Below are 144,179 nucleotides of genomic sequence, written 5' to 3'. Positions count from 1 at the left end.
CTTTTCCCATTTAGTAGGCTGCCTTTTTGTCTTATTGACTGTGTTCTTTGCTTTACAGAAGCTTCTCAGTTTTAAGAGGTCCCATTTCTTTATTGTTGCTCTTAGTGTCTGTGCTACTGAGATTATATTTAGGAAGGAGTCTCCTGTTACCATGCATTGAAGACTACTTCCCACTTTGTCTTCTGTCAGGTTCAATGTGGTTGGATTTACATTGAGGTCTTTAATCCATTTGGACTTGAGTTTCATGCATGGCGATAGATATAAATCTATTTTCATTCTTCTACATTTTGGCATGCAGTTATGCCAGCACAATTTGTTGAAGATGCTTTCTTTTTCCTATTATATAATTTTAGCTTCTTTGTCAAAAATTAGGTGTTCATAGGTGTGTGGATTAATATACCAGTCTTTAATTCGATTCCGTTGGTCTACATCTCTGTTTTTATTCCAATACCAAGCTGTTTTCATTAATGTAGCTCTGTAATAGAGAATTGTTATTTCTTTAATATATATGAACCTTTAAACTATAAAACACTTATCAGAACACCAAACTATAAAACACTTATCAGGTTACCACACTACACAGAAGTTTGATAGAAATATTTATACTTATTAATTGTTTCCTGTCAGAAAAAAACGACAAACAATATCCTAGACTAATATACTCAGTATTGTCTATGTGCACAGATCACTTCTAAGCATCAGTTTTAATTTCTAAATCTTAGGGATTCTAGTTTCACACAGGGTGGTGGTTTTCTAGTTATAGTCAAGGTTATCATGTGGCTTTCTATAGTATTACTGCTATGTGAAACCATTTAGAATAAAAATGTAAGTCTCTCTTAGGGTCCTCATTGTTGTCTAGGTTCTCTAGGATTGTGATTCATGGGCTAGTTGTCTTTGGTTTATGTTTAGGAAAAATCTTTCCACAGGGTATGAATATTTCAGAGAAGTTAGACATGAGAAAACACAAGAGATTTAAATCTTGTACAGACTCATTACTATTTAAAACAACACTTTAATGATGCCTCACAAATGACTGTCTTTTGGACAGAGTTTGTCAATAATATCTGACTAGAAGAGGCTCCGAGAACAGGAAGAAAACTAATCATGAGCCTGCCAACTGGGGACTGCTATTTTGCTGGGTATGAGGATATTTAAATTTGTTTCTTATTAAGCAAAATTGTTTCAAATATTACGAGCTCAACTTTAATCACTCACTTTCTAGAGAATCAGTCGTGATTTGTGAGGTCTGCTTTGCTACCGAGGCTGGACCTTGATGTCCCTGGAAATGCAGCTGTGCACTTCAGACTACCAGAGCTCCTATCATTCCATTCTGGGCTGGGAATTCTCGCCATGATCCTACCTTGCCAGGGCTGGCCTGCAGTCCACTAAGTAACCCTGGACCAAAACACCTAAGTAGTCAGTTCCTCCACTCATTTCTGTAACCCATCTGTCTCCTAAGGAGAACTGGGGCTTACCTTCCATTGCTAATCATTTTCAGAGCTCAACTGGTTAACTCTGTACAGATTCATCCCCAAGTCCCCCAAGCTGTATCAGAACTACGACTCTAGTCCATGGGCTCATAGTGTAGGTTACTAGTTTAGCCTTTTCTGAAACAGAAAGATTGTGATATTTTATTAAAAGTAAGTATACAATCTGATGAGACAGTTCATTAGTTGTGCTGTACAACACAACTATGCACAATAAGTATGCACTGCACAAACATGGCAACCAGAGTTTGGACCCAGCACTTATGTCAATGCCAGCTAGACATGGCAGTCCTACAATTCTGTTCAAAACAAGGGATTCATAGAACATGCTGGTCTGCTAGACTAGCTCATCTAGCAAACTCTGGGTTCAAGTGAGTGACCCTAATTCAATATATAAGGTGATATAAGAGAGTGATAGAAGGTATTAACCCCAATCCTGGGCTTCTTCATTCTTGTGTACATGTAGAACCATATCAATCACACATATATGCATTCCCCACGCTCCCCTCTCCTCTCTCTCTCGTCGCTCTCTCTCTCCTTCTCTCTCTCTCTCTCTCTCTCTCTCTTTCTCTCTCTCTCTCTCTCTTTCTCTCTCTCCTTCTCTCTCTCTCTCTCTCTGTCTCTCTCTCTCTCTCTGTCTCTCTCTCTCTCTCTCTCACACACACACACACACATACACACACACACATACACACATACCCATGTATTTTTTCCTATAAAATTCAGTGCAAGAGAGTGTTGTGTATGTGAACCAGTGTGTAGACAAAAGACTGAGTGCAGTAAGAATGGAAATTCCATAATGGCCTGAAGAGTGTCCTGTCCTCTTTTGTTCATTCATCAAGGCATTCAAGCACAAATCCTGTGAGTTTCCATGCTGGACCACTTCACAACCATGGTGATCAAGCCATGGTAACTTAAAAGAGTTTGCATGTTAGTGTCTAGGGTGTAGTAGGGACCAACAATCTTTGAATTAGACCCAAGAAATCAAAAGTCAAGCACCTTCTGAGACATTTTAATGCTTGACTCTTTTGTATGTTTTCCTTCTTCCTGTGAACATGAAGTGACCAATTTGCCATATAGGCTCTACGTAAAAATTATTGTACTAGCTAATAGTTTTCTTACTAAAGATTAAAGATCAAAGCAGAGTGTTTAGCCTCAGATGGACATGGAATTTGGAATCAACATACCACAATTAAAAGTGAGGAGGAATTCTGGGGGTGTTGGACATCTCTTAAGAGCACTGACTACCCTTCCAGAGGACCCGGGTTCAATTTCCAGCACCCACATGATAGGTCACCACTGTCTGTAAGTTCTGATCCAGAGGGTACAACGCTCATACACAGATTTTTAAAAAGGGGAGGATGGAAATAAAGCACAGGAAGAAAGACAACAAGGAGTTTATGGCTAAAATTGATGAGAGGAAAGAGGTCTGGGAAGCTTTGGGTGAGTAAGTAAGTCACTAGCAGCTTCTCTGTATGGATTCCCTGAATATCCCCCCCCCTCCCATAACTACAGAGTAGTGTAAGATAAACCTGAGAGGAAAAGAGACAAGAGCAGGGCAGAATGCCAGAAGAGCAAGAACAATGGACAGCTCCAGGCTTCTCCAAGAAATACACCTTGAATTCTTCCCAAGTAAGATCACTAAGAAAATCACTGGTTTTATTCACTCAGAAAGATAAATCTTGTAACCTGGAGCTTTTGATTTCACCCCCCCCTTCTTTTGTCTTACACAGAAATGTGAAGAAAGAAAGAAATGAAGCAAAAAAGAAAAAGAATACAAATGGGTGCAGTTAAGTTTCACCTGAAGCAGTGACTGTCGAAACAGAGGCTATTTTCATTTTGGGAGCTTTCCAACGCGCTGACAGGCACCGAAACAGGGTTGAGGACGAATGAATGCTTTTTAGGGAGGTATCAGCAACTTCACAACCATGGCAGCTTCAGCAATCACACCCTGAGAGCCTCAGAACACAGAACTGAGTTTTTGAGTATTTTCATGTGTCTGCTGGTACATTTTACAGAGATGATCCAGTTTTATGCGTTATCTTTACAGTCTGGAAAATACAAGAGTAAGGTAGCAGCCAGATCTTAAGATTTAATGTACTCTTTTGCTTTAAAAACCAAGTAGCTGGGTTTGGCTAATCCTAGCACTCAGGAGGCTGAAGCAGGATTGCCAGTCTGAAGTCAGCATTGGTTAGGCACTGAAAACCTGTCTCAAAAAAAAAAAAAAAATAAAACCCCAAACTTATAGAAAAAAACTCATGCTAAGTAAAAGAAAAGATGAGAAACCGAGGCTTTATTTCTATTTCATTCTATTATTTAAAGCAAAAACAAAGTGAAACTGTTCGCAGCTTTGTGTTTACTGAGAGTTGGATCAGATTAGTTTCTACAATATTACTTTTACTAATAGTGTTTTAGGTACTTTTCTATCACTGTGACAAAGCACAATAACCAAGGTGATATATAAAAAAGTGTTTGATTTGTCTTCCAGATCCCTGGTGGTAGAACAGAGAAACAAGGGAGAGTTCACATCTTGACACACAATCACAGGTTCATGGAATTGGGTGGGGAATCTCAGGGATCTTTGAAATTCCCAAAAGCTGTCCCAGTGACACACCTCCTCCAACAAGGCCACACCCCTAAATCCTTCTCAAAGCAGACCTACAAACTGGGTACCAAGCAATCAACTCTATGAGACAAAGAGGGCCATTCTCATTCCAACAACCACAAGTAGACAGCTTTCTATGGCAACAATAGAGGATGCAGTGTAATAGAATGTGATTGGCTTACTGTTACCCTGCTGCAGGTTGATCAGAAAGACAAGTAATCCTGGGATGTGCGCCTTTTACGCTGTAGCACATGCCACTCTGGATGTACTGGGAGGATAATTCCATAAGACACTAATGATTTTCTTGTCTTGATCTAGTTGTTGCTGTGGTACAACCCTTTCTACACCATGCATATGAATTACTCTCATTGGTTAATAAAGAGTTGGAAGGCCGATAACTCAGGCTTGTAACTAACTCTTACTTTTAAATTAACACATTTCTATTAACAGGTGTATTGATTGCCATGTGGCTCATGGCCTTACCTGTCCTCTAGCATGTCTTGCTTCTTGGGTAGCTGGTTGGCATCCCTCCCGACTCTGCCCTTTTTATTACCATCATTCACAGTATGTCTTTCCTGCCTAATTTCCAGCACAGGTACCAGCCTGTGTGCTTTTTATTAACTAATGAGAGTAACATACATTCATAACATAGAAAAGGATTGAGCCACAGCACTTGCCCTTTTTGTCTAAATAAAAAGGAAAGTTTTAATCTTAACATAGTAAAACTATATACAACAAAAACAGTCATTAAGTAGGAATTGCTGTAATGATATTTAATCCATTTGCATTTGGCAAAATTACAGAAAAAACTATTCTTGGTAAACTTAAAATTTTATATCTAATTTACTTTTTATAATAACTGAGGAAAGTTAAATAATAACTTTCTAGTCTTCAACTCCATCAAAGACCTGAGAAGGATATAATATTACCTGAGTAAACAGGAAGTGAAAAGCAAACACCTTCTATAACTAAGAAGTGACAGAAACAGATAGTCACCAGAAGTTCCTCTGTAAGGTTTGAACATCCAACTCTGGCCTAGAATATCTGACAGACTTTCCTGTGGAGCAGGGAATTCTGAAGAACTGTCCTACCTTGTCTTAGAAAAATTCGGCAGTCGTTTTTCTTGCTGGTCCAGTTTGGACCTTATGATGTCAGCAATTGAGGCTAGGGTAATTCTTGCCCTTATGGCTAGTTTATGCTATAAAGAAAGAAAATTCCATACAAGGTGTTCTTTTTTTTGTGCCCATAATTATCTCTGAAGTAGATTTGTACAGCCAGGAACAGATGTGTCTCACTGTCATGAAAAACCTTGGGTTAAATGCCATATTTTGTAGGTCTTTGAAGTGTTTGAAGGCCATCTATCTACCTAAATATGTCTATGTATGACCGTGAAAACATACCTAACATTACTATAAGTTTGACTATTACAGATGATTATTAGTCTGTATTTCTTAATTATGTATTACATTTTTAAAAGAGGTGCGTAAGCACAATACCCCAAATAAGAGTAAAACTATGCATACAGTATAACAAAATTAAATTTAAATTTGTATTAATAAGCTAAAATCCATACCAAAGCAAAATATTTAAGATTATTTGTTTTTCAGATTAAAGTAGATTCAATAATCAACCTTTTATCCTGTCATTTCTATATCATATCCTCACCCCCTTTTTTCCATTAGAAAGGGTTCTTTGAATTTAACTTTTTTGTTTAGTTTTTTTTCTTGACCATGATCAATAACAACTTGTAAACAACACCCCCCTTAAATGATAATAAAAACTTGTAAGCGATCATTTGGGAATGTGGACATGGTTCTCTAGACCACTCCTGTTGACTGGGGGTATTGACTTCTTTGGGAAAAACTTGATAAATTCAGGATAATTGTTAAGTCTTGCAAAATGTATTATTCCAACCAGGAACCTTAAAATTGTTTCAGATCCTGGATCATCTGGGAGCCATCCATTTTTATTAGTGTCTGGTCCCTTGTTCTGAAAATACATGAACTTTTAAAGGTAACATGCATATCTACATTAATGCAAGTATAGACTTACATTGTATACAAATCTGTGAAAGATGAATTTTTGTTTGATGTTTGAGCAGGTAACATATACATTGTCATTTTGGATACTATGAACAGGTATTTATTACTCTCATTGGTTAATAAAAAGCTCACAGACTGGTAGCTGGGCTGGAAGTTAAGCAGGAAAGTCATACTGTGAGTGATGGGAAGAAGGAGGGCAGAGTCAGAAGAAACATCAGCCAAATACCCAGGAAACAAAGCACAGTAGAGGACAGGTGGAGTCACAAGCCACATGGCAATACATAAACTAATAGAAGTGGGTTAATTTAAAAATAAGAGTTAGCTAGTAACAAGCCTGAGCTATTCACCAAACATTTATAATTTATATTCAGCCTCTGAGCTGGTTATTTGAGACCAGTCAGTCAGTTAGGACAGGAAATGTCTATTTGTACAATTTCCTCCTTTTCTTTTCAGAAGAGTTGTACAAATTTGTTTATTTCACATTTTGTGAGACCAACCAACATCTAATATCATTGTTATTTATACTCTTCAGGATATACATAAAAACAAAATAGTATATAATGTTAACTTTCCTAGTTTAAACCTGGCATTCAATTATTACTCTCTTTCATTCATTAGTACTTACTTGTAACCACTTTTGAAATTTTATTTATGTTGCTTATTCACTTTTTACAGTGATTTTTTTTATAAAATGTTTTGTCAGGAATATTTTAATATTTATATTGGATTTCTGTTGTGTGCATTTTTCCAAGCTTATTAAATTTCTCTATAGTAATTTTCCATTTCCAAAGATGGTGTTTGAATTTTTACCATGGTTTAATGTAATAAGAGCACCCATTGAATAATTTCTGTGTGTCACACTCTGTGCTAAGGATTTTAAGAACAAACAAAAAAGACAAAATTTTCACTGTAATCCCATTTAAGAACTCTTATTATGTCCATTCAGAAGTGAAAAACAAAGAAAAGAGGGAAGAGTACATGTGATTAAAATTCAGAAGCCAGTGTCAGTTGGTGGTAAACAGAAGTAAAGTAAGGGCTTCACCCAGAAGACTGCAGGTCAGAACCACTGCCCCATAAGTATAGAGTGGACAGGAGTGAAGCTGGGGAATGTGGCACGTGGCTTTCTTCTCCTTGTCCATTCTTTTTATTAGTATCTCTCTAGGTTTGAACCCAGCTAGAAATAGCAGACAAGACAGCTTGGAAAAGCACTGCAGAGCAGAAAGGTAAGAAGAGAACGTTCAAGCAAATGTGTGCATGTGTGTCGGGGGAGGAAGGACATTCAGTCCTGCCATATTTCATCCTGCTGTTGGAGGTAGCGCACTTGAACAGTATTAGTCATTCTTATGTCATCTTTAAATATTTTAATATTAAAGTTCTTGCTTGCTTTGTTGCTTATTTGTTAAAAATATGGTCTTCCCTATGTTGCTTCCCTTTATTTTAATTGTGTGTGTGTGTGTGTGTGTGTGAGAGAGAGAGAGAGAGAGAGAGAGAGAGAGAGAGAGAGAGAGCTAGAAAAGGACAACCTTGCATGTCATCCTCCTGAACCTCATCTCCCTTCCTTGAGGCAGTCTCTTGTTGTTTTGGAAGTCAACTCCTGTAGTCAGGCTAGCATGGAGGCCAGCAAGCCTTGGACATCCTTCCATCTCCCTCCCAGTGCTGGTCTGACAAATGCACATTCAGTATTTTATGCAGGTTCTGGAGAACAGACTTGGGTGGTCATTTATGTGAGTCAGTTGGCTCCCCAGCTTTCTATTTATTCTTTTGATGACACTTTTTGTCTCTATTTCCAGTGTACTAAATTATAAATACATTAATATGACACTGTGAAGATAAGACCCGATTTAAGAAAACAAGTATAGATATTCTATTTAACCCTATTAATAAAACTTAAGTTCATTTTCCTGCATAAATGTTATAGAGATGTAATTTTAAAACTCATCATGTAACATTTCTACAAAATAATTCTAATTTTACTCAGAAATAAATGGAAAGATAACTAAAACCACTGCTTAACTGTCATGTATTTGTGGTGATTTGAATTAGAATGGCCCCATAGATTGGAACATTTGAGTGACTAGTCACAAGGGAGTGGAACTACGTTGAAGGATTACAAGGATTAGAAACTGTTGCCTTCTTCTACATGTTGACAGCCAGTTATGCCAGCACCACTTGTTAAATATGCTATATTTTTTTCCATTTGATATTTTTTGCTTCTTTGTCAAAAATCAGGTGTTCAAAAGTGTGTGGATTAATATTTGGGTCTTTGATCGGTTCCACTGGTCTTCCTGTCTGTATTTATGGCAATACCAGGCTGTTTTCAGTACTGTAGCTCTTTATTAGAGTTTGAAATCAGGGATTGTGATGCCTCCAGAAGTTCTTTATTGTACAGGATTGTTTTGGCTATCCTGGATTTTTACTTTTCTATATGAAGTTGAGTACCATTATTTTTTTGAGGCCTGTGAAGAATTTTGCTGGGATTTTGATGGACATTGCATTGAATCTGTAGGTTGTTTTGGTAAGATTGCCATTTTTCCTATGTTAATTCTACTCACCCAAGAGCATGGGAGATCTTTTCCCTTTCTGGTGTCTTCTTCAACGAAAATAGATCCATATCTATCACCATGCACAAAACTCAAGTCCAAACAGATCAAAGAACTGAATATAAAGCCAGCCACACTGAACCTTATAGAAGAGAAAGTGGGAAATACACTTGAACACATTGTCACAGGAGATCACTTCCTAAATATAACCCCAGTAGTATAGACACTGAGAGAAACAATTAATAAATGGGACCTCCTGAAACTGAAAAGCTTCTATAAAGCAAAGGACATGGTCAACAAGACAAAATGACAGCCTACAGAATGGGAAAAGATCTTCACTAATCCCACAGCAGACAAAGGTCTGATATCCAAAATAGACAAAAAAACTCAAGAAATTGGTCATCAAAAGAACAAATAATCCAATAAAAAAAATGGAGTACAGACCTAAACAGAGAACTCTCAACAGAGGAATCCAAAATGGCTGAAAGACACTTAAGGAAATGTTCAATAGTCATTAGAGAAATGAAATTAAAACAACTCTGAGATTCTATCTTACACCTGTAAGAATGGTCAAGATCAAAAACACTCATGACAATGTATGCTGGAGAGGTTGTGGGGTAAAAGGAACAATCTTGCATTGCTGGCAGGAATGCAAGATGGTACAACCCCTTTGAATGTCAGTGTGGCTATTTCTCAGAAAATTAGAAAAAAACCTACCTCAAGTCCCAGCAATATCACTTTGGGGTGTACACCCAATGGATGCTCATTCATACCACACGGACATGTGCTCAACTATGTTCATAGCATCATTATTTGTAATAGCCAGAGCCTGGACACAACCTAAATGCCCCCTCGATCAAAGAATGGATAAGGAAAATGTGGTACATTTACACAATGAAGTACTACACAGCAGAAAAAAAATAATGACATCTTGAAGTTTTCAGGCAAATGGATGGAGAGAGGTAACCCAAAAAGACAATTATCACATGTACTCACTCATAAGTGGTTTTCAAACATAAAGCAAAGAAATCCAGCCCACAAATCACAATCCCAGAGAATTTAGATAACAACGAGGACCCTAAGAGAGACATACATAGATCTAATCTACATGGGAAGTAGAAAAAGACAAGATCTCCTGAGTAAATTGGGAGCATGGGAACCTTGGGAGAGGGTTGGAGGGGGAAGGGGGGAGGCAGGGAGGGGAGCAAAGAAAAATGTAGAGGCCAATAAAAATCAATTTTAAAAAAAGGAAGTATAGCCTTGATGGAGTAGGTGTGGTTTTATTGGAGAAAGTTTGTCACTGGAAGCATGCCAAGTCCAGTCTGTCTCTTGGTCTATGGATCAGGAAGTAACTCTCAGCTCCTGCTCCAGAGTTCTGTTTGTCACCATGCTCCTCTCCATTATGATAATGAACTAATCCTCTGAAACTGTAAGCAAGCCCCCAGTTAAATTCTTTCTATTACAAGAATTGCCTTTGTCATTGTGTCTCCTTACAACAATAGAATGGTGAGTAATACAGTATTCAAACCATGTTCTAAGGTTACAATAAGAAAATTATGTCAAAAGATTTAATTTTTGTTGTTTTTCCTAGAATTTCTTATTACCATGGTAATTGGGTTGATTAATTTTAATTGCCATGACAAATGTCTGATGAAATCAATCTACTAAAGGAAAAATTTATTTTAGTTCATGGTTTTAGTCCATGAATGGTTCTGAATATTGGGGACAACATTTGCCGTAGGAAAATCAGACTCATTCATATCACCTGCCTCTCTATGTCTTAGCAGCTAATATCTTTCATGACCATGTATTTCTAGCCAAAGGTTTTGCTCCTGCAGATATTCAGAGTCCTTCTCTTAGAGTTGCCTGGACAGGTGCCTGTAGACTACCCAAGTCTTGTCAAGGTTGACAGGCTTAGCTCTAAGTTCCACATTCTTTTTTCTAGGATGGGGTACTGATCTTAAACTGCTGAGAGTGTGAGTAGAAGTCATCACTTGAAAGTCGGAGATCCTGGCTGCAGACACTGATGTAGGTGTTGATTTCTATCTGTTGCTTTCATTGGTTAATTAATAAAGAAATTGTCTTGGCCCTGATAGGATAGAAAATTAGGCAGGCGGAGTAGACAGAACAGAATGCTGGGAGAAAGAAGCCGAGTCAGTCAGTTGCCATGATTCTCCCACCAGACACAGACGCAGGTTAAGATCTTTCCTGGTAAGCCACACCTCGGGGTGCTACACAGATTATTAAATATGGGTTAAAGCAAGATGTGAGAATTAGCTAATAAGAGGCTAGAACTAATGGGCGAGGCAGTGTATAAAAGGATACAGTTTCTGTGTAATTATTTTGGGTAAAAGCTAACCAGGAGCCAGGAGCTGGGAGGCGGGAAGCAGCCCACTGCAGCTCCTACAACACACAACTGCTGTAACAATGTCTCTGCGTATGTGCTTTCCTTAATTTTGAAAAGATTGACATACTTTTCAATGTTATTGGAGGATTTTTCCTTAAGAATAATTGATTTCCTATACTTTAAAAATAATCTTTAAAACATAAATTTCAACTTTTTAAAAAAATGAACTTTCATGTTAATGTGAGGAAAACATCAAAAGTCTTCATGGCTGTGTGTATTTGTGAATAAACTAAAAGTCAGGGAATTATAATTTAAAAGATACATATTATGATTTTAAAATGATTGTTATGAAAATGAAATTATATCACTTTTCCCTCTTGCTTCCCTCCCCACAGCCTTTCTCAGGCACCCTTCTTTCAGGTACCTTACCATCTCCTACATTCTCAAATTGATAGCTTTCTTTTTCCTTTATTATTATTTTTACATACACATCAACATTTTAAATAATACTTTCAACCTGTCTTTCATTTTAACTTATTTGCATCTGTCTAGTTTTGTATCTTGAATGTTGTAGGTTACTTATCTGTTTGTATCTTTTTTTTAATCATGGTAAAACAAAATGGGCAATCAGGTGATGATCTGAGAACAGCTTTGCAATGGACCCTTCTCTAGGTAAATCAAGCTGCTTAGTTATTACAGCTCTGTTACTGAGCAGTTTCCATGTGCCATATGACACAGCTATACCAATGAAGAACAATTTCATCAAACTCAAACAGAAGAACGGCAGTTTTCTGCACAAGATAGGAAAGTAATATCCTTATAAAAGGACATTTTAAAATTCTCTGAACCCGATCCCTTTTATAACCATTAATTTAAGTTTTTGACTCAAATAAAATGGGTAATCAGTATATACAGTTTCTTCATTAAATAAAGGACACAGGAATAAAATGCAGATTATTTATGGCAACACAGATTGAGTTATTTAATGTTCAATTTATAAACCAGTGCTCTGTTGTTGTATTTGTCTTGTGCTTAAAATACATCTTTAACTTAGAGGTGCTAAGCACTCTGGAGCTGCTCCACAGAAAATAACAAATCCCTTAATATTAAGAATAGCTACAGCCGGGCGGTGGTGGCGCACGCCTTTAATCCCAGCACTCGGGAGGCAGAGGCAGGCGGATCTCTGTGAGTTCAAGACCAGCCTGGTCTACAAGAGCTAATTCCAGGACAGGCTCCAAAACCACAGAGAAACCCTGTCTCAAAAAAACCAAAAAAAAAAAAAAAAAGAATAGCTACAAAGCTGGGCAATGGTAGTGCACACCTTTTAATTCTATTAATTCTAGCACTCATGAGACAGAGGCAAGTGAGTATATGTGAGTTTGAAGCCAGACTGGTCTACAAAACAAGTTCCAGGACAGTCAGGGCTACACCTCCCCACACACACAAACACCTGCCTCCAAAAGAGTAGCCACCATTGGCTAAGGATAGCTATAATTCAGTGACATTGTTTGCAAGTACTTTAGGCAGTCACTGATGTGACTATCAACAATGTTGCCATCTATGTCTATCCAGAACACTTTGGGTTGTCATGAGAACAGCAATAGGCAAGCCTTAATGCATTTCTGATGCTTTCTGAGTAATTCTCGGGCGGTTCACAGTGAGGAGCTTTTTGATCATCTTTTAAATTATATTGCCAAATGTCATCACGTCATCAAAGTTAGACTTTTGTCTCCAGAAACTTCTAATAGCACATTATAATCTTCTGAAAAAGTAAATGTAAGTAATCTAACTGTGTTTGTTCCAAAGTAGACAGGGAAAGAGGGGCGGGTGAGCCTGTTGGCCACAGTTGGCATTGACAATGAGTAAATGAGGAAGACCAAAGATGATAAACCTTTCACTTCCCTACACAGTCTGACTAGAGCATAAAAGAGTTTAATTTGCCAGACAGCATGCCATTGACCCTGAGGATGCTTCAGTACATTAATCTTGTGGCCAAGTGGCAGACTGGGAAAACCTTGCCTCATGCAAAAACAAACATGGAGGGAAATTCTGAAATTGCACCACATTCTATGTGGCTTTTAAGAACAGATCTGATGGAATCAGACATTCTGGGTTTAAGTCCTGGCCCTCATGTAAAGTGAATCTGTGATCTTAGGTGGTTTCTTCAACTTTCTGTGTATCACTTACTGCTTTTGTAGCACTGGATATTACTTCTTGGTCTCAGGAACTTTGAAGTAGGAAGGTTGAATGAGTTAGGTACACAGTACTCTTCCAAACATGGCTATCATAGATATACAACTGTGTTTATAAATTTGTTTTCCTTATTCATATTTCTATCCTTTTCTTCTTAAATAGAGTCTCCAAGTTAACTCAAGATGACCTGGAAATTGTAATTCTCCTGCCTCAGCTTCTGGAATGCCAGGATTTCTCTGTGCACTGCCATGCCAAGCAAGCATTTCAGTTATAGCAGGACTGCTCACATTTGTCTTCTACCTTAGATGGCTGTGTAGGTGTTTTCTTGTCCTGCAACCTCTCTCAAATAATCACTCAGAGGCTTGGTGCTAATTTTAAATGCTTGGCCAATAGCTCAGGCTTCTTACTAGCTAAATCTTACACTTAACCCATATGTCTTATCTATGCTTTGCCATGTAGCTTGATACCTTTTCTCAAAATGGCATACCCATCTTGCTCTCTTTGTGTCTGCTAGTGACTCTCTCCCTCTGCCCCTCTTTATAGCAGTATCTTCAGTTTCATTGTCCCATCTAAATTTATCCTGCCTTGTTATAGACAAACCAGATTTTATTAACCAATGAAAGTAATATACATTCACACCATATAGAGGAATTATTCCAGTGTTACTGTTTTGGACCCTTAAGCTACAACCCATGTTTGTGGATATTTCGAACAGTGATCCCTAGACCTTGAAGGGCAAAAACAGACCTTGTTGAACGAAAACAGCAAATAGATACCAGGGCTGCCAGTAATGTAGCTATCCCTTTATCTTCAGAGCCATTTGTCAGAAATAAGAGGGACAGAGACTTACTTTCTGATTCTCTAGCAGTTCAGATCTTCTTAGTCTCACATACCTAGGCTGGTGAATCCAAATTCCCATTTAACCAATCAGATTGTGTGAGTAAGCATAATTTCCCAATCCAAACCAGAATGGTATACAATTCTATGGGACTCTAATAACACCTATCCTGGGTCTTGGCTTCTGGTTGCTTATTTCCTGAGTCCAATCACTTTGCTGTTTCTTTCCTTGCTACCCAACATTGACTCTGCACTCTGGCTTCAAAGTTGGAGAGCCAATCTGGAAAACTTAGCTGTTTTTGTTTTGTTTTTGCAGTGTATTTAACAATTGTATTGGGATTAAAATCTTGATGTGGATGCAATCATGGTCTGTAGGAGGAGTTTTTCATTGTGACCTCTGGCTCTCAAATAATCACACAAAGACTTATTCTTAATTACAAACGCTTGGCCAATAGCTTAGCCTGATCTCCAACCAGCTCTTACAACTTAAATTAACCCTCTTCTGTTAGTCTATATACTGCATTGAGGCTCATTTACCTCATCTGTGAACTTCCAATGTTATTTCTTCTGAGTCCAACTCTCCATTCCTCTGACTCTACCCTCCTTCTTCCCAGAATTCTCTCTGTCCCGAGAATCCTGCCTAGCTATTGGCTATCACCTTTTTATTAGTAATGAGAGCAACACATCTTTGCAGTGTACAGAAGGGTTATTCCACAACAATGGTCAGACACTTCTGCAGGTAAGTCTCTGACACTAACATCCATGACTTTTCCAAGAAAATATGCATGAAGAAAGCCATGAAGTTTTTGTCAACTACCCACTGTAGACACTTTTCTGTCCCCAAAGCAAGGAACTATAATAGACCTTAAAATGCAGTTCAAAATTAGCTCTCAGAATAACATCAAGCACTGAAGCCCAAGGGTTAAAAGGGTTGTCACATTGCCAGCAAGGCATTGTGTTCTATAGATGACATTAGCTGCTTTGTCATCATCATGATTAAAGAGCTCTAGAAGGACAAAGAAATTCTCTGTAGAGTTTTCCAGCATTCTTATAGGAATCCAATCTTAAGTTTAATGTGATATGTTTATAATCTTGATATGCACTGTAGGCTTTTGCAGTGAATGAAAGAACTTCAGCAAAGTTGGCCTGCATGTTTGAAAAGTAAAAATGTCACCAGCTGTTCTTTCCTGAGTATCTCAGATTCCTTCCTACTTTTTCCTTGATTGACTGCTTCGGCTTTGGCGGAAAGAATTTCTTGTTGGCAGTCTTTCGTATTTCCAGACTGACTTGGCACAGAACCTTGGCCCATACTTCTCAGTCTATTCCATTTGGATATTTACAGGTATTCAAAGTGTCCATCACACACTACCTTAACCCTGTGAATTGTCTCTAGCATTGCCTCTCATAGTTCGAAATGGTCCTTAGAAGTCTACTGTTAACCGGAAAAGACAGCTGTAGGGAAGTACAGTAAGATCTCTGTGCTGATGTTGTGAACCCTGAAACAAGGATCATCAACATCTGAACAATTATAAAGTTGGAGAAATCTATACTGACTCAGACACAATACTCTGAGAACAATAGAGCCTACTGTTACCAATCCTCTGAACAGCAGGTTTAGATACTTAAGTTAGAATCCCAGGGCCCGGTAGAACAAGGGTTTGCTTGAGTTTAATCAGTCTGTTGTTTTCAAAGAGTGCTGAAAGTGTATTATTTATAACAACTTCATCGGAATTTTGGTACATAAAATGGGAAACGCATATACAGGCGTGTATGCGCACACACACTGAAATAACAGAATATTTATAATTGTCTCACAACCTGTGAGATAATGCATACTAATACATCATTAACAGACCCCTCAAATTATATATGCTATTCTCTAAAGACATGCCCTACATTTTCCATTGTTATAAACTGAGACCAGAATCAACTAATGTCAAAGAATAACATCTACATTAAGATGGCAGCCTTATTAGTAGGGGATACAAGAGCAAACCATTACTTGGTGTTTGCAACCATTTGTACATAAATAAGATGCGTTTCCTTATACTTGTAACTCTATGGTAAAGTGGGTTTTGTGTGTGTGTGTATATTTTATTAACCAAAGGAATGGAAATTTGTTATGAAATTGTGTCTTTTTTTTTTTTTTTTTGATTTTTCGAGACAGGGTTTCTCTGTAGCTTTTGGTTCCTGTCCTGGAACTAGCTCTTGTAGACCAGGCTGGCCTCGAACTCACAGAGATCCGCCTGCCTCTGCCACCCGAGAGCTGGGATTAAAGGTGTGTGCCACCACCGCCCGGCATGAAATTGTGTCTTATAGAAATGTCAGAAGCTACATCTATGAAAACTCACTAATGTCGCTGCCTAAACATAACCTGAACAAAAGCAACACCATTGAGAATGGAGATATGAAAGGGGGAAAGCTCATGAGGCCTCAACCCTAGACAAAGAACTAAAAGTAACTAAAGAATGCTCAGAGTGGGAGAAATAGTCTTCCCTGGGGAAGAGAACATCAATTGGTAACCCAATACCAAATGATCAGCCCTGAACACATATATACAAGTAAAGTTTAAAATATTAGAAACATTAAGAGACTAATGACCATAGTTAATAGTAAAATATAATGATTATAACGAGGTGTTATCATAAATGTTACATTAATATGCTCTCCATCCCATAATATCTTACTATAATGCATTCACACTTCTGTATTTGAGATATAATACAATACAAGGCAGTAATTGTGGATAACTGAAAAAACAGAAGCGAAACCAAAAAGAAAGGGGAGTTACTATGCTTTCTTCTACCCCTTTTTTTCATGTTATATCAATTTTTGTCCACAGATTTATTTTTTCATGTGTAATCTTTTTGTTAACTTATTTATTATCTCCTGACTTTTTAATGTTATTAAATTAAAGCTCATAACTTAAACTTTCAGCTTCAAACACAGGATTTAAGTTTACCTTAAGTGCTCTTGATATCAGTTTAAAAATTAACCTAACCCATTTTCCTCATATTGCTTTTAAAAGATGAGGAAATGCTGTTTAGTTGTGTTATTTGATGTACTGGAGACAATGCTTTTGTTTAATGGCAAAAAACAGAAGTGAGTACTTAGCCTCCTCACTCTTAGGAGTTGTTACTTCCCTTGTCTGACAGTTTGCTTCTTTTAGTGCGTTAAAAATGCAGTTCTCAGCCTTAAGTGCACATCACTACCCGAGAAAGTTTATGAAGCCCCAATACCCAGGTTACATGCTTCATCAATTATTCAGAACCAGTATACTTAGAATTATCTAGCATATTCTAAAGTACACAAAATTGAGAACTGCTGCGTATGTCTTTTCATACATATGTGAAATACAGATGTGCAAAAGAAGGTCCAGAATTTGAGCTTAATTTAGGAGCAAATGAAGAATCAAGCCACATTTTAGATGGCTTTCTAAAAGCCATTGCAACAGGATGGTTTTATACATAGAATGAATGATAATGAAGGGACTGGTTGCTCAAAGAGTTCTTGAAATAAGAGACAATAAAGACCTGGATTCAGGTGTCAGCAGTGACCCTATTTGAGGAACATGGAGAATAAGTGAGTTGCTTATGGAAATGCTTCTACAAGACTTGGAAACACATATGAAGGCTACCAGGGAGAAAAATTCCAGAGCCTTGACAATTGTGCCTAGCCCAAATCTGGAAGTAATTTGTTGCCCACATGTGGTAAATTAACACTTTGAATGACAGTGTACCAATTTGCAAATTACTTCTTTCAGGGAATTAATGACTGCCGAGTATAATCACCATGGCATTATTTTATTGGCATTAGCATTAATAAATATTTCATGAACCACCAAAAAATTATAGTCCCAACATTTTGAAGAATAGACATTGTTCCAAAATGTGAAATACCAACTTTAGACTCTCACCAGTGACAATATTTTTTCTAAATATTCATAAATAAAATAACAATTCATTTGAGTAGCAGATTAATTGAGATGAGTTTCAATTATACTTAACGTTAAGTAGTTTTGTTTATGTAATTATGGTCTGAAGGGCTTGAGAAATCAAGCAGCATGATTTTTAGAGCAATTTAATTGTAACATTGGAGTTTTCAGAGACTCTCTAGGTCTTGGTTGCCTTATCTATAAATCAAATAAAATCCTTTATACGTATGACAACAATTTTCTGCTGAGGATATCCCATTTATCTGAATATGACAAAGTCTTACCTTTGCAGATTGTTTAGTTGTGTGTCTCTATGTTAATTACTACAATAAAAAGTTTCTCTGATAACTTTTGGGTGATGTACAGGTATAATAGTATGTCATTACGAATCATTTTTTTTTACTGTGATCCTTTAGCAGAAAAATAACATTAGGCTTTCCCCTATGCCTATTACCTGTCTAGTTTCAGATTCTTAGTCACTTTAGCAATATCATATATGGGTTCTATCTTACAAAATGGGTCTTAAATCTAATGAAAAAGTGGCTACTTACTCCCATAACATTTGTGCCACTATTGCACCAATATTTCTTGCAGCAAGTCCCTGTTGTTGGTCACAGGGTCTACAGCTCTATAAAATTGGTGATTATATTTCCCCCTATAGTGTGCTAAGTACCTTCCTGTAGAAGGAGCTGTGGGCTGTGTTCCTGCTGCCCAGCTCTTAGCCGCCTGGCTAGCTTATATAGCTAGAAGACTTTCCTATGAAGCACTGACAAACTTCCAATATAGGAGAAACTCTCTTTGAAATTTCGTGTTTTTATGGAAAAGTCTTCCAGATATTATGGGTCTGTAGGTTGAAGGTGGATGCCTCAATGTCACAGAAAAACTTTGGATGACTGTCCAGGCAGCAAAATATTTCTGTCAATTTTAAAGTTTTGGAAGTTCTTTACAATGCATATCCTGTTTATTTACATAATATTGTATTCTTCTGAAGTCTTTGATGGAGTTGAAGATAGTTATAATAATAAAAGATATATTAGATATAAAACTTTAGACTCACAAAAATAGGATAGATGATAGAGTATTTTGCTTAATTTGTCATATGTAAATGGACTAAATATTGTAATTATAATTCTTGCTTGATAACTGCTTTGTTAAATGTATTTTTACATGTTAAAATTAAAATCTTCCTTTTTATTTAAGCAGAAAAGAGGAAGTAATGTAAGAGGTGACATATATATGCTGTGAGTGTATTTTATTGCCACTGGTTAATAAGGAAGTTGCATTCAGCTGATGGCTTAACAGAATATATCCAGGATGGAAAAGATATATAGAGAAAGCAGACAGAGTCAAAGAGATGCCATGTAGCCACCAAAGATGAAAGACCATTTTAGAGCTTGCAAGAACCTTGCCAAGTTTGGATACTCACCTTACTAGACCTGGATGGAGGTGGGTGGTCCTTGGACTTCCCACTGGGTAGGGAATCCTGGTAGCTCTATGGACTGACAAGGGAGGGGAACTTGATTGGGGGAGGGAAATGGGAGGAGGTGGCAGGGAAGAGACAGAAATCTTTAATAAATAAATAAACGGGGAAAAAAAAGAACCTTGCCAATAGGCCATGATCTCATGGTGATGCTCAAATTGATAGAGATGGGTTAATTTAAGATATAAGACCAAGCTAACAATATGCTTAAGTAATTGGTCAAGCAGTTTTGTAATTAATACAGTGTCTGTGTGATTATTTCTAGTCTAGTAGAACAGTCTCTGCCTACAAAACCCCTTTTCCAAAGCAACATAATCTTAGAGCTAAATTTTGAAGTCGAGATACCTTTAAAATAGTATTGGTTTAGCTTAGCAGCCCCCAGAATCAAATATATCTCTGTAGTCAAAAAATTCAAAGAAAATACAATAGTATTCATAATCCAGACTCTTGTGTATTTTTTATCTTTATCTGGCTTATTTTTTATTCTTTTTAATCCTTTAATCTATGACTGCCAGTACTCTATTACTTTTAATGTCTCTTTAAAGACTTTATTTTTTTCTATATTCCTTTGTTTCCCTCTCCCAAGCCAATGTACATTTTTTAAATACACTATGACCCATTCAGAGGTTTATTTCTGTCTGATTCTATCTTTAATACATATCTGTAATTATTTTAAAAAGAAGCACTTTTAAAGTGGTAAACAGCTTGGTTGCAGTGTCTCTGGATGCTGACTCCACATCTCTCAGCCTTTTAATATGGTGAAGGAACCTTTACAGCCAGCTAGGGGACTGCTGGGTGAAAGCCACACCCTAAAAAGCAGTTGGCCCATGCTGCCATCAAGTAACTTGCAGCATGCTTCTCACAAGTCCCATTCAAGTGCTCAGCATCTTGAAAGGGTCAGAGCTGTTCCTGCAACTAATATAAACCAGGAAGCCTTCTTAAAGGAGCCATGCAGCTTTCCCTGCTACTGCTAAGTCAGAAAGCCTTCTCTTAAAGGAATTATGCCTCTGCTTGTGTCTAGCAAACAGATCCTCCCCAAGAAAATGCTATTACCATGAAACTGTGCTTAACTCAGTCTGTTTGTGTGTGTGTCTAAAATTTCTTTCCAAGCTCACTCAGGTTTTATGTGAATGTATTTGCCCACATTGGCAAGCCATTTTGTAGGCAGAGGATGCTTGTTCATTCCTGGCCACCCAAACCCAAAATACAAACTATAAAATACAGAAACTATATTAATTACAACATTACTTGCCTATTATCTTAGGCTTCTTTTAAACTAATTCTTACATCTTAAATTAACCAATTTCTATTATTCTGTGCCTTACCAGGTAAATTTCTGGTGTCTGTTTCCTTTGGCAGCTACCTGCCATCTTCCTGACTTCAACTACTTTCTCTCTATATCTCTGTTCAGATTTCCCATGTAGGTTTATTCTGTCCTGCCATATGCCCAAAGCAGCTTCTTTATTAACCAATGGTAATCAAACATATTCATAGCATACAGAGGGTAATCCAATACCACATTTTGCTTTTTGTGTTCATTTGTAACAATATGATTTTTCTTTTCTTAATTAAAAATACTTATACTTATATCCTGATTATAGTTTCTATTCCCTCTACTTCTCCCTCCAATCCCCCATATCCACTCCCATTGTGACTCTCATTAAAAAGCATGAGCTTCTAACATAGAACTACCAAACATGCGAGGGAAAATATAAGATGACTCAAAACCTTTATATCAAAGTTTGACCTGACAATATAATAGTTCAAAAAAGAAGCTAAAGAGTCAGAGACCCTCTTATTCTTATAGTGACTAGTTCCATAAAAATTCTAAGCTAATAGCTATAATATATATGCAGAGGACCTAGTCCAGACCCATGTAGGCCCTGTGATGACTGTGTCAATTTCTGTGAGCTCATACATGGCTAATTTAGTTGATTCAGAGGACTTTGTTCTCCTGGTGTCCTCCATATCATCTGAATCTTTTTTTTTTAAGATTTTATTTATTTATTATGTATACAGCATTCCTCCCATGTATGCCTGCATGCCAGAAGAGGGCACCAGATCTCATTAGAGATGGTTGTGAGCCACCACGTGGTCGCTGGGAATTGAACTCAGGACCTTTGGAAGAGCAGCCAGTGCTCTTAACCACTGAGCCATCTCTCCAGCCCTTTTTTACTTATTTATTTATTATGTATACAATATCATCTGAATCTTACAATCATTCTGGATCCTCCTCTACAGGATTCCCTGAGCTCTGAAGAGAGGAATTTGATCAAGACTTTCAGTTGAGCCTCTACATCTGTTTTCATCTGTTTCCAGATGAAGCCTTTCTGATGATCACTAGATAAAGCACTGACCTATGAGTCAAGCAGAATATCATTAGAAGTCATTTTATTGATGTTTTTTTAAAGACCAGTTGTGTTTGGTTTCGCTCAAGGTCTCTGGGCTACCTAGTCTCTAGGTCTTGTCTCTATTCTCAAGAATGGTCAGGTATGAGTTCCTTCTTGTGGAGGGGCCTTAAGTCAAATCAGACATCGGTTGACAACTCCCACAGTCTTGTGTCACCATTGCCCTAGCATAATTTGTAGGCAGGACAGATTGTGGGCCCAATGTTTTGTGGCTAGGCTGTTATCCATTTTTCTCTTCCAGTAGCCTACAAAGTACCTTTATGTGCTACAGAGATTAGACCATACAGGTGACGGTGCCATATAGGCACTAACTTGACTTCTCCAAGTTCAATGAATTGTGTGGGAATTGCTGTCATTTTTGGAAGAGGAAATTTTTGACTTAGCATCAGCCTGGGGTGTTTGGGAATTTCCAAGTGACATCCTCAGCCAACAACACAATTGAATGCAATACAGTTCCACCACTAGAAGCTTTGCCTGGCTACAAGAAATGGCTAGTTGAGACTCCATATCTCCCACAGCAGAATTCCTCATGGTATATAAAACTTTCAGAATGGAATGTATTACAAGGTATTAGAGAAAACCAGCATATTGAATTTCCAGCAAGTTGAAAAGATTGTTGCCTGGGTTTAAGAAGAAAAGACTCGAAAAAATATTATTGAGCCTTTCTTCATCCACACTTATATAAAAGTCCCCGAGCCTTGTGGTGGCAGGTTAAACCCTTTCTATGATAATTTTAGATTATACTTTGATATATGTGATTTTGTCCCCATTTTCTTTTTTCTTTCTTTAATTGAGAATAGATTGTTCTTTCGTATGGTACATCACAACCACAGTTATCCCTTGGTCATCACCTTCAAGCTCCTTCCTACATCGCCTCTCCCCTAGATCTGTTCCCTTCTGTTGTCTTTCAAAAAGGAGAAGGCCACCAAAAGAGACAACAACTAAATATGACAAAATGAGACACAGTATGACAAGAAGAAAGCCCTCATATAAGACTGGATAAGGCAACCCAATAGGAGGAAAAGAGTCCTAAGAGGAGGCAAGAGTCAGAGAGACTCAACTGCTCCCACTGTTAGAAGGCCCACAAAAACACCATGTTAACAGTCATAACATATACACAGAGGACTTATTATAGATACACACAGGCCCTGTGATTCCCATTTTGGGCTCCATGAGCCCATGAGAGCCCCACTTTTCCATTTTGATATTTAGAAAAACAGCCATAGACTATTTGAGAGAATAAAAGAAGTTGTATACTTCATACCAATGTGAGGCATGCAATACAAATAGTGGTACTTTCTTTTTGGGATTTTTTTCCAGATATCTTTTCGGTAGTGGCTGTGTAGGCATGGGAGCAAAATGAATGAATGATTCAGTAGGATTGGCTCGATGAAGTGCAACAACAAAGGCCAGCAAGTATGAGAGCGATTCAGTCATTTACCATAAACTCCGCTGATGCTATAATTATGTCACAGAAATAGTCACAGTATCAACAAGTCCACAGCCAGTGTCTCCTACCACTGGAAAAAATCTGCCAGGTTCCTAAGGGAATTGTTTTGTAAACCTGACAAAATAAGCCAACTATCAAACGTCAACAAGACAGGTCTGAGTGGCCAGTGAGCACCATTTCACAAACACCTGTCATTTAGACAAGCAAGTTGGGAGATTCTGTAAGATTTAAGTGCAAACAATAAAACCTCTGTATCATGAACCATTGGGGAGCTTGAAAGCCCTCTTTAGGCTTCAAATAGATGAAAACATAAATTCCTAAAGATCTGGTTTAAGAAATGGCAAAATTTTTGTCAGAAACAGTAAGAATAACTACAGTCATTGCATTTGTGAGAAATAATTTGAGCTCCAATTTGCCTTTCTAAAACTTACATCCTAAAAAGAAAAAAAAAGAAAAACACAATGAACAAAATTAATGGGTTAGTGTGCTGAAAGGGAGTATGTGATGGGAAAAGGAGAAATAGAGCAGGAGTCTAGTGGTTAAGGTTTATTGAGAGGATGAAATAGAATAGTTAGGAAAAGCCTCATCTAAAAACTGATGTGTGAGCCAAGACTGGGAAAATCAGAGGTCAGCAGCCCAGGGAAACTGGAGAGGCCGAGAGGACAAGAGAGCCAAAGCTGTGCAAAGTCAGAATGAGTGTTCCTCCGGGAATGGCAAGGAATGTGGTGTGGACAAAGGACTGGGAAGCACTGAGCCGAAGAATGTAAGTCAACCATGAAGGTCAGAATATGGAGTAGGTGTAAACAAGTCACGTAATCAAATCAGGCCTAGAAGCCATCTTGAAGACTTCTGCTTTGCCTCTCCTGGTGAAGAAATTACATCATCACCAAAAAGCAGGCCAGATGTCTGTGTTGAAAACAGTCTAGAGTGACCAGAGACATGCTCAGGGGTTAAGAGCTTTTGCTGCTCTTGCAGAGGGGTGGAGTTGGGTTCCCAGTACCCGTGTCAGGTAGCTCACAGCTGCTTTATCACTGTAGTTCCAGAAACCTGATACCCTTTTCTGAGCTCCTCAGGTATCTCTGCACTCCCACCTGCCCATATCTCCCTCCTGTATATACACATAATTGAAATAAAAAATAAGTTAAAAAGTAGACTGAAAATTTAAAAGGCTATCCTTTTAGGAGGCTACATAAACTGCAGCAAGAGAAAGTAACACAACTGTAATGTAATCCCAGCCATCACGGAGCGTGCTCTGAGCTCCGGTTCTGTGAAGTGAGGAAGGGGTTCTGTAGCATGTTTCCTATACTCCCGCCACCCCCGCACGGATTGACTTGTGGTCAAGAGCATATAAAATAGCATACATCGTTTGGAGGGGAAAAAAAAGAATTATCCAAACTTAGAGATTCCTTTCCACTCTCTTGAAATATCTCTCTCTAAGTATTACACTACTTTTATTTTATTTTTTCTTTAAATTCGGGCTTTTGTCTTCCCCTCTCAATTTAAAGCCATATCAACATTACTTTATTCTAACCTGGACTATAATTCCTAGCCTCCAAATACCTGCCAGTTTCCACTTGGTCATATGTTATTTCCTCAAATCACTATTTCCTATATTTAACCTGTCAACACCCAATTTAATTGTCTCAGGCGCAGAGTCCACAGGACTGTCAGCTCCTCTGGCCCGAAATCAGAAGCCTCTTTGATTCACAGCCCTTTATCTCATCTGCCTTGGCAATCTCTGAAAGGTTTTAATGATTACTCCAAAGCATTTCTTGTATGAATTATATCTACTTTTTCCTGCATCCATCACCAAAGCCAAACCCCTCCCAGTCCTGTGCTACTGAGTTGGTTTCCTAACAGTTACCTCACCCGTATTGCTCCATCCTACCTAAAACTAATAAACAACATTTTTATCTACATATAAAATATTTCAAAGTATGCACTATAAACTATCATTTAAAGTGAAGAAATCAAAAGTTTGTAAATATTATTTTAAAAAGTCAAAGAAAAATATAAACACTTTTGATTTGATCAAACTGAAATTATGATTTTAGAAAATATAGTTGTACAAAAATATTGACAAGCCAGGAAAGCAAAAATTTCCCATTTTTTTTACAGGTCAAAAGTTTGAAGTGATTTTCTCGGGGCTAAAATTGAAATGATAATAAGACCACATCCTGTTTTGAACCCACTGAAGGAAGGTTATGGTCCTTTTCCAACTCCCTGGGACACCTACACATTTTGCTCATGTACTCCTTTCGGTTTCAAAGGCAACAATGGCCTATGTAGTCTTAGTAACAGTTTCTATCCATCTACTCACTCTTTGACCCCTTTTTCGCGTTTAATTGGTCTTTTGATTCCACTGAGAATATAAAGTATTTCAGGGTTCCTTATTTCCAGGTTAGCTAATTAGCAATGGTGCCTATATCCCATTTCCTCTTGACAAGTAATATGCAACTTAGTACTATATTTCACAAAATAGTCACAGGTTTTAAGATTACAGTATGGATATATTTGGGGGCCCATTATTTTGTCTACCATAATATATTTCAAATTCCTTGAACACCCACACATACACATATACTTTTATATATACTAAATTATTCAAAGAATAGATGTCAGTGTCTAATCCATAGGTTTGAATAAAACATACTATTTTCATGTACTATTTCACTTCTTCTGAATTTAAGCACTAGCCATAAAGATCAAGACAATAAGCAGAGCTATTTTAATGACAAATTTTGCTATTATATCGGTCTGAACATCTTTCTATGACTTTTAATGTTAATGTCTTCCAAGTCGATAAATCAGATTTTCATTTGTGTGTTTTTACTTCTGGACTTCTCTTGCTGTTTTCCTTTTACATGACTGTCCTTTCACAGATGCCAGCCATCCTTCAAAATGAAAAGTTTTAACTTCAAAGTTTCCTTAGATCGTCACAGCATCCCCTCATCTGAAGTTCTATAACACAGCTTATACCATGAAATTCAACCAAGTGCTAAGCATTGAGGTCTGGAATTTAGTATCTAACCCTACCAATACGATGGGAAATGTAGAGGCTTGGTAATAACAAAATACCCCAAAATGTTCCCTTAGGTATCACTTGAGATCTGCTAATGATGTCGTGCACACCTAAAAATATTTGTCAAGTTTGCTTCCGAGATTTTTTTTTGCGGAATGTTTTTAGACTAAAGTCATTTTGATTCATTCTTGGTTTCTGTTTCATTTTCGCATTTGGCACACGGAAACAAATCTTATTGTCTTTATGTCTTTGCCACTCAATCCTGAAAGTCATCAGACTGTCTACCTTTCAAATCTCTCTTCCCTATTTCCAGATCCCCTTTCCTGGTCACCTAAAATTAAATAACACTTTCTGTAGCTCTATATTCCCTTTCATTTAAATTTTTCTCTTGACCCATTAGCAGCCAAGTCCTTTAAAACCCATGTTCCCTGTTTTAATTCTCCAAGTTGATTCTCAAATTTTCTTTGGCTCCCTATCATAACAAAAGCACTCATCCGACAAATGATGTTTGATAGACAACCAAGTGGACTATTTATTTGCTTTTTCCTTTGTTCACTGTTTTGTTGTTGTTGTTGTTTTGCTTTGCTTTGCTTTGCTGTCGATTTGATTTTTCCAGGAACTTATAGCCCAAGCCCGAGTGGAACTCTCTATGTAACCCATAGGCTTCAACTTGTAACCTTCCTGCCTCACTCTCCTGAGATCTAGAGTTAAAGATGTGTGATATCATATTTTGCAAGGGAACTATTTTTACTTATTTATTAAAATCTTAATCTAAAATTAGAATGATTTATCTTATTACCATACTACTTTATGTATTTTGACTGTATGCATGTCGATATGTATGTCTTTGTACCATGTGTGTGCCTGGTGCCCGTGAAGTTCAGAAGCTCACCTAAGACTGGAGTTACAGAGAGATGTGAGACACCTTGTAGGCACTGGAAATCAAGCCAGGATCCCTTACCCACTGAGCTCTTAACCACTGAGTCCACTTTCAAGACCTGTGAACTGGTTTTAGTTTCTGACTCACTCCGCTACTTTACAGAGTTTGCCACTGGTGGCTGTTGTCTGCCTCTTTACACTCTTCCTTGACTTGTAACGTTTCCAAAGTGGTCTCTGGCCTTGTCCTATGTGGCCATCTGATGCAATCTCCATGTTTGAAACTTCAATGATCTAAAAAATCATTCTCAATGGTACTCTTTTTAATAATGGGAAGGTATCATATTCTGGAAACTAGATTTGTAACATTTAGGAATGTATACTGGGTACTACTAGAGTGGAGAAATTGAACTGTGACTACAATTAATTTTAATAAATTTCAACTTAAGCAGCATTATGCGGCAACAGCTCAGTGTTAGCATACACAGTTTTAAAGTGCCTGATTCTTATTGGCAAGAATTTCTCAAACAAATCAGAGTCTTTGAGTGATAAAATAATCAACTCCAGGGTTTTATTTTGTTCATTTTTGCAAGAACCTACTCAATTGGTGGACTATTTATTTATTATAGGCACTGAAAGAATTTGTAGAGATGATCATTTTTCTTCTTTATTTTTCCAGAGAGACTGAAAAAAAGAGAACAGCAGGAATCTTGAAGCAGGTAAAGAGGACTCCTCAATACTTTACATGTCTAACACCCATCACTCAGGAATTTATTGTCTTTCTATTTTAAACAAAGTATTGTAAGTACTCTTTTATCCTTGAGGCTTCAGATATTAATATTCAGATCTAGGAATGAAAGCCTTCTGAGTAGTCATTTCAAAGATATAACTCAACATAACATAATAGAGTAATTAACTCTACTGTTTCAAAATAATACACGTAAGCTACTAAGGTAGGTCAAATGTTTGGGGGCATGGTCAAAGAAGAAGAAATTGAATTTCATGTGATTCTCATGGTACCTGTGCCTTGGGAATTACTTGATCTTGTTCTAAAAGTTTTTCATGTCATGGTCCTTCTATTTCTTCAGTATCATCTTAGATATCACTACTCCACTCTTTTCATTATACTTTGTCCTATACTTTGGGAAGTTATAATAAGCCACTTATATAGAGGAATTCCTAATCATTAATAATTTATGTGCCAGATATCTGTCATGTTCTTTTCATTTTATATAATTTTATAAGATGAAAACCTCACTCACTTTTTACTGATTAAGAATGTGAGCCTTAGTTGAAATAATTTCATTATTTTTGTTTTACCGATAATTAGTATTTCAGTAGGAAATGCTAACCATACAGGTGCTACACGAATCAATCTTCAAATTTTCATCAGATTAGAAAAACACATAGGTAATATAGTAGGCAATGCCATATATGCAGAACTTCATTAGGACTCATTTAGCAGAATTCGTGTGAAGATGATTGATTGAAAAAGGAGAATGGAAGGTATGAATAAAAAATGGATGAACGAAATTTAAAACAGTTGTAATAGTGACAGGAAGAAAGAGGAAGAGAAACTGAAGCTAAGAGAGGAGAGAGAGAATTCCAATAGCACTAGACTATGTTAATAAGAGCAAGCGTGACCCTCCCTCTGTTGTTTTCATACAAAGCTAAGGCCCTTTCTGTGAAGTACATTATTCAACAGGAACACTAGCTGTCAGAAGTGGGCACTTCAGCGGCATCCTTAATGTTGTCCACAATGTGTGCAGGTTACGGGAGGGAGCAGGGGCAGCGAGGGACCTCTGTCAATTGTGTTTTGCTCAGTATTGATGTCTGTCTCCTCCCAGTTTATTTTTAATCATAGTTTCCTTATAAAACCAAAATATATAAAAACATAAAATAGTTTGCAGTGAGTTTTCTTGGTATAATTCTTAATTTAAGCATGTGGCAAAATCATATCTGTCATGCGTATAATCGTGCGTATATCTTTTAAATACGTGTTTCAGAAATTGTTTTCAGTTTTTTAATAGGCATCAACTCTGATGGATATGAAATATATGACCTTCTTAATGTCTGGTTGTTTATCACCAAAGCTTATCATTGGTACTGTTGAATTTAGTCCTGATGTCAAGAACAATCAAATATACGTTAGCACATACAAATCATTTCAGTGATGCTAAGTTAAACCAAGAATGTTTAAACCGTAGCTCTGCAAGTGAGAGAGCACAAGAAGAATAATGCTCAATGCAAGATAATTGATCCACATCTGATTATTTTTCAATATCTTATTAATATTTTCCTTTTCTTGATGTTTATCTGAATTTACATTTCTCACCAAGCTGAGTAGCCTAAGGACAAAAGTGCTATCATGTACAAAAAATTCAACACCACATTTCTTTGTTGTTGTTGACTAAATCTGGTTTTAATTCTGAGAAGAATTTCCAAATATGACCCTGGAGCAAGGCAGAAAGCAAAAGTCAACATGATTCCCAACGTATTAACGCTATCAGAAGAAGGTCTAGCGTTTCCTCATATACACACAATGTGCAATGAATCAAGATATGATGTCATGCGTTATTGCCGTATTTATTTTCATTACAATTTACACAGTTCGTCAAGGTCAAAAAGACACTAGTCTTACAAAAAAAAATGTGGGATTTGAGTTACATCAATCCTTTCTCACTCTTGGAAAACAAACCATGAATTTTCACAAATTTAGGGCATAATTCTAGGGAACAGACGGTCTCAAAATTCAAACGTAAGTGGCAATATTTCTCTTTTTGAAAGCTTCATTGGAGAAAGTTAACTTTTGTAGTTATGTTGAAAAAAAGAAATGCAAAGACCTGGGCAGACAGCCCTTTCTTCTTTAGAAGTTGCAGAGGCCTTTCTTTCAGCGGCATGATTCCCTGCCATCCCCCCACTCTGCCGGTCTACTAAATTCCCTCTCACATCTTCTCCACGGCCCCCTCCCACATACACAGGACAGAAGCCGAGCAAGTGGAGAAGAAAATGATGAGAGTAACGCGAGGGAAGACAGCCGCGTGGTTAACATCACAAGATCAGAGGGAGCCCAGGAGCAGAACCTAGAAAAATCCTTTCACAGCATGCAATATAGAACAAAAATCCCCGGAAAACTCAAATACTACTATTATCATGTTTCAAAACAAGAAAGCTAGGAAAGGTGACAAAAGGACCCAAGAAAGGATTGGACACACTTTCAGCCACCTGTGCGCCAGGTGGAAGGTTCTCATCAGTCCCTTTAATTCTTCCCTTTGATGTACGTGCCCAATCAAGACAATAACAAGTCCTTGAACCAAAATGAATCTCCTGTGATAGACTATCACTCTGGGTGATAAACAAAGCCGCTTAAAGACACAAACTAGCTCCGTAGGTGGCCTTCACTCACTCCAAGAAAGCTTTTGATTAAAATAAAAATGTAAGTAGAAGTCAAGTTGAAGGAAGTCACTCACAAAGTCTTGTTTCATTTGGAGGACATAAACACGAGAATGAGACCTCTTTAACATCTCCACAAAGGTAGGCGCATTGATCAAACCAGTCGGGGAGTTAAAAGGAAACAACTTCCCTTCAACTACCTCCGTGTTTGTGCAGTTTAGGGAGAATAACCAACCAAGTGTGGAAGAGCCTCTGAATAACTCCTTTCTGCAGTCTTCTCAAACTTGCTCGACGGCCGATGGGAGCATCTGTTCAATGGGCTCGATAAGAAAGCAGAAAGGCAAACTTGACTTATAGGAAGACTGTGACTGCTGACCTAAATGCAGTGTATTTTGAGGCAGCCTTCTCAGATCAAGAGATAAATACTTGGAAAAGCCAAGTGAAAGCAACCAAAGTGCAGGCAAGAGATGGAAGGACAACGGGAAGAAAAGCAAAGAAGCTCGGGCCAGATTTCAACATGAGGAAGAGAAGAGCTGATGGCCAGGACGAATGGCAATATGGAGACACGACTTACTGTCCAGTGTTGGAACAAAACAAACATAACTGTAGTAGACTAACCATCTTAGAATTCTGTTAGGCCTCAGATCTCTTAAAGCCGTGGATCTCTTAAAGATCTCTGAGACTCTGATCTCTAAAAGATCTCTTGGAGCGCTGCGTCCTAAACAGCTACAAGTGAGAAGGAGCACAGAGTCACTGAAATTTGGGTGGGTGTGGTTATTATATATCAAGAAAGGCTTATTTAAAAATGTAAATCATGAATGAACCAGCATTTTCCTTTTTTCCCTCTTTTTAAAACTTTTTATTGAGCTTTATGTTTTTCAAGCTGCCACTTTGCTTTGCAAGTGGGTTTGATAGTTTCTAGGGACAAGATGCTGCTCTAGAGCACTCTCAATACAAATGTTTATAAAATGCTTTTATTTTTCCCTGGAAACTTAGATTAAAAATTTGAACATCAGAAATTAAAGACACATTGAAATTCCTGGGTCTGAATTCTTCCTTTTGATAGAATTTAAAAATTAAATATTACCTTCTCACTTAATGTCTTATACTTAAATAAAAATGAACATAATTAGAAAATCAAACTCAAATTCTTCTGTGATTCTAATTATCAGGCCAATTCTGCAAATTGTGTGCAATCAGAAATTAATAATTCTTGATTTGTCTTAATAATAGAGGACTCGGGTGACAAGAATAACTTAAATCAATATGAATTACACAAATCTATCTAAACCAATGCTTTTCCTTTTTCACTTATCAAATAATTCTTATTTAAAAAATTAAGTGTTGCTATGCACAGATGCTTATAAATATGCTAACAATTATTACTGTGTATTTCTAAATGTTATATAAAATATGCTTGAAGTATGAAAAAAAGTGTTAGGTGCTTGGAGGAAGCATCAAAAACATCTAGACATATTTGGACTGTTATCAGTTTAAAACTTTAAAAATATCTGGCTTATAAAGGTTTTGACAAGTTTTTCCTTACACAAAATATAGAAACAAGAAATATAGAACAAAGCATTGACAGTGTCCTAAACTTACCAATTAGGTAAAAACACACTTTAGTATTAATATGCTTTGGGGATAAAGAGACAAGAAAGAGAGAACGTGAGAGGAGAGAAAGAAAGAGAGAGAGAGAGAGAGAGAGAGAGAGAGAGAGAGAGAGAGAGAGAGAGAGAGAGAGGATGACTTTGGCTCTTAATAGTTATTGTAACATTTTTCCACTTAGCCATTTTTTCAGTAATTTAGTGGGTTTTGTGTGTTTTGTATTCGGTCATTAAAACTCTTGTAAATATAAATTACTTTTTCTTAATGATTCCTTCCACTGTGTTTAAACCTAAAATATCAGTAATGATCCATATAGAAGACACAGTTCTGTGTAGATGTGATCTTTGGAATAATAATTCTTAAGTATTTAATTTCACATTTTCTTTTTCTCGGTGAAATTATTAAAAACACCAAAATGGTAGATTTTTGACACAGCATAGTTTTTATTAACCTGAAAGTTTATGAGCATAATGTTTCTGTGTGCTTCTTATATAAATGCCTTCAGTTAATTCCTTACATGATGAGTTCATCAAAATCAAATAATCAACATCCGTATACTCCCCTTTTTCCCATTCTAAACTGTCTAGATTTTGCCAACTTCTTAACTAAAAGCTTATTACATTCACAATGAAGTTCATGGTGTGAATGCTGGCAACTGAGCTTGAAGAATAGCAACTGCTCTTAACCACTGAGCCATCTATCCTGACCTCATCATTTCAAAAGGCATTTTCTATAAATAAACACATGAAACTGCATTTTTTTCTTCCACATTCCATCTAAGATACCATATTGCAACAACTTAAAACCATAAGCAGACATTAGACTGGCTCCTTTGTTGATCTGGGCAGTTCCCAGAGAGTGTAAAACAGCATCTTTCTTAAGTGTTTTGTTTAGAGTTTGTTGCTTGTGATCAAATCAGAAGACTTCTTTGCAGTTTGTTCTTGTTGTTTTGACATGAATAAATTGACTAGATTTTCAAACTTTGTTTTTAATGTCTAATAGGCAAACTATGGAAAATTATAGCCATCATGAAAGATTTCTGCCTCTATTTACTTTGCTGCAGCCATTTAAGGCTCTCGATTGGATTCGAACTATCTTAACCATTTGTCTGCCTCAAGGTCTTTGTTCTTACCTTCTCTCTGGAAGGAACATTGACCTTAATAGAATACACCTTTCCCTTACTTCTTTCAGGTTCACCCCTTGACCAATTAAAAAAAAAAAAAAGCAATCACAATCCATTCCATTCCACTACCGCAGTCCTTATTTCATCTGTTCTGCTTGATTAAAAGTATTAATTCTGTGCATTTACGTGGGCCTGTATAGGAGTATGTAATGTATATGTTATTGCAGGTGCCCCCAGAAGCCAGAACAGGGTATTGGATCCTGTGGAGCTTGGGTTCTAGGTGGCTGTGAGCTGTCTTGGATGCTGGGAAGCAGACCCCAGTTCTCTACAAGAGCTGTACATAGTCTTAAGCGCTGAGCCATCCCTCCAGCCTAGTCCTTCCTTTTGTTGATGAAGCCTTTTCAATTTCCATGATGGACTAACTTTTGTGATTGTTTTTTTTTAATTACCATCACATGCCAATATGTCTACATGTGTATTATCTTTTTATCCTAGAATGCAAGCCTATAACAATAGACTTTGCTTGAAAATATTTTCCTAACACTATATCTTCAGTAAAACTTCTATGCACATTAAAGATTGTAATGAAGATATTAGTTGTTGTAGAGTATAGCTATTGTACCACCATGGGTACATAAAGAACACAAGCAATTCTTCAATCAATATTTTTTTGATATTTGATATTTATTAAAATCAGCAGGATTTTGAAAGCTGTGTTTTTATAAAGAAGAATAATAAACTTAAAATGTATAATATTCGTTGAGATCATACAATCTTAGAAAGAAAAATATTGCATGTTCTCTCTTATAGGATGAATCTAGCCAATAATATATTAATATATGTAAACAAAGGCACATGTGGATACAATATAATACATAGAAAGCGCAATAAAACGGATAGATTTCAGGGGATGTGGAAGGACTGCTTGCAGGTAATGAACGTAAGCTGTGAGAGAGGACAGAAAACCAATTGCTTTCCTAGTTTGAACTCTCAAGGAGATTTCATTTTTGGTGGGGGATAAACACATACAGAAATATGTAATAGTGTAAGTAGAACAACCAATGTGGAGTCCCACAGCTTCAGAATGACTATTCTCCTATACATAAGGTCAATGAGATATATAGGTTGTGGATCCAGTTAATTTTTGTATGTGGTGTCCATTTTATTTGCAAGGTTTTTGAATAATAAATTTTTATAATATAGTTTCAAAATGGCATTTATCCTCAAAATTGTTTTGTGGAGGAGGGCAAAAATAGTGAAAGTATACAATATACTTGTTGGAATTGACCATTTTACACAAAATCCAATTAATTCATACCAATAAAAAGTAAATAATTTGAAAATCAATTTGGAAAATGTTTCTAGGACTGCTGGCTTAACATCTGTACAATACATGGTTCTAAAAAAGTGGTTGTCAGCATGGCAATGTATTTCAAAGTTTACAACCACTAATGCGAGTTTTGTTGGAATAAAAGAGCATCTTGAATGGTAGTCTTATAAAACCTTATATTTCTGTTAACTTTTGCTAAGAATCTCATGTTAGGAAGAACCTGTCCACTGGCCTCATCTTCATTAGGGTGCTGTTTTTTATTCATATGCTGTACATTACCAGAAAGGAATGGAAAGGGATTCTTGGCTTTTTCCTCAAAGAAAAGTTTGTCAAAGGATGCAGTTTTGATATATTTCTAATTTATCCCCAACTTGCTATGTAGGTCTAATATACATAGCATATTTTAATTCACATTGCAAACAAGTGACAATCTGGGAGAAAAGCACACAGTATTAGAAAAGAAAGTCCTTCAAGGTCTGATTGCATTGTCCTTCATTAATTGTGCTTAACGATTCATTCAAACTTTGAGATCTTTTTTTAAAAATACGCTTTACATCATTTATAAATAACAATAGAAAATTAAAGGCTATATATTATATTTTGAGCTACTGCACTCACTTCTTAAGAGAAATTTTCTTATATGCTTACAATGTTATCCATGATAAAAATAATGTTTATTGGATTCTAACTGTATTATTTCTTACTTTTTAAAATACTGGATTTTAAATGGCTATGGTTGTTTCAAATAGAAACAATATTTTACCTTTAGTATTGAGAGAGCTGGTGCACTTTAACATTAAGCTTGCCAACTGCCTATCACTCTTCTCTCTAATATATCCATATTATATGAGACAAGAGGAGAAGAGAGGAGGGGAGAGGACAGGAGGGGAGGGGAGGGAGGGGAGGAGAGGACAGGACAGGACAGGAGGGGAGAGGAGGGGAGGAGAGAGGAGAGGAGAGGAGAGGAGAGGAGAGGAGAGGAGAGGAGAGGAGAGGAGAGGAGAGGAGAGGAGAGGAGAGGAGAGGAGAGGAGAGGAGAGGAGAGGAGAGGAGAGGAGAGGAGAAAAGTCATTTACAAAGCTGAATTAGAATGCAGTTTGAATTTGAGGTCAGCCTGGGTTACGTAGTGAGTTCCAAGCTAGTAAGACTTTGTCTCAAAACATCCCAAACCAAATAACTAATTAAGACAGAGCAAAAGCAAGCAAAGTGACTCTGCTGAATAAAATGGAATGAGTACACCACACTGAAAATGAATGTGAGGCTGTAGGTTCATATTCTGATGTAGACAAGCTGAGCAGACGCTTCATTTACATTTATTTATACAAAGATTCTGCACAATGGAGAGAGTTTACCAGAACCTCATTGGTTCCTAACCCAAATTTCTGGATTGTTTTAATATGCTCTGTTCCCATTGTACAATGAATTTTTTGTACCTTGTTTTGGGTCACTTGGGACCAAGATTGTCTCAAAGATACATCCTCTGAGAGGCAGAAGGAACCCACGAACAAACCCTGTCCAGTCATTGACTTTCCAACACTTCATGGTCTACAAGAATGTTTGCATAATGAGCATCATTGGACAGAGATGCCTTCTCCTTCTGGAGCACAGACAATGCTTGTTTATTCTCCAATAAGACGTTTATTTCCTGTCAGCACAGAAGGAAATTGCAACTGTAGGTAACTCAACATTTATCATGTGCAGGAATTTCTTGTTTGCTTTGTAGGAATCTGGGGCCAGAGAACTGGTACAAATTCTCATACTCTACTCCAGTGGTTCTTAACTTTCCTAATGCTGCAACCCTTTAATGCTGCAACAGTTCCTCATGTTGTGGTGACCCCAAACATACATAACATTATTTTGGTTGTTATTTTATAACTGTAATTTTGCTACTGTTATGAATCATAATATAAATATCTGTGTTTTCTGATGGTCTTAGATGACACCTATGGCAAGGTTGTTTGACTCCTTCAGGTGTCAAGATCCACAAGTTGGGAATCACTGCTATAGACAGTCCTCACTGTTGTTAGTAGTATCTTCTTCTGTACCGAACTCTGAGGCTTTTGAGTTCTGCTAGTATCCATGACTAACGTTTAAATTGTAAATATGCTCTTCCATCCTTCACAGTTGACACTGTACAATCAATGAAGGTTAAAGTGTAAGAATTATGTGAATAAACCTCTTATAAATATAATTATGAGAAGAAAGCCTCAAATTACATTAGTATGCATGAAAAATACATGATTCTACATGTTTATATACATTCATATCTATATTTATGAATGTACACATAGTATAGACTCATTTGAGATCAATATATATAAATAGTCACATATGTGTTTAAAGAAAGTTATGGAAGGTTTGACACCAAAACGTTGTAGAGAATTACTAATCTCTTGAAAAAGGAAGGTGAGCAGACAACCGGGCTAGTGGCTGGGGAGCAGTAAATAGGAAGGGAAAGAATTCCTGCAGTTGGACTGAGATTCATTCAGATTCTGGATAAAACCAAGTATAAGTAAATGGTAAGTAAATACAAGTAAGTTTGTCAAATCTTTTTGCCGAATGAATTTCCACATAAATAGACTAGTAGTATTTCCTGGGAGAAAGGAACCTTATCCACAAAATTCTTTTAGTGGAATTATCCTCTTGTGAAAAACTTCATCGATTTGAGATTCATGAGTTTATGAGGAATAGTTCTTTGAAGAGTACAGTATAAATCATTGAACATTCCTTGGTATAAATGAAGATATTTCACAGTCAAAGTGCTTCTTTTGTAAAATCAGTATCTAAGTCCATATTTAGGATCACCCAGGCAACCACTGTATCTTGATTTTTTTTTCTGACTTTTTAAATTTTTTTTTCTGATTTTTCTTAAGGAGCAGAAGGAGGGAGAACATGAGCAAGGAAGTCAGGACCGCGAGGGGTGCACCCACCCACTGAGACAGTGGGGTTGATCTAATGGGAGCTCACCAAGGCCAGCTGGGTTGGAACTGAACAAGCATGTGATCAAACTGGACGCTCTGAACTTGGAGGACAATGAGGGCTGACTGAGAAGCCAAGGACAATGGCACTGGGTTTTGATTCTCCTGCATGCACTGGCTTTGTGGGAGCCTAGTTTGTTTGGATGCTCACCTTCCTAGACCTGGATGGAGGGGGGAGGACCTTGGACTTCCCACAGGGCAGGGAACCCTGACTGCTCTTTGGACTGGAGAAGGAGGGTGAGGGGGAGGGAAGTGGGAGGAGGTGGAAATTTTTAATAAAAAATGTAACACAATTTTCATTAATCCTTCAGTATGTCCTATGTATTTGTTAATTAGATCTGCCGTTTGATTCTGTCTTCAATTCTTTTACATTGGATTCACTGCTATTTCTTGGGTTTATTCTGTTTCTCCCACAAATCTTCATTTGTTAGGCAATTGTTGGCTGATTTGCACACTTCTTATTTTACACACAAGCCACACCACTGTGTCACACTGTCTCCTGTTCCCTGCTTCCTGGGTTCATCACAGTATCCCTGTCATATAAATTAAACACAAGCTCTTAGTTAACACTTTTCTTTGGTACCAGTGTTATCCAATGCTAAAATAATCTTCAAATGTTTCAAACTTGATTTTCTAGTATTGGCCTTTCCCTTACCCCCACCCCAGAGCAAGCCCATACGGCATAACAAAGTAGTACCAAATTGGCCATCCTTGCATTGTTTAGGAAATAGGCAGAGGGCAACTTTCGACGCCTTCTTCTTTCACTCTATCTTTCTTTCCAGTTAAGATCTTTCATAAGGGTCACCAGTTGCCTAGGCTGCCTTTTCATTGAGCTCTGGGGATCCACATAGCAGACTATATAGAAATAGACCATCACAGCTAGCTTTTTTAATGGATGGGATATTCAACTTAGAGCTCTCATGCTTGTGAGGTTACCACTGAACCATTGCTCCCAGCCCTATGGCTGGTTATTCCTAGCACTGTTTATTTTATTGATGTTCCTTATCTTAGCTGATGCCATTATCATTATGGAGAGCTCCAAGTTAAAAAGAACACAAAACAAAAAGCAACTTGGGTTTACTTTTGACTTTTGACTCTTTCCGTTTTTCTTATCAAGTCCCTTTCCTTTGACTTTACCTTATCTAGAGATTGTCTCCTCCCCACCACCACAGTCACTTTTCCCTAACCCCATTCATTGCCACAGCCTTGTTAACCTCTGGAGCTAGACAGTCAGTTCCCTTGCTATAGTTATAACCCTAACTTTCTTCCTACTCTTCCTCCTTTCTAGTATCTTCCAACCTCTAGTTGCATTTCGTTTGTATTTTAATAAACAAATCTTTCCTGAGCATCAGAATAGTAAAACAGCCACACTGGCCAGCCTTACAGACTAGGCAGTAATAACACACACCTTTCATCCCAGTAGCCACACTAGTTGCCATAGAAACCAGGTGGTAGTGGGGCAGGCCTTTAATCCCAGCACTAGAGAGAATGTGAAAATGGGAGCTCTCAGGCTCAGGCTCATTCTGAGATTCTTGGAGACAGGATCATCATTTTCACACTGAGGTCGAGGTAAGAGCCAGTGGCTGGCTGTTTTGTTTTTCTGACCATCAGGTTGAACCCCCATTTCTCTCTCTGAATTCTTATTAATCGTGCTTCACAACCATAGCTACATAAATGACCCATCTACTCTCATTTTCTGCTCCAAATGATCACACTTAGAATAAAATCCGAATTATGTGGCATTAAGAACAACAGCAGCCAAATACAAAGCAAACACAATCACTGGGCTTGTCTAAAAACCCAACTTGTCTTTTCATTCTCTCTTTTCACCCTACCAGTCTTGGGCAGTCGTTTCTCAGCCAGGGCACGTTCAGTATTCACTAGGCTTACCACATTGTGTGATCTGTTCCATGTCATGGATTTGTAAATGCCATCACTTCTATCTGTATGACAGTCTTTCCTCTCTTGTTTCATCTCAAATCATTTGAAGACACTCACTTCAATGACATATCCATTCCAAGTCTTGTTTATCCAACCCTCAGATTCTTGCAATCCTAAACAGTTTTTGAGTTCCTCCAAGTAATCTCACCAAATCGTTTAAGGATTTATTCATGAGTGCTGGAGAGATAGCTCAAAGGTTAAGAACACTTATTGTTCTTGCAGAGGGCCCAATGAATTTCAGGTATTTACATGGTGATTGATAGCTACCTAGAACTCTGATTAGACCATCTAATGTCTTTTTCTGACTTCTGTGGACACCAAGTACGTGTGGTCAAAATATACATATGGAATAAAATGAATAAATCTATACTTTAGAAAGATTTATTCATCTTTTATTTCCTTCAGTTTACAGTGCCCTAAGTGCTAGAGCCAACTGTAGTTTTCCTTGTCTTCCCAATGCCTTGAAGGAAACCACCTCTTAAAAGGTGTGTATCCAACTGAATGAGGGGTCCTAAGGATGTCCAGTTGGTAGATGTTGGATATAGTGTAGAAAAGGCAGTGATGGAGTGAGGAGATTATGTTTATCTAATTTTGGAGAAGTGAAAAGACATTCATGAAAATGAAGCATCAAAGCAGAAGGAAAGTCCGAAGTTATAGCACTAAACATATCCATGGACAGAATGCTGAGAAAGCTAGCCCAGAAGACACAGGACTCCAAGTTCAGACATGTCACTAGAGTGAAAACAGAAAATGTCTCCTGAGTGACTAATGCTAAATTTCCCCAAAACTGCCTTGCTTAGACTGTTGTATTTTCAAAATTAATTTAGTTCACCATTTCAAACTATTCTCTCAGAATTATCGAACATACAGAGGTAACAAGTACCTATGAATGTCAGGTGATTTACATGTCACTCTCTCTTAGAGATGTTTTATGAACTGTCATTCCTCTTGGAGAACCTTGGTGCTCTGGGTTTGTTACTCAAGCTGGCTGTCGAGCAATGGATTTTTTAGCATCTCATATTTTACGTGACTGGAAAGCCAGAATTCCATGTGTAGTGGTATTAAGCTTCTAAAAGTCTCTGAACCTTTCACAAATAAGAAAATCGACATGCTCTATCATTCAGGCATCTTCAGAGGGAACAGTTTTGAGTTAGACTGCTAATTCCTTTTGCCAGACAATGCAAGGCACATGGAGATGATTTGAAATCCTTCCTCAGCTTAATAAAGAAGATATGTTGGAGAGATAGCAGACTGTTATGCTGTCCCGACTTTCTGAATTCCTCAGAAAAGGGATCTGTCTTAACTCTAATAAAAGCTCACTTTCTTCCTGAGTGCAGTGGACTTTCCCTGCTGCCTCACAGTGTTTGCTAGTCCTACCGTGGTACATTTGATGTTCTGTGGCTTTCTCCACCCCCAGGACACTGCCAGTGGCCTCTGACAATATTTGCTGAGCACAGTATAAATGTTTATAGTCTGTTCTCTATCTGTCCATGTTCTATGCAGAACGGAGCTGTTTTAACACAGATTTCATCTCTTGGGAAGAAAAATGAAATTTCTCACAACAATATTAAACTCACATTTCTACAGAAATATTAGCAAACTTTCTGTATATCTGCCATCCATGGAGGGTCATGGGTGTTACAGGTGGCTGTAATGAAACGAAGATATACACATAGAGGTGTGCACATACACACTTTGCTCACCTGAGAGTGATGGAATTTTGTCTAATTAAGTGGAAAAAAAAATTCATGATGCAAGTTCGAAAATGTTATAAGCATAACTTTTAAAGTAAGTGAATTGACATATTGCAACCTTGGATAGCATGCTTTTTGAAATTTCTCTTGATGAAGTTTAATGTAAGATATTAATATTTCATATTTCTATGTATATGCTCACATACATACAAGTTTCTCCCATTACCTTGTAGGAGTTCCTGGACCATAAACTATTCCTGAGAATTGATTCCACACTCCCTCAAATATGACTTCTCATAAGCCAATTCCTTTAAAAATATAACATTTCATATATTTCCCAGACTACCCGTCTAATCTGTTGCATGCAAACATAATATTTTTACGATTTTCTTAGTGCATGGTGTTGAGAGGGAAAAATTTAATATATCTATGTGATATCTACATTAATGCAATGGTGGAATATTGAAGCCACTTTTATCTGCCATGTTTCTCAAATGAAAGTGGCAGCTAATTTTTATGGTAGTTAAACTGTGAACCTGGCTCACAATCTTGCCTCTGTGGCTGTGCCCTATGGTATTATTAAGGCAGTAGTCTTTATTCTTCATCTTAGACTTTCAAAGTTGCTATGGATATAAGAAGCCTAGCATGCGGCCATGTATATACCGGAAAATGTGTGCAGCAAATTCTTAATAGAATTCACAGGCCTTTCAAGAGACTGCAGTAAAAATTGCCTGGCATTTCCAAGGCAAGCTTTAGTGAGTTTGCCGCTCTACTTGTTGCTTGTCTTGCTTGCTGTCTACCTTAGAGCTTCATGTTTCGCACACCATGTGCGAATTTTCTTGGTGAACGAAGGCCACCATTCAAATTTTGAGGTAAATATGGCAACAGTAAATCTTTCATAACGGCAGTGACTTTCTATAAAAAAAAAGCCTCTGCTAATAAGCCAACTTCTCTTGTGAATGCTAGCATGGTTTGTAAAGAGATTATTCTCAAATATCCTTCACTTTTATGTGAATCAAGCATGCCAGATTCCTTGCTGCAAGGCTGATAAACTTGTAGCACCCTCAGTCAACAATATCTTTGCTTTAGCCATCCTGATTCAATGAGTGACATTCAGTGTTGGTAAATCCCCCAACAGAGTAACCTGAGCTTGCATGTGCCACACCACAATGCCAGTAATGATAAGATCCTGAGGGGATTTGAAACCCTACCTCAACAAATTTATTTCTGTTTTTCAACATATACTCAAAGCAACACTTTGGCATTGTAATGTGATTCTTGACAGGGTAAGGTAAATTCATCATGCTAAACTGAAATGTTTCTGGCAGATGTCTACTCTGTAACAATCAAATTGAGTGTACTGTAATATATGACAACCACCCTGCTACCTTTAGTGGTAAAACTTACAAGTATAATACTTTATTCATGCAAACCTGGAATGCAATTACACAATGCATTATCCCACCATGTTTTTTCATTTAGAAAATTTTTTTGCAGACAGCGTGCTAACTTACAAACAATGGAAATTTTTAAATGAGTACAGGATGAAAAAAGAAACTGTAACCTTTACATTTCAAAGATATTCAGACATTTTGATATGTTTCAAAATCATATGCCTGCTGAAATTTAAGAAAGCATAAAAGTGAAATGTTTTCTCTTATTAAATATTAACCTTTGTTCTCCATTGAAAAAGTCATTTGTCCCAGATGAATGCTCTTCTTCAGAAAAGAAATTATTAAAATGCCAACAGTAAGCAGTGAACTCTTGATAGTGGGTAGTTTTCGCACAACCCAAATATGGACACCATCTATATACTTCAGTATAATTTATTGTATTTTAGCTCCAAGCACCTAAAACATATTTTGTTTAAAATAAGGTGTCATCCAAATGAATGGCACCCTTTTGACTTCCTAAGAAATTCAAAAGCTTAGTATGTGACTTCTAGTCTATGGCAAGCTCACGCCAAACAGAGGCACTCTTGGGATGGAAACACAAAACCTTTCAAGTGTCCGTTCCATGTAGCTCTTCGTGTTGCAGTGTTCAGACAGGAGCAATACCTGTTTCCTTGCTTCTGATACTTTATTTTAAAGTATGTATTTGCATGAAGAATAAGCTGCCAGTTCCTATTTGATGACCCAGTTGCCAGGGATAAATTGAGTTTCTGCCAGGGGAGCTGCATTCTGACTCCCTTTAGGTATCTACATCTCCTGACACCTCATCTCCCTGAGAAAAACTCACCAAGTGCTAGTCTTTGGCTTAGGTAGCTTTCCTTCTTTTGCTCTTATTATTTGTTTTCTCCCAAGACTTCCTTGAAAGTCCTTGTGCATTAGCAACTCAAAATTTTGATATTTACATTTGAAGTTAATTATTAAAAAACAGTAATTCATTCAATGTCTCTTTTATAATTTAGCATGAAAATTGAATTTTTAAAACAGGTTTGGTGCTTACTATTAGGATTATAGAAAAATAAGATATGACACCTAGAACTCAAGGCAGGTTAGGTAACCTCTCCAGAGTAGTCAACAGTCTCTCAGAATACAAAATTGGAAAATTTCCAATTGGGAATTTGAATTAGGAGGTGCAAAATACAAAGACTGGCAAGACTATGGCTTTGGAAACTTTCCTCACTAATTGTCTTGCTGCTGGAGGCCAAGCAGAGATTTGAGTCATCAAGTCCCTAAGTCAGACTGGTGCCTGGACCTGGACTTACTGGAATTATTTAATTAGTCAATTGATTAGTTACCAGTATGTGAATGGTTAGGGATTGACTGATTTTGTTTTCAGAGGGCCAGTTAGAGGTGTGAATAACCCAGCAGAGACCTCTCCTGATAATTTGCACCTGTCTTGTAAGCTGCTCAGCCAGTGTCTGACTCAGAACATTTGTGTTTCCACTGTGTATGCCTAAACACCAAGAGCAGATGCTTGAGCATCTCTCCTCTGCCAGGGCCTCTGGACACCTTTGTCCATGTCCCCTGCTCATTTTCTTCCTTTCACATTCATTCCATCTCTACTCATTTCGCCCAGCATTCACCCCACCCCTGCAGTTTGGCTTACAGGGAGCATTAGTGGACTAGAGAATTGGAACATTTCATTCCAGTTTGTCTCTTAAGATCAACCACCGTGTACAGACCTCACATGTACAGCCATGGTTACCATACAAACTTCTAGGAATTTTGGCAAAAGGGAGACTGCATTACGCACCTTCAAATCCAAGATCATGGTGAGGGAAACATAGCTTTTATGTTTTGAAATACAAAGGTTCTTTCAAACTTTGATGAACTTGATTTTATTTCACATTCATATAGTTCATATGAGAATACAGGACATACTTCACAAATCCATCCAGCTAGGACATGCTTTCAATTATCACGATTTTTAAATGGGTTAATTAAAGTCTTGGCACAGGTTTGCACTATCATTTGGATAAGTAAATCAATGCATCATCTTTCCAAGTTGTGCTTCATTACCTCCAGTCCACCATCCATATTGTTTCCTGATGTATCTCATCTTGTCCTCATTTAGCATCCTCAGAAGCTTCATATGCCATGCAGGAAGGAGTCCAAACATTTCCAAAAAGTATTCTCAATTTTGCCTAGTGTGGCTCAGCTCTGCTTCTCATGGCTGCTCCTTCTCAATCTTGACCATTAGCACAATTTCAGAATATACTGATGACTGTGAACTTTCTCCAAATCACAGGAGAATTCTTTCCACTTTTGGAAAAAGATTCAGGTTATCGGAAGGAGCCCACAGCTCTCATCCTTCTGTTGCGTACAGTCTGCTCTTCTCTATATTAATGCTCACTCACTTTCTCTAAACTCTGTCGACAACACCATAATCTGTGCACCTGTACATCCATGTGTTCGGAGGCAGAGGACAACCTCTGCCACAATTTCTCAGGCACAGTCCACTGTCGTTTTTAGACAGGGTCTCTGATCGGCATAGAACTTGCTAAGTAGGCTAGACTTGAACGCCATTGACTTAAGGATCACTTGTCTCTGCTTCCCAGCACAAATGTCTGGGCCATCATGTCGCTTTTCTACAAAGGGACTCACAAAGATAATCGATAGATATTCGTTAACTTTGTGAATAACTGGAGTGGCCGTAAAACTGTTACAGTTTACCTTTCTCTGAGTGAACTAATATCTAAGCCTGGCACTGGACCTATTTTAGTTCAAAAGTGATACAATCTCTGAATGAAAATACATACAAATTATTTTATTTCCATTGTTAAGTGTATGTAAATACCCTCAAAAGGACAGGTATGATTCATTTCTAAACTAGGATTTCTGTTACAAATCTGCTTATGTGTGTTGATACAGAATCATTTCAGTTTTGGGGGGGGAAGTAAAACTCTATTACAGTTAGGAATCCTACAACTTTCTTCATAAACCCAGATGGAAACTGGAACCTTCTGAGGAGTGAATACTCCCCGCCCCTTCCTCTAACTAATTTTTAATAGTATCAAATGACAGTGTGAAAGATGAGCGATGATCAAAACATGTTGAGGAGCTTTCTGGAGTGTCCAGTCCCACACTTGTTCTAGAATATTCGACTAGCTGTCCATGGTGAAGACCCACAAACACCCACAGGATTCTCAGTATTTATGTTTTGAAAGAATTTTAGAAATACACAATAAAGTGACTGATTTAGACATGTGGTTTTTCACACATGCAAACTTGCAGCCTTAATAGCCAGGATACTGGCAATAAATAAATGGCTCACTCAGAGGGTTTAAGCAAAGGGACTTTTATTTATTTTTTTTTTAAAAAACCTGTTTGCAGAAGAACAACCAGTTGAAAGAACATGAGCAAGGGACCTCGAGTGTTAGAAACCAGTTAATCAGAAATGATTAGTTCCAAAGCCTGGAGAGGGAGGATGAGGCAGCCACAGAAGGAGAAGCCCTGGGCAGAAGGCTTCTGTATGGAGGAGGTCAATTCACTGCAGATTAGAAAGGAGCCAACATGCAGGATGGAAGTTATTGACAATGACTTTCCCGCCTTTGGGGGTTTCTATCCAGTGTCAACCATCCACAGATGCCTAACAGAAAGCAAAGCTCATAAAAAGGCAGAGGTGTTAGGGACGGAGTGGGTCCACCGAGGATGAATGACGTAAATGACACTTGACTAGAATAAAGAGCATCGATCATAATCACGTCCGTAATCTACGTTAGGCTGACTGACTCGGTTAAAGGTTTGTACATGCAATAACAGTTAACTACTATAAGCAGCTGATTTTTTGTTGTTGTTGTTGGTTTTTTTTTTCTCGAGACAGGGTTTCTCTGTGGTTTTGGAGCCTCTCCTGGAAATAGCTCTTGTAGACCAGGCTGGTCTCGAACTCACAGAGATCCTCCTGCCTCTGCCTCCCAAGTGCTAGGATTAAAGGCATGCGCCACCACCGCCCGGCTTAAGCAGCTGATTTTATATGTTGTTGAAAATCTAATCCAGATAAACCATTCAAGTTAGGAAAGATGAGAGATAAGAAACATGACAGGTAAGATTTCATATCCCCATCCCAGGTTGAAGCAGAACAGTGGCGATCAAATCTGTTAATCCTACTAGACAATGTGTGAGATTTCATAAGACACAGGCTGATATAAAGACATGGAACCAAGAATACGAATTAAGTTTCCTCAATTTATCTGCACAGTGAGCATGACTTTGGGAAGGACACTCCAGTTTTACGTTTCAGGTTTTTCACATGTAAAATGGAGGTAGAATTGTAGTGTTGAGAAGATCAAATAGGAAAATGGATTTGGTTTCCTTTTGAAAAGCTTAACAAGCTCTACAAATGTCAGGCCCTATCCCTTCCGGATGCTATCTCACAAAGCTGGTCCCTGGGTACGTGCTTGCCAGTCATCACGGACTATCTTCGCTTAACACATGGAACACTTCACTCAACTCCAACTGAAACATCACACACAAAGGGAAGATAAGCAGGGAGGAAATCCAAATGTGTTGGCAATACTACTGCATGTTAAAAAGAAAGAACGAGGTTCACGTTGAACTTCGTTTCTGCCATGCCTAACTCCTCTTTCCATAGGTTCCATTAACTTCAAAGGGAGCTCCGTGCATGTAAATGATTATATTTATTAGATGCACCAACTCCTTCTTATCCTCTGGGCACAATTAGAAATATCATAGAAAGTGAGTGCTAGAGACTTGGATCCATATTTGATATTCTATAGGAAATTTCCCATCGTTACAGATGTTAAAAATCCTGCCCAACAGTTCAGCTATGAATTTGTGGTATTCACCCTTTTATAGCCTTGGAGTTATTTTTTTCCCCCTGTGGTTTTAGAATGTTCTTCTTACAACGAAGGAAGCTTATTCTCTTTATATGTGTCTAGTGCGGTGATAGAATTTTGGCTGATGTACAACTTGGTCTAATAATACAAATTTAGATTGCATTGTCCCCATCTCAAGAAATTGTTAGTGCCTCCCTAAGATTATCCCACAAGCACAGCAGCTATGTTCATACTTCCATACCACTCTGAGAATTGCTATCAGAGCCCCTGCCTAGTATCTAAATGAGCATCCAGGATGATCAGTTTACGATTCCACCCCCTAGACTACACTTTGACTCCAGGGTTCTTTGTAAATTCGGGCATTATTAATATTCTTGTTAGACAGTGAGCTTTCTCTGGGAGGAATCTCTTGAATCAGTGGAAACCCCTTGGTGTACAGAGCCCCGTGCCTGCCTTTTAGAGCAATTTGCTCTTTATTCGCTCTATATTCAGGAGTCTCTCAGCTTGTAAGGGAAGTGTCTTCAAGACTGACTGTGACAAATAACTTAATGTCCTCATTATGTTCTATCAGTAAATATAAAGATCCTATAAATGCTACAGTCGTTGGCCTCAGCAGCACTGTGGGTGTGTGTTTGTGTGTTTATGAGTTTATTGAAGAGGACAAGTTAATATCCAACTGTACATTCCTTTAAAGTGTCACATGGAGAGAAAAATGAGCCTTTCAAATTAAATATGTTAAATTACTACGAGAGGATGTTATAATTCCATGATGAAAATATGTCTACTGAAATATATTCACATGGAATTGGCGGATTGATAGATACAAATGCTTCTATGTATGATGATATTTGTATCTATGATAGATAACAAAACTTTGATAAGCAACGAGTTCTAAAAATTCTCTGCCCACCTTATAGACCAACAAATAAAAAAATACATCAAAGTAAATATAGCCCGTCTTGAATTATCCGTAACAAATAAACAAGAAGAGGCTAACTTTAGTAAATATTTATAAAGCCAAATAATCTAAAGTCTCCATAGCAATCAAATTTCTAGTGAGGATATGTGTAAGTGGGTTTATTTTGAAAGGAAAAGTCCTACTCCCAGTGTCATAACCAATTAAATTCTCCAGGTAATGACCCCATTTGCATAGTGAGCGGAGCCCACAAGTGGGAATTTTAATGGGCACACCACCTGATACCGTGATTGAGAGTGACACGACCCGAGCTAGTTTTGTGCTTACCTCACTGAAAATTCTCCTCAGATTATTTTGAATGTCAAGCTACAAGTCAGATTCCAAGATGATGGATTTGTTCTTTTTTTAAGCACCAAGTTTGAATAAAAGAAATGCATTGCATAGCTTTGCTTTAACTAATCTGTGTTTCTGTTTCCCCCCATTGCTTCATTTTCTTCAGTGATTGGAATTTAATTTTATTCATTAATTTGTGAATAATTAGATAAAAAGAAATAATGTCCTCAGCAGCTAAATTGCTTTTGGATTGCAATTTAATGTACTTTTCCCAGAATATATATTATATAGTTAAACTCACATAACAGTTTACTAGAAGGTAATTGTGTAAATATGCCCAATTATTCTTTCTGATGATTTAACAAAATCTAATGTTGTGATCATTCTGGGATATTTCACTTGTCTCTTACCCTGATGCTGATAAAACACACTTTTCTGCAGAGCTGATCAGAGCTGACTTGTCACCTGAAAGTGTTACTTCTAAGATATTCTCTGTATCTCTCCGGCACTATTCATGCCCTTGAAAGAACTGTGCACTCTGATTGAGGGATCATATGACGGCCACATTAAATTATATAATAAAGGAGATTTTAAAACTCTAAGAGTCAGGCCCATGATGAACTGTGCTTTCTGGGTTTTGAGGTGACATTTCAAAACCTCTTTTGTTTCACTCTAAGATTGCTTTCAGGACTGTTTGGAGGTGTTTGACACGACTCAGCCACATCTGTAATTGGCAGAGCGTCCAGCAGACAGGCTCTGTACATCTTTACACTGCAACCTACCAAGTTAAGAAATGTATTGGTTCAATATAAAACAGCAGGCTGTTTTTAGACATAGTTACTCGTGCACAAGCTTTAATATGGCTTGGCTTCATCCTATAATGAGATCTTTTGGTTCCCTGCTCAACAGACTTTTATTCCTTTGGAAAAGGCTATGAACTATGTCAAGTGGCTCGGATGCTTTTGTCCACCCTTTTTCTTGGCTTTGGAATGTAATTCCTTTGCTTCTACCCCTTTATGCATCAGACAGAACTTAAGAACCGTTTCGATTTTTCAAGTTAAAACTCAGAATGTCTGTGTTTGAATTTGGTTTCTGCTATTATTTTTTAAAGAATAATTACTTTTTCAACTAAATTTCACCAAAGGGGCTGCCTAGAAGTCAATACCTAATTGTCGATCTCTGCTTTGTCTTTGTCCTCAGCAGATGTATTTTTGGCTCCAGGTGGCTAATGTGTCAAAGGATGGGTTTCCTAAAATGATTTTTTTCACAGCCAGACAAATGACTCCTTAGTTTGTATTTATCAAATAGGATAAGGGAAATGTCCCAGATAGAAATAATGCCCAAGCAAACAAACAACAGGACTAAATATGTGAGCTATTGTCCAACCAGGACACATGGGACTACTTATTTGACAACTGACTGTGTCTGAGCTTTAGTTGTACTCTGTCCCTGTATGGTAAGAACAGTGTGGAACAGGTCTCTGCCCTGAAGGACTCTGGTTTTTAGCTGGAGTCTGATCATGACTCTGACCTTCAATTCCAGATTAGCTGCATTAATTATCATTTAATTGTAACTAAAATTTAATCTTATGGGTAGTATTTTGAGACATCATCCTTTTTATAAAAAAGATTTATTAATTTATTTACTTTTTATATGTGTGTATGATGGAGAGAGGCTATATGAGTTTCTATGCACCATGTGCATGTGGGTCCCAAGAGAAGCCAGAAGAGGGTGTCAGATCCCCTGAAACTGGAGTTATAAAGGTGTTTGTCAGTACCCTGACGTGGGAGCTGATCACCAAATCTAGATCTTTTAAAATGTGGATTCTCTGAAAAGAGCAAGAAGTGCTCTCAACATTAAGCCATTTCTCCAGCCCCAGAGGCACAAATTTTTAAAGTAAATGGTGCAGAAAGTGTTCACTTGGAATTTTGAAATGGGAAGATACACAGTAAATTTAGTAACCAGTGACCATTTCTGCTAAGCCAACTTCCATATTATTTCACATTGCCTATATATTCCATACTATATTGCCATTGATTTCATAACTATTTTCTATTTTAAACTAAACCTGCTGTGGGAAGTCCTTCTGTATATGTGTTGCTTGGTTAGTAAATAAAGAAGCTGCTTTTGGCCAATGACTTAGCAGAATTCAGCCAGGCTAAAAGATGTGTGTGTGTGTGTGTGTGTGTGTATGTGTGTGTGTGTGTGTGTGTGTGTGTGTGTGTACACATTCTGGCTCTTTCGGGAAGCCAAACACTTAAATGGGGTTATGGGCAGTGTGCTGTGAATTACTTGGTGACAGAATGGCCCAACTGGTTACCAGAGTTGATGTGGTGAGCGTGGCTCCCACCCGACAGTCTCAGAGGCAGTAAATGGACCTCCACCATGTTGGACTGAGAGGAGCCAACAGACAAAACAGCCTTAATCCTAGTCACACCATGGCTTAAAATTTTAAAAAGTGCTCCTGGACAAAAAAAAATTTACAAATACAAAATAAAAGAGATTCAGACACAAAGACTTCTAAACAAAACACAGTGTGTTTAAAAAATATACAGACATAAAAAAGTAAAAAAAAACAGTAAATGTAATATAAAAAGTACAGATAGTCAAAGACTAAAGATAATAAAATAAATATTAAACTTATAAAAAAGTAATAATAAAGATAAAATATACACAGAAAGTCTAGATTACATATATTATTGTGTTTTCTTTAAATATTTTGACTATAAAGGGGCTAAATATAGAGAAACATTTCATTGTATGGACTGCTTAGCTAAATCAACATATATGTTTTAAAGGTATCTTGACTTCAAAATTTGGGTTTACGGATTTGTTGCTTTAAAAAAGAGGTTCTTCATTTGTTTCCACAGAGGGAAAACAAACCTATAAAATCCTTCCAAACTAATGTGATTGAATGGACAAAGACCCCCCCAAAAGGCTCTGTAAACACCCGCAAAAATTACTTCAACCAACAAAAAACAGATAAACTATGCCCAAATTCCCAAATATTGTTTATAAATGTTTATTTACATTTAAAGGGGGGGTATGCTATAGAGATGGATAATTTGCAATGATATGGATCTTGGTTTATTGATACAAATTTAAGATTAATTTATATATATATATATATATATATATATATATATATATATATATATATTTCTGTTCTTGACTAAGGTATTTCATTTGTGTGGCTCATTTGAAAATGCAATGTGTAATTAAAAATAAATCTTAATAGATAGCCATCTATAATAATCAAGTTTCTAGTCATGTTAGTTAGATTTTTTATATATAACGATATATTTCAGTTAGATACCTATTCAAATCTTTCAGAGACCTACAAAATATGACATTTAAATGTTTGAATAACTTACAATTTTTCATAACAATGAGACACCTCTGCTCCTGGCAGCAGTAATCTACTTCAAGAAGACCATGGGCATTGAATTGGCTTCTCATGGAGTTTTTTAGCCATTTGATCAAGAAACTACTCTTGCCTTAATTGCTTGATGGTATGTTGTGTAAACGGGACATGCAGGAACCACAGAGAAATGACTGCTAAACTTGCCTACAGGTGAGAGGTTCCTTTCAGGTTCCTGCTTCATAAAAGAGTCTGCCAGTAATTTTGCAGGACACACAAAAAAAGTGACTGACAAACTGCCAATATAAGCAATACTGTCTTTGAAATTTCCTGCTTCGTGGGAAAGTCTGCAGTATACTATGGGCCAGTAGGCTGAAGATGGGTGCCCACAATATTACAAAAGAACTTTGGATGACTGTCCAGGCAGTGAAATGTCTCTGTCAATTCTAGAGTTTTGGAAGTTGCTTACGATGCTTTTCTTAGGTAATATTATATACGTCTGGAGATGGAATTAAAAATAGAGTTATCATTTTTCTTAGTTATGATAAAAGAAAAATTAGATATAAATATTTTCACTGTAATTCCTGCTTGTAACCTGTTTTGTTATATGTAATTTTATTATGTTAAAGTTTATACCTTCCTTTTAATTAAACATTAAAGGGAAAATGGTATGGGAAGTCCTTCTTCATATGTGTTGCTTTTATTGGTTAATAAATAAAGAAGTTGCTTTCAGCCAATGACCTAACAGAATATAGCCAAGTCAAATAGTTCCTTAAAATTGAAACAAATTCCTTAGTTAAATAAATGATATCAAATAGTGAATACTACTGGATGTCATAATGACGTCCAGTGCTTGTGAGGTTGAGGAGGGGGACTGGTGTGAAGCTGAAGTCACTGAGGGTTATATGGTGAAGGACAAGTCAGCCTTGGTTACTGTATGAAATCTTATCTCAAAAAAGAAAGAAAACAGAGACAGAAGGATGGAGAAAGGAGATAGGAGGAAAGAAAAAAGGAAAAATATAAGGAAGGGGGAGAAAGAATGGAGGGAATGAAGGAAGGAAGAGCAAGAAAAAATAAGCTTATTTTACATTTATCTCAAAAGAACACTGTATTTTGATAACATAGGGCAGCAATGACTTACGGATAAAATATCCCATATGTTTCTCACTTTGTAAGTGGGCACGAACCTTGTGATCTACATAGAAATAACGAGACATGGAGACTAGGAAAATTTTCAAGATGAGATATAAAAGGATAAATAAATTATTCAGAGTTTGTATTATCACTAAAATCATTTAAATATAAAGCAACTAACATATTAATCAGATATACAAAGAATCTTAAAGCACAATAAAGAGTTCATTTTTTTTTAATTTGAAAATGTCCAGGATAATACAGCTCCAGTTTGAAAATACGTCATGTTTAAGAGAACACTGAATGTCTAACTGTCAACTATTGCAATTAGTCTTGATGGCCATAGGATTCAACAAAACTCTACATACCAAAATTCTAAAATATATTGAAACAGTTTTCACATTTGCCTATTTTTCTTGTGAATTATACAAGATGCCTTAAGGAATGGCTTGCCTGGAGTAGAGAGCTGGAGAAAAGCCCTACATGTACAAGTATGGAAATTAAATTCTGGTATTCACAAGTGCTTTCTACTATGGAAAAAATATTTCAAATGCACTAATATTTTCATTGCAAATCATAGCAGGATATATTGAGCATCAGACAAACCTACTGGTTAAACAGTCTTACAGGATAATGAGTCAGATATTCTAACAATCATTAGGAGGCTTATCTATCAACAGATGCTCGTCTTCATCCTAGGACACAAGCACAAGCCAATGCTGGGTACGTGGAAATATTAAGGTTCCCATTATAATTGGCATAACAAATGAAGAAGGCAGTTGTACATTAGCATTGTATTTAAACCAACATCTTAAAGTGAGTAAATTGCACTAGACAGGAGATTCACTTGCTTTTCTTTTTTCAAAGAGTATTTAAAATAATAATTTAATTTTAAGATAGGCTTACTCTCAAAGGAAAAACATTGGAGATGTTCTCATTCTTCATGTGAAAAAAAAAAAAGCCAAGAATAACAACAACAACAAGAACCTCAGATGTCCTGAAAATCTAGGTTGGCTAAAGGCTTCCTAAAATTGCATTGGTTTTAACTAAACCAAACACACTTTCAAAAGCACACAATGAATTAGTCAATGAATTCAAATTTTAAATCTGAAGAGAAAAAAAAATCTCTGTGGGAGGATGTGTGTAAAACCAAACACTCTCCTTCATGAGAGCAGACTCCCTCATTCTATAGTTAGTCTCATCCCAGACATATTTCTTTATACTTTTAGTATCTTTGTAACCTGACACATTGGCATAATTTAACACACAATTGGAACAATGATCTCTAGTGATGGTGTTGGACATCTGACCTCCTCCTGTAGTGGATCCAAGATACACATGCTTGTGAAACACAAGACTATGGCTATGAGCCAACCAAAATAAATAGATTCCCCAGCAGCCCCTCCATAAAAAACCAAATCTTTCAAATATAAGTAAGCTTTGGAAAAACCCCAAATCAAAAAACTGGGATTTTTTTTTAATCTTAAAAAAATAGAAAGAGAAAGAAGAAAAAAAAAACTTCATTTAAATGATAGTTGTTAAAAAGTGTTCTACATTTTTGGTAAAATATAGTTATGTTAACAAGGTATTATGTTTTCATTAAAATTTATAACACTTAAATTATGTGTAGCAAAGTGCATATTTGCATTAGTTCCGATTTTATAGCTTTCAGAAAGCTGTGTTGCTGAAATGTGCAATGAAGGCACATTCTTTTCACTTGTTCAGAACCACAGACAGTTCAGGTCACCCACCTTCAACTTTCCCTAAATTTAAGTAGCTCATCCTAAGGCATCTGCAATGCCACATCCTCCTTCAAAGTCTACCTCTATAACCTGTACTTGGCTTCTGTTTGTTCCTATGACTTCTTTCCTTTCCTGTCCAGAAGTGAGCATGCTTGGGACCTGGTTCATTGTTTACTGCTCGTCTCCTGCCCTCCTCCACTACCCTGCATGCTGCTCTGATGAGAGCAGAATGATCTCCTCAGTGCCTTCTGGGTAGAATACTGGTGGTGGAAACCACACAGAGGAGGCAAGCATGGAGAGTCCCACATCTGTTTACGACTCTGCCCAATATGTGTGCTTCTTTAGAAAAATGAATGTTCACTTTTAACCTCTAATAGATAAACATCAAAGATAAGTGATCTGGTTTAAATACCTATTGAGCAAAGGGTTGTGAGAATGATCAGGAGAAACAGATATGTCAGCAGAAAGAAGACATACAACATTGCTGGGTGGGTGTGTCGAGATGTCTTCCAATTATTATCATCTATGAAGAAGCTTCAAAACCAGTTAGTCAAGACTTCACATATTAAACCACATAGATCTAGTGAACAAGAAAGAATTTCAGCGATTACTTAATCATCACGAGTTAGCAGTGCAAACACTGATTGCTTTATGAGACTCTTACCATGTGCCTTTTATCTCTCCTACAAGGAATATTGGAAAATGGTCTCCAGTTTTAACACAAACGAAAGATACATCTTTATGAAGGAAAACAGATGCCGCAGCATTCCATACAGATTTCTAGACAGTCTGAGGATTCACAACAGGCATCCATGATGCCACAGTCCATGTCGCAAGGGCAGTTGCAGTCATCGCCCATCTCGTCGCCACAGCAACAGCAGCAGGCTTCGGAGGTGCAGACGCCACAGGAAGCTTGTCCCAGGACAATATTGCAGAGGGTCAGGAATTCACAGAACAAGCAGGCCAGGATACAGTGGACACAACAGTCTTCAGTCACAGGCCAGAGGAGAGCATACAGAGGAGAAAGAAGAGACACAAAATACATATGTCAGCCAGAGCCTGGGAAAAACTGGTCCAAGTCACGGCTCAAACAATCTGCAGCCCTACATTTCTGTTACGCATTGTGAGCTAGACGTACAAGGACTCAAACTAAATTCCAGATGAGTGACCTCTAGATGTAGACACTGGGCTAGGAAAACAATCTACGGTTGTATGCATGTGTGTTGGATTAGCACTCTGACCCGCTGTGACATGGATCTTGGTCCCAGGTATCACTTTTCTATGTATCTTATCAATTGTTCCTAAAACCTACTGCTCTCAGTAACACTCAGCTGAAATAAATTTCTTAAGTAGAAAGTTTATTCTTTTGTACTACACATAGGCTTCAAAATTAGAAAGAAAAAATAGGAAATATTATAAATATTAATCATTAATTTAATACTTCAAGCGAGGGTCATTAAACCATGATTCACAAGCTTTTTTCCCCAATCAACTCATTTCATTTTTCTTTGTTTTTGTTACAAAAACATTTGAAAAAAAACAATGAAACTCTCTCGTTGGGTCCAAGTAAAATTACCAGTTTTAAGTACTTCTCACAAGAGGGAGAGAAAACAGCAAACATGACAAACAGACTTTACCACTTCCTCTGGTGGTAAAGTAATTCAATCTCTACCATTTCCCACATAACATTGTATTTCAGAAACTGGCAGGAAAAACAAAACAAAATGAACAAACAAAAGAAATCCAGCCATATATATATTATACATACTGCAAAATGTTCTCTTTAAAAATTTGGGGCAAATGGGAAGATTAACTGGTGGAAATGCTTAGTTTTCAATTCTTTAACACATGGAATAGAATCGTATGACTAATATTTGAATTTTCTGTCTCAAATCAAGGATACTTATACTTTTTTACAGTATACATTTTGGGTTAGTTTAGGTATTTTTTTGTTGATTAGTTTGTATATGTATTTTTTACAAGTTAAGTTGTACCATACTGGGGATTAAACCCACAACTTCATGATTGCTGTGCAAGGGCTCTACCACTGAGCTATACCAGAAACCCTCAACAGAGATTCAGCAAATTGTATGAGAACGAAAGGATACAGGGACTCCCCCCCTAGACACAGAAAGGTTGCTGAGCGGTTGACTTTGTGCTGTCATAGGGAAAACCACTCCTTACTCTGTAAGGCGTTATTCTGCAAGTAGCTGTGGCCTGACAGAACTATTCCATCGCTAGTGCTACAAGTGTTTCTGCTAAGGAGAAGCCAACGGGAACACTTCACTTCCACGGATCTATCACTAACATCCCATCAGTACCTCCCTAGACCCTGCAACATGTCAGTGTCTCTGCAGTGGAGACTTTGGACGGCACCTGAAGAAAGGGTTGAAACACAAAGTTCTTTTCCATGCACCACTAGGAGGGGTCAGGACACTCAGAAGGTGAACTCTGGAGCTGGATGTGGTACTGGAAACACTGCACACCCCTTCCTCTTTCCAAGCTTTGAAATGCCAAACCCACTCCCATACCCAAAGCTCAGAGAGAAACTGAAAATAGACTAGAATTGTGAGAATTTAGATCTCCCCCATATTCCCCTAACATGATTTTTTTTGTAGCATCCAAATATTTCAACAACAACAAAAAAACCTTTTTGTTGTAACAAAACATTTAAAGAAAAACCCTCAGTGTGAAAGTTTTGAGTCTGAAGTCCATGTAGCTCCTGCCCTGTAGAGCATCTTTGGGTCCTACTGGACATCTCCATCCCAGTTTCCAATTGTTAGCTCTTTGTTCATTTCAGCTTTTCCAGGATGATATTATCATTATGTGTAATATCAGAGACGTTATAGAGAACTACTTTATCATTAAGAAAATAGTGCTGAGAGTTCAGGTGACTGCCTAGAATCCCACATCTGTCAGGGAAGGATCATGAGTTAAAAGAAAGTTCTTGCTGCACCATGAAAACTATTTCAAGAACTGACATAGTGTTTAATTGGCAGTATTTCAGCCCTACTCAGTGACCCAAACAATTACCTACACTGGCCAATTTCAACAACATTTCATTGAGAATTTAATTTTTTGTTCTACAGAATGCTTAAGTTTCAAGAATGAGAAAGAAAATTTATAAACAGTATACATTTTACTGAGTAGCCCTAAATACTAGAACACTGTGTGGACATACAGATTCCTTATTTATGAGTCATAGAAGAGATAATACATAACACTATTTCTGTGTGCTAAATCTATCAAATATAAAGAGGAAAAGTGTGTTTGTTCCATTGAACATTATGCCAAACACGATGGGACTATGCCTGTAACCCTAGTAGTTAGGAGACTGCTGTAGGCTGGTGGCAATGGGTTCTGGGCCAGCATGGGCTATAGAATAAAGCCCATTCTCAATCAGAAAGCAAAATGAAACAAAAGAGAAACACTGACCTCTGGAAAGAAAAAAACAATGGCTATTCTATCGACCTGTGCATATTCTGTCAGAATCGACATCATCCTGCATAGACGCCAAGGAGCAGCATGTTTTTCTCAGAGCACTTGAGATGCATCCGCCTTGACTCACACGGCACATTTTCCTCCTGTGTGTCAACCTATTCAGTTAACACCCAACGGATTTACTGATGCAAGTCTGTAAATATTTTGTTTGCTCCTGTAGCTCTGCTTTTGGAGAAAACTGCATGCAAGTTCCTCAAAAGAGACATACTAAAGAAGTAGCTGTAGGATATTGGGGTTGTGGAATTGCATATATTAAACAGTTTGGGGAAGTGTATTAAAAATAATTTTTCCCTAAGCAATTGCTCCATTGTTTATTCCCACTAAAAAAGCAAGGGATCATCCACATTTCCATTAACTGTTGAAACTGTCTCACTTTACCATTTGACAAGTAGTTGAATTTGACATAGTTCCCCCATTTTCATTTTTGTTGGCTATTCAAGCTGCTTCTTCATGGAAACACATTTTCAATGGGTTCATGCTGTTCCTCACTTTGGCATTTATTTCTTATTGGCCATGTATATGTTTTATATGTTCAAACGACAAGTCCATTGTGAAATGAGATTGACTTCTCAGTGTTTGACAAGCTTTGGCTAAAATAATGCAACAAAATGGACAGCTGACCTAATCCTTAGACTTTGAGAGTTTTGGGTGATGGGAACAAATGCCAATCAAATCTCAGAGTAGTTAGCCATACAAAATGACATGGTGAAGGAGGTAAAGTAATCAGACAAAAGGAGAAAATAAAGAACGGACAGGCAAATAGGAATCATTACCAAGACTTGGCAGAGGAATGAAAATGATCAGTTTCAGTGTTTCTGCTTTACTAAAGCCCAGTGAGAATATAGACAACACCAAGACAAATTGGACTCCTCCTCCTCCTCCTCCTCCTCCTCTTCCTCTTCTTCTTCTTCCTCTTCCTCCTCCTCCTCCTCCTCCCTCTCCCTCTTCTCCTTTTCCTTCTTCTTCTTTCTTCTTCTCATCTTCCTTTTCCTCCTCCTCCTCTTTCTTCTTTTAAGGGGGGGGGGGGAGTGGTCACAAGGGTCAGGGCAGACCTGGGAGGACTGTGAAGTAAATATGACCGGGGTGTATAATGTGAAATTTCCAAATAATCAAAAATATTACATTGGGAAAAAAAAGAGTTGACAGTCAAGATGAACCTTTAAGCCACACTGAGTTGGCCGGCCGATAAACTGCCAGCCACATTGCTGAAACAGATGGAAGAGAGTGGGTGTCTTAGAGATGATGCGTCGCTTAAAGAAATGAATCTGCAAATCCAAAACTATAGAAATTCATGTCACCTATATGAACAAGAGCAGAGACATTTTGAAAGAACTGCAGGGGAAGACAAGACAGACACCTCAGAAGATGAAGTTATTTTCAGGAAAATTTCAGTTCACAGAAACACATCATCACCTGAAAGACTTGGACCCTACATAGTTTACTCAAGAGCCATCAGGACTAAGAAAACAAACTAAAACAAAATACTGCAAGCCCTTTGGATACCTCTACACCACAAACAAAGAAAGCCAGGCACTAAGGAGCACCTAGAGAAGCCACAAACCAAAACTTGTAATGATTACAGAGATATCAGATAAGACATCTACACAAGTGCCTTCATCTTCTGCTTTCCGTGGAGAAGTAGAAAATGGATCCCTAAACTTTATCACATCAACTACACAGTCATATTTATTACTCGCTGAGAGAGTTTTGATTTTCTGGAATTATACACAGTATAATGAAAAATCACACAGACATTGAAACAAACTTTTGTTAGCAGTTTTTATGACTGTCTATAGGAGTCAGGCCACACAAGATATTAACATGGTGAGGATTTATGAAGCAAAAATCGATTGTAAGAATTAGCATTCCAGTGTGGTAGAGCATGCCAGAAAGCACCATACTAGGGAGGTGGAGGCAGAAAGATCAGGGGTTCCAGAGCAACCTTGGCTTTAAGAGAAAAATACCTCCAAACAACAAACAAAATCAACAAGAAAAGAAGAGGAAAATGTCAGACGAGGCAACGTACATTATAATGCCAAGGTAGTAGCCTCATGAATTTGAGGCCAGCCTGGGTTACATAGAGTGGATCTATCTGGAAGAATAAAATAAATAAATAGAATTCGGGAAGATGAGTAGAGAAATAAAGTTTAAAAAAGATGAGGTCTCTGTCTACATGTGGTTCACTGTGAAAAAAAAATTCCTTTTCCCCGAATCCTTGAGGTTTTCAGTTTTTATGGTTTTATTCAGTCATGATTTGCAGGTTTTGCCAAACTGTTTAACCTTTAAGAAGCCAACTGGGTTCTGGGAAGTTTGCCTATCCTAAACTGGGCCAAGCAAGAATTGCGCAATTCAGTGTACTGAGAGAGCTCAGTAGAAGACTGGCAGTTACTGTAAATTTAGCAAAAACAAAGGAACACAGCAGCAGCCAAGACACTAAGAAAGCACAAAAGGATATCTTTAGCAGGACTTCTGAGTTAAAAAGCATCAGCAAATAAAACAAAAACATACTGTTATGAATTACTGCTGTCACATTCCCAAGCCAAGGTCGCTACTGGCCAACCTGTGCTTACCTTACACATCTTCAGGGCTTACAGCCCCAAATCACCCCTAAGGTAACAACCAAGACCATAAACAGTCCCTTAGCTACTGGAGGGAATTGTCTGTGACTGATCTCAGGAGTTCGGTTCTGTTGAAAATGAAACTGAATGTTCTGTTTGGGAGAGCAGCCACTTTATAACGAAAGTATCTCAGATTGATTTATCTGAGCAGTATGTGACCAAATACACTAGGAAAATTGGTATTAAAGAGGCAGTTTGTAAGAGCAAACAGTTGATCAAGAGCCATCAAAAAATGATTTGGTTGATAAACTAAGGTCTACTTTAGACAAGTCTTTTTTTTTCTTCTTTTTTTTCATTTTGTCCTCAGAAGATGTATGGTAGGTACTCTTAATTTCTTGGAACAAAGACACCCAGATGCAGAAGTGGAATACAGGAACTGGCAGAAAGCAGAGAATTCTCAGAATCACCCACAACCCATTTTTGAGTGAAGGAAGGTTTGTATATGCGCCTTATCTTGATTAATAAAGTTTCCTCTGACTTTAAGGGCTTGAAAATACTTTCCTTTCTGGGTAACTGACATGTATGTAAGAGAGATGCTGAGAAACGAGGTGCTTCAGCAGTTTGCAAGCCAAGGAGGAAATGTCACCTGAAGTGACATCACGCGGTTAGTGATGGAGAAAACTGCTTTGAGATCAGGCCTGACTCTAGTTTTACCATCCAGAGTTCCCCATCCACCTGCTGAGTGGTGGTGCAACCCACATAGGGCCTGGCCTCTGACTGATGGAAGGCATTCCTGGTCCCAGATATTGCATCACCGTTCCCAGATATTACATCACAGTTCCCAGATATTACACCCCTGTATTTGTTGTTTCTTAATAGAGAAAGCAGGCTGGAAGGAGGTTTGAGTGATCCCAAGTGATAGCCACAATGGTTGAGTGTCTAGCCTTGGCAAAAATACAGCTGGTAGAGCCCAGACACAAACATCTCCAGGGAGTTCTGGTTTTCAAGTGTGTGGAGGGTATGTGGGTGGGGCATATTTACAAACTCTGCACAGGAGCTCGGGCTGTAAGCAAAGGCCTGACTCAAGACCAGGGCTGTGCAGGATACTTGGCCGCCAGCCCGAGAGTGACCACCTGCCTGGGCGAGCAGGCCTGGACTGCACCGCCTACACTGAGCCCTCTGGCACATGGCAGTCCCTAGGGCTCTGGGCCATGGCTAAAAAACAGAGGCAACATTTTCCTAATGGAGAGGAAAGTGAGCTAGGTCAGGAGGTTTCTAAAAAGAAAGTCAGAGGAGAGTTATATTTTCCATGCAGAGAGACTCTGGGGAAATGAACAATGGTCTTTATTATCATCCTTCTCCTAAACAAATTCAGAAGAATATTAGAGCCCCAGTGTGTCCTCTTGCACCCCACCAAGGGACTCCTCAAAAACTTCCCTACCCCATATCCAAATACTGGGACTCACTGGGTCTAATGCAGAGGTTACTGCAGGTGACAGGCAGATATCCTGGCCCTGTACAGTTGCTCTCTGGTCTTTATTCTCTGGGCAGCATTGTATGCAGCTAAGGCAGCAGGCATTTCAAATTCTCTGGGATTTGATCCAGAACTTGGTCTCAACTATAGCAATAGTTCAAGACGTCTGTCTAAAGAGAGGGTTTACAGTCTAGGAAGATAGCATTAGGATCAGAGGAATTACTGTTCAATAGAAGTTTAACACAGAAAGCTGAAGAGAAGTGATGGAGCTTCGGGTATTAGCTACGTGTCTTTAAGAATTATTATAGTTTCTCCAGGCTATGGCGATGGTGGTGCAGCCTTTAATCCCAGCACTCGGGAGGCAGAGGCTTAGCCTGAGATACAAAGTGAGTTCCAGGCCAGCTAGAGCTGTTACACAGAGAAACCCTGTCTCAAAAAACCCTACCCAAAAATTATTACATTTTTAAATTATCTATTGTGTATATGTGATGTGTATGGAATACAGGCTCTTGCTTGCCACAGTATGCATGGAGGTCAGAGAACAACTTACTGTAATCATTCTCTCCTTTTACTATGTGGGTCCTGGGGATTGAACTCAGGTCACCGGTCTTGGAGCAACCACATTTACCTCCTGAGCCATCTTGCTGGATCAGAGGAACTTGCCTAGCACATTTTACACATAAAATTAAATCAGTACCTGAGCAGAGAGTGGCTAAAAGCATATGTTTACTGAATTAACAGGTCGGCAGTTGCCAGCAGTGACAGCTGTGGTGCTGCTGGTGGTGGCAGTGGATATTGTAATTTAAAAAACGGCGTGCCAGACAGGGACGCCAGGCAACAGAGTTCACAGAGTTCACGTGGAGGGGGTTTTATTAGGGGAAAGGAAATGTTAAAAGGGGGAGGGAAAGGGGAGACCGGCCTCTGAGGACAGGAGCATCAGAAGAGAAGAGAGAGGCAGGAAGAGAGAGATAGGGAGAGACAGAGACAAAGTCAGAGAAGGAGAGAGAGAGAGAGAGAGAGAGAGAGAGAGAGAGAGAGAGAGAGAGAGAGAGGAACAGACAGAGAGAGGGAAACAAAAAGAGATGGGAGTTGGGCAAGGCCCACCTTTTGAAAAGGACCATAGTCAATGTGCATTGGAAGTGCTCCAGGTTGCCCTGTGAGGACCCCAAGGACAGCCCAGCACAGATGCCTGAATTCTAACAGTGGAAACGGTGGTGGAGGCAATGGCAGTGGTGGTGATGGCGTCAGAGTATTGAATCTAGGAAGACTGCAACCCTCCTCCTACGTCCAGCCAGCCTCAGTACTGCTATACCAACATGGGGCCATTCTCCTCAAAGCCAAGAAGGCTTGGGGAAAAGTCTGCTCATAGTTCAGACACAAAAGCAGAAAAAGTACCAAAAAGTAATTCCAAGAGACAGACACTGAAGATGAGGGAAGCAAAAAGCTAGCCAAAAAATTAGTAATCTGTGTCTGGCTGAAGCAGAAGATTTAAAAATAATAGTCTAGTTTTCCATATTTCAATCATTATCTATTTCCCTCAGAAGCTGGAAAGCAGGGAGAAAGAGGAATATTATGCTTTGCTTGAATGCACTCGGTGCTATTCCTAAGTTGGCCAGTTGAAATATATCTAATATAAGACTGAGCGTAAAATAAATAAATAAATAAATAAATCTAAAAAAGACTGAGTGTAAATTTTGGATAAGAAAATTTATAATATTTTATTTAATTGCAAAAAAATAAGCATTTGAAAGGCTGGTTAAAAAGTTCAGACGTGAAAGGTACTTGCCACTAAGTTCAAGTCCCAGAACCCTGTGGTAGGAGAACTGGCTCTTAAAAGTTGTCTTCTGCTTTACATGTCATAACAAAGAGGAACCAAACAAATACACCAAACAAATATAAATACAAATTAATGAATCATTGCTTTTCTTGAAAGAGCAGTGTTGAACCATCTTCTCAAGCCTCCTGTGGATAGGACAAACCAAATGAGAATAAGTTCTCCAGTTTTAATGAAAATACGTATTTGAAAAAAAAAATGATGGAAACGTTCTTTCCAGATGCTAAGTTTAATATTTTCCCCAATTTGATTTTCCAAACTGCATTTATTTCATAGCTAAAATTTTGGCTTGCCTGTTGTTATACTTATATGTTTGGTTTAAGAATTGTGCAAGGCACACTTTGAAAAAAAGGAGATTTTTTTTCAGTGGCAGAAGACACACGATAATGTACCCATTACACCATAACTGTGAAGTGAGGGCTATGGGGAACAAAAGTAAATTAACACACAAGCCAGTCAGTGGAAGTCGTCTATTACGAAGACCCATGACTTGGCCAGCTTGCTTATGTCCCAAGTCCCCACGGCAGATGGAAGGGCACAAGCAGGACAAGAGAAGGCTTGGGTCACTCAGACTAAGGATTTCACAGGGCACGGATCAGGCACACTTCTCTAGGCACTTGCCTGCTCAGGGCTCAACAGGAATACAAAGGGCACCTTTGCCATCTAAATTACATAAATACCCCAACAAGGCTACTGCTGCAGCAGAGGCACTACAGCTTGTCCAGCAGGAGTACTGTGTCCTACAGGCAGGAGATGACTGGTCTAGGGAGGGCCCAGAATGTGTTCCCTGAACTTGACAGAAGGGACGGACCCCAACCAAAGAGTCACAGCAGTCTAACGCACACACTAGCAAGATGAAGAGACGAGCAGAATGAGAAGCTGTCATGGGATAAGACACCAAAGCCCGATTCGAAGCGGTGCACGGGAGGTAAATCGTATTATTTATGGAACTAATTTGTGAATCAAGCACAGTTGTTAGTCTTTCCACATCACCCTGTCTCACCCCGTCTCATCTCTTAATGTGATGTGATGTTTTTTTCAAAGGCACAATCACCAGTCTCTGATGAACAAGATGGCATGACACAAAGATTATAAGGTGTACATATCTCTATCTGAATTCAGTATCCCAACAATTCTGAAGCCAAAATAACTTACAGGCATGTTTGCAAGTGTCCTAATCGTGGCAGAAGCCTTGGGACCTGGCCTCTTAAACAAGACCTATTGTAGCTGCGCCGATTGTTCTAAACTGTGGAAGACAAGATACAAACCCTATCAGTGAGCTGCCTCTCAGTCCCCTCCACACTCCATTCCTACGAGCCACCAACTGAGCCTTCCCTCAGTCACAGATCATTTCTTGCGACTCCCCTTCATACAACAAAAGGAAATGCTGTGAGTTTCCAGGTGCTGAAGTCTGTTTGTGTTTGTTTTGACGAGACTTTCAGCAAACAGGAAGAAACATACTTGGGGGCACACAGACAAAAGGCCCTCAGTGAGTGATCATCCTGTCCTCCCCAAGTGGCACAGCAGGGAAATGTCATGCTATTTAGAAGACTATGACGCTAGGAAGCTAAGGCGGGCTCTCCAGTGCAGCTGCTTCACTAACACATTAAGAACCCTTGAGCAACTCAGAGGACTCTGTATTGGTGGTCAGGCATACAATGGAGAGCTAACAACTGCCAAGCTCTTCTGAGGAGCTAAGGTCCCAGCACCATGACATCTACAAGAACAGGTTTGTCAGTCTAGCTTAGGTACTTTCTCCAGGCCTTCTAGAGCCATTATTATGCTTATTGTAATAGTCAATTCTCTTTTTTAAAAGGATTTATTTTTCATTGACTTTTAGAGAGAGAGGAGGAGAAGGGAGAATATGCCGCAAGTGTGCAGGTACTCAGGAAGTCCATAAGAGTGCCTGACCCTTAGGGCTAGACTTACAGATGGATGGGAAACACCTGATGTAGGTGCTGAGAACTAAACGCAGTTCCTCTGCAAGAGCAGCGAGTTGGTAACCTTTGAGCTATATTTTTATCCAGTCTCCAATATCCCTTGTCTTTGTGTGTGTGTCTGTGTCTGTCCACAGATTTGCAGCTGTTGGGTGACCTGGGTATATGCACACAAACGTGCCGCTGTGGGTGCCTATGAGTGCAAACAGAAGCCGGAGTGGGGCATCAGTGGGATACCACTCTCCACTTCCTCCCTTCAAGCCAGAGGCTCTCACTGAGCTTGGAGCTCTGAGTTTCTGAGCTGCTCAGGTTGGTCAGGAAGCAAGAGGGAGCCTCTTACCCCGCCCCTTGAACTGCTGGGCAACAGGTTTCTGCATTCGCCACTCAGGGCTTGCATGGGTGTTCGTGACTCAAACGCAAGTCTCGTGTTTGTTCAGCAAGCACTGATCCTTGTCCCCAGAACACTTTTACCCACTAATCTCTGCCCCTGCTCTTAAAATAGTTTAAGCACGATGGAAAGCTAACTAATGCTGAATAATAGCAGACTAAATTTCAGATGAGCCCGAGGACGGGATGACCACAATGTGCACGGACCGTGATGTACCAGAGTCTTCAGGCAGGGAACGTAGGCTTCGCAAAAAGATTGGACAAAGGCCAACATATAAACTATGTTCTTTTGTTCACGGAAGACATACACATCAGGTAGTATTAGCCAGAGAAGACTCTTGAAACTGGCAAGATAGTAAAAAAAAAAAATAGGAAAACAAACAAACAAACAGAAAAACTGAATGACAAAATATTGTCACCACCATTCCTTCTCAGCAGAGGAAACCAGAAACAAGGCCTTGATGGTTAAATTCAACAAAACTTACTAAGAACTGGGTTATGAGGCAGACGCTGCTCTAGGTCCACAGACAAATCTCAGGAATGCAATGTTAAAGAGGACATAGCGTCGATAGAGTAGGGCAGCCGCTACAATTCAGATGAGGCCGGAGCACTAGGGAGCTCCAGCAAAGCAGGCTGCCATGCTGTGGATAATGCTGGCCTTCCTAGAAGAACGGCTGGACATAGTTTGCAAATACCATCTTCTTTAAATGCCAGATTGTATAAAATAGTTGTCTTGATTATCCTTAAAGGAGGAACGAATAGAAGATTTACGGTCAATTCAGATTTGCAAGAGCGGCACAGGATGAGAGGCCTGAGCACAGGGTTGATGGAGAAAGTCAGAGTCTCGTGAGTTATGCCCTGAATCTCTGGGACGTGCTAACTGACTCAGAAAGGGAAAGTTAAGCAAAGGAATACAGAAAGTATGCTGTTCTGCAAATGGTATCAGGGATCAGTTTTGTTTGAGGGGGGGTTAATCAGGATGAAATCCTTCAGTTTTCTACATCAGAACCAACGAATCACACAGTCACAATCACAGGATCGGTGGGTCAGACAGGTGACTTTAAAGAGATAGGAGGCATTAGAATGACAGACCTTGACACAACACTGGTTGAGGAAACAAAGAAAAGAGAACAGTTCTATATCACTTCCTGGCCTCTGGAGACATTTACCAAGGAGGAACTCTAGATTTGGTATAAAACTGATTTGCAGTATGGCATTGCATCTGTATGAGACACCTTATATCTGAATATACTCAAATGAGGATATTCAAGAGGAGCTGATCCTGACCTGAAACATGGGGGTGGGGGTAAAGACCTGTAGGGAGTGGGATGGGCTGCAGCCTGGGGGTGGGGGTGAAGAGCTGTAGGGAGTGGGAGGGGCTGCAGCCTGGGGGTGGAGGTGGGGTAAAGAGCTGTAGGGAGTAGGAGAGGCTGCCACTTCATAGTGAGACTTTCTGAAATTCCCAGGAAAAAAAAGTATAGGACGACAAGAGAGAAGATTGAAGAGAGAAAAAATGTTTGAGAGGAAGCGCTGAGCTACCAGAGACGGGAAGTGGCTGTGGAACGCTGTCTACTTCATATGGCATGGCTGTTAAGGTCTTGAAACTAGAACAGCTGTGATTATACATATAAACACTCACGAGAACAAGCCCACTAACATCACCTTGAGGAAAGAGGAGTATGAGGCAGTTCTGGTGGGCCGTGAACAGTTAATATCTGGGAGGGGGCTCTTCCTACGTGTAGCCACCTAGAAGTTGCCCATAATCCTCCCTGGAGGTCCTGTAAGCAACCCCAAAGAAACTCACTGCTCACCAAGGTAACTTGAATGGAATCATTTCTTTGATCTGTCATGATACCCTATCTGGAATGAACAGACATTTGTTTAAGTCTCCCCAGGGAAGCTCACACAATAGGAGTTAACAAAGAATGAAAACCTGGGGAAGGGAGGTACCATGAAAGGATGAGGAAGAAAAAAAAAATGTTTGAAGAGGTGTGTCAGGTACCTCTTCAGACCAGAGAAATTCCAGGGATAGGATAGGAATGCAGGTGAATAGCTGAGAGGTAGGGAGTGACTGAAAGGGACAAAGAAGAGGTCACAAATGCAAGAAATCTGTCTACCGTGGAGAACCAGCACGAGAAATGCAAAAGAATGAGCAACTTAGAAAAGATCACAACTCACGCTCACATGCATGTGCACACACACAACATATACACATGCATACATTCATGCGCACATGCATAACACACACATGCTCACATGCATGCACATACACATAATACACAACGCACATGCTAGAATGCACACACACACATTTCTAACACACACACACAAACACACACATTTCTAGGCAGAGACATATGTGGAAAACCCTCTGTTATGGTTTTCTGTCTCTTTAAGAGACAAGCCACACCCACTCTCCTCCCCATCCACTGAGGCAGGCTGATCTTCAGCTTCCAGCCTGAGCTAGCTCTCTTTTCCATCTTCTTCTCGGAGAGGCAGCTTTGCTTCTGCCTCTCTCCCCACTTCTCTGCTCCCCCTTCTCTGCCTCTCCTCTCTCTCTCTCTCTCTCTCTCTCTCTCTCTCTCTCTCTCTCTCTCTTTCTCTCTTTCTCTCTGTCTCTGCTCTCTGTGTTCCCCCTTCACTCTTTCCCCTCCACAACCCCCTGAATAAACATTCAACCTCACTCTACAAGTCGTGTCTATCCACGTCTCTGTCTCCTGCTCACCTGCCATGTGTCTCCCTGCCTGGGACCAGCCATTGCTCAGGGACCAGCAGCCATTTCTGCCTAGGACTGGCTGCTCCCAGGGCTCACTGTCTGCCGCCACATGGCCCACTACCACCACTTGGGACCTATAGCATTCCTGCTGCCTACTGCCGCGGGGATCTTGCAGCATGTTTTAAAAAAGAATATTACCCTCCACTGACAGGAAGTGCCCCGCCACAGGGAGACAGTCAACTCCTCCTTTGAAGTAGAGATAACAAGGTGAGGATGAGGTTTAGGTGAACCTGAAGGGGATACGGAGTGGAGAGACTGAAGAAAAGACAGAATGAGATAGCCCCTGTGCAGAATGAGAGCAGACAGGTGTGCTTGTCTCCCTAGCTCACTGAGAGGAACACTGTACTCCAAGGAACAAGTACTGAAAAACGATGTGTTAGATGAGTTTGGGGCAAACGCCCTCTGCAGAGAGACTCTAAAATCCTCTTCAGACTGAGGATCATGTGAGTATAGGGAGAGTGATTTTAAGGTCATTAAGATTTCTTCAATAGTGTTACTCCCTGGAATAGTCAGAGGTGAAAGTACAATATGGATTACTGGTTCAGGAAGTAGCTACGTCAGGAAATGCCAGAGTCACAAGGAAAACTGGAGTTTCACTATTGTGAATAGGGAACAGGAAGCATATAGGAGGACAGTGATAAGCAGGTACATAGGTAGATTCGGGTATGGTGGATAGGTAGGTGATAAATGGCACAATGATGATGACAGACAGATGACAGGCATATGGATGATGAACGACATTAGATACATAGATAATGATGATCAATAAATGCTATATAAATAGTTGATAGATTTTCATATTCATAGATAATTGGGCTTCAAGAGCCAAGCTTCAGATTTATGTGTTTAGGATTTAGTTCTTAATTTTATTTAAGTGCATATGTGTGTCTTTGTACTAGTGTCTTTGCAGGTATGCAAGAATGTCCTTGGAAACCAGAAGAAGGTATCAGATACCCTTGAGCTGGAGTTACAAATGGTTGAAGCTACCCAACATGGATGGGTACAGGGATTTGAACAAAGAGCAAAGAACATTCTTCTTCTTCTTCTTCTTCTTCTTCTTCTTCTTCTTCTTCTTCTTCTTCTTCTTCTTCTTCTTCTTCTTCTTCTCCTTCTTTGACAGATTTCTCAGTGTAACAGCCCTCGCTGTCCTAAAGCTCGCTTTGTAGAGCAGGCTGGCCTCAAACTCCCAGAGATCCACCTGCCTCTGCTTCCTAAGTGTTAGGATTAAAGGTGTGCACCAGCGCTCCCAGTTAGGAAGTATTCTTAATGACTGAACCACTCCTCCTGCCTTCAAATGTATTTCTAAAAGCTTCTCTCTTTGTTTCTCTTTTTTAGGCAACACAGAAGAAGATGCACTTGATTAAAAAATAGATTGGGACTCCCCCTTTAGAGTGTAGCATGCAAGCAAGCTGACCTTTGGTAAGTACCCGTGACTTAATGTCAGTCACCTGCATGGCCTGCAGTAACATTGCCTTGCACTTTCCCGGAACATCTCTTGCCAACTCGCAGACACCTGCCCCCAGGAGAAGGTGATCAGCTGTACCCTACCTTGCTACTGAAATGCTCTTGCTAAAACCGCCACTATTTTTGTCGCTCCAAATGCAATTTCCACATCACTCACTGAGCATAATTATTTGAAAAAAAAATAAACTTCAACTTCTTGTGTCAAGTTTAAATGATGCCGTGCTATGGGGATATTATTCCCCACGAGGTCCACTTGCTCTAGACTGATGTCCCCAGAGAAGCCACAGGAGAAACATAGGCAGGCTTAATAAGTCTCTGGAAAACTGCATTAATCCAGTGTACCCTTTTCTTTCAATTATCTTCACATTTCCCCGAACTCTTGATGTCTCAGTTTTCTAAGCAACAACTACGATTTGCTTGTCTGTTTTCCTTCTCCTTCCAACTCGGGAGCAGGGTTAACTTCCTCAAGCAAGCTGTTTTCTGATTATTCTGCCCCGCTCCTCTGATGGCCTCCCACATCCGCCTGATTGGCTGCAGCTGATCACCTTCTCAGTGTCCCTTCAACGAACTCTACAAGAGGAAGGGACACCAATACCAACGTTCCCATGCTCTGCAGGGGCCTGAGGCCACACTCACTACTCATGAGTTGGAAATCACATGTGAAGATTGGCCTAACAGACCTGAAATAAATGCGTCATCAGATTGTGGTTGACTCAAAGTTTTTCTTCTGTTTTCTCTTGTACTTATCTATAGAGATTTCAATAATGATAGCTCAATACATATCATATAAAAGTCACATACTCGATTTCTCCCTTCTGCTATAACCTGTCATTGCTGAGAATATGTTATTAAAAATAGGGCTTGGAAATATAAGCATTAAAATAAGACTTAGAAATTTACTATGTACTATAGGTTTTTTTGTTTGTTTGTTTTTGATTTTTGATTTTTAGACAGGGTTTCTTTCTGGTAGAGCCCTGGCTGTCCTGGAACTTGCTTTGTTGACCAGGCTGGTTTTGGAGATTCATCTGCCTCTACTTCTTGAGCTCTGGGACTAAAGGTGTGTGCCACCACTGCCTGACTACTGTAGATTTTTCTAAGGTGACCATCTGCATATGCCACTTAGTATCATTTCAATTTACTGGGAATCTCTGCAAAAGCTATTTGAAAAGTCTTTTCCTGCAGTGTAAAAAAATAAGTTTATATAAATTTGAAATAAAACGTTATAAAACAAATTATTTTTATTGCATGGAATGATTAGGACATTAAGGGGTTAAGAATAAGTGTCTCTATACTGTTTCTTCTTTATTTTTTTTATGTGCCATGGCTAAAAACTTAAATATGTGAAATAAGCACACAGAATTTAAGAGATAATCAATGATGTCAAATCACATATACTATTAAAAGTTAAGGTTTAGTAAATGTGTTTCTTTGCAAGTATACTAGGAAGATCTAATAGCGGTCAGATAGCTTCTGTAATCCCAGAGTAATTATTATAAGAAGCATTCATGATATCTACAATTGGAGTACAAAAGGCAAACCAGAGTGCATCTACAATCATTGAGAAAACACACTACTGATTGTGCCTAAAAGGATGTTTCAAGAGAGGTTTGAAGGAAGAGACTCACAGCAATGGAGATAGTGGGCTGAATACAAGTAGAAACCTAGCTGAACACCAACCAGCATGAATCTCTTCACCTGCAGACTGAAGATATATTGTGCCCACTACCACAGATTCCTGTCATCATAACTTCTGTTCTCAAAAAATGGTCATTTTATTGTAACCATCTAAAATCTGATTTTATGCGCGCACACACACTGACAACACAGAACCCTGCTATGAATTACCTCCCCTCTCACTCACCCAGCCTCACCATTATGCATCATTATTGACCCTACCCTTGAGCTGTGAACCAAAATCCACTCTTCCTTAGTTGCTTTTGTCATGTATTTTGCCATAGCTATAAGAAGAGGAACAGAAATACCCACCCACCAAAGACCTCCATGAGTAAATCTCATTCATCTTATTGAACTTTTAGAAACATGTGACATATAAACACTCATTCCAATTTAAAACACTTCCTTCATTTGATTTCCCAGATGGCTCTCTTTTTCATTTTTATGAATGTCTACTCACCTGTACTTCCCCCAGTTTTTTTTTTTTTTGTTTGTTTGCTATCCTCTAATCAATGAAATAGTGGCTCAGGGTTCTGTTCTCTCTCTCTCTCTCTCTCTCTCTCTCTCTCTCTCTCTCTCTCTCTCTCTCTCTCTCTCTGTCTCTTTGGATTTTTGAGACAGGGTTTCACTACCGACTGGTTTTAGGGTTCTGTCCTTAAGATATTTCTGCACTTTCTTTCTTGGCCCCAGTTCTTAACTCTGAATCCATATTAGAATTATATAGAAAATGTCCAAAGGAAAGCCAACACTTAGACTTTATTTCCTGTTCCCCTCATCAACTACAATGACTCAGCCATTATATACACTACACCCTCATATCCCATAGAAAATATCTCAGACTGCAGGCTCCAGCTCCCCATCATACCAAACACTGAAAAGTAACAGTCATAGAAATTACAGCAGTCCACATCCAACAAAATCAAAGTTGCCCTTACCCTAAGAACCAAGTTTTTTCTATCTCCAGTATCACAACACCACTCTTCCTCTGACCAAAATGCTGGGAGTCATCCTTCATCCTCCCATTTCTTCTGCTGAAAGTGTGTTCTTCACCGAAGTGTATTCTACAATCAATTGTATATCCATAGCAACAGCATCTCATGGCCTCCAGCAACGCCACACCGATGTTCATCCATCACTCATCCTCTGAATCATGGCAAGGGCTCTTACAAAGAGCACTTATTTGGCTGTTTTGTAACCTACTCTCAGCCAATAAGATAAGGTAATTTTTAAGAGCACTAAATCAGATCATGTCAGCACAATTTCCTCAATACTACAGCAGGGATTCTGTTTCAAAATTAAAACCTGCCACCATGGTTCATTAAGTCCCATGATCAGTTCAGTTCTTAGAAATATTTGATTTTTAAATAAGATATCTTCTTAGATCTAATCTCTTTAGTTACCGCAAGAATACCAAAAGCGCTAACAAGATTTTATTACCTGTCTTTAAATCTTAGAAGAAAAAGAATAAATTTTATCAGATTCTCAAATTAATTCATTAAACCAAATATGATCAGTTACTCTGTAAGACACAATCACAATTAATCACAATTCATAATTATAGTTTAAATATCAATCTTTTCAAGTCTATGCTATGATACTAATTGAATGAAGAGTAGATCATACTAAAACACACCTTTGCTTTCATTGTATAACAGTTTCTCAAAAATTAAAACACCCACACTTCAAGAAAGATACTAAAACTCATGAAATATACAATAGCTTACGGAAGTCTCTGAAACGGACCAGATTCACTAGGGCCCTCCTTCTCAAACATAAATAGGGATGATTGCCATGATTCAGAGGATGAGTGATGGGTGAGCATCGGTGTGGCATTGCTGGAGGCCATGAGATGCTGTTGCTATGGATATACAATTGATTGTAGAATACACTTCGGTGAAGAACACACTTTCAGCAGAAGAAATGGGAGGATGAAGGATGACTCCCAGCATTTTGGTCAGAGGAAGAGTGGTGTTGTGATACTGGAGATAGGAAAAACTTGGTTCTTAGGGTAAGGGCAACTTTGATTTTGTTGGATGTGGACTGCTGTAATTTCTATGACTGTTACTTTTCAATGTTTGGTATGATGGGGAGCTGGAGCCTGCAGTCTGAGATATTTTCTATGGGATATGAGGGTGTAGTGTATATAATGGCTGAGTCATTGTAGTTGATGAGGGGGATGGCTGAGAAACACTCTCAGACGAGCTGAGCTGCCTGGAAGTAGCTGGAAAAGCAAAGACCAAACGAAGTTGCCTGGAAAAGACACTTTAGCCTTTTGAGCTGTTTATGTGTTGTGGAATATGCTCTAGCCTTCCATCTTTTCTGAGCTGTCACTCATGCTAGGATGCGCTTTGTTGCTGCAGCTGCTTTTGGAGTATGTGTGCTCCTATAAGTAACCCTTCACACATATACCTATAAGTTACCTCAACCAAACTTACCGGTTCACTCACTAAGGGGAACTCTGGTGGGACGCACACTTCAGGTTGTCATTATTTCTTCCCTGGGGTGAGTAATATTTGTTCACATCTCCCCAGGAAGAGCACTTTACAACATTCTTAAATATATATTACAATCAACATATTGTGTTCTATTTGTCTGAATGACACAGTGGTTTCCTGACTCATCTTTCCTATGCACGCGCTCGAAAGCTGCAACCATTTGTTTAGCACTTCAAGTCTTGCTTTATTGTTAACTATCCTTTGTGTAAAACTTGTGATTCAATTCAACTCAGGGCCTTGTGAACATCAGTTCCAAGCAGCTATCAAGTCCCATTAAGCTGTGGACCAAGACACAAAAGTCAGAAATGTGAGACTCACGATGATGACTCTTTCAATGCCTTCCATTCAAATGGGATTGGTACCCTTACAATAGAACAGTAATGGGGCCTTGAGAAGAGGGGCGTTTTAGTCAGCAAACCTTCCCACCATGTCATTCCAAAGAAGTTACTCAGAAGTCTTCTAAGATCAACCAAGTATGTTTACATCACATACAGAGGTCAGTGACTCATTAAATGCTTCTCTGGTTGCTCAATTCTCTTGCTTTGATAATGTTTGTGTATTCATTTGGTCTAGTGTGATGAACTCAAGACCCAAACGCCAAGGAAACTATGTGTTGTGAAAAATATATGCTAACTACCTTCTTGAATCTTCAGCCTTTTTCTTTTCCATCCAAATGTAAACATACTCAAATCTTTCCCATTTTTAAACAAAACAATATAAACCTGAGAAAAGTAGTTTTCTGGTTCTGTACTTCATTCTAGTCTATGTTTTTTTTTTAATTTCTTTCTATTTCTGGTGTTTTTTTTTTTTTTCTTAACAAGGGATCTACTGACGTGTTTCCTCATACCATTGATCCGAATCATTCTGGCTACTACATGAAAATGGTTCTTAGAACAGCATTAAATAATATCCAAGTTACTATATCCAATAGGATTATTTCAGAGCTAATCTTTATTTGCCAACAAAACTTGGTACAACTGTGTATGGTCCTCTTCATGATCTCAGATCCTTTTTTCCTTGTATTCCTGACAATAGGCTATCTAGTTTTTTCATCTTCTTGGTTTCTTATTTCCTCCACCCAAGTGGTCGTTCAATTCTCTCTGACTCTGAATCCTTCCACTGTACCCTGTCAGTATGTCATTACTCAGTCTTGATGTGGGAGTGATTTCTTTCTAATCTGTTGCTTTCATTGGTTAATTAATAAAGAAACTGCCTAGGCCCATTTGATAGGCCAACCCTTAGGTGGGTGGAGTAAACAGAACAGAATGCTGGGAGAAAGAAGCTGAGTCAGGGAGTCGCCATGATTCTCCCACTCCAGACAGATGCAGGTTAAGATCTTTCCTGGTAAGCCAGCTCATGGTGCTACACAGAATATTAGAAATGGGTTAGACCAATACGTAAGAGCTAGCCAATAAGAGGCTGGAACTAATGGGCCAGGTAGTGTTTAAAAGAATACAGCTTCCGTGTAATTATTTCAGGTAAAGCTAGCCGTGCGGGCGGCCGGGTGCCGGGGACGCAGCCCCTCTGCTCCTATTACAACACAGTCTTACTTTCCATCTGATTTTGTTTCTGGAGAAAAGTACGACATTGCTGTGTGTTTGTCTCCAATGGCTCCACACTTACACTTCTATGGCAGAAAACTGGCCAGTCTCCAGGGACCTGAGACATTCTTAGAAATCTCTACTTAGAGAACCAACTGAGCACAGGTTCAAATACCTGCCCCGTGAGAACCAATATCGATAAGCATGCTTAGTTCTAAACTTTCTCCCAAAGTCTCATGAATGTGTTTCCAAATGTGCTTTGGAACTTTCCACTTGAATTATTTCAGACTGACCAGATATAAGACTAGTCACAATCAGCTGCCAACTACATTCAGCTATTCCTCTTGATTTTGTAATTTCTAGTCATTTCCTCAATGACTGGAACTGGGAGAGTAATGGCAGCGCAGCTTAGAATGAGCAAGTGACCTCCAATCATTTTCAACTTAGAATTATTCATGCACCAAGACTTCTCCATATATCTGGAACCCGTGTGATGACCTGCAGGGCTTCTTTTGTCTAGACACGGCATGACTTGGGTTTGAGAGCAGATCTTCCTCTACACTTGCCTACTGTGCCTATAGCAAACATATTGGTCTCAAAGCAAAAATTAAAACACACACACACAAACACCCTACAGTTCCTAACACTGTATTAAAGATTATACTAAAAAGCACAGCGTGCAAATAGGGCCATAGGTTTCCTCAGCTTTTTCCATTTCGCTTGGCTCTGAATGCTCTCTGCTCCCAAGCACCCCACCCCTAAAGCTTCCTGGCTGATCTATCTGTATCTTCATTGTTTGATTTCCTCCCCACCCATGTCCTGAGTGGATGCTGCGCTCATTTAAATGTTAGATCAGTTGCCTTAGACAAACTGAGTACAAAACCAAAAGCCAGAAATTCCGATGATGGCGTTTACACACAGCTGGCAGCTTTTACCATCATTCCAGAGAGCCTGCAAAGATGTGGATTCTTATAACAAAGGGTGGGTGGAGGGACTCTGAGAATTGAGGCTTTTTTTCAATATCTTTATGTTGGCGTGTGTGTGTGTGTGTGTGTGGTATACTTTAGAGTTTCAGAACTTTGTAAAATCATTTCTATTTTTCCTATTTTGGCCTTTACAGAAATACTTCTTGTAAAGTTCTCAATAATTTTTATAATTTCTTAAACATTTAAATATTTCAAGTAAATTTAAAAAAAAAACGATGGCTTGCCTTGTACTACCCATGCATACGCATGTGCGCGCGTGCACACACACAGAGTATTTGTTATTCTACTTAGTGTACTGAATGAGCAGTGAAACAGGTTAAACTTCTAGTCTCCAAAGCCCTGGTCAATACTGCCCCAGAACTCACAATCTAAACCATGTACCCTGAGTGTTATTCTGACATGCACTGGAAAACACCGTGCCTCAGAAAACAGAACACAACCAAGCAAAACATCATCCAGGCAAATTGAGGAATGCCAGGACATATCTTTTCCAAGCCACAGAAAATCTGTCTCTGGACGCTCTGACTGTAGCACTGTGTAGACATCATAAAACCCCATTATTATCTATCCCCACTGAGACACTGGTCTGCTACACCTACAATGGTAGGCGATGCCTTTTGTATGGGAGAAAAATAGTGGTGGTTTTAAAAGTGTTATAAAACTCAGAGTGAGGAACTTAATCTCAATTTTGACACTTTATTCCAGGTTTTAAATCTTGGAATGTGTAAGTTGTGCAAAATTATATGGACTAAACTAAAATAATAATAATAGTAATAATAATAATAATAATAATAATAACTGATGAGGTTGGCAGGAATTTTCTGGAAACTTGCTGTTGGCAAGAGGATGCTCAACCCTCTAGTATATTGTGAAAAGCTGTCACAATATAAATGCCCAGAGAAATGCACGAAAAAAAAAAAAAAAGGATTAGGGGGAGTCTAAGAAGGAGCAAAAATAAGATCATAGAGTCAGCATCTCCAAGAAGAGTGTAAAAATGGGCAGAAGCCAAAACCATAGAGACTGGGCTTCAATCCACCCACATGTCCAGATACCTCCACTGGAGCCTGTTAGCTTCTGAAAGGTGACAAGTCTCAAACCACTCATTATTTGACTTACAGCGGCAGGTCATCACTAGAGCACAGGAGGCTGTAAGAGAATCACAGTGAAGACCACTGCACATACTGCAGGTACGAAGGTGTCCAGACCTACGCAAGAGCAACCAAGGGAGTTCCAAATGATAGAATAAAACACAGCCCGAAAGAACAGAGTCTACGCAATGATGTCCTTCAGCAAATCACAGAGAGTGGGGATACATCTTCAAATCAGACATCTTGGCAGCCTGGGCAGTGACCCTTTCCTGTTCACTTCACCACTGATGATCTTTGCTACATCAGCTTATTCGCAAGGTTAAATTATTTATGCAACATGAACATAGAAAACATTGATAAAATTTTCTGTACCCTTGGATGTTTCTATTTGATGGCTGGCTTTAATTCTTAGCTTCATACAGTATAAAATCAACTGAGAAGAGAGTCTTAATGAGGAAATGTTCAGATCAGATTGTCGGGGTATTTGTTGGAGACACTCTTTTTAGCTTAGTAGATGTGGGAAAACCAACCCAAATGGGCAATGACGTTCCCTGAGTCTGAGTTCTCATACAGTTGCAGATCATATAGTTGTAGAGAAGTGGCCGTTCAAGTAAGCATGCGTGCATGCATGTGCACATTCATTTCTCTTTGTCACTGACTGTTGATGTCATGTGACTATTTTTTAAGGTTCCACTTGCCTTGACTTTCTTACTATGACGAACTCTAATAGAAACTGTGAGCTAAAATAAATTCCTCCCCGTAAGTTGCTTTTTTTGTCAGGGTATTTTATCACATCAACAGAAAGAGAAACTAGGACAGTCTACCTTCAACTCTCTAAATCGACTCTACCTTTTCTTTCCAGGGCCCACCCAGCACCTTAGCCAGGAAGCATATCTTCCTGCTGCCCACCCCCATGCGTCTTAGAAATGATTATTGCCAAGCAGGCAAAGTTCACTAGGAACTGAGAGCAATCCTATGACGTAGGGATGTATAACATCCCCGTTTTCTAGGTAAGATACCACAACATGAACAGGCTGAAAACTCACCCCCAGACGCATCGTGGTAAGGGGTGAACTGATAATCTGTATTCTAAACCTCAAGGCCATGCAACCTCTATATGATTAACAGGGAGATCCCCCAGTTACTGCTTTACACTGTCTTTCCAAGCAGAGATACTCAATGAGATGCTGAAATTCAAGGTGCACCTCTTACAAACACTGACTCTAAAGGATCAAGTGTGGAGTACATTAAACATGAGTGAAAAGAAAAGAAAAAAAAACCTCTTTAACAATATTGTTGTTGAAACCATTTTTTTTACAAAAAATATAGCTATAAAGAGTACACCTAAAACATATTAGCATTTACCATCCCTATGATAAGAAGAGTGTCTTCAAGACTAATGAAAACCCTTGGCAATTTGAATATTAGATGATACTAAATTACACTATAATTATTTCAAAGGTCAAGAATCTTACACATTTTGTCTTAAAACTCTCCACCTGGGTGATGCAATCAGAAAATTTAAGTATGTATGAAAATATTTAATTATACAAAACAGGAAGAAATCTACTAATTTAATAACCTTTAAGTAAAATGTGCTATCTTCCCACATAAGTATTTTCCCCTGGCTGCAAAACGAACATTTTAGAAGAAAATGAGAACTATGTTAGTTTCAAGGAAGAGCGAGACACTGTGGTTTGAAATAAACCAACACATCATGTATGAATACTTGGGAAACTGTAAGACTACAGGGTACCATTGAAAATACGACAGAGAAATACCCCAAATTTTTAGGAATCCAGTCGCTTAGGGGGAAAAAGCCAACATAGAACACAAGTGTAAAAGCTGCTCCTGAAATCTCCAGAGGAAGGGATTTAAGCAAGGAAATGCACACTGAGATAAAAGTCCATGCCTCCACCACAGCTGGATTGCCATCCACACAGAAGGGATGTTGTAAATTACCCTTAGCTCAGATTAATGAATTATTTCATTAGTTAGCGTGATTCTTATTTTTTTCCACTTAGTTTTTTGAGATAGGGTTTCTCTGTGTAGCTTTGGAGCCTGTCCTGGAACTAGCTCTTGTAGACCAGGCTGACCTCAAACTCACAGAGATCTGCTTGCATCTGCCTCCCATGGGCTGGGATTAAAGATGTGTGCCACCACTGCCCGGAGTTAGCTTGATTCTTTGAGGTAGTATCTTACTCTGAGAAGAAAAAAATGGCCTTGAATTATGTCAGGAGTCCAGAGAGGTCAGAAGAGGGCACTGAATTCTCTGGAACGGGAGCTCTAGACAGTTGTAAGCCAATATGCGGATGCTGTAAACTGAACCCAGGTCCTCTGGAACAGCACTTAACTTCTAAACCTCATCTCTGGCCCCCTGATTAGATCATTTTCAAAGCAGATTTGTCTTCAAGATTTTAATTTCCTTTTTACAGCCCAGCTTCCTCACACTCAAGACAGTCCTCTCCTCTCCACATTTCATGTGGAGAAAGCTGTGGCATTCCGAGAGGCCAGGGCCACAGTGAGATGATTTTCTGCTGCTGGAATGGCCCCTGGCTGCAGAGATCTATGTTACATGCTGGAACAGGGAGGGGCTCTTGCAGTGGCTTTTTGTTTTATGCGAATAAACATGGATGGAATTTGTTTTTGTAAAGCAATTGTAATGGGACATTTTAATGGATAGACTTAGAAAACTGCTTCTGTTTCTTTCTTTGTGGATTTTGCTTTTTTGATTCTGGCAGACAGGGTTTTACTACCATGTAACCCTGGCTTGTCTAAAATTGACTCTGTGGATCCAGATAACGTCAGACTTGTGATGCTTGCCTTCATTATTTTGTTTCTGTTTCATATTTTCTTAAGCCTTCATCATGTATTCTACATGCAACAAACTAACAAAAAAGTACAATATAATATTACATGAAAACTTCAAAAACAGCTACCCTCTTGGACATTGTACTCCCTTTTTGGTTGTGGTTTTTATGCTGAATATTGAATACAAATAACACTGACAACTTGAGAGACATATTTCTGGCTCAAATGACAAAAGTAATACACAGTTAATTCACAGTGTTTCATTATGACGATGAAGGGCCTCTGCTGACCAATAATGGGAAACAGTTTTAGAGTTGGGAGGCATTGTGTGTCCTAAGGTGAGGACTGGACTTAACATGGCTAAGCGTGTAGAGCGCCGAGACAGGGCTGACTGCCAACAGAAGAGACTCCAGCAGCCTCTTTTAAGCTGTATTGTCTCATCTGCACAATGAGTGCTCCCTCTGTACCAGAAACTGCCTACCTGCTTTGTTCATGGGGGCTGCTACTCTGTTCAGCCACACTAGTGTCCTATGAATTGCATGCAATTATCAAAACATAAATGAGGAAACCGGTATTGAGGATCTCAGAGAAGCCACCGCAGTCAATGGGGTCAAGGTAAAATTCAACATCCAAAACAGATGCTCTGTGTTCTTGGCTTGACACCTGTATGCTATTTGCCTGTTTAAAGTTCTTAGAGGTCAAATGAGGAGGTGCTCTCTGTAATCCTGAGGCAAATGTTAAAGACACAACCTTAAACAAGAGCCAAATTCATGGAGATAGTTAACTTTGAGAATATATGAAGTAGAACAGTGAAATTTTGGTCTAGATTCAAAATAAAAATCACAAAGTATGTAAAAAAAAATTCTAGAAGCTAAAAGTGAAGACTAGGCCATAACTCGGCAATCTGTTTGGATGCTTTTCTTTGTGTTTCATACTCTTCCTCCCTCCAGAACTTGATCTTAAATGCTATTTGTGATGATTGTAGCCTATAAGGGACTCTTGCATCCAAATATTTGTGGTCAATCCTAAAAGGAGATTGGAGGGCAGAGAAGAAGATGAGGACAAAACAAAGAAATAGAGGAGAAAAAGACAGAGAGGAGGAATGTGTTTCATTCACAGCCTGCTTCCTTTTCTCCTCCATGTCACTACCAAAGCTGCATTCTTGCATTCCAAATAAATCCAAACACAATTAAAAGCAAGAACTACTGAAAAGCCATATAAGCTATTTCAAGTTAGACTTATATGCCAGTGGTATCACTTTTTAATATTAAAATAAGTAAAATGGAAAACAAGAGCCGAAGAACATAACAAGTAAATTCATATGTATAAAACAAGTAGATTTCAACTGCATTCAATTATTTCAGCCAATCACCTCGAAGGGAAGATCCTCTAAAGAAAATTGCATTGCCTTCCCAACTCCTCGGAGAGCCAGTTTAGTTAACAGCCTCCCTACACTTCAGAGATGACCACGCAGCTTACATGTCAAACTCATTTTCAAATGTCAATCATGTCCCTTTCAATCTAATTAGTTTGGAAAGTAGTGTCACTGACCTGGAACTATGCAGACCATTTATTATCATATCATTTGATCAACCTAACACTTTGCCTCAGTTGAGTTGAAGACACCTGTAGCCAAAATGTAATATCCTTTTTCCTACTCATTACTGGGAACTCTCAATACAATTCCCTATTTACAGCTCAATTTATCACTGTGAGTACGCATGCTAGCTTTATGGAGACCTTCCACAGAATCCTCTTTAAGATTTCAGGTCAATTAAAACAGAAAGGTAAAGAAAAGGATATACAAACATATCTTATTAGTACCAAATATAGACAGTAGATTCTGGATTTCAGATAGATGATTGCAGATGGGAAAAGGAGGAAGAGCAGAAAGCCATGCACATGGGAGTAATTTGAAAGTTTGACTACACAGATTGGGTGTTTGCTTCCTCTAATATGACACAACGGACCATATGGGGAGACTATGCAGGTTGTCATCAAGTGAGTTTGTAATACAGAAAAACCACCCTGGTCCATAGTTTACCTGACTTTAACTCAGCTAAGGCCCAGTGAGATAGCACTATAAAAAAAAATCATAACCAGTAGCCCAGAGGTCGGAGAGCATTGGCAAGTGTATGAGAGAAGAGCAAAAAATCTGGGCGGGGCTAGAGTGGGCGTGTGCTATGTGCTGGCAGCAAGGGAGTTGGAAGACAGCACACAGACACTCCTCGCCTGGTCCGTTTTCCAGCAGGACCGGGGAAATTACGCGATCTTTTTCCTATTTCAGCTCTGCATATTAAGAATGAATTTGCAAGACAAAAATGCAAGCAGGTAATCTTATCTCCACTGCACAGCATCACACACTGTACCACGGAGGGAAAGAATACCGGCACTCTGATATGCCCCAAAATGGTATATTCGTATTTTTAACTGTGGCATTTTAAAAAAAAAGTGCACCTGCTATATTTAAAGTAATGACTAGTCACTCTAGGATGGTAATCTAAAAGCAGAAGGCTGGCTGCCGGGTCTTCCTTTTTTATCCTGGACTTTTATTGGAAAAAGTTAAGTGGATTTTACCAAAATTTATGTTTGTCTGATGGAAGGGCAAAAATGTTACTCATGTTTTCCAGATCAATTTACTGCTTCTGAATAATTTTACATGAGATTTAAAAAAAAGAAAGAAAGAAAGAAAAATGCACATCTAATGTATCCCCACTTACCTTCCGGGGAGGAGGCAGACTTTTGGGAAAAGAGAGCGTTGACTTTGCTCTTCTTACTGCTATCATTGTTTACAGACAAGCTGGACTGGATTTTCCTATGCATTTTCTGAGAAACAGGAGCTGAATTTTTGTGATTATCTGTGGGTGCATGTTTGGCTCCGTGATGAATTCCATTTCCATTGCTCAGACTCGTGGGGCCCCCATTCTTTATCTTGCCTGTTTCCTCCTTGCTGGACTCCTGTGTTGTTGTCTGCAATCGAGGCAGGCGCTGAGGTTGGGCTGAGAAAAAAAAAAACACAAAGTTCATCTGGTTAAGCAAGAAGTTAAGTTAAGAAGCTATTATTTTATAATAATGAAAAGATATATTCAAAAATACAAATTCAAAAATAGACTGGAGGTCTAACCAATGATAATAAAACAGAAGAGATAGGAGGGTTATAGAAAAGAGGAAGAAAGAAAAGGTGAATCAGGAAGAAGAGAAATATTCTACAAAGAAGGAAGAAAAGAATGAAAGGAAGAGGATGGGAGGGAGGAAGAAGGGAGAAGAAGAAAAGAACAAGGAAGGAAGGTCTAGAAAGTAAAAGTATGTTCAACAAATATCACTATACAAAGATATAATTTTATAGGATTTTTTTTTTAAAGCTCTGTTTTAAAAAACAGGTAATTGAACACTGGCTCAGGGAAGGCTGCTCTTGCCTGTTGGTCTCCTAACCACACATACACCAGCATGGTCTCAATACTAAACTCGCAATTCCATTGAAATGAAAGGAACGACGAATTCAGACATTCAAATTTGGACAATAGTCAAACTTAGTTTTTTTTCCAGGCAATTCTAAATTCTGGGTGAAAATCTTTTCTGTGTTTATTCCCTTAGCTCCATTTTAAAGAAAAAAAAAAACTAATTCAATCCGATATGGTGCAGCTGCCAAACGCACATGTAAGCCCTTCAGAAGAACTCGTGTTTGAGACTGGACCAAGCAAAGGAGACCACCTCCATTCCTCTCCTTCAACACTACACCAGACGTCCCAACAAAAGAAATGAATTAGAAAAAGAACAAACATCAGAGCTCTAGAAAGGAGAACACAAGCTTGTGGCATCATGCACTCTTAGGAATGAATGAAAAGTTAAAAACCAAGAAAAATGTATTTAAGGTAAACTGTACAAAATAAATAGTATTCCAGTGTGCAATGCTAATAGTAGGCAATTCACAAGCGAACCAGAGAAGAATTAGCTTCTCATCACAGGGAGAAAAACGAAATTCCAAACCCACTCCTTAAAAACACGAGTAATGATCCACTGTGTGAGAGCAGTAAGAATGGATAGATGTAGTTCCAGGGATCAAGAAAATGACAAAACACTATTGAAGAGCATGGAGATGTCCGAGGAGAGGGCATAAGGATGTTCATTCTACTAGTATGGTAATTCTGTCCTATTTTAGTTAGTGTAGTTCCCACTAACATTTCTTTTGGGATTTATTTTTTATTAGTACTTAAGAAGCTGATCCCAAAATAAGGAAGAGAAATAAATATTACCAACGACATTTTAGGGCAGAAAAGTAAGGGTTGATGGAACTTTAATTAGATGTGAAATTGTGTTACCAAATTCCAGCAGCTCTTGCACTGTGGCATTTGGCCATACACAAACACACAACCAGTGGAACAGAAGACTTCCAGGTGTGTAGACGTATGCACACATATAACATGTCTATGACATACAAAAAAATCCAGATCATTCACATGTCTATGTATGAAAAGAAACTCTTTAGTTTACTAAAGTGGAAAGAGGGACTATTTTAATGGCTTGGTGCTCAAGAGGCTAATGAATTTAATTCCCTGGACACTGCATCATTGAACAACTGGGTGAGCAATGACAATTTGTGTTGATCGGCACTACGGAAAAGCTCCATGTGACCTCAGGACCACTATTACAGCCCAGCATCTTCAACAGGAGATCCGTTTCTTAGGAATGTGCAATCACTTGATTTAGAAAATCCTATGCGACTGCTTCCTGGAGCATCCAGAATGACATCCTAATGACTGCCATTGAGCCCTCAGCTGGGTAGACATATGCACTTCGAAAGATACCAAAGAAGAAAGCTCAGCCTAATTTACTGCTTTTCCCAGAGCACTTTCTAGAAATCTCTCCAAAGAAATGGAACGTTTGAGCTACTTCTTCTCTAAAACGAAAAATTCAAGCAATCTCAGAGCTTGGTGAAGTTGAAATGTCACTGACCAATGCTGGGCCAATCTTCACCAATCAGTCAAAAATATCTTCTCATACTCTAGTCTGAGATAACCTGAGAATTACTATGCAATAGTTAAACAGTCTCAATAAATAAAAAAAAAATTGCAAGTGGTAAAAGATGGTTGTGTCCTGCCTCCAAATTCAAACAATGATAAATTTGACCTTTTTTTTCTTTCTACTAACAGAACAGACTGCAAATTACGGGTTAGAGCTGAAGCGTTAGTTTAATGCATACTTAACAATTTATCTACGCTTCAATCTTCAAACCATATCTATTTCTGGGGGCAGATAAATGATGGCACTTTTATTTTTTTGTTTCACTGTCACCTAATTATTTTTCTGAGTTTTGGAATTATAGTTAAGTAACCAAATATTACCTTTTCACTTCAGGTTTTATTTTTTGCAAATAGTAAAACATTTTTTTTTTAGTTGAATGATTCTGCCGCATGCGTGCAGCCCATCAAATCAAAACTGAATACGCTTTATCTTAGTCATCTCAACGGATAGGAAAAGTATAGCTTCATTGATCTTTTTTTCAAGGGTGTGATTTTAATCTTATGGTCAAGTTGCAATTAAAACTAAACAGGAAACATGATTTTATTTTCCAGTGAAGAATGAAACTGCCAACCTGATTAAACCACAACTATTTAGCTTAAAATAGATTTCTTCTTATTGTGTAGAAACTCATGGAGAGCTCTCAACCAGCATGCTAATACGGGGGTGACACAAGGCTTCTTAAAACACAGGCGACGCCTGGGGACCCTCTCTCCCGCTTTAATGATGCACTGTTCTCATTCAGCTGTCTTGCTTTTTTTCAAATCTTTACATATGTGACAGCTCTCAAAAGTAGACCATAGACCATCTGGCATTTTCCGAGGTGTAACTGGTGCAAGTTCAGCTCTATTGGGAGTGCGCTGCTATCTTCTGCCTGTGTTATAAAGGGACAATAGAATGTAGAACTTAGGGCTTGTTTTGAATTATTCATTTTTTTTGCCTGTATATTCAAGAAATTTTTACAAACTCTGCATTTTGTACGACATAATCACATGCGTTAAAGGTACAAAGAAACTTTTTGACACCTCTTTTCTACAGAAGGCTGGCGTTTTGTTTGATATGTGAACATTCAGCATCTGTTATATCACTCCAAACAGGACGGGTGCCGCTACAAAAGACCCCATTTTAAATTTACTCTCCATGAGCAAAAAATGTATTCTCGATATTCAGGAGTGAATGCAATACTTGTCAAAATTTCAAACACCAAGGACTAGAGCATTCAGCATCTCCAGACTTGGATAGCGTCGGTCACCTGATCACCATATGTGTAGAGATTTTTTTTTTCTAAACCACAGCTCACACAATGCCGCATGATTGTAATTTTAATATCCATAATGAATAGTTACAAAAGTCTTAAGAAATACTGCTCTTTCTAGGTTCAAATGTTTTCAATCAGGGAGGATTAGGTCTAACAGTTTTCATTGGGAATAATAAACATGGGAATAAATGAGTCAATAGCATGAACTTCTTCTGATAATTAAAAAAATAGGTGATATTGTAACTCGTAATAAGCATACATGAAGCTGCAGTTGCTGGAGCAGCAACAGAAAGCCATGTTTTACTCCAGCATATAATCTATTAGTGGGAGCAGATAATCTATCTTCATTGCTGATGTCCACACAACTCATATTCAATAAAGCTGTGAGGATTCTCAGGCACTTAGTTAATTTAAATGATTGCTATATACATTTAAAAATCACACTAAATCCCATTGCTTTCCTCAGAGATAATTATAAGGTTCCAACTGGGCATGCAGTACTACATGGTCACTATAGGACACACACACACACAGAGAAAGAGAGAGTAACGATAGTGATATTGTATATGCGATACTATATATGAATATATAAACAGTTTAGCATATTAAATGTTATTAAAAGACACCATTCATCCTACCAATCTATATGCAATAGTGTTGTTAAATGGGAGATGAGATGTTTTATAACATGATTCATAATTACTAATGTACACTGCCTTTTATTGCTATGTAATGTGAATTTAGTTAAAAATCACTTAGAATCAACATGAAAGTCCTCTCTTTTTCATGAGACAGTGCCAAGACTTTCTCCATGTGCAAAGTCTGGTGCACAAGCCTTTAAATCCTGCCCAGCTGGAGGCTCCTGGTATACTCTATACTGCTTTTTGTTTTTCTCCCCCCAGGGCTTTTGGAAAAGCCTTATTTATCTGTGGAGTTTCTGGAGTCTTTTGGTCACATATCCTATTTTCTCTCTTCACTCTCTCTAAGATATACATTTAGCATATTAAATTATATTTTAGAACTCTTATGCTTTTTTGGAACATTCATGATTTTTGATCCCATTCAGACACTGTGGCTCCCTAGCTGTAAGTTCACATTCTTACACATTGTATTTTCTTAAAAAAAACTAATTCAATTATAATTATTGTGAAATAAATCATCAGATTTCAATAGGAAGTATTACTATTCAAAATAAAAAGGGCAAAATGTTAAAAATTGTTCGGGAAGGCAACTGGTTTATTGATATTGCCAAATTTCATAAAGAATATTTAGAATATAATTAAACATATTTAATGTCCAGAGAGGGAGAATGGTAGCTTCCTGAAAATCCATTTTTGGCTTGTCCCAGGTAGCTATTTACTCCTGTGTTCCAACCTTCTCTTGCAGGTAGATTCAGCCATTCATCCATGTTCTCAGAGATACACTTGTTTCTACACACTCTTTCCAGGCTTGGCCATGAGGGTGTGTCCGCTCTGTAAAGTGGCTGGCGGCCACCGAGCTTCGACCACAGTAAAGAGCGTACTTCAGAAATCTGAAGGAACCAAACACTAGGGATCCTCCTGGAAGCAGAGAAGACTGACTCCCAGTCTCATCATGTCCGTGTTGGTTCCGTCCCTTAACCTCACCTACATAGACTCCCTATACTTTAAAAGTTCTCTGTTTGCCTTCATCTTTAAATTCTGTGATAGTGTTAATAATTACTTTTTCCCCTAACAGCCATTGAAAAACATGTATCAAGTAAATATGAAAAAATGATCTTGTATTTTCTAGAAAAAAATGCAATAAAAATAAATTCCAAACAAGAATTTTAAGGAACAGAGCCGGGCGGTGGTGGAGCACGCCTTTAATCCCAGCACTCAGGAGGCAGAGGCAGGCAGATCTCTGGGAGTTCGAGAACAGCCTGGACTACAAGAGCTAGTTCCAGGACAGGAACCAAAAGCTACGGAGAAACCCTGTCTCGAAAAATCAAAAAAAAAAAAAAAAAAGAATTTTAAGGAACATAAAGCATATTTTCACTTAAGATGTATATGTGTATGTGTGTCTGTATTATATATATGGCCCTTAAACTATAAGTCATTAAAAAACAACCAAACTTTTGTATCTACTGTTTGATTTTATACTCAAATGAATGACATCTTACCATGACTCACAGTCTCTAGCTAACTTGTATGAGTAAAGAGTCTCCCATTTTTGACTTTAAAACGTTTAAATTGTCAGGTTTGGTTATAGAATGCCAACTATAGGATTTATGTTTGTGTTTAAGTTATTATTCTTCCTGGAAAACCTCATAGCATTATGGTATTTGCTGTGGTATCCCTTTTGCTCCCTGACCCAATCAATAGATACCTCTACCACTGAGTCAACTGATAAAATTGACTACCACCTATAGTTATTATAATATATTACTAATAAATATGTTGTGAATACACCTAAGAAAATAAAGGCATATGCACCTATACACAATTTGTAGAAAAGAAATTACACAAACACTGCTTTACATTATCAAAACAATACCTCAATAAAACAATTATCATAAAGGTATGAGTTTTCAAAAAAGCTATTTTTAAATACGTTGTATAAAATGGCAGACAGATTTATGAGGGGCAGTTTATTCATTTCTTAAAGGAAACACCCCTGTGTTTTCTAAGAGGCAATAATGGGCACATTTGGAATCAATATATATGTGATGTTCCTAAGACGTAAGACACATTTCTTTCATGTTTTATAAAGAATCAATTAACAGACAAGTAGATATGCAAAAAGCCCTACTGTTGCCTTCGTTCTGTATCACCAGACAGAAGCTTTGCTAGCAAATCTTCAAACACTAAGGCGGTAACTATGGGAAGGCTGCTGCTTAGTACTTTGACCATGATTAAAAGTGAAGCTTTTCTCCACTTTTGTTCATCTTCCTCCACAAAGGATTCAGAGAAATGGCTTCCAAATTATTATTTGAAGGCTTTTAAAAAAAAAAACAAAAACAAACAAGCAAACAAATGAAGAAACATGATTGTTTGAAAGGTACCCTATGGTCTATACAACAGGACAGGATGTATTTAAATATATTCTTATATTAATGCTTTGAAACCACATCACTGAACCAAACTTTTCGTCTCCTACAAACATGTGATGCATGCTACAGTGAAATTCGAGTGGACAATGAATGACATTTAGTAGGCAATCATGGAGCATAACACCAAACGACCAAAACCTCAGAATTCACCTAGAGGCTGTCCACACTAACAAAAATATCCAGGGACCACAAAGCAACCTTCAAGAAGCCTGGAGAAATCTAGGCTTCACCCTAATAAACCCACAATGACTCAGACAGATGCAGAACTGATCTGGCTTACAGACCCTAGACCCAAGCTCTGTCTCTGGGTCATTTAGCCTTCTTGGTGTTTTACAGACTTGTAGCTAAGGAGTGAACAAAAATCAAAATGCTTTAAAGCAAGAATCTGATCCAGAGTAAAAACCTTCATGAGAAAGAAGACTGACTTGTTGACACATAAATCTGGCTAAGCAGAGGTAAACCTGGGAGAAGGAATATCAGTCATCCTTGTTAAAACTAAGCAGTCAGTAATAAATATTAATGAAGGGTAAGTTACACAAGTTTCCATCAGTTCTTGGGAGGCAAAGCTTGTGTTGTTTAAGGCTGGAGTGTTATGGCATTCTGTAGGAAATGTAGTAGGAGTTTCAGTAGTAAGGAACATAATGGATACGGACATCCTGGACACTGGGCCTTCTATAGTGAAAACACTAAAAGGATCTTGTGATGTGGACACCTACTAGAAAAAGCAGGCAACTTTACTCAAAGATGATTTTCTTGTTGGGAAAACAACCATTGCTAGCAATATACAAATAAATTAGTCACTATATAAATCTAAAACTGTGTACCCCTCTATATAGACAAATTTCAAACAGCCACTGACCTAGGGGTCAAGCCTTGGTGGAACAGATGAAAGGTTAGTGTTCAGCCTCCAGGTACCTTTTGGCCATCCCTAAATATAGGATTACAAGAAACTAACGGTCTGGATAGCCAGTGATCTAGACCCGCTGGAATTCAGAGAAGCATGCACACTCGCTAAGTCACAGTAGGCAAATCCATTGTTAGTTTCTCAATTAGTGTCCTAATTAAAGTGCTATGAAGAGCAACAGTGGAATCCGGAAACATCTGAGCCCTGCCTAGGAGTTCTATCAAGATGGATAATTCTCCAGTGGAGACACATTGAGGTATAGGGGCAGGCACTACCTGCAGCGAGCCTCACTACCACCAGAGGTATGGCTGGTGACAAGAAGCTTTTAAATGGTGAATAAATGAGATCAGAGGAGGGAAGATCTCAAAACATGCCACCAAAGGAGGTCCTCCACAAGGAAAAGAGAAGAAAGAGGAGAGACAGAGACAGAGAGAAGAAATTGGACTGCTACCAAAAATAAAAAAAATAAAATAAATCCCTTGAGACTTTCCCACTGAATCTAAATATTTGTTAGATACTGAAGAATCACTGCTAAGTCTCCTCCACGGGAATCTCCTCTGAAATGGCTTTGACAGATACCAAACAAGGAAATCTTAACAGAGTCTTCCAGTAAACACACTCACTACACACAGAGCACAGGCCAAAGTCGGGGAAGAAACTATAGGCGGATGCTGTACATGAAATACTCATACCGTCCTCACTAGCCTGCATCCCTTGACCCACTCCGCATCCCCTTCACTGTGTCTTCATCCACAGGCAGGATGAAAACAAGTTATATCAAGTTTAATCTAGGGCGGTCTTCCAATTTCAGAGGAGGGATATATATCACCCAGAGGGGCTGAAAAAGAGAATGTGCTAGATCTCGATGTACCGTCTCCATGACTGACTCCTCATGAGGAAAGATGAAGTGCGTAGGTGTTAGCAAGAAAGGGCAATCGGATCTCATCAAGGAAACACAATGTGGAATTGCATGAACAGGACAAAAACAATCTGCTGTATAAATGTACACTGCGAGCTAAGGTCACCGTAGCAGACATTTATGCTTGTCGATTCAACATCATCACTGTTGTCCTGGTGACAATATAGATATTAATGAGAATGGAACTAGATTCACTGACAGCAACTTCTGCAGTCACAAAATGTTTTTAGTTTCAGGCATTTGTACACAGAACTTGACAATCCTGGGTCTTCGCTGACTTGCATTGACAGCAGTGTTCCTCAAGGACAGGGTCCCATATTCCTCGGATTCCATCAACCTTATCTGCACACGCATGCTGACAAAGAGCCTAGTGTGATGTTCAGCACCCAGTGGACACCCAGTGGAAATTAGCTGATGATGATGAATTATCCTAGCTTTTAAGCTGTCACTTGATCCCAGAATATAATAACCTTCCCGAATAAATCAAGCAACAGTTTGGTATTCAGTACCATTATAAACTTCATCCTTCACCTTCCCGAGCCTAGGGAATTGCTGTAAGAGCATAATATAAAGATGGTAGAACTGTAGCAAGAATTCAAGAAACTCTCTCTGTTATAACAAGGGAATTAAAGATTCAGTTACAGATATTGTAGAATGTGTGGAGAAATGCATCAAGAAATGTTCACGAAATAACCTTTCCAAAGAGAAGCATAAAAAAAAAAGTCACTGCCAAATTATCTCTCTAAAAGATCATTCCCATAAGAAAAGCAAACTCAACTCAGTGTGCAAGTAAAGCCGGTATTTCCTTAAGCACAGGGCAACAGACGTACAAATGAAGTCATGGCTAAGGATGTGAGGTCAGGTCGAAGAACTTGAGATGCTAACTAAGCAATTCAATATTTAAGAAGGAAAACCCATTTCTTAATGGCTTATGTGACACAAACCAAAAGGACAACAAATCCAAAAAGAATCACCAGCTTTAACCAAGTTCATAATCCCCAAGTTCATTGTTGAGTGGCGGCAATGGCAAGAACATCTACCAATCCCCTTAAAATGTGGCCTGAGACTAGGGATCCTCTGTGCTTTAGCTCTTGTTATAAAAGATGCATCTGCCCAGATAATTTGAAAATTCAAGACTGAGAGCAAAGTTACAGATTGACTCAAAGTTTAATCAGGTCTTAATCATAGTGTTGGACTCCTATAGGGACCCTGGCAACACCCAGGAACTACTGCATAACTTGCTATGTTATACAGTGATATGCTGGTGATATTCAAGGTAACGATGCAGAGAAGTTTGTCCAGGTTGCACAAGTCCCTTCTCATATGCACAACTGAGCAAATATATGTATATAGGGTATTCTAGCAGATGCATAATGGGGGAAATAATTGTGAAAATGCATAAAGAAACACAACAGTGCTCATTCTTATCCCCCAGGCTACAGTCTTAATTTCTCTATTATAGGGCTGCTTTAACTTTTTGGATCCTGATTTAGATTACGGTATCCATCAAATTACAGTACGGCTTGACAGAATAAAATACTACTTAAAACACAGGCATCAACAAGTGGCTACGTAGAGAGGGACAAGACCATTAATCATGCTTGAAGAGTCACAGTCTGGGACCATTTACATAAATGGTTCCTCTCCTAATCTCTCCATTAAAATATACTAAATCTGTCAAGGTCACTTTGGCTGCAAAATGGCTGAAATAAGTCATTGTAAAATATTTGTTATGTACTATTCTCGGGACAAGAGACCTTACAGGGAACAGATTTACAAAGAACTCATTCACTGTAGAGCTTATGGATATTTATGATGTCGAGTAACAATAAATTCAGAGGGCATCCCTAATAGTGTTAATTTCACATCTTAATGTCATTCGAGGAGAAGATTCAACTGTAGGAAAAAGAGCTATCAAAATGACGTCACAGTTTTCCCATCTGCCAGACATGGGGTGGACAACGCGCGGTGCCCTCTCGCTATCTGCGAGGTTTCAGTGGACACACAAGCTTCACTTTCACAGAACGCTGAGTTTACTTTCATTATGGGAAGAAAAACAAAAAAAAAAACAGAAACACTTTCAGATGTACAGTTTGGCACACTCCCCCGAGAGACAGCATCCTCTGCAAGCGTGTGTATAAACACACTTCAGAAGCACGCTGTGGAGACACATGCTATTTTATTTGCATGTAATATGTTTAAGTCACAGTGTTCTTGAAAAGGAAAAACAAAGACAAAACTGAGATACAATGTCAGAAAACAAGGATAAAATGCTAGAAAAAATGGAACGGTGAAGGAAAACGCCACCGAATGAGAGATGAAAGAGGATGAGAGAAGAGGGAAACAGCGATGGAAGCGGGGTGAGGGGTGAGATAGCAGGCTGAAAGCCAGCACAATGGCGCTAGCAGCCTTCCCTGAGGCTCTGAACCACTTGCCCCTGGAGCTGAGTCTTGCACACAATACCTGTGCCTAACACTCCTCCTTCTGCCTTGGCAGCAGCAGTTTAAATGGCTGTCGGTTCTTACCTAAGTTATCACGGCCTCCTAACCAGAGCTCTCTAACTCTGGCCCCCTTTGACGTCACTAACGAACCAGGACAAACCCAGAAGCTGTTTGCTTTACTGTCTCGGCGAAAAATTCTAGGTTTATTGATCGTTAGGGTAAAATCAGTACTTTTCAAAACCCTTTCCTTCCCCTCCCTACCGTTTTCCTGGGCCCCAGCCACGTGACACTGGCCTTGCTTCTCACATGGTCCAGGCCACCATGTGATTCTTTTCTATTTGCTCTCTTTGAATGTTCCACTACATCTTACTTCAATCCTACATCCCATTTCATCTGCCCTCTGTCCTTGCAAATGCTCCCTCTGAGGTAAAAGTGACTCCCTCCTCTTGAAATTGGGAGAAAACCTTATTGGAAAGTCTGCCACTTCCACCAACATACTACGTTTCACCACAGCAAGCACCATGTCATTCGTGAATTCGCAGCGTCACTCAGCAAGCCTCTGCTTAGCGTGATATGCATGTGTCCTGTGCCTACCAAGTGGGGCAGAATATCCAGCACCTAGAACAATGGACGCTAGGCAAAAATGACACAAATATCAAGGGAGAAAAAACTGCATTCTTCCACCGCTCCCCAATTTGAATTCTTTAAACAAAGCCCTAACATAAAAGTATAGAGTGCTCTCATGAAAAGTCTGGGCAGAACTGCCTTTCCCTGTGCTCCCTAAAAGAATCTGCCTTCTTCTTCCGTTCCTGGGTGAAGATTAGAATGTAGCTGAATCCTCTGAATCCCCAACCACCCAGCATAGCTGTAATTCATTAGGCCTATCATTATTTCTTATTCAAATGAATTAGGGGAAAAAACTGTCAAAATTATGTATGACCATGAGCTTCGTATTAATTTCACATTAGAATAATATTACCATGTAGTCCAACAGTGGACAAGAAATCAAAAATAATTAAACAAAATAAAAAAAAAACTGAAACAAAAGACTTTAGCACTTCAGATAAACGGCTGATAGAAATGGCTGTTTACAGAGAACTGGGATTTGAGGAATTGTTGATTCTTCATTTTGTTTTCGATGCTATGCAGTCTTTCACCAAGTGCTGACCGAGTATATTTTAAGTATAGGACACAATGCAAAGGCTATTGAGACAGTGGTGAGCAACAAAGAAAAGTCGTGCACAATTGAAAATCGTGGTAGCTGTTACAAAGTAACAAATACCACAGGAAGCAGTTTTCTCCCAGTCACGAGAAGAAAAGCTTCACTTCCGAAAGGTACAAAGGGCACCTCAACAAACAGCTGAGCCGAGAAGGTCTCACAAGGAGGAGAAAGAGAAATTGGGCCAGACTGGAGCTGCCAAAGCCTTGAGGCACAAGATACCTCAGGGCTTTCACTGACGTGAGAAGAAGCAAGCATGGCTAGGGAATTCACACGCTGACCTTTGGACAGTCTATTTATCACCTAATTAAAACTATAAACATTAATGAATATACTGGAACAAGAAACCCAGGATATGCCTCCAAAATTGTTCCTGGCGATATTTTTCTGGATATTGTGCTTCTTTACCATAAGGCCATTACTACAATAAATTATTCATTTACAAGATCACTCTCAATTTCCACTGACCAGAAGTTGGCATAAATACTTTGATTTGATTCAAGACACTCCCAACAAAAGGGCTCTTAGGAAGTTACCGAACACAGTCGGCCACTATATACAAATGTAACACGAAGCCACAACTCGGATTATTAAGAAACATTTACAGAAATCTTAGACTTTAATTACCTTCCAAGAACAAAAGACATATAACCATGCCTCTGAAATGGACTAACCAATTTATGCCTCAATTCGGTGAAACGTGAGCTCACGTTCCACAGAAGAGCAGGGATGGTGTGATGGGTTTTCAACACTGAAAAGAAGACTTAAGAGAATTAAGCTGTTTTCTCAGATTTAGGAGTGAGATTATTACTCTGGTTTGTATTTATCTTGTATTTTTCTAAACTAGGCTCCTTTATCTGGGTATAAACTGGGTATAAACCTCTGGTAATTGTTCTCAAACTTCGTCCAACTCCAGAGAGTTGAACAACATATTTACCTCATGTTATCCCTTCTCCGGGAACTGTCTCCTCTCTTCCAGCATGCACTGTGCTCCAGAAGGACAAACAGAAGATATGCCCATAGATGGTTAGAGTGCTCACCATGAGCACTTTCTCAAAACATCAAACTCCCAGAAAACACACAGCAATTTGACAGTGAACTGAATAAGTTTGTCTGCATGGGGCTTTATGAACTTCCTATTAGTCTCTAGTAATTGTTTTCTACTAAAACAGCTTTTTTAAATCTCACATGTCGATTTCAAATTGCAAGCATGTTCTTATCCATAAACAAACTCATTATCAAGAATTACATAAAGCCCCATTCCAGGCATCCTTGGGCAATTATTTATCTCATTCAAGCTCAGTCTGTCAACTGGGAAGCACAGGTTAAACGTATCAATTCCTTACAGCATCAACCTGATCTGTAACATTCCAAAAGCAGAGGTCTAAAGAGCATTGTTAAGAAGTACGTACATAGTAGGCATATGCCTTAATATCCAGAAATCTAGTAAAAAAAAAAAAGAATAAAGAGTGTACTTATTTCTCTTGGGACTTGGGATTTTGAAAACTATTTCAAATACTATCATCCATCTTGTTGGAAAGTTGTCTCAGCACTTAAAACACCTGTGCTTGGCCAAGAACCAGGGTTCGGTTCTCATCACACACATGGCAGCTTCTAACAGTCTGGGACTCCAATCCTAGGGGATCAATGCCCTCTTCTGACCTCCTTGGACACCAGGTAGGATGTGGCACACACATAAATACAAGCAATACACTCGTGCACATAAAACAATAAAATAAATAAGCCTAAAAGCAAAGAATATCTATCAATGATATTGTATGGCTTTTCCTAGAAAAATGAATGCAAAAGGATGTAAAGAGTAACATCTTCTCTGGAAAAAGTGTTTGCGAACCAAATCAACCTGCAGGAGTAAGGGAAGCTGTTGGGTGCTTTCCTAAACACTTACAACAACAGATACTAACTGAAACAGTGCCAGGGTCCTTGTTTGTTCTCAAGGCCGCTACAGTGACAATAGCCATCAGCAGTCGGGAAGATTACATCTCTGCGTTTGTATTGTTGTTGCTCTGCCAAATGGAAAAGCACTGAACAAATGGGAATATGAAAATAAACATTTTCTGTATCTGCTTTTCACACGATCCAGGAGAGTAAGTGGTTAAAGGGGGGGGGGGGGGGTTAGAAGTCTATATGTACTTATGTGTCAGAGATGAGAAGGAAAAGGTTTCTCTCTCTCTGTCTCTCTCTCTCTGTCTCTCTCTCTCTCTCTCTCTCTCTCTCTCTCTCTCTCTCTCTCTCTCTCTCTCTCTCTCTCCTCTCCCCCCAGGGTCTCACTGTCTTCTTCTGCCTGCCTGGATATTCTGATCTGTTACAGACAGAGACCAGGCTGCCTTGAAACTCACAGAGCTCCACCTGGCTTTGTCTCCCAAGGGCTAGAATTAAAAGCTAGCACCAACCATACCAAGATACATAGTTTGGTTTCCATTTGTTTGTTTGGTTTGGGTTGGTTTTTTAAGACAGAATTTTTAATGTGTCATCCTGGCTGTCCTGGAACTCGCTCTGTAGACCAGGCTGCCCTGAAACTCACAGAGATCCACCAGCCTCTGCTTCCTGGGTGCTGGGATTAGAGGAATGAGCCACCACCGCCTGGCTAAGCTTTTTATTTATTTTTTTAAGTTCATGCGATAATATGAAATAATAACCCACATTAAATGGCAATACATAACACAATGGTGCTTGTGCCCCCCCCCTTTTCCAATCTGATAAAAGCAGGTCATTATTTCAAACTCAATGTTAACCTTCAGTAGACTCTGCTCACTGCTATGGCTCCTCTCCTCACACTTGGCAGATAATCTGGTCAGATACATTTTTGAGTATTTTAAGATCATATAAGAGAAACCTCACTAGACCCTCTGGTTGCTTCTCCCAGAGTGCTGAGTAACCAATGAGATGTCCAGTCAGACTCCCTTGACTCCACTCCAAATCTCCACACAGGCCTGAAAAGGTAGTATTTCTACAACAGCATCGCATACAGTATGTCCACACTTCTTCTTCCAGCCCCGTTAGGGAACACCACATCACTGAGGATTTGGCTGGTGACAAGTCTATTTAGATCTTCTTTCCCAACTGTATAATGAGAGAATATATACCTCTAAGCGTATCTCAAAGTTGGCAGAACTTACAGCTGAAAGACATAGTGACTTGTCCACTGTCCCATACTAAGTGAATCTCATTTAGAAGTAGAATCTAAGCCCCATGACGCTAAGTCTCACCTTCTCCATGTACATAAAAATCGCTGCATCTTGCTGTTGTACGCCACCCGCACCCTTGCTGTGTCTAAATTCTGTCAAAAATAGAGCTTGCTACCACCAAATTAAATTTCATGCCATTACTTCATTTTCAAGCTAATCGGCTAATGGCATCTGTACTTCCTCTTTTGATGTAAATTCTATGCTGCACTTATTTATGGTGGCTTCTGCAGTTTTTTTCAAAGTCTTCCTTCATTATCCTTGGGGGCCCTTCGAGCACTCTTTGGGTGGACTACCGCAGCCGGAAGCAATGGAAACTACCCGAGGTGAAGAGCAGAGCCTGTGAATAGGGAAGCATCACTGCGACACGTTACAAAGGACTGAGTTGCAACGTGCTGCACCAAAGGCTATCACAGAGGCGGATGTACGGGAAGGATTCGTGCGGCAACAAGCTGATCATCCAAAGAGACTAGCCACACACATCGTCACTCTTCTTACTCCCATGCCGAGAAGCAAAGATGACAGTATCAGTTAAGAGGGAGGAGGATAAAGTCATGCCTAAAGGATGACCCCCAACCCCAAGGCATGCTATTTTAAAACTACAAACTGCCCACTTTTCGGTCCACTGTAATTTAGTGTTTCACACAGTAAAATGGGCACTGAAATCTGCCATTATTACTGCCCAGCCTGTAATCGCTCCCACTCAGTCCCGCCAACGCTCTAGATTCTGACTCCGAGAGCTCCGATATGCAGGCTCCAAATGTGGCATGGTTAGCCTTTGTTTTTAGTTATTTTTTTTTTAAGTAACTGCAGAAAATGAGCAAACCCAAATGGGCTTTCACGGTAAATATGTACCATCCAGACCTTAACATGGTAGATCAGTGGATGTCAGGAAGAAAACAAATTATTGAAGACTTCTTCCCAGGCACTTTTATACTAAGCCCCTGTTTTCTTTAAGATTAAGGAGGAGAAGGAAATGATTGTGAACTAAAGACGTACAGAAACAGATAAACCTGGGAAAGAGGAAAACCACGACATGAATGGTAGAGAAATGCTATGGGCTTTGTTTCTCAGGAAGGAAGGTTGGGTTTTAATAAATGATCTTTAACTAAAGATCCTGATGACTATACTCATTGGCTGCAAAGTATAAATTTCAAAATGTCAGAGGATAAAAGCTCAACATGCTGGCACACCTTTAATCCCAGCTCTTAGAAGGTAGAGACAGGCCGATCTCCATGAACGCAAAGCTTTGTCTACATAGCAAGTTCCAGGACAGTCAGGGCTATATATTGTCAGAAAAGAAAACAATAGAGAGAGAGAGAGAAAGAGAGAGAGAGAGTTTATTTCTGTGGGTTTTTATTATTTCTGTGGAAAATTCCAAATTATATGACTCTTCATGAAAATGTTATATCTTGCTTATTCCTTTACTATTTGATATTTATTGTTATATATCAGCCATGACTATATCATGATTTATTTATCTATTCTACCCTAATGTGCCTTTGAGTCATTTTAAGGTTTGGTCAGTCATAAAGGTGATATTTTGAATGCATATAAAAAAAAAGCTACAGCAAAGGTGAGTAGAAATGATATTTTACTTGGGGGCCTTAAGAGGGTAGCAAATGAAAACTATGCATGCATGTAGTCCTCTTTGTTATGTATGACGTAGTCTCACTTCCATGGTGAACATGCAATGTTCAGACTCTTCCTCCACACAAGGATGACTGGAAGTCCTACCAGACAAGCAAATTCTAGTTTAGCATATATATTCCCTGCGACAAATCAGTTCCTTCCAGAGAGGCACTTCCTTCTCTTTCACTTAAGACACTTGACGTATCACAACCTCTGTTCTTCCCCTTCTACACCATGGTTCATTTCATGATTCGCAGTTTCTTAATCTCTAGATGCTGGTATTTCTGCAGTAATCCATTGTTCATTATCATAAAAAAAATCATCATTTAAACAGCCAATCCTTATTCAGTGCCAAACATTGTCATACCCTAACTCCCGTACAAACAAATGATTATTAGCTCGCTGACTCGAAACAATGGCACTAGGCACTGTATTTTCCAGTGTTTTTCCAATGGCTCTACAAACACTGCCTACAATTCTTGTTTTAGTCACTATCCTAAATAAGCAAACTATGAACCTATATATCATAAGAATGGTTTAAAATTGTGCCTAATAAATCTTCTCAGTCTCCTACTGTATTTCCATACCACTGAAAGAAATAGCTGATATTGCACAAAGTTTTGAAATACACTGTTCTCCGAAGTATATGCCTCATCAGCAATTTATTTTAACATCCACATCTCCCTCACAAAGGGAATTGAAACTAATTATGTATTGTCCCAAATGCCTAGATTCTACTGATACCATATGGATTCATATATTATTCAAAAAGCCGATTTTTCTGTTATTAATATGACTCTTAGGTAAACTGTATCTGTATTATGAAAGACCTCACTTTCCTCGAAGAACAAGCCCTAGATGTAATAGTTAAGATGATATTCTTTCCAATTTATCTACAAACAGTTGATTAGAGGCTGCGTATTCCAGGCACTTTTAACTGAAAGAGAACACTTAGTCCAATTCAAGACACAGAATCAAAGGAGGATGAAAGAGGCAGGTGTGCGTAATTCTTCAGAAAATTAGACAAAATCATTTTCATCTTCAAAATCTCGCTCGCATGTAAGGTAAACTTTGATTTTTATTTAATGTATCAAGGATACCAAGACAATCAAATAATTCCTTAAGATACGTCTAACAGACTCCAGAGTCCTTTCTTTGCACCGTTTAACAAGACTACCTGTGCAAACTAAATAGCTCTTCCTCAATACGACAGGACTAATGAGCCATGCACAGTGAAACTAAAAGTAAGAAACATCTGAACAATGTTCAAGAAAACAACTTCCCCAAAGGACTATGGGGGAAAAAAAAGCCGGTACCAACTCTACCCAACCCCGATGGGGTTTTAGTGGTTTTAGCAATCACAAGAAAACTGCTTTTTCTTTTCTCTCTTTTATTTTTTTTTTTAAAGGCGAATGATGAAGCTGATAACTAATGCTCAGATGCGGCAGTATGTTCCAGCGCAAACCTTGCTGGTTTCTCTGCAAGGTAGAATTATCCTGGGGACTCCTGGATGCCTAAGTTCCACTCCCACATGATTCCAAGTTAATTGGTTTGGGCGGGACCTAGAAAGCTGTCTGTTCAGCTAATGCGAAGAGTGGGAGCCAGTGCTCCCCACAGAAAGATGTGACCACAGAACCTTGTCCCTGCCCACCTATGTAGTCAGCTTCAGTCTTCAAGATTTCTTCTCACTGAAAATAGAAAGCCATTTAAGAAAAAGAATGGCACATGCCAAGGTTCTTATCTTCGTCTAAAATGAGTCCAAGCTCCGAAAACCAAAGCAGTTTCTTTCCTAAGTTTATATTAAAACCCAGAAATTTTCTTGAATCTATTAGAAGAAGAGATGAAATATGGACAGTGTATAGTATATCGTAGGTGTTCCAACTTTTTCCTCCAGCTCAACACAAAGACAGGCTACAAGAATCATGGGTAATGATGGTAAAGCAGGGACTTTCAACTAAGGAAGAAGACTAAAATCTGGGCTTCAAAACACACACTTTAGTCAAGCTGCCTTCCTAAGCTGGTGATTTAAACGTGAGCTCAAGAGGACCCTAGACATTACACGATCCCTCCCCCACCCTTCTCTCTGACAGCAAAGAAAAGCTTTCCTTGATTCAGCAATAAACACAGAAGTGAGGAAGCAAACTCGGCATGGCCATGTCCTATCCAGCACAATCCACTGAGATGACAGCTATGCTCTAAGGATCGTTGGCTCAGCACTGGATAAGAGGGGCACACACAAGTGAACTGCAACTTCAAAACCAGTGAGCTTTTCCTGAGAGAGGCGGAGAAGCCCTATCCTGATGCCCTTGCTGCCTGGCTGAACATAGGGAAGAAACACAAAGGAAGCCCAGTCCCGAAGGAGGAAGAGGCCATCACACATTCACCAAACAAAGTGATGAGATCGAAAGCAGGACTGATTTTAGTCCCAGATTCAATCACCCAGAACCATTCCCCGAAAGTTTCCTGTGGTTCTGGAATTGTGACATTTCCCATGACTTGGAACGAGGGGATAGTAGGCATGGGTTTGACCAAAGTCACAAACTGTGGCAATGGCTAAAAGAGGAAAGAGCACTGAATATAGCAGGATGGGCTATCTGGAAAGTGAAAACGATTGGTAAGTAAGGCTTCACACCAGCTAAGGCACTCACAGGCACCCAACAGAAGGGAAAGACAGGCTCACTGTCTAGGCAGGCAGCAGAACTAGGGGCAGAGAGAGAGAAAATGTTTTTCAGGCTTTGTGTCCCATCAGCTACTACAGAAAGGACAAAGGAGGAAATTAGTTTACTGGAAAATGACCATCAAGCACAGAAGAACCTTGAGTAGTCACTACTTAACCCTTGTAGGACAAAGACCAAAGTGGGTTAAGCCATCAGCCATACGGTCCAGAAATGGGGTTGAATCCCAGTAGCTGTTGCTTAGGTACACCTGAAGTCTCCCAGTGATGAACATTATAATCTGAGTCCTTTAAGAACGGTAAATGTCTACTTTAACTTCCCAGGTGGATCTATACATGCTTCTCTTAGGGTTCACTTTGTTACTTAGTTTCTCTAGAATCATGAACTATAGGCTCAAAATCCTTTGTTTATAGCTAGTATCCATTTATGAGTGACTATATACCATATTCATCTTTCTGGATCTGGGTTACATCACTCATGATGGTGTTTTTTAATTCCATTCATTTGCAAGCGAAATTCAAGATGTCATTGTTTTTTCTCACTGAGTAGTACTTTAATGTGTAAATGCGCCACGTTTTCTTTATCCAGTCTTCGGTTGAGGAGCATCTAGGTTGCTCCCAAGATCTGGCTTTTACAAATAATGCTGCTATGAACTTGGTTGAACAAATGTCTTTGTAGTATGACTGAGCATCTTTTGGGTATAAGCCCAAGACTGGTATTAATGGATCCTGAGGTAGGCTGATTTCCAATCTTCTGAGAAATCATCATACTGATTTCCAAAGTAGTTGTACAAGTTTGCATTTCCACCAACAATGGGTGAGTGTTCCCCTTACTTCATATCCTCTCCAGCATAAGCTATCATTGGTATTTTTGAACTTTGCCATCTGACTGGTGTAAGATAGTATTTCAGAGTTGTTTTGATTTGCATTTTCCCTGATGGCTAAGGATGTTGAACATTTGCTTAAGTGTCTTTCAGCCATTTGAGATTGTTCTGTTGAGAAGAATTCTGTTTAGTTCTGTACCCCATTTTTTAATTTTTATTTGGAATTATGATATCTAATTTCCTGAGTTCTTTATAAATTTTGGAGGCCAGTCCTTTGTCTGATATGGGGTTGGTGAAGATCTTTTGTCATTCAGTAGCCTGCATTTTGTCTTATTGACTGTGTCCTTTGATTTACAGAAGCTTCTCAGTTTCAGGAGGTCCCATTTATTTATTGTTGCTCTCAGTGTCTGTGCTACTGGGTTTATATTTAGGAAGTGGTCGCCTCTGCCCATGCATTGAAGACTACTTCCCACTTTCTCTTCTAGACAAGATCGCCTAATAAAATGGGAACATAAGGGTGAGGAGAGAAGAAAGAGTAGAAGGGGAAAATGAGGGGAGAAGGAGAGGGGCAAAGAGAACAGAATAGTCAAGATGGACGAAGGGCAGAGATGAGAGGAAGGAAAGAGATATATTGATTGAGGGAGTAATTGTGGGACTAGCAAGAAACCTGGCTTTAGAGAAATTCCCAGGAATCCACAAGGGTGACCCCAACTAAGACCCTAAGCAATAGAGGGGAGGTTGCCCAAATTGGCCCTGCCCTATAGTCCGACTGATGAATATTTTATATGTCACCATAGACTGATGGAAACAGAGGCAGAGACGCACAGCGGAGCACTGGACTGAGCTCCCAAAGTCCGGTTGAAGAGTGAGAGGAGTGAAAATATGAGCAAAGAGGTCAAGACCATGATGGGGACACATTGAAACAGTCTACCTGAGCTAATAAGAAATCACTAACACCAGCCGAACTGGGAAGGAACAAGCATAGGACCAAACTAGTCTCTCTGAATGTGCTTGACGGTTACATGGCTGAGGCAGACTGTGGGACCACGGGCAGTGGCACCTGGATTTATCCCTGCTGCTTGTACTGGCTTATGGGAACCGATTCTCTTTGAATGGATACTTTGCTCAGCCTAAATATAGTAGGGAGGGCCTTGGACCTTCCCCAAAGCAATGTGCCTTACCCTCTCTGAGGAGTGGATGGGGAGGGTGAGGATAAGTGGAGGAAATAGGAGGAGGGGAAGGAGTGGGAACTTGGTTGGTATATAATGAAAAAAGATAGTTTTTTTTTTTTAAAGTAAGTTAAATACAAAAAGGACAGTAAATGTCACAAAGGAAAGGGACTGGACTAGAGCAAAGGTGGAACTGGGAACTGAGAAGCAGGTGTGTATCAACTGAAATCGAGAACATATTTTTACAAGAACCAGTTATTCCATGATAGAATATTTCCCACTGTCATCACAGACCTGGAAGTCTACTGAGAAGACGGAAGGATGGGGGCTACTGTGGTGTCTGTGGGAGTCTAGCAGTTGTGGCACAGGGCTGTGGAATTTATGGGCATCATGAGATATGAGATATCCCAAGTTCCATGTGGGCGTGGGGACAAATCAGGGAAAATCGCAGAAGAAAAGAGGAACAACGAGGGACAGGAACACACAACAGATGAGGCATATTTACTTTTACGGCCATGTTCTGGAAGAAACAAGAGAGTGGATTTCTGATTTCCCAATGTTGGTTGGCACAGATTTTGGTGCTTGGAAATACCAAGCTATGTCCACATTTGTAAGATTACAGAAGGGAAGTAAAAGCCTCACAGAAATGACTGTGTCATTTCAGTGACAGTGAAAGAAGCCCCGGGATGGCCAAATCCTGGGGAGTCACGGTGCCGAAGTTGAGATGCTAGTCAAGAGTTCATATGTAACCTACAGGTTCAGCCAGCAGTTGGCATGCTGGGTAAAGAAAGAGTGATGGTCAAGCACACGCTGACTTGCTCAGCTCCAGTCTTCTGGCTTCCACTGTTACCTGGAAATCTCTCACATTAACTGTCCAGGACAGTCAATATCACATTTAAAAGTCATTCAAGCAATAAAATTTTATCCAACCAGTTTTTAATAATTTTAAACAAATTCAGAATTTAGAGAAAAGTCAATATTATACAATTCACCTTTAAAAATGATACTTTTAACAATTATATGTATTTTATTTCATTGGGTCATAAGTCTTGAAATTCAAAGCATTTAAAATTAACCAAGTTACTTAAAATGTCAGTCTTATGAATGTAAGCAAAAATTATAAATCTTTAGAAGAGATAGTCAGAACAAACAATAGCCGCTTTCACTTAGCTCAGGTACTGAAAACTTGAATATCTAGGACAATTGACTTAACTTTGGTGCCAATAATGAATTTTTGTATACAGAATCTTTTAAGAAGCTGTATGTGTTATTGCTCTTGTCAATCTCCATGACCATAGCAGCAGCTTTGTAGGGTCAGAGGATTGATGAGAGGGGCAACCTGCAACGGTGGGCCGACACTAAGTGGAACCGGGGATGAGAAATGGCAGGCAGCATCCAGAGACGAGCTGGATGGCTACTTGCTGGTTACCCTGGCATGAATCAATTATGCATGACAATTTGAGATGGTGAGAATCTCCATTTCTTAAATTTTCCAGGCCAAGTTCTCACAAGTTCTCAAGAGCCATGGCAAATGTATTTAATTAAATAATGCTCCAAAGCAGAACACATTTCTGTATCCGCTCCCGTCTCTGTTTCACTTAATGTAATTTTCGCCCTCTAATAGTGCCTCTCCAGTGCTTTAAAGGCGGTTCCCCCTGGGTTTTGTGCACCATGCTGCTGAACCCAAGAAACTTGGGAAGACTTCGGCTTTTAGTGGAGAACTGTGAAGCAATGATTTGCTCCTGACTCCTGAGGACTAGTTGAAAGAAACGGGACAAGAACAGCATTGATTCTTTCCTCTGCTGTGTCGAGAGGAGAGCAGAGCTTCTGAAAGGGATGAAAAGAGGCTTCCACAACCTCTCTCATTCCGTACAACCTCAACATCTGTTCCGGGCCATGGACTGAGCTGCAAGTCTCACCCTCCTCTAGGCTGCAGCTGCTGCTGGTGGAACAGCATGGCTGTGCAGAGATAGTCCTAGTTCCTGCTCCCTCAGCCAGAGCCGCTACTGGGTGTTACGACTAAGAGAACGACAGATTTGCCTAAGCCCAGAAAAACTCCTTCTCCCTGAATTGCAAGAACTCAACGAGTTATAAAGTTGGGATGCAGCTGTGTTTTACGCTTAGCAACACTAGAGCTGCGCTCCTTCATGGCAACCGCTCCATCTGCACCCAGCTTTACTGACCTGTGAACTCTGTGGATAGAGGCAGAAAGCCCAGTTCTTAAAATGGCCCAGCACTGGGTTTAGTGCTCTGCCTCTATTTTCTTGAATTAGCAGTTGTCTTTTAATAAGAGTCAGCCCACCACTACACCCCGGCATCCCCCAAATTGTGTGAGGGTTCCTGCCTTTTTCAGACCCTGAAAGAATTTAAATTTCCTAGTCTACTTACTGACTTTACACTGCCCTATGCAGGCCTCAGTGGGTTCGCTGATGTCTCGGGCAGCTGGTCCTGACTCTAATATTTTTGCTATGGGGGAAAACGTTCTTTTAAAAATATTATTGTGTTGTGCTTAATGTACTACGATAAACTTAAGGAGCTGATCAGAAATGCAGACGAGAGCACACAGAATATTCAGAGGATACCCTCTTCAACCATGTTTCCACCCAATTTCACAGTAATCTCCGGGGAAACGACTCTAAATGGGTGACCATATATCATATAGCAACGAAATATATATGTAATGTTATAGATACAGATACAGGTAAATATTATATTTATTAATATCTCTATCATGAAGGTAATGCTCATCATGATATGTATATACTCATATATTTCCATTCCAATTGTGTATTTACTATAATATATATATACCTCCTTAGAGTCTTATGATAATGAAGACCAGTAGGTTGAAATGATCTGTATCATTTCCAACAGTTTCTGAGGCTGTAATTTGGGGATTTCAAGCTACTATCTACACACAGACAGATGCAAGCACAAAGCAACAAACACCAGATCAATCTGCACAATACAATGCACTACTTCAGGAAGCTTCAACACGGAACCCAGATGGAACTTACAGGCAGCTAAAGCCCCAGCTTTGCCCTTTTCTGGGTGTGTTGACAGGAACACCCGTATCTCTGCTTCCCTGCTAGGTAGCATGGCAATCTTGCAAAAAGCCTCCAAAGCTTTTATTGAAGTTATTCCTCTATATTTGACATGAACCATTTCTGTTGTTTATCCTCATGGCCACATCCAGGCTCTGATCTCACCTAAAATGGTTCCAACTAAACACCTTAAATCCATATTTTCCATGATACCCATCCTTATCCTCCCACACTTCCTATCCATCTATAACAGCTGGTTCTCTCCTGATTCTTAAGAAGGAGAAACATTTCTGGAATATTACCCTGTGCTCTTTTAGTTGTAAGCCTCTTCATGTCTTCTTTCCCCTACACCCACAGCTCCTCGTTTTGTAAACCCTCTGTTGATAGAAGACTTTGGCTTTTAATGGAGAACTGTGAGGCAATGATTTGCTCCTGACTCCTGAGGACTAGTTGAAAGAAATGGGACATTTCCCTGGGGCACTGCTAATGCAAGAAATCATCTCAGGAGGAATGTCTGCCTCTTAAATGTTTTGTCTCATTGTCGTTGTATAACAGCTGACTTTTGATCAAATCTAAACCCTTGGCGTCATTCCTGGCCCTTGTTTTATCCCATCCATCTGGCAGATTGCACCTCACACAATAATGAATCCAGTGGATGTGAAGTGGTTTGCATCTGTAATCTCAGATCTCGAGAAACTGAGGCAGGAGGGTTGCTGTGAGCTTGAAGCTAGCCTGGGTTACATAGTGAGTTCCAAGCCAATCTTGCCTGAAGTGAAACCCTATTGGGAGATGGGAGGGCAGATTCAGAGAAATCCACTTCCTCCTTCTTCCTTCCTGCAATCTTAGCACACATAATCTAGACCAAACACCTTTCTTTCTTGTCTTGATTAGCACAACAGTCTTATCATAAGTCTGCTATTGACTTTAGTCCTTCTCATTCCCACTTATTTTCCAAAGTATTAAAAAACAATCATTCAAAAATAAATCCATATTTAAAAAAAAGCATAAACCTGATCAGGTCACAACTCCATCATCAGCCTTCACTTAAATTCTTTTCCTCTCATCTCTCTCTAAATCAACACTTTATATCCTACTTTGTGCAAAACCTCAACTCCATTCAACCATTCCCTCTCTTATTTCTAGATCCAAAGATGTGCTATGCTTTGGGCTTGTAACACTCACGCACAAACACACACACACACACACACACACACGGCAAGGGGGTGGGAGGGAGAATGAGAAAGAGAGATTCTTGAAGCTTTTTGGTAGAATCACACACACGACTTCCTCCGGAAAGCTCTCTCTGACGCCCTCTCCCATGTGAGGACTTGGATTTGTCCCGTGTGAACATACAATACTTTTCCCTGCACTTTTCCCTGGGGCACTGCTAATGCAAGCAATCATCTCAGGAGAAATGCCTGCCTCTCCCATAAGATCACACATATCACATTCAGAAACCATACCTACATTGATCATGACTTAATCCCCAATAAAATCCAGTAGGAAACTAAATACTCAGTCATAATTCATCATTTGCCCAGTTTTCTAAGCTTTATTTTAATTCCTAGTCATGGAAGTCTAATAATATAAAACACAGTCTACCCCCCACATAAAAAAAGTAAATAATTTTTGTACAAATTCTCAGAATGTTCAGATCCAGGAAGTTTGAGGTTAGAGAACTAAAATTATCTAGACCACAGCATCTGCAGTCTTGATAATTAAATGTTCTTTATTTCTTCAGAGGTTAACATTTTTGAAATGATCTCTATGATAATTCCCAGGCCTCAGTTCTTCTTAGAGGCTAGGAAAGTTTACAAATGAGAAAGAACTAAATCTAGTCCACTTGGTGAGTCCTTATCCCTCACCTACACTCCAGTTCAACCTCATGTCAGGTCAGGGAGGATCAAAAGACTTTTGAAATATCAGTAAGGACTTGAAAACATCTGGCTGACAAAAGTGTGTTGAATCTGCCAAACTATTAGTAGAATTTTAATTTTTAAGGAAAATCAAGAATTTTATATTTCTTAATAAAAATGTATGTTGGGTTATTGGCAGAAAAAAAAAAAACATGATCACACAACTGGATTTAACCAAAAGGTTTCTAGTTTGTCGCCATACTTCCATACTTCACCCTCTCACAGGATTGGTGGCAAATTTGACCCACAGTAAGTAACATCCAAGGAGAACACTGGATACTAGTTATAGGAATCTTCGAATATTCTTTTCATCCTGATAACAAGAACCTCTGTGATGGTCAGTTTTGATTGATACCTTGACACAGTCTAGAATCACCTAAGAAGGTAGTGTCAATGAAAGATTGTCTATGATATGTTGGCCTGTGAACAAGTCTGGATTGGGGGTGTCATGGTTGCTTTAAGTAAGACGGTAGGACCTACCCACTATGGGCAGCATCATTCTCTAGGCCAGGAATTGTGCAAGAGTTCAGAAAGTGATTGAAGAACTCAACACAGACATTAATTCACCTCTGCTCCTGACTATAGATGTGACTTCCCCACAACATTCTACTGTAACTCTCCGCACCCCCACCCCCTAAAATATATAATAGCCAAATGCTACATGATAAGGAACATATATAAATAAATTAGACCAAATTTATCAGTATAAGAGCAATGACAACATTTGTTGTATTTTTCATAACACAAGGAACTTTAATGTATAGCCAGACAGTCTTCATAGAAACAACCTAGAATTTTCTAAAACAGTGATTCTCAACCTCCCTAATTCTGTGACCCTTTAATACAGTTCTTCATGTTGTGTTGACCCCCAACCATAAAAGTATTTTGTTGCGACTTCATAATTGCAATTTTGACACTGTTATGAACCATAATGTAAATATCTGATATGCAGGATATCTAATATGCAATTCCTATAAAAGGCTTGAGTCCCCAAAGGGTTGTGACTCAAGAGTTAAGAACCACTGATCTAGAAAAAAGAAAAAGAAAAAAACATGGTTTAGGGAAAGATAAAGAGGCATATATACAAACATGTATTTCCATAAGTGTACCTAGAGACTTTTTTCTGTCCTTCCTGGTCCCAGTACAGGGATTTCTCTCCCACCCGTCAATTTCCACAGCCGTTTCTAAAGATTCACTCAGAGGCTTAATATTAATTACAAACTGTTTGACCTGTTAGCTTAGACTTATTATTAACTAGCTCTTACAACTAAATTAAACCATTTCAATAGTCTGTATTTTATTACTAGTCTCATGACTTGCTACCTCACATCTTGCTTCCACAATGACTCCTGGCGTCTCCCTGATCCTGCCTTTTTTCTCCTTGTCTCTCTGCCTGGATTTCTTGCCTAGATATATTCTGCCCTGCCATAGGCCAAAGTTGCTTTACTCATCAACCAATAAAGGCAACACATATTCGCAGCATACAGAGGACATTCCACATCACGTAAGCGCAGCACAATCTTTTTTTATGCTTTATGTAATGGCTTATAAACATCTTGCTGTTATATAACACATTAAAATTCATAAGCAACTGAATGCAACCAACTGTAGCCATGGATACCACAGGTCTCAGACCTCGGTGCTTCCAAGCATTTAGTTCAATAGAATCATGATGAACAGGAAAAATATCTAAAAATTCATAGCTCAGCTTAAGGCTAATACTAACTCACACTGATAAACTCACACCATCAGTTCCTGACTTACCTAGGTATTAACCCTGCAATGGAACACATCTCCTCTGAAGTCATCCTCAAAATAACACAAGGAGGTTCCCCGTATCAGCAGTTCCATCGGGAAAAGGAGACACTCGAGTTGACAGACATGTGACATACCCGACTCAGCACCACTGTCAACGACACAATCAGGACCCTGTCCCTCCAGTTCACTTCTACTGGCCTCCCCATACGTAGGATTAAGCACTTCAACAAAAATAAGATTGGAACTATTTCCCTCCAGCGCAGGGGAAGAACCCAGGCTGAGAATGGAACAGCCTACAGGGAAAGTGAACTGTGTCAGGAAACTTCAGCTTGGCTCTAAAGTAGCAAGCTAGACAGGTGACCACTGTTAACAGAAGGGGTAACCACAGTAGAACATCAACAAATGAACAACGGCAATCACACACCCCACCCCACCCGGAAACCTAACCTTTCCCTTGATTTTGCAGAAGATGATGATTAAATGTTTTGCTCCAGGACAATAAGAAAAGCAGCTGTGCTGATGGGTGTAAACACTTAGTCAGCAGAGTGGATAACAAAGAATTTGCCTGCTGAGAGCTGAATAGAGGGGGAAGGGACGGGGAGCAACTCAAAAGTCAGAAGGACTTAACACTAGTACTTCTCAAAGACATGAAGGAGTGTAAAGTGTTAGGCAATGTCTGAAGAAACTAAGAAGCATGATTTATTTGTTTACTTGTTTAATAAATTCAATTAATTTACATCCCAGCCACAGTGTCCCCTCCCTCCTCTCCTTCAAGTTCATCCCCCAGCCCCTCTCTGTTCCCACACCCCCAATCCACTCCTCCTCTGTTTCCTTTAAGGAAAGGGCGGGTTTCCCATGACTATCAACAGACCTTTTTAAAAGGCTACATCCACCAGTCCTTGCTAGGTGCTATGTTAATGGGGGATAATTTTTAGTTTCGTGTAAACTGAACTCTAAAGAACGCCAAATAATAGTTGCTGAAATGTGCATTCAAGCAAGAGAGCTGTGGAAAACACTTAAATCAAAACCTCTTCATGCTCCCTCTTTACCATGAAAATAAGGAGTGCTCTGAGTATTTGACAGTGCGCCCGAGTACCTGCCTTTCGGTCGGTGTTTTACACACGGGCAGAATCCCCTTGAGTGATGGAACGGTGTTCATTAAGGGTGATCAGCTCGAAGCTGGCAGAGGCTCAGAAAAGAAATAATAGAGTTCCTCACAGCACAGCCTGTTGATATAGAGAGGAGATTCGGATGATGCCAAGAGGAAGGCTTCAAGTAGGAGGTGAGTAGAAAGAAGAGGAGCCGTTGCTGGAGCTCCACAGGGCGGGGGAGTGTGAATTAAGAGAGCGGCTCGCATTCTCCTGCCAATTAAGTGCTTACTATTATGAGAGCTAAAAACTCTTCAAAATGAATAAATGGGTTAAAGAGAACGGGGATTACCATTTAAGTAGAGCATTCTAACTTTGCTTCAGATCCTGGGAATTCTGCAAAATCACAAAGGAGAGAATTAGCAGAACCAAACAGTTTAATGGGAAATTTATTTCAGAAGAGAAGCTGAGGAAAATTTCTGGAGTTAAGTAAGTAGTGACATTTAGAATTAGAGGCCTGTGTGTACAGAGCAGTGTCCATGGATAAACTTAAGCAATAGGGATGCGCAGAAAAACCTAGAAAAATCTGCAATAGAGACCTCAGGCACTTTGTAGAGAGGAACAAAGAAAAATGTAAGCTCTTTACAGGAAATTACTAGGATAGTAGAATTTGACCCAAATTGAATAAAAACATTACTTACACACACTGACTGCCTGTCAGTAAAGGAATACATGTATGTCCATGTATTCACATATAAGTTCATACACACATACATATATGCACAAATATACACATGCACACACGGGCATCTACATGTATACATACATCCACACGCCTTCCTACCTTAGAAATCATCCCAAGAGCATTCCTTTTTTAGTATCATTAAAACATACAATGTTGCTCAATACCTGTTATGGATTTGTGCGTGTTATGGATTGGAAGAGAAAAATTAATATTAACTGGCATGTCACTTCACTGCAATGTATATTTCATGAAGTCAGAAAAAAATGGTGATTATTAGAAAAGAAAAGCGCTATGAAAAGGTATAGTTTCTAATTACATTCCACACCAAACACGCTCTTCTGAGGGGGAGAGGGAGAGGAACTTGGATTCTCAGCTCATGCTCTCAGAAAAAAAAAAAAAAGTTTTCATAAAGTCTGAAATTTAAAATAAGTCCCAGAAATTGAATTAAAAACCAAAATATTTTCTCAGAATATAAATGCTTTTTTAAGCACTGTAAAGGATCTCCTTTAAAAAAAATAAAATAGAAACTTTCCAATTATAAAATATCCTCAGAAAACCACAATTATGTTTTTAATTCTTCGCTAATTTAAGGATTTTTTAACAAGCTTAAGTGGCTACAACTGTCTTTTTTTTTTTTTTTGAATTTCATAAGAAAGAGATTCACAAGGCACATTCCCTCACTAGACTAGACTCCGGGTGGCCTATTTATTCGCAATGCTTCATTCCATATGGATTTCTTCTCTTTTATTTATTACTTCCAGAAAGGATTTTCTCTAATAAGTTAGCAACTCAGGGACAACAGATTTGACTTGCAAGCCTTCAAATCACAAGACCACATCTGCCACCTACCCTGTATCTTCTAGAAGCACCAAAGAAAACAGAAAAGCTCAAACTCCACGTGACACAGGAACCAACTCTGTGTGAGCCACAAGCAGGCAGCGGTCCACAGAGGTCAAGGTTAAAGTTCATGGAATAATCTAGAAACAGTTCTCAGCTGGGATCTCATTTATGAAGCCCGAGAATACACCCTCTAATTAGAATGCAACTTCCAAAGCAGCCACTCCCTCGACTTTCCTGGGCTAAGTTTCATTCTCAGCAAAGAAAAGCAAAAACAGCCCTCTTCACATTTCCAGATAACAGTCCATTATAAATTAGGCCTCAAATAGCCAATAAGGAAGGCGGCCGGCATCCCGGGCAATGGAGACAACGCGTGAGCCATCAGCCCTCAGGAACCACCCTCAAGAACAGATACAGAGAACTCAGATGCAACAGCCACTCTGCACTTTTGACTTCTGCAGCTGAGGTAGCCCATGGAAGATTGGAAAAACGAGTGGGTTGTGGTTTGAAACCGTTCCCACACCCCAGCCCACTTTTTTTTTTTTTCTGATGACCTCTCCAACCAGCCACCCTAACACCGTGGGACGTCTCACACCAGTTCTGTGGGAGCCAGCTGTCCTGTTCTGCGGTGCTCAGGGAGCCACACAGGACTCCTGGAAGGGAACCCAGCCAGAGCTGACTCACCGCAGCTGCTCCTTTCCAGCCCCTCTGAGTTCTGAGCCACAGTCTCCCTTTCCAAGGCCTATTGTTATTACAAAAGACTTGCTGAGCCGCCAAAATGTGCTGAACAGAAAAGCAAGAAGAAAACACCCTCCTCACCTAATGTGGGAAGCAGACTTTGAAGCAGGCAGAAATGGCTGAGGACTCTACCGTGGAAGGCCAAGAAGGGAAGGCAGACAGACAGGTACATGGAGTTCGAAATCAGCATGGACCAGCAGATACTGCCACCGAAGCGAACTTCTCGATGCTGTCGTGTTTAAATGGAGTCGTGTTTAAAATGCTATACGTTATTCCACTATAAATGCTTATTATACATCCAACCACACAGCCTTCGTCTAGAAAAGTGTGGCTGGGAGAATAGCAGAAATAAGAGGTTTGGGAAATGTTACTCCTCATCCAGGGTCAGATGGTTACCCCCAAGTATTTGGAAATGCTTGCCAGCTTGGGTTTCCAGTGGCATCGCAGGCTACAGCCGTGATTTTCACACATATCTATTTATCTGCCAAAGGCCCCAGCAGCACTCTCATAGGAGATGACAGATCTCCGCATCTCTACATTCTCTGTGTGAACATTATTAGCAACCTAAACATTTGTTCCCAGAAGCTCCGGTGTCCCATGGCACACGCCGCATCATTATCTCCGTAAGGAAACTATTTCCTGCAGTATGTTGACTTCACCAGTAAAGACAATGGAAAGAGTACTTCACTTTAAATCCTGCCTTTTTTAACAGCATGAATTCTGTGTCTAAAATGAGCTCTACCAAGTTGCAAACAACTTTGACACCTTAATCCAATTCTCCAAATCCTTATGCAACACTGTATTTCGGGTTTTGTCTTTGGTGATCTTATTTACCTTTTCCTGTGTGGGCTCTGGGAAAGAAGATTAAAGAAATCAAGCAATTAAATGGAACACTTACAATTCTGTTTCTACACAAAGAGGAAAAAAAGTGTGTGTGGGGGGGGGGGCTGCACACGTCCTTAATAAGAGGGGTTTGAATTCTCTCCTATGTACCTTAGTACAAAGTCTAGTTGCTAGGAAATCTCAGGCAAAATACGCCAGCATCTCACCAGACTTTCTGTTTCACGTTTAAAAAGTTGGTATTTCAATAAAAAATGGTCAATAGATGTTGAAGGATAACTGCTTACTTGAAATAGTGACTGTTTGAATTTTTGGAAATGGCTATATAAATCCTGTTTGCCATTAGTTTCTGACTGTCATTTCCTTCCTTCCTATTCCCTTCCCCAGGATAAAAGTATCTCAACTATAAAGATAAATGAACAAAAACTCATTTTAGGAGCTTTTTAAAAAAAAACAACAAAAAAAGAAACCTATAAATGTCCTTCAACAAGATTTTTACTATTATTGTTAATTTTCTGCCAAGTTGATCTTTTTTTAGTATTCTGTGAGGGCTGGGCACTGAGCATTCTGGGGAAGAAATGAAAGTCAAAAATTTTGAAGAAAAAATTTTAAAAGAAAAAGTCTATATTATGAATTGTCTAGGTGTATTGAATTTAAATTAGATAGTACAGCACCTGAATCTGAGAAATGTGTTCTCTGTCCACTCTATCATACTAATAACAAGATGTAATGAACCATGAACAAGAATTCCAAAGATTTCCTGCTATGCTTTTTCAGCTGTGTCCCCTTACGCTCACTCGTTTGCTAAATCCTTTTCACGGCAAGTTCAGTCTGAACAATCTAGGGGGACTCAGGGACTGAGCATAAGTTCCAGAAGATCTAAGGCAAAACCTCACGTAAAGGTCACATTCTCAGCACCACCCAGAAGAACCCAGCATTTCAAGACAGTCTCAGAGTAAATTAATACACCGGTGCTTTATAAATGCTCTATGAAAGAACCTGGGGAGAGCATCAAAAAGAGACAAATAGCCATACAAAACAGGTTTGGCAACACTTGTCAAATGAATAGAGACCACAAGTACTTGTCCTTTAGATAGATCTCAATTGGTTTGCTTAGTGTCACGGTCCAACATGTTACTTAAAGATACCTGATTTTGACTGAGTCCACATTGACGAAAGAGCTAACTTTGACTAAATCTAACAGTAGAATTTAACATTTACAGGTCAGTTGTTCTATTCTAAAGAAAGTATGGGAGTTTGTGGAGTATTTACATCCTAGTTTTAGCTCTGATATTTTAGCACCAACAAAAACACTTTCAGATTTATAGTCGTGTAGCAAAATTACTTGGGAAGGTAACCGAAAGTATGTCACCGTCATACCCCTCAATCACTCAAATTTTCTCTTAAAAAATACTTACTTCTGACGAGTTCCCCATCTGCAGGATTTCCCCAGATGGACTGGTCCTGCATCAGTCCATACTTGGAATGATTACTGCTAGCTTGACTCATGTCTTTCTCACTATTGTCTTCATTGCATTTCTCTGAAAAAAAAATTAAACATTTATTGTCATTTGATGAATGCTATATATGTGTGTGTGTGTGTTCATATATTTTTGCTTTTAGTTTTTAGGTTTTGTTTGTACGTTTGAAACGGTATCTCATAGAACAAAGGCCTGGAACTCATGATGTAGTTGATGAGGACCTTGAACTTCTGATGGTCCTATCACTACCTCCCAACTGCTGGAATCACAGGTATGCACCACCAAATACAGCTTACATGTTTCCTACTGCTTCCACGTAGGTCATAGCTTAAGGAAATAGAATTATATCATTATTGACTGTTGCATATATTATTGGCTCAATAACATTTGTTGAATACTTACTATCTTTTCATCATTAGAGAAAGAGGCTCACAATAAAATGAAATCTATCAAGGTTGTGGTAAATAAATTTTAGCATGGCAAGTGGTCTGTCATCATAGAGAAATGTAGAAAGGTTACATCAAGGATGAGGGTGAATGAGACCATCCAGATAGGGGATGAGACAGAAAAAGCATCAAAGGAGAAGAGACTTGACGGAGATGATTGATGGAGATGAAAGCCAGACCACAGCTGAATGAGAAGTGACTGGGCAGTCAGGATACAGGAAACCAGTTCAGAGTTCTCTGTAGAAACTGGAGGAAAAGTCAAAGAGTGCACGATGCGTTCTCAGAGATGGAAGTATTAAGGATGAGAGGTTGGTGTGTAGGATTATGAGTTCTTAGGTGGAAAGATAACATGTAAGGAAATGGAATGTCTTGTTGGGAGCATAAGTCAAACAGCACACAACCTATAACACAAGGTAGGGTGCACGCTATGAAAGGTCCAGAGCACCAAAGGGGCTCAAAAGAAAGCGGGGAAAAAAACCTCATCAGGATTCAAAGATCAAGAAAGACACTTTAGAGAAAGGAGCACATTGGATGGTTGCTAAAAGATTAGAAGAACTTCAAAAGTCACTTAGGAGAAAGAAGGAAGAACAGCATGGGAAAACTCCAAACGCAGACACTTGGACAAAGGTCCCAGATCCAGGCTGTGAAGTGCTTTCAAGGGACAGGAGGCAACACTCTAAAGCTCTCATGAAGTCATAATGTGGATATTTGAATGCCAACATGGGAAATCCAGACTTAAATAAAAAACAAGAGCAAATCGAAGTAAATATTGAAGCTTTGTGAAATGCCTAAGCAAAGCTACATATTAAAGAAAGTAGTAAGTAGGTACATTTGTGTTTCTCAATCCTCATTGGCTGGAGAACAATTCTGAAAAAGCAGATTCCTAGTCCCCAATGAATCATTCTATCTGAGAGATAAGGAGCCATCCTTGGAGTGATCCACTCTTCCTATGCCCTTTAAGTATTCACTTAATATCTGAGTAGGGGGATAAGAAGAGAACGAAGAAGAAGAGAAGAAGAACAAAAAGGGAAGACAGAGACCAAGACTGTTGCATTTGAATGTTTACTGCCCTCATAGGGTCACGTGTGTGAAGATGGGAGCAGATGGAACTACTTGAAAAGGTTCTGAGGTTGAGCCTCGATGGAGGAAATGGGTAACTTGAGGCTTCACAGCATGCCCCACCTACCATTCCCCTCGAGTGCAGACAAAATGTAACTAGGCAGCTTCCCGTTTCTGCCATGTCATATGTATTCTCCAAAATCCACCTTTCCTCTCTAAGATATCTTTGTTGGGGTGTTTTATCATAACAACAGAAAAGGAACTAATACAGGCTCTGAAATGGAGACTTAGCAAAGTTCAAATAGACACCGATGAGAGTTTACCTGGATGAGCCAGGCAATGGTGGTGCATACCTCTAATCCCAGCAATCAGGAGGCAAAGGCAGGTGGATCTCTGTGAGTTCGAGGCTAGCCTGGTCTACAAGAGCTAGTTCCAGGACAGCCAGAACTGTTACACAGAGAAACCCTGTCTCAAAAAAACAAAAACAAATAAAAAAAACAACAAAAAAGAAAAAGATTGTTGAACTGGATGCTATAATAAAAAAGGTAACAGATGTGAGAAACTAACTAACTAAACAAATAAATAAGGCTTGCATAGTTGGTAATGACCAAATTCGTAATCTGGACCTGATGGTAAAAATTTGGAAGAATGAGAAAACAACTTAGTCATTACGTACAGAGAATATATGTGGTGTACCCAAATGTTTATTCATTTCACTGGGAGATGCCTGTACCTTGACAGATAACACATTACCCAGCCTTCACACAGTTCATAGTCTAGGTGATGAGTTCAATACTGAGTTTGTGAATGTGCAAACCAGAAGAAAAGTATAGCTAGTCTGCAGGAAACGAATGAAGTCCTGAGTGAATGTGTATTGCGGGGACCTGAGCCATCCATGTCAAGAACCAAAGCCTCAACCTCACAAGGAATTGGCACATTCCACATGGGATGAGGCTCAAGAGAGATTGCCAAGCCTTCCTCTGTCCCAAGAGTGAATGTTCACAGTGTCTGCAGAAATATGTGTCATATCCTCCCCCTTTACAACGTGAAAAACAGCCCTCCTATAAAGCTGCTTCTAGTAGATTGGCTAAGTCTGCCACCTTGATTCGCCTGTATACATGAAACCTCCATGATTCAACTATACACCATAAATCCTGCTTCCATGCACAACTATCTATAGTAAACACACGCTTCCAGGGTACTGTGGCTTCACCATTAGAGAGCCCAGTGCCGCGGATTCCCGGCTGTTCTGTGTGCCAGTGTCTTCTCTCCATTCCCTTGATGCCCCTGTTAGGTCAATCCCTGGAGCCTGTGTGCTGGACATACATTAGGCATCCTCTTCAACGTCCACTGTTGAAGCATTCCCAATCACCGAGCTTATCACAAGAGAGACTGTATTTAAAAGAGTATGTGCCATTAGAAAGTATGACGCCAAGCCATGGAGGCAGACACACAAAAGAGACTCATACAGGAGTTGTTAGCCCATCTTTTGAACATTTCCAGTACAAGGAAAAATTTATGCACGTGCAAAAAAAAATTCTCATGTATCATAGAGATTTCACAACAAATTAACAATTCGGCTGCAAAATATATTTCAATACATGAAAAATTGATGAATATAAACTCAGGACTAAAACCAGAGGTTAAGATTGTTCCAAAAAAAAAAATGGGCCTTCAATGCCAAACATTTTTAGACTGCAAAACCAGATTCAAACATCAGTAAAATATAAATTAGAAGCATGTTAAACCAGTATGTTCTAGATTTTTGTAACATTTACTCAGCATTATCACAGGGAAAACGTAATCTTCACGAGATGTGTTACTTTCAATTAAAATCTGAACTTTCTTAAACAACTCCAGAATTCTTGACTGCTGTCGTCAACTCTAAGATTATCAGTAGGAAAGACTGCCTGCAATATCGCTGGTGTACGTGAACTGTCTCATCAGCAATCCCACATACCCATACTGTTACGTAGCTGACTGCCGCCAGGTGTCATGCTAGTAGGCTTGATTCAATTAGTAACTTTAATTGAAGCTGAATGAAATTAATTATATAATTTTGAGCTGTTCAAGTTTAATTCCATTAAAATTAATTCATGAAACCAAGGCATTATGAAGCATTGCTGACTAAAAGAAAATAGGTATGAATAAAGCCTCCAGACACACTTGACGCATATTTGAATCATGTCCAATATTCGAGTGCTAAGCACAGACCCTCTCGACTCCTCACTGCATAAATGACAATGCCACGTGGTCCATAGACATGGCAATTTACAATGATGCAACCTTCTCCCGAGTGGGGAGGTCATAGTCCTTCCTACCCCAAATTCTTATTAAGAGACTGTTTATCATGCTTTTTTAAAAAGGAGCATTCATATCTGGAAATTCTAGAATAAGTTGATCCCAAATGTACTGAAGTCAAAAAAGGAAAACGACCACTCTGTGTAACGAATGAATGATACAGATAATAAATTCTGCGCAGTTCCTACAACATCACAATCACCAGCATATTCCACCTTTGCCTCCTTTGAAAACTAAATGTCTTGGCTTGAAAGCTGGTCCCTCATGTGTCGTGTGATGATCCATTCATTGCACCCACACCAAGGCAAGGCCCAGGAAAGGTTCCCTGTAAAAACGTAAATTGTCTTCCGCTAATTCTTTACTTGGATAAACTAAACTCCGGGCCCAGCCAAGGCATGCACACCGTTTATCTCTATTGTTTTACATTGCCTCAGCCTAATGGAATGCTAGATAGCAGCCTCACCAATAGCGGAAACTTGCAGGCGTCACTGAAGAAACGGAAGGATGAGAGAGAGATTCACTGACATCAGTCATGTGTTGGGGGCGAGAAACAGTTAACCAAATCCACCTCGCAACACTCTTTACCTGGCTGTCTCGGTCACTCCTCCTGAAGATGATGAAAGGTCTGAGAGCAGACGACCGCTACCCGTTTAGGTTGCTGTGTCCCTTCCTCATTGGAAAGTCAAGGGTTCAACCACTGCTTCTGGACATACGAAGATTTGTGGTTGCCATTCAGCTACTATTGTGGGCCTAGTGTGTAGCTCCCCAGCACCAAGGGATTTCCCTAGCATAGGACATCAGTTTGTACCTGGCCGTAAGGTGTAACAAAGACAATCGATGGCTCTCCACCTCTGTGCAGAGGATTATTCTCCTAAGCCATGGCTTACATTTCGGTACTGAGTTAGAAGCATGCAGAGAACTCTGGCCACAGACACATGCACAGACGCCCAACCTTCGAGCATCTAGTCCAGGTGACTTTGGTGGGTGGAATGTTGATGTCAAAATGAAAGAATGTCCATCCGTATCTTATTACTCATCTCCTCATCACAGGATTCCAAGGCATCAGAACATCAAAGTTGATCTAATCATCTCATTAACACATCTGCATACAGTCATAATTCCATGAAAAGATTTGTATGAAAATACAAATGTGAATGCCTTAAAATATTAATCAGTTCTACGGATGTGTGGGATAAAATAAATGTATTTTAGGTACCATAAATTGAAGGCCTTTTAAAACTCCCGCGAGCCAATGGATTGAGATATACTTGTGGATGTGCCCAGCTTTTTAGTGTCCCTCCTCTGCCCAGGGAAATAAAAAGCAATCTTTGGATAAGCAAGGAGACCATCTCCTGACAACAAATCTCTCGGCCAGCGAGAATCGAAGTAATCAAGGCCCAATAAAACAGAAGGCGATGGAAACTGCCCAGGGTCAGACTTCTGGCTGCAAGGCTGACAGCTGTGGGAGCAGGGCAGGGCCTAGTCTCCTCCTCCTCTATGTGGGGAAATGTAGGTGCTGTGTTGCTAAAACCTTCTCATACTCAGGCTGTTTGACTCTGAATGGCGCCCTAATATCCCATCCAGGCTGAAGGGTGTTCAGACTGGAACGCACGACGGAGAAAAATTAGTAGACTCTGGATTTGATTTAATTCTTAGGAAAAGCAACAAGTATGAATTAAGTTAAAGAAAAGGTCAAAGGGGTAAAATAAGTTCTAAATGATCGATTTAAACACACTATCTCTTCTTCCAAAATGACTATCTATATAGCATGATCGATTCCCTTTGGTGGTTTTTTTTTTCTAAAGTTCAACATGAATAGTGATAGACAAGCCCTTCCAATCTTAATTGTTTTTGCTGAGGGAGCATGGGAAAAATTCAAGTAAATAGAATTTATATTTAACTTAAAATTCTATAATATTTTACCTAGCTGGCATTACCCAAATTTCAAATCTTGACAGTGCTACTTGTTTCAGACAGTTGGGGAAATCAATAATTGGTTAGTTACAAGAAAGCAAAGTTAATAACAGAAAAGAAAAATCTAAGAATATTAAATAAATTAGATAATAATTTAGGTAAAATTCATCACAGTCACTTACTTGCTATGTGGTTAGGTATTTTTTTTTAAGAGAAAGATAAAAATGCTTTGCTTTGTTGAAAGAAGAATGTTAATGAATTTTTGCAATTACAGTACTGTCCTGGGAATTTCCAAGGGACTTTAACATATAATATTTGGTTGATCTTCACAACCCTCAGTGATATAATTAGGAAGAAAACATCAGTTCTACTGATGAGAAAACAGCATGTCTCAAAGTCAGATACTGAAGTCAAACAGGATGATAATGGCAGAGGCGGAGATGATCTTGTACTCAGCTGATTCCATCAGAGAAAGCTCATTGCTCACTCAGCCCTTCTCCCAGAATGTATGGAGTGACTCCACATGGAACACGTTCTGCTCTTAGTCTGGCAGATCAGTTACTTGCTCTTTATTTTGAGCACAAATACGTCATCAGGTAATCTATATCCAGTTTTCCTTCTGTCCTTTGTAGTCAGAACTAGCGAGCTCAGTTGCTTCTATTAGACGATTACCCAAACTATTAAACAGGAATGTTTCCACCAGTATGGAAACAAGCAAATATATTATTCCAATAGTTTATCTTTCCCGTGTGTGTGTGTGTGTGTGTGTGTGTGTGTGTGTGTGTGTGTGCTCACCCATGTGTGTGGATGTAGACACAGGAAGATGACATTTTTCCTACATTATTCTTTCACTATTTATTATTGGAGACGGGGTCTCTCATGGAACCCAAAGTTCACTATTTTGGCAGCAATGGCTGGCCAGTGATATTAGGAACCCTCCTGTGTCTACCACGCAGCAGTGCTGTGTCCCCATGTCTAGCTTTAATGTAAGTTCTAAACATCAAAACTCAGAACCTCACACTTCTACAGCAAGCACTTTATCCACCAAGCCATCTCTTTGGCCCTAATAACTGAATGTTTTCAATAAACAGTAACAAAAGAATACAAACAAAAGAATACAGAATGCTGCTTCACAAGGAATTAGGCTTAGTAAAGTTATTGTACAATGGTGAATGAGTAAACTTTAAGACACAATAAAGTTTTGGGCATACACAACCTTCCAAGAACTATGAGAAATGCCATCTTTTTCAATCTTAGATATCTGCATACTTCGCTGTCAAGAAAAAAGATTATCAGGGTCTCTAGGACAAACATAATTTCCCTAATGTGTACTCTGCACTAGAGAGACACTCGGGAGCACAGGTTTGAGATCAGTGTGCTGCATATGAGGACCACCGCTAATGATGTCAATTCTATGAGAGCTATTCTTTGTTAACATCCTTCATCTTTAAACTGAGAACAATCATGGTACCTAAAACATAAGGTGATGTCAACCTATACGGACTCCTGTCTTGTTTATAGTAAAGGCTCATTCACAGTAGTGATCATGGCTTTGTTTTGCTGGGTTTTGTTGTTGTTTTTACATAACCATCTTTCAAATTCCTGCTATGAAAATATCCTGGGGAAGCAGTTGAGGACAATACCCACTCCGCAGTCCCTTCCTGAAGCACTATACAAACTGCGTGAATGTAAGTTGAATAAGGAAAAGCACTGCTCTGTGAAAAGTTGTGCCAGTTTTAAAGCTGTGCTATTTGTGGACAAGGCAGTTCTAAGAGGAGAAAAAAATGTCAAGTCCATTTCACGGACAAATCCAGATCCATGTATCAGACTCAGCAGTTGTAGCCACACAGTCTGGGTCTTCCTCAGCCATTTCTATTATTCTGTTTTCATTTTTTCTTTAATTGTTCTATCATGTCATCTCAAGTACTGTGCCTATATTTTTCCCAGAGCCATGTGACCTTTAAAAACAAAAAACAAAGATAAGGTGGTTCTCAGGAAGACCTCAGGCCTGGAATTTCACTTCCTCACTGATCCAAACAAATAAACAGACACACACACACACACACACACACACACACACACACACACACACACAAACATCCATGCATGCACGCACACAAATAAATAAATAAATAAATAATTTTAAAAAACCTGTCCAACCTACGGACCTTAGAGAACAATGCAAATCCAACCTTCTTTGTCTAATCATCTCCTCAATGGATTACAATCTCCTTATCCAAAAACCACATCAAGGTCACGTACACATTTCAACACGTAAACAAGTATATACATAAAGTTCCATTATTTTATAAACACAAAAGAAAAACATGTAATCACAGATAAATTATGAGTGCTTATGGACTGAATCGAATGTTTCAGTCAATTCAATGAATTTGTAATTTCCAGGGTTTTGCAAACTGGCAAGACTTTTCCGCATGATCTAAAATGCATTCCTTCAAAAAGCTTCTTAGGGATTCACAAGCTTAATGTGTGATTACATTCAAAACGGATAAAGCAAAACAAAGCAAAAATAAATGACATCAATGTAAGTCAATGTACGCAGTTTACCTATTGCTGTGGCCAAAGGAGGATATGCATAAATAAAATAAAAAATATTTACAGAAAAAGTAGGAACTGATTATATATGAACATTAAAGAAAGGTATAAAATCCACCAGGAGTTTAAAATGCATCTCAGTAAATGAGGGATGGAGGGAAGGATACCACACTGTCCACTCTTAAAAGGAGATGGGTTAGAAAGAAATTTGATAAGGAGAAGAAAATATATTACCTCTGTCATCTTATTCTCCAGTACCTTCACACTCCTAATCCAGTGAAGGAACTTTTAAAACATCTCACCCTGCCTGAACCATAGAAGTTCTTGCTTTCCCAAATTCTCAAGTTTAATGATGTTTACTGAGCCAAGAACAGTCACACTATAGCCAAACATTCAAAGGTTCATGGAATGTAGCATTACTGTCTTAGAGGTCTCCAGAACGACTCACAATACAACTTCCGATGAAAAGCATTCAATACCCAGCATCCTCAACAACTGGCAAACGATGCCGGCCTTGGTCTTTCAGAAGAAAGGAACTAGCCAAATCAGAAGCAGCGCCCTACAGCCGGGAATCTTGTTCCTCAAAGACCTCCTACATGTCCATACAACTTTCACTCATTTGCTTTATTGTGTGGTTTACAAAATTGACTAATAAATAAATCTAGGTAAATTTTTATCCTTTACTTTTGTGACTGCTGTAGTTTTAAGATTCTTTCTTGGTCTCTCTCCCCTATGATAAACACCTCCAATTCATTCACTGGCTTTGCATTCAAGTTGCCTTTTTGGACACAGCACTGTTAACCTTACCTAGAAGCCCTCCTGTCAGGAAACACTCCATGTAACTGGCTGCTGAAATCCACAGACGTGGTGTCCACAGTAGCTCCCTTCCTTAGGAGTCCATGAACACTATGAAATAAAACCTGGCCATCTTCCCCTGTGTCACCATGATGATACACACTCATCTTTCATCTTGGCAAGATCGCCTTTCTTTTCTTTGTTTCTCCTTTTTAAATTATTATTACTGAGTACTCCTTGTACAAAATAATGAGTGTCATCGTGACATTTTTATTCACGCACATAATGTACTTTGGAGTCACCCTTTCAGTGGTCTCAGTTTTCAAAACTTTTCTGTTAGCTCCAGATTATTTGATCAGGACCACATTCCTTTTCTGGCTCTCTGGCGAAGCAATGAACCCTTATTTGGCACTTTTACAAGAATGAAAGCCACTGGAACTCAACAATGAGCCAAAGGGGTTGTTTAATCTGTAACAGCATTTCAAAGCTGAAGAGTCTGACTTTGAAGTAAATAAGTCAGAGAAGGCAGGGCAACAGGGTTGGCCATTTCAAGTTTGGTAAAGACACAAATAAAATTAGGATGCACGAGTTAAAAGGCTATTGAAACGGATTTCTTACACTTCAGATGAACTGTTAGGGACTTGACTTAAAGTCAGAGGGTATAGCCTCTGCTAATTCTCATTAACGCCTAAACCAGAAGCCTCTCCAATAATTCACTAAGCCACATTTGGGTCCCTCTTAGCCCTAACCGTGGGATGCTACATTGTTCTTTCCTTGAAGTCTACCCACCCATTTTCATCCAGCTCTGCAACCTTCATCTTCTCTTTACCTTTCACACCATCAGCTGCTACCAGATGACGACACTGTCCGGCTCTCTTATCCTAGACACCTGTGGACCTAGCATCTTAAGTTATCCTAAATCCCTCGGCATCTCATCTCTTCCTGTCTGTTTGCCTCCTGAAGCAATCTTGGGCAATTGTAGGAACAGAAACACCAGCAATATTTTACTTCCCAGTTTTCCTCTTGCCTTAAATATGAAACAGTTGCCGTTCCCGCTAGTGACAAGTCCCCAGCTTCTCACAGATACAGACGCACAAGCCATCCATCTCAACCATTCATTCCCAACCAGAAGAACTTTGCTGTCAGACAAACTCAATACACTGTTCCTCAATCAAGAAGTTGTATTTTCTGTTCTTAGATTATGCCGCTTGTTGTAAAATGCCTACACAAAAAAAGTTAAACATCTGTTTGCTAAACAAACAAATAACAACAATCCCAACAAAAAGGATTGCTTTCCACACTTCGTATCAACCCCACGACCAGAGAGTTATTTTAACATCTTGCCTACTTTAATGTTGTCAAATTCTACGCTGTTTTCTCATACTTGCTAACTTACCTTTCTTCTTACTGAGAAATGGCGTGAAACTATTCGGAAGAAAACTTATAACTTGGGTAATAAAACAAGATGCAGGTCTATGTTCATAAATGGTCTAAAGGTCAGATGTCGCTCCAGCTTGAGGAAGGATCGGGAAAGCTATGCTTTGGGTAGGGCAAGCAGAGGCAAGCTGGCTCCTGGACACGTCACCTGCCGGCCTCAGAGTGCCTGACAACTGCCCCAACCAAAATAAGTGAGTAAATAAATCAATCCCAACGCCTGTGTTATTCATTCTTCAACTGAGGTCACTAGCAACACAACCCAAACAAAACCAAACCCTTCCTGCCATTTTGAAAGTCCCTTCCAACTGCAAAAAAAGAAAAATAAAAATAAACTCCAAAATGAGACCACCCAGGTGGCAGATAATCTGTCACATGTTCTTGCTGTAAGATTTAAATGATATGTAAATGAGGAGTGCAGTTCCTTTTGGCATACGTCTCATGTTCCTTCACCAGTGTGCATATGCCTTCTGCGTGCCGCTCTGCCCACAAGCATCCTTCATCTTCATGGGATCTTCTACATGGCAGGCACACAAAACAACTGGGGTCAGGGTTTTCCCATTCAAATGTCAATACTAAAATGTATGTGCTCGCGTAGAGCAATCATTTCCACCTTCATGCCTGCGACTACAGAAAGAGCGAGCAGAAGGGCACATGTACGTGAATCATCTTTCTCCAGATCATGTGGGCGTGAATCTGAAAACCAGAAGTAGACTGCAAGTAGAAACCACAAGCAAAATGGAAATCGGGTTAAAATTAACTCTTTTCATAGCACTTCCGGCTCACTGGATATTGAGTGATCAGAAATAGAATCTACAAACTAGAACTCATAACTACTTCAGGCTTAAGGTTGACGAGTTATCCCCCTTCAGGATGTTCACCTAAGGAGAAAGGGCAGCTGGACCTTTAAATCCCTTCCTGTGGAGCTACTGTCGGCAAGAGGGACAGAGTGGAAAGGGAGATGGAAGGGGGGGGGAGAGGGGCAGATCTAAAATACTGGTTCATATATACAATGTCTGACTGAAATAGAAAGCTTACAACTTCTTCAGTCTGTCCCCAATGAACCAAAAACTTTAGAAAATGTCCCAATGTCTAGAAACAGGCAGTCTGCAACAGTGGCCTTTTTTACAGAAGCTGAACACAAATACTTAGGGATAGAAACAGAAATCACCTGATTTAGCTTCAGCCTTCATATAAGAGAATGGTGATAGTATCTCATACATTTCGATGGAATTTTTCCCTGTTGTTTGTTATTGTTCTAAACAAGTTTCCATTTTCAAATGGTATAACTTTAGACAATGTCAGCTGATGTTTCCTCAGTTTTTTTTTCCCCAGCCTTTTATTACTATAAAAATAAAACACTGGTAAAGTGCACTGTTATTTGGCTTTCTTTCCATGAAATCATCTCTACCAGATCCAGGAAATAAGGTTGAAAGAAACAGGAAAAGTCCTAACACGCCCCAAAATTCCACAGCTTCCCTCACATCTCTGTAAAGGTCACTGGATCATATATATCAAATCCTTGAATGCGGACTGACCAAACAAAGCAGCCGTCACTTAGCTGCAGTCTTCACCTGCCTGTGGTAATTTTTGCTAGCTCTGAAGCTCTCTCTAGCTATTTTCCTCTCCCTCCCATTCTCTGCCTTTCTCGTCTACCAGCCTGGAGTGGAGATCAGTGAGGACAAACACACTCCCCCACATTTATTTTAGAGATATTTGTCCTTTTCCCATCTCCTTCCCTTTGCATATGAAATCCCAACAACTCCGAGTCCTATGCCAATTCCAAAATCCATTCTCTCTGCTTCTATTCCCAAGCCCCCACCAGTCCCCTCCTGAGAAGGGCAATCAGCCATGCTGATCCATATCCAGTAGAATTCTTGCCAGCCATTCTTAGTTAAGCCCTCGGTCTTATTGGGCAGCCTGGGGGTTACATCAGATTGAGTCCCTTTTGAATACTTTCTGCTTTCAAAATTTCCCACAAATCTCAAATGTCTTGACTCATCCTAGCCTCCATAAAAAATATTACCATCTACTTTAATGAGAAGATCTAGGCTTTCAATAGTCTCTCTATCAAATTTTCTCCAGATTATAGCTTAATCCTTTTCTCCCACACTATTTTAAAGGAAAACATTCCCTACTCTCTAAAGCGTCTCTAGAATTTGGCTCTTTCAGCAGCAAGTGCTTACCACAACACACACCCAAACCAACCCAAGTTATCTTTGCATCCCTCTGTCCTGAGCTTTCTTCCCAGAAAGGTGTCCTGAGAATTCTCAACCCTCGGGAAACATTCTATGTATGTCCTTTATAAATGACAATGTTTATCTCCTGTAACCACTAAATACCACTAAATGTTCAATTCTTTTGGAGGATCATCATGAGCTCTTTTTCTTCTTTTTCAACTTCCATCCAATCTTCCTCAAGATTCTGAGTCCAGAGCCCATGAACTACCTCCCTGATAGAGAACTCTTCATCTGTAAATCTGACCATCACCTCCACCTAGTTACAAAACCGGCTCCTAGCTACTTATTGGTGACTATGACCAATGCTATGTTCCCTGGATGCAACATAAACAAAACAAGACTTCACCGTTCCTGCATGCCGTCATGCTAGTGACAGAGCAAACCTATAGACTGCCTTAAATTCCTACCTCCTCAATAGCTTCCACACTACATATAGCATAAATGTCACAATAAGATGAATTGAATTTATTAACATGTCTAAAAAATGCACCTAACCTCAAAAGAACCAAGGTAAATTAAAGTCAAGAGGCTCTCAAAGGTCAGCGCGCCTCATCCTGTTTCTACTGCTATTCTGAAATCAGCTTCCTCAGTGTCCGAGGTCTTTCTTCTGCTCTTTTCCCGGCTATTGTAGTGACCTCCTAGATAATTGTCACTTCTCCTCTGGCCCCTATCTTCAAAACCACTCTTTGAACTGCCATCAGGTCTGTTCCCCTAAAAATCCAAATATGTCTTCTACTTTCCTCTTCTAAAGAACATTCAATGACTCACTAATGCCAGCAAGAAAAATGTACATGATCCTCAACACAGACAGTACCCAGTCTTCCTTGTCGTTTTCTCTATCATTTTCCACTCCTGTAGAGAGCCCGTGCAATTATCTGTCTGGAGTAACCAACACTCTGTGATCAGCCCTCCCGAGTGAGTCACACAGCCTACCATCCCAACACTGAGTCCTATTACCACGCCTGCGAGCCCAAGTTACAATAAACTTTCTTGGCGAGTTTGCCAAATCCCCAACTAGAGAGAGGTGCTTTCTGTATTCCAGTTTCCATCGCTGGACTTTCTTTGTGCCTCTGTTATAGTACCTATCTTTTTTTTTTTTACATGCTAGCCACTTGTCTAGTTCATACCAGGCTAAACCATAAAATGTGTTTTTCCTACTGTTCAATTCAGGCAATTCAAACCCTCCAAATGCTTTAACTGATAAATAGGTCTATCACTTTGAACTCACTCCTTCCTTCCCTTCCTTTCTGACCCTTTGTTCTTGGATTTTTTTCCCCCAATTTTCATTCTTTGACGCATTTACTTCTTTTTGGCAAAGGGGAAAACAACATCATGCTGACAAGCCTTGCCCTTCTAGAACTAAATTTATAAATTGAACATTACTCCCTTCGTACATATGAAAGAATTAGGACTTTGGATTTCAAGGTGCCTAAAAACGTCCCCACATCCCCTTTAAATCCAGACAAGTCTCCACCCATTTCCCTCCTTTTCTCTGTCCTTCTTCAAGCATATATATGTGAGATGTGTTTTAAGACAGATAATACTGGGTTTACTTTTATTCTTCTTTGTTTGTCTGTGGTTGCCAGCGTTGTAATACTAAGTTGTCTGGGGTTCATCATAAAAAGTGTGGAAGTTTTAATAAAATTTATTTCCAACAATTTTTGGAGATTTATTAGGGAGCTAAATATAATTTACCACTATTTCTAGGGAAAAAAATAGAGCACAGATTCCAAGAGTCCAGCATCCAAATGAACAGGACTTATGTGAATGCTGAGGGCTGTCTTCTGTGTCTTGGCGTAGTTTCTCCAAGAAGTTCTGAAGGGATGCAAGTCAGGATATCTACTGAGGTGGCAAATGGAATCCTATTGATTGTGGCAGGCTTTCAATTTTCCTCTTCTATCTCTTTTTATAATACTTATGACCTGTTTATTTTAGAATAAATGATTCTGAAGCTCAAAAGTACTCTGAGAATGAAGTGAGAAATGGAACCAAAATTTGGAACATCAGTAGAAAGTTTGCATGGAGTAACAAACTTTAGATTTTGGGTTTGTTTTTATAGCTTTTTGAAGTCTATATTCCACTCCCCATAGCCCATCCCCGCACCCCGGGTATAAAAGAAAAGACTGTTTTCATCCTAAAAGTAAATATAATGTGTCTTTTGGCTGATGGGGGTGGGGGAGTAAATTAATAGGCCTTCGCCTTGGGTACAATCTAACAGCACCAAGAAATCATGTAGGGGCAGATTTGGTGGGTTTCTGCCTGGAGAATCTGATTATGCACCAGAGTGAAGACAAAATCCTTGCTGGCGCCCAAGAAATAAGGACAGAGATTTTTCTGTCTAAGCCATTATTGACGTTGGTCCAGGTCACTCACTATTGTGGAAATGTGCTATCCAGGGCCCTCCCTGTAGGATGCAGATCAGGATCCAGATCCCTGGCTTCGGCTTACCAGATGTTGGTAACATACACTGCCATATTGGAACCAACTAACAAGTCTCCAGATATTGTCAAATGTCTCCCTGGGGGCAAAACCATTGTTTTGTGGAGGCCAATGACAGAAGCTGTCCAAAGATAACACATTTTGAGAAACAGCATCTTTAAAAGGGATAAAGCAACATGTACAGATATGTACAAACTCACATTATATAAATTGAAATAAACAGGCTTCCTCCGGAGGAAATCTGATTAGCTTCACGAACTCCCGACAACTCAGCTAAGCGTCTAAGTCAGAGCTCTTCTTACGCAGTTTCTACTTGAAGAGCCTCTCCCTCGCTTCTATTTTAGATTATTTTTAATTAACTTCACTGGCATTTTGCATCCTGCTATGAAAAGTCCGCCTCATAGTCTCAGAGGACTCTCCCTAGAGAGAAAAGTACATTAAATCACACATTATCACATTAAAGTATATACCAGCACTGAGTCCAATGGTCTACATCTTGGCAAGTGAAGCAGGGTGGGGGTTGGGATGGAAACAGGCTCAAGTGATTCGCAATATCCAGAGTCTATTAACTTCTGTGCATCTGCCCCCTGTGAAAAGGTTGTATTGATTCTCTACTTCAACCACATTTATCACAGTGGCATACATTCTACAATTGGTGCGCCACCCGATTTCTTGTTAATCTCTGTATGTGGAGCAATCGCTGTATGGAGCAAGCCCCTTAAATTCTTTGAAAGTCCTTTCCCTCACCTAAAAGTAAGCAGAATGAAATGAATTATTTCTAAAGATGCTTCTATATGCATAGACCACAAATTTATGAAGGAAATACTTGAAATTAAAAGGCCCTTTCATTTACAATACTGCAAGAGCATTAAATGGCTTAATTGAAAAGAAAACAAAATGCCAATGAGAAGAATCATATATACAAACCCATTTTCTCTTAAAACAAGAGCCAATGTGGCCCAAATTGCCTTTCACCTACGGAGGCATTTCTACAGGAATTTTGCATGAGAACATAACTCAATGTGGTCAGTCGTAAACAGGAAAATCATTTTAAAACACATTAACTTTCTGTTTTCAAAAGCAGGACAACAAACCAGGGACAACATCCAGTCTCCCGGCAGTTACTTTATCACAAACAAACAAAAGTGCTCAATTAGTTCCTATAAAGTGATGAAACAATACACATAGACATCTAGGATTCAGTAGTCCTTGGGACATCAGAAGATAGGAACCCATGTGGCAGTACTTAGCTAGACCTAAGCAGGGCTATCTCCTGCCCCACAAACTCTCCTGGTCCCTGAATCCCACTGATTCATCGGCCACCTGTCCTGGTTCACAGTTAAGGCCAGCAACAGGCAAGCCCCTTACTCTGGACCGCCTTGCAGAATATACCAGAAAGAGTTCTGATATCAATAACGCTGTCAAAGCAATAGAAAAGAGCGGAGGCACAATAGAAAGGTAAGTGTTCATGGCTGTTCTCTCAGTAACGAAAATCTTTCTAGCTTGATGTTAAAAAGCAGGGTTACTCTGCTAAATTTCCAAACAACACCCATCTTGAAGAAAATAAAACTGATTCCAACATTTAATTAAGGGTTTCAAGCCAGATTTTAAAAAAATCCCAATTTTTAAGAGTTATTCCTTGGGTTAACTTAATGGATAGTTCATTGCCACACTATATATATATATATCCACAGTGTGTATATAATACATATGTTTAATTCTGCAGAAAACATGTTGGTTTTTTTTACAAAGTTATCTTCTGTGTATGTCCTTAAAGTATTATATTTTCCTCACTAAATTTAATGTGCGGAATTTTAAAACTAAGTAAGGTAGGAAAACTTAGGGAAGGTTAATTTTCAGCTACAACAGGACACTGATTTTCCAGAGACAATATGCATGTTGCATCTGGCCAGCACTTAACCTCAGGCCCTTTTTAAATGCCCTGCTTCTTGTACCCGGGTCACGTGATGCCAAGCGGCTTTGTACTGCACAGGTGCACTAGGTATCATGGCAACTTCTTTTAGCTGATTTAAAAACTCCATAGCATTAACACTGCAAACCGTGCATGTTAACTGTTTCCAAGTCAAATTGTTTTCCGTGGGTGCTTCAGGTTGACGTTTTTTTGCCTCAGCATTGTTTAACAATAGTGATGAATGGCCCCGAGGGGGAGTATAAGCAGCCTATCAGCAAGTCGATATGACTACCGAGGGCATGCTTCGGGACAGCAAAACGAATGCGTAAAAAGACTGCTTCTGAGAAAACATATGTTTACCATTTTCTAGTTCTTTGCTTTTCTGCAGCTAATCATTTGAATTCTGTCTGTTTAGGAAAAGAAATGAGTCACTCTTCTAGAACACAATGATGAACGTAACTCAGTTTAACAGCCCAGATGCCAGATCATCTCCATTCAAGCCTGGATGTTTTCTGTTTTCATCTACTGTGGCTAGAACAGCAACTTCTAGAACAACAATAAACAACAACAACAACAAAAAAAAAAAACCTTAAGAAACTCAATATATATTAGAGTCCTGGGGAGGAGAGAGACAGATTTTAGTTATGCTTAAAATCAAGAGTATGCAGTTTTGGAGACATGGAAAAGTTTAACGGGTACATGCCAGTCAGAAATCTCATCTGAATTATCCTTACAGGAAAAAGTAAGCGAAACATGAGTCTGGTTCTGCCACCAGTGAGTAACTGAAGTTTATAACCTTCAAATAAGATACAGTCAAAGTTTTAAAATGTTACGCAAGTTCCCCAGAAGCAAAATTACCCTTTTCCCTTTGGAAGAACACAAAAGAGCTAATTCATTCCTGGAACACAATTCATTTAAAGCATGTTTGTTTCAAAACAAAAGTTATTAAAAACATATGCAGGAGCCATTCCAAAAGCAAGTGGTCCCGGAAACCCAAGTGGTTAACCTGGTGGCAGAGCACTCCACAAGAACCAGAAAGATGAGAAGAGCCCGTGCTAGTTCAGAGAGAGCAGAGACAGCCCTGAATGAGAAAAGGACATAAGAACTGCAAAGAACTAAGGGTTCGAGACCCCCGCTCCCTCCACACGCACCCCAGCCCCAGGTGCAGGCCAAGAAACGCACAGGCAGAAGGTAGAAGCCATCTAGTCTTGTTTCTTACAAGGAAGGGGGAGTGGAGGGACCAGGGACCCCGCCCTCCTATCCGGTTGTTGATCTGGGGCAAGGATCCTTGGGCAAACTCGTTTAAGTAACTTGAAGTGTGCAAAAGTTCACAACTGCGAGGCTGGACCCCGTCCCCCGAGCCCCACCACTACCACCACCACCCCTTCGGTAGGTGTGCGTGCAACCCCAACCCAGAAGCTCTCCATTCGTAAGCGCTCACTCACCGAGGGCCGGGGAGCCCAGCCGGCCGCCGCCCGCCTCGGCCGAGCACTGCTGCCCCGCGGGCCCGGGAGCGAGGGCTTCGCCCGCACCGGACATGAGCCGTGCTCCGAGCCCGCGCCGCGCCGCCGCCGCCTCCAGCCGCCCGCGGGGCACACCGACCCCGGCTGCTTAGGTGTTGGGGGCAGGAAACTGACTGCTTCTGGCGGGAAAAAGCAAAAGGGACAGAAGGACGAACTGTTTTTAGAGGAGAGCAGCACGCTGCCGCGGCGGGCCATTCCCTCCCCCTCTGTGTCCCTCCTCCAACTCCACCCCGGGGAAGTTAGGATTTGAAAGCAGCTTTAGGGGACGGTGCGAGCCGGACGCGCGGGGCGGGAGGGGACGCGCCGGGACCTTGGAGGCAGAGCGACCCGAGGGAGGGGACCCGACCCCCCCTCCCCCACGCGCAACTTCCACCTACCTCGGCATCCCCTCCGAGGCCGATCTGAACCCCTTCCTCCCGCCGCCGGTAGTCAGCAAAGCTCGGGAAGCGGTCCCATCGTGTCCGGGCTGCCTGACCACGTCCCACCGCCCCGGGCTAAGGCCAGACGCAGCAGTGGCCGCGACGGTGGCAGCCGCCGGCGCTGACTCCGCGCACTCCGCCCCCTCCCTCCAGCCAGCTCAGTTCGGCCAGCCCCGCTCTGGGAGGACTTTAGGATCCACTCGTGCCTCTCTTTCACCCTCAAGCTGCCACTCCTACACTCTTCAAACACTTCTCTCTCTCTGTGGTTCCCTTTCATCACATCCGGATGGGAATGGCCTCGAACTCTTGGCAGGAGGCCTCGCAACTGGGGGCGGCTCGACCTGGGCTTGGCCCTGCACTCCCTTGTGAAGGGATCTGTCTGGGTCAGGAGGCCAGAGCTGGACAGGCCTGGTGTGTAAGCTCTGCACTCCAGGTCCATGGTGCTTTGGGAAAACAGGGAGGCAGCTGGCCTTGGCAGTTGTGAAATCCCAGACAATGCCGAGAAAGTTCCCCCAATTTCATTTTCAATCCTGCCCACCAAAGGACTATTGAATCTACAGGAATACCCCAAGGAAACAACCTTTGAAACCTAGAAAGGGTGTGTGTGTGTGTGTGTGTGTGTGTGTGTGTGTTATGCTAACACTCACTCAGACTTTTCTAGTAATATGAAAACCCATTTGTTTTTAAATGTATTTAAATCCTTGTTCCAGGTACTTGCTTAATCTCCTCATCTTCCCTCTACTTTTGACTTCTTTGCTGCCGTCAAACAGGATTCCTGGTCCGGTAAAACCAGTTAGTTGCCTTACACACAGCCACTGGCGGCACCCAGCTGTGGAAGGGTGACATATTTGAGAACATCGGTCCTACTTCAGGCCGAATGCCTCCCTGGATCCATGTTCTCTGTGAAAAGTTAAGCTTGTGAGCTGTGGGTTTATAAAGGAAATGTCCTGATTGTAGGGGCCTCCAAGGAGCCATGCACAAGGGTAATTAAGTATAAAGTACTCTATCTGGCTAATACTGGCTTTTCCATTGAGTTAAATGCAGAATTCAGTTGAGGAACTCTCAAAAGAGCATACCTATAGGATGATGGACTGTCTGGGACAAGACGAGTCCCCCATGTTGGCAAAACAGAGGAAACTTCGTGGATTCACCTTCTCTCTAGTCCTGTCTTTATGCATACACCAGCAATGTTGTCTTCAAAAAAAAAAAAAATGACCGTTCAAGGTCTTTTCAACGGACTGAAAAGATCCATTTCTCCCCTATAAAGAACCAGTGTGTTCAAACTTGAATTCAATTACCCTGAGAAATCAGCTTCCAAAGGTTCTGAAGACAGATATTTGGATTATGTTCCCAGAAAGATAAATGACATTTTACTCAATGACCTACAGCTAACAAGCATGCCCCCCTCCTTTGTAATTCAACTTGGAGATTCACATTGTAAAAGATGCCCTAACTCTCTTGAGAGTGTGTCAAGGGTCTAGACTCTGTGGAATCTGTTCGTCCAGAGCAGGCCAGCATTTAAAACAAAACAAAACAAAACACCGGAAACTTGAGCTTTCTACAGCATAATCTTTACCTATAAGAGTTAGTAAGAAAGTTCTAGGAAGTTCTTCTATATTCCCTTACTGTGTATTTCCTTGTTCAGTTCTGGAGAAGGGATAGCTTGCTTATACAAAGTTATAATGATTTCTTTCTTTTCTTTTTTTTTTTCCTTTGTCTTTGGTTGAGCAAGCATGTGCACCATGGTGCCTGTGTGGACGCCAGAAGATGACCTCGGGTGTCTGACCTCTTCTGTCTTGTTTGAAACAGGATGTCTTGTTCCTGGCTGCATACAGCAGGGCAGCTGACTTTTACACCCGTGGCTATTTGCATGTTTCCTGCAGGAACACCAGAATTGCAGGCTTTACAGCTAACTCTCCACACTCAGCCCTTCAGGCCATTCTCTGGCATACAGGCCATTCTCTCCCACAGAACCATCTCGGCGATAAATATTTGTCTGTTGAATTGCACACCCTATTTCATTTGCATACATGGCACGCAATACCTAACTTTCCTGGGAAGTTGAGCATTTAAAATCTTGATCCCTTTTCACCGTGACTCTTTGAATTAAATATCAGCGGCTTACTCAGGCAGAGAGGAAATAAAATTCAGATAAAAATATTAGGAACAAATGGAAGACTGTTGTAGTATCACCAAGTTGGTCAAAGGCTGCATCTTGGTCTTGTGTGTCTTTGAGTATGCCAGTCATACACCCTGCACTCTGGCTGCCTCAGAAAGGGAAAAAAAATAAGAGAAAGTCTTTCAATGTTCTCCATAAAGACACAATAAGGTTATATTACAGCCCTATCACTGCTGGAAAAGTGCCAGGCATGTGCTAAATGTTTACAGTTATTAACTATTGGTATCGCAGAAGAGAGGTGAATGAGTAGCAGAGGGTGAGGTGAGGGAGGAGATGGAAAAGGGTGGCCAATGAGTCTAGGAGTGTGTCTAGACAGGAGGAATAACTTTAAAGGCTGTGTGTCACACTAATGCAAATAGCATTGGCCACAGTTATGTATATACTTAAAATAGCACATACAGGGCATACAGGGTATTTTCACAGATAAAGGAATGAGAAACGCCAACTACTAGGCATTAATACAGAATAAACAGTTTCAATATTAGTGCACCTCTGTGATGTACCAGAAGTACTTATTTTCCTGATAAAGTGGAGTGTAAGGTATTGACTACCACCAGGGCCACCTCAAAATAGGCTGGGGCTCAGTTGGTGAGTTCAATTACCAGAGCCCATGTTCAAATGCCAGGCGTGGTGGCACACACTTGTCATCCCAATGCTATGGGAAGGAGAGGCCAGACAACACGGCCTAATTACAGGAGATCCAGGCCAGTGAGAGACCCTGACTCAAACAGGGGTAAAAAATAGCCAGTGGGGCCTCTGGACAATGTTTTCAAGGCACCTAAACTCTCAAAACAATTAAGTCACATACTTCACACCGGTTATGTCAATGAATTCTTACACTAGCCTTGCTGGGGTTCAAGCGCAGGTTTGTGAACTCTGGGCTTCCCTCTGAAGCTCATGTCATGAGTCCCCTGTCTGCCACGTCAGGAGTTAAGTGTGTTCTCCCAAGAGTTCCCCAAGCTTCGCTCTCCTCCCTTCTTGCTGCAGGAGCTAATTCAGACCACTTTGCTTGGCTCCTGGAGAGCAGCCCACTGCCCACATCGCCTTCTCTCGTTCCATGTCATAGGGTGTTTATGTTTCCCGTCCAGTTCCTGTGTTGAAAGCCTAATTCCCAGTATGACAGTGTTAGCAGAGGTAATTAGGTCATGTCATAAGTGGCCCTAAAAAATGACATTGTAGTTTGCTTTCTCAGAGCAACACATAAGCACGCACCCGAGCTTCCCTTTCTAAGGTCTTGTAGAGCAGCATTCTGCAAAAGAAACTGGGGGGCACACAAGCCTTCAGACAAAAGCATGGGCTTACACCTTGCAAATTAGGGTTTTAATATATTTGGGGGTGAGTGGGGAGGTGTGCATTCGTATGTCAGAAAAGCAGGGTGGAGGGCAGAGACCCCCTTCCACCACACAGGGTCATGGAATGAAATTCAGGTGTCAGGCTTGATGACAAGGTCTTTTAGCTTCAGAGCCATCTCATGGGCCTTAAATTGTTTAAGGCCATAATAATGCTGTATATTGAAATACTTTGGAAGCACTGGCATGCTCAATTATGAGATCATAAATAATACCGGTGGTAAGAATGGAGCCAAAGAATCAGAGATAAAGAGGAAGACTAGAAGAAAAAAGATTTCCGTGTCTAAGGGGTAGTAAGCAGCACAATGCCCACAGGATGAAACCCTCTAGAGAAGTAGGCTTAGCTAACCACATGAATGCCATAGGACCTACAAGGCACGCAGGGAGAGCCTTGCAGTAGGCTGCTGGGTGTGCATCTGGAATACCAGCACATTGGTGGTGTTTTACGGTTGGGCGGTTACAAGAGTGCCCACGGCCAGTATGCCGACTCATACCAGAGGGCCTACATAGCTATGCTCTCCATTCAAATGTGTCCCTACTGGCTTGTCTGTTTCTCCACCCCCTTCATATTTCCTGGCTTAGGAAATCACAAGAAGCTGGGCACCACGGCTGCCAATGCCCCACTTGCTGCTGTAAATCCTTATGCCTGAGTTTCCCATGTTGTAGCACACAGTAATTTAAATAGGTGGTATCATCCCATGACGGCCATCCTTCCAGTAGACCTGAATGCCTTAATCCTCTGTCAAAGCCCCCTGCCATAGATATCCCAGTGTGCCCTGTAACCTTTCTTCATGAGTGATATAAAGATCTAATGAAATGTATACTTCTGTGAAAACATGTTCTTGAGTTACGACAATGACATCGTGAAACTTCCTATGGACTATTTAATCCTCATGGCTCGTTCATTACACATTCATATGGCATGTCTCAAGCACCTATGTTATATGTTAGACTCTGAAAATAAGTTTTATATCTGAAAATCATCTTTTGTCTGCACAGAGTTTTATTTTTCCAACTAATATAAAAGTTAACACCCTCACATAGATATCTAAACCAGAGATCTATAAATAGGGTATTTTGCTTGCATATGTATGTGTCAAGGGAGTGCAATACATACAGAAAGTATTAAAATGAGCATGTATGCTTGTTTTCACATAATTATGTTTAGTATTATAGGGTACAAGACATACTATAAGAATTTGTGTATAATTTACAAGTGAAGATACATGGAGGGTTCATACTAAAATATTCCATCGGTTACTTTTAAAAACCATATGAATTTGGGCTAGTGAGAGGCTCAGCTGATAAAAACACCTGCCACACAGTCCTAATGACCTGAGTCTAGAACCCAACGTGGAGGGAGGAATTGACCCCCTAAAGCTCTGTATGCACGCTATAGCATGTGTGTGGAGTCTCCTCTGTTTTATAATGTCAATCACCATTATTTTTAGAGATACGCTTTCAGAAAAAGTGACTTAACTATTTTAGCATTCAGTTTGAATCAAAATAGTTTTTGCTAGAGAACATACATATCAGGTTTATGTTGAGCCATGCCTTTAGAAACCTCAAACCCAAAGGCATAGAAACTAGAAATGAATTCCAGCACTTTTCACAGCCTCCACCAAACATCAGCCTGAGCCACAAACATTCTCAAGTTGTATCTGTTCTTTGGGGAGGACAGCCCTACTGAGCAAACTATTTTTCTCTTTCACAGTATCTAGGAAGAGGACAACCAGTTACGGGGGAAGGGGAGGTGGCGTTTTGAGGAGGAGGGAGAAGCTAAGGGAGCTATTAGGTCAGCAGGAGAAGCGGCAGCTGACTGACAGGAAAGACACGGGAAAATAAACATGTCATAACAGCGCCGGATGTGGGAGTGTCATATATCAATCTGTTGATTTCATTGGTGAAGTAATAAACAAACTGCATGGGCTCATAGCTTAGAACATAGGTGGGTGGAGTAAACAGAACAGAATGCTGGGAGGAAGAGGAAGTGAGCTCAGACTGGACAGCTCTGCTCTCTGGAGAGAGACGCCATGCCCCACTACGGGGCAGACACACGCAATGAAGCTCCAACCCAGGATGGACTTAGGCTAGAATCTTCCCAGTAAGACTGGTGCTCACAGATTATTAGAGATGGGTTGATTGGGATATCAGAATTAGCCAGTAAGGGCTAGAGCTAAAGGGCCAAGCAGTGCTTAAATGAATACAATCTGTGTGTTGTTATTTCAGGGCATAAGCTAGCAGGCGGCCAGGGTGCTGGGGATGCAACCCAGCAGCTCTTATTACAACAAGCGCCTTAATGAATTCAGTACAGTGGAGGCAGTGTTCCTAATGAGGGCCAGAGTCATTGAGAAGGGACTCACTGATGGGGAAGTGTGCTATTCTATTTTCCAGGGAACCAGGTTGGTGTTTTTACACTTGAGGAAAAAATCCATTAAAAATTAAAAAAAATTAAAAAACTAAAATGAAAAAAACAAAAAGCATTTTTACTGACAGTGGGGAATTCCACAGCATGGCAGTTTTACAGCTGCAAGGGCAATGAACCACTTTGAACCAACTTGAACAGCCTTGAACCACCTTGACTTGAGGCCACATTGCTTTAACTATGCTGTTCTGACCATCAGGGTCCTGATGGAAGAAGGAAACCTCAGGGAACAGCTGGATGGAATCCCATTCCACAAATAAAATGCTGTGTGCTCATTCTCTGTATGTGTTGGTCTTCTAAATCTTTAAGCAATGAGATGAGAAAGATGGCTTAGTGGATAGAGTGTTTTTTGCACAATCTTGAGGACCTATTCTCAGAACCCATAATAAGCCGGGCCCAGCCATTTCTGTAAGAAATAGGCAGCAACAAATTAATCTGGGGGAATAAGTGGTCAGCAGCTGTAGTGTAAACCCTACGTTCATCGAGGGACTCTCAACAATCAGGATGAAGAACAAGAGGTGAACCCTGGTCTCCATATGACCAAACACAGGTGAGTGGTGCTCACACGCATGTGCACACACACACACACACACACACACACACACACACGTGGTGACTTAAAAAAAAACAAAACAGAGGGGAAAACAGCTTTCCCGGATTTAAAAGATTGAAATCACTGATGTTGACAACTCTTTGTTTTCCTCTGTAAAGAAATCAAAGAAGTAAATTTTTTTCATTCAGTTCCACAAGCAAAACACATGACAGATACAAATGTGCAGAGGAAATGTTTTTTATATCTATTTCTGGCAACTTCTAGGCAGAGGAGGGGCAGAGGAAGGCAACAGAGTAAGAGAGTACATTCAGG

General features: G+C 39.6%; 1 protein-coding gene across 3 annotated transcripts; it reads right to left on the bottom strand.

Moving 5' to 3' along the window:
* Positions 1-53,495: 53,495 nt before the first annotated feature.
* On the bottom strand, positions 53,496-137,615 carry Mdfic (MyoD family inhibitor domain containing). Of its 3 annotated transcripts, none has more exons than XM_075953601.1 (5): positions 137,320-137,613; positions 136,865-137,061; positions 118,261-118,383; positions 84,265-84,543; positions 53,496-56,005 (listed from the first exon to the last, which is right to left on the bottom strand). In XM_075953601.1, the coding sequence occupies exons 2-5, from the start codon at positions 136,956-136,958 to the stop codon at positions 55,758-55,760; spliced, it is 744 nt and encodes a 247-aa protein (XP_075809716.1). In that variant the 5' UTR covers positions 136,959-137,061; positions 137,320-137,613; the 3' UTR covers positions 53,496-55,757. The 3 variants fall into 3 exon arrangements, with proteins under 3 accessions (XP_075809716.1, XP_075809717.1, XP_075809718.1); XM_075953602.1 differs by having other exon boundaries at positions 136,865-137,058; XM_075953603.1 differs by lacking the exon at positions 118,261-118,383 and having other exon boundaries at positions 137,320-137,615.
* Between the last annotated feature and the right edge of the window lie 6,564 nt (positions 137,616-144,179).

This window comes from Microtus pennsylvanicus, chromosome 19 (genome assembly GCF_037038515.1).
Source record: "Microtus pennsylvanicus isolate mMicPen1 chromosome 19, mMicPen1.hap1, whole genome shotgun sequence".
NCBI lineage: Eukaryota > Metazoa > Chordata > Mammalia > Rodentia > Cricetidae > Microtus > Microtus pennsylvanicus.
The sequence above is the reverse complement of the archived record's forward strand: the minus strand, read 5'-3'. Positions and strand labels throughout refer to the sequence as shown.

Coding starts and splice junctions, on each gene's coding strand:
- Mdfic (XM_075953601.1), bottom strand. CDS start 136,958: ATGTCCGGTGCGGGCGAAGCCCTCGCTCCCGGGCCCGCGGGGCAGCAG. Junction 118,384..136,864: donor GCTGGGCTCCCCGGCCCTCG/GTGAGTGAGCGC, acceptor TTTTTTTTTCAG/AGAAATGCAATGAAGACAAT. Junction 56,006..84,264: donor GTCTGCCTCCTCCCCGGAAG/GTAAGTGGGGAT, acceptor CTGTGACTGAAG/ACTGTTGTGTCCACTGTATC.